This window comes from Takifugu rubripes, chromosome 19, assembly GCF_901000725.2.
Source record: "Takifugu rubripes chromosome 19, fTakRub1.2, whole genome shotgun sequence".
Lineage (NCBI taxonomy): Eukaryota > Metazoa > Chordata > Actinopteri > Tetraodontiformes > Tetraodontidae > Takifugu > Takifugu rubripes.
Genome location: NC_042303.1, coordinates 2,101,490 through 2,243,376, shown reverse-complemented (window position 1 = coordinate 2,243,376; position 141,887 = coordinate 2,101,490). Strand labels below are relative to the sequence as shown.

Genomic DNA, 141,887 nt, shown 5'->3' with positions numbered 1-141,887 from the left:
CACACTTTGTCAAAGACCATCATTCACCAACTGTGCATGTTGAAAGGCTGAGTCATATTTGGCCCATTTGACTGTAGTTTGTGTTTTAAACAGAAAAAGACAAAAGAAAAAGGAGCCACGGTGAGAAGCTGGCTGATGAATAGTGAGAGCGAGAGTGGCCAGAGGATCTGCAGCCTCCATTAGGTCACCACAGCACACTAATCTATAACAGACTTTAACGTCTTGGGATTTAAAAGTAAGTTGATTAACGCAATATGCATTTGGCAATATGAGGCGACTTTTTTTTTTTTTAAAGATAAAGGCTATTCATTTGCAACATTTTGCTGAATTGGCGAAAAAAAAAAAAAAAAACACCAGCTGATTCTTCAGCTATTGACTTTTTATTTTGCCATTTTATTATTAATATAAAATATAATATAAAATAAAATGGCAACAACAACACTTTCCTTTCACCTTTACTCGAAGATGTTCTGGTGGGACCACAAAACGAGCCAACATTGTTTAACTGCTGTTAAAAGAGCTGTATTAAACTGGTTTATGGCCAGTTTGGTTAGACATCCTCCAGTTTACTTACCTTTATGTACATTAGAGGTAATTATGAGGTTATGGATGACTACGTTTCATTTTGTCTCTCCTTGTCCTAAGTGATATTTAAAATTACTCTATTAACGTCGCTATGCTGATGACAAACAGTTATATTGTTGAAATGAAGTAAAACAAATATTAGGTGCAATTGGATAAGAAGACCGGTTGATGACAGGGGAATTGGGTATTTTCCTCATTATCTTGTAAAAGGCAGAACAACAGTCAAAAAAAAATCTTGAACGCTCGGCCAGGATAGAAAATTATTGACAGAAAAACATTCTCTGGGTTCTGGCCCTCATCCCGGAGTCATAAAAGCTCTAAAGATGTTCATAATTGCTAACACACCTGTCAGAGTCTGGGCTCATGTTCCTTGCTTATATTGTATTTCTTCTCCTCTCAACCACTGAAATAATTGCATGTTTTCTATTAGGCTCTAAAGAGCTCTGTCGATTTGTTGAGGACGTGCAGCTAGTAAGGCTGGGTCACTTGTCCCTCAAAACTCTTGGCCCCGTTGTGTTGGAAACCGTTCTCTAATGCACTACCGCCAAGACTCATTCTGATTAATTGCTGGAATTTACCATTTTTCACTTTTAGTATTCGTTGTGTGGTGGACTTAACAACTTTAGGGAGGTTCAAACATCTGATACACATTAAACAAAGTAAAAGCTTTCAGCAAACAGATTAGAAGAAACATGACATCTCCGCTGTGTTTTCTGTATCTTCCCAAATTATTCTGCACAGGGTTCAATCAGACCACTGAGAACTTGTTCACCTTTCTTATCATTTCAAAGCGTAGACCTTTACAATCTGGAAATGAATCAAATTCAGATCAAATGTTTGAATGCAGACAGCAGTTACTTGCACTTATTGCTTAGGGAACATGGAACATTATTGATGACTCATTGAAAACAATACATTTATAATTCTAACCTGAAAATGAATGCAACCCCAAATCATTTGTTGTGATGAGCAGCACGCACACCGACAATTGTCAACATGGAGTCAGCCATCTGATAGCTGTTCGTTGCTGTTTTCGACATTGAACTGACATTTTCTGTTTATGTACTCGAGACAAAATAAGAGTGTTTATTGTTTTGCCTACTGGAGAAGTTGTTTGCGTAGAAATAACATCCCTGTTAGACTTTACTGCTTTGTGTGAACAGTAATTAAGTTAGAAGTTATTTAATGAGGTCCAGAATTGAGTGTCTGACCAATAGGTTGAAGGGGAAACCATAGTTGAAAACTCCATGCGGTGAAAAAGGAATAATGAAACCTACTGTAGGTGGGTTAGTAGAAATCATTACTGAGTGGCCAAGTAGTGCCCGCAGACATTCCTCTTGACAAAGGATACTCACACTGTGGTTGTCAACCTTAAAAATTCTTGCTTTCTTTGCAGATTTACCAGGTTTAATATGCCTTTCACACATTTCACTGAACACCAACACTGCCCATATGTGCCTCTTTTGTCTGTCTTTGCCCGTGTGTTTGGCTTGTGGGTGGTCAGGAAAGGGTTAAGTGTTGTGCTCCATCAACAGTGCTTTAAGAGTTTGCTGCAGGCTACTGCTTCAGCCTTTAAATACAGTTATCTGACACATCCCAGCTGGGAACAGGAAAAGAGGCTGAACGGCTGAGCCACTCTCTAGCAGCGAGCCACAGTTCTAACCATCTAGTGCGGCAGCTTCACATTGCTCTGGACAGCATGAAGACTCTGGTAATAACCTCTCTGCTAGCAATGTGGCTGGTGGCAGCCGTTGCCTGGACATCTGCTTCTCGAGTAATAGCAAGATCTCTACCTGACAAAGACCTGAAAGGATACATCAGCGACCATTCAGAATCAAGGAGGGATGTGGTAGGAGCATCTTTTCTAACTTCACGCTTTTCTGCCACTGCCAAACATTTATGACAAAAAGTGACTTACTTGATCCAGAATTTGCAGATATTATTCAGCCAATGCACTGAAACTGACATCAGGTAAAACTAAACTTTTAACTCATAAAATCTGACCTTTGGCCAGATAACTAAGTTAAGCAGCCCATAACTAAAGTATAGAGTGCATTATTCAGCCAACTGTACAGTCAGTGGAGAATTCAAATATACTTAATGTGTATAAAATAAAACTGCAACAGCATAGAAACAGTTAAACAGGACAAGAAATTGCAGACTCAAGTGTAAGATCAGTGAATTACAAAGACATAAGGAATTTCTCAAAGGGTGCTAACATGTTGGAACCAATCAGGTGGATTGTTGAATAGCAATCAGGAATTGAAAAAACAGTCTAAAATAAAAAGTAATTAATAAACTGAAAGCCCCAACTCATTAATTTCTCACATTTTCAAAATATGCAATACTCAATCCAAGATTTCATATGAAAACGGACACTAAAGTGTTGCCATTCACCCGATAACAGCATCAGTGACGTTTAACAAAAATGGTTAAGCACGACCCCCCTGCAGTTAAAGGACTGTTCCACCAGAATCCCTTAGGCACAGAGGTCAAAGGCTAAGAATGCATCAAACTGAAAAGCCCTTCCCATTGGCCCACCTCAGGAAGCGTGGGCCTGCTCCAGTGTGCAGTGACAGACTGGCTACATGTTTACAACAGCCAAGGTCAGGTCAGACCCAGCAGCAACTCACGATGATGGAACAAAAAAAAGTATTATTGTCAGGGACAATGATGGCATAAATCTTATTTCTAAAAATCAAACAGCACTAATTCCAAAAGCTACCATGCTGTAATCTGCATCTGGGCCTCACATCAAATTGATGACAGCTGCTGTTAATATTGTAAAAAGTCAGGGTCCATTGACAACTTATGGTGAATTATTATGACTCAAATGTCAAAAGGACCCTGATAGAGCAACAATACGGAGCAAGAGTTTGAGCTGGCTGCATGTTAAAGCTTTTTGAGATCACAACTCCTGTGCGAGCTGGTGACCAAATTTGTGATATGTTTGGCTGCAAGCTACCATTTAACTGTGTGTAAAATAACTTTAGCTGTCATGGTGGTGAAGGTGGTTAAGATGTTATGAAGAACAGGTGCTTTTGAAAGATGGTCCCACATTGGAAATGCTCCAAAATCCAAACAAACAAGAGGGAAAACTGGTTCCAGAGTTGTAAAGTAAAGAAAACTGGTGCAGAGGCCTTAAAGTCAGCAGCAAAGATGGCACCCCGTGCCAAAAACCACTACGTAACCATCACAACCACAACAGTTTCTGTCGGGTGAGAATTTGGTCCATCTTTGAATACGGCACAGGTTTTTAGGCAGACATAGTCTAGAGAATACATATAGCTGGTGTTTTGGTCAATAAAAACAATGAGACGGTGTTTAAAAAATGGACCTAGTTGGTTATAAATGAATACCATAAACACAAATCATATCATTACCATAAAGTATAGTGAAATTAATTGTGTGGGTATTACTGCAATCTATGCATACCTCTCAAAGGACCAACAAAATTGAATTGAACTGTTGCTTTTGGATATACAAACCTGTGATTTTATTAACACATTACGTCTTTAATCAAACAACGAGATTCCAGGTTTAGCCAAGCGCAATGCTACAAAGATATTTCGACAAGTTTCAGGTCATCTGCAGAAAGTCTCTACCAAAAAGGGCTGTGGGTAAATGGAACAAGCCTCTTTCCAAAATTGCTGCCAGTCCAAACTTAACTCAAGTAAGGAGGGCTTTATTTTAAAAATGTTATGTTCTTCTGCAGAGAGAAGCCCCTCTCGAAGATGAAACCCCTATGAGCCCAATTGCAGGAGGAAATGGAACTGGTAAGTTTTGCTCACACACATACGGTAAAAATTAAGAGACCCCTGCAAAATTATTGGTCTCTGTGATTTTCTCTAAAAACAAACATTTCTATCAACTCGTTAACATTCATTTGAAAAGAAGGTGAAGATACCAAAAGAGGTTCAACTCAAAAAGTTCATATTCAGCTTTTTTTGATGGCCTGTGCGCATCTATCTTTTGCCTGATCACTTAGCGGAGGTTTTCAATGGTGATTAGGTCTGGGGATCGAGCTGGCCATGACAAGGTCTTGATCTGGTGGTCCACACCTTGATCGACCGACCTGCCTGTGTGGTATGGACCATTGTCCTGCTGGAAACGCCGGTCAGCTCAGTGATCTCAGTGTAGCACAGGTCTACTTTTGATCATGACACTTACGGACACGTTGGGAGGAGGGGCGATTTTTTTACGGTTTTGTTTTGTATTTAACGCGGTTGGAAAATCACGGTCAAATAATTTTTTCCACCATCCAATAAAAACCATTTAAAACCTGCATTTTTTTCTGTTTAGGTGTGTTCTTTGTCTAGCATTTTAATTTGTTTGATGATCTGAAATGTTCAAGTGTAACAGAAATGGGGAGAACACTCTTTCACACCACTGCATGTAGAGTTTCTGATTTTGGAAAATTTTGTAGTGGTCTCTTAATTTTTTCCAGAGCTGTATATAAAGAGTGAGAGAGACAGAGAGAGAGAGAGAGAGAGAGAGAGAGAGAGAGAGAGAGAGAGAGAGACAGAGACAGAGACAGAGACAGAGACAGAGAGAGAGAGAGAGAGAGCTTCTCTCCTGGTGAAATGGTCCCTCCCACTCATGGACTGTATGAATGCAAGTGCAAATGTTAAAATGGAGAATTGGAATGCAAAACCAAACTAAAAGAGAATTGTTCTGTATACTGCTATAGTCCATACATGGACACATAAGTGAGATAGACAGGCTGAAAATATGCAGATCAATTAAATGTTACATATTTTTTGCAGTTACAATTGCCATTTGACATTAACTGCTTTGGACTGAGTGAAAAAGCTGTTATGTATATTATGTATAAAATATTAAGAGAAAAGCTTCTTAGTGACTTAACTACCATATCAACATATTAGTGAGTTGATGTTTAGTGACATTAAACATGTGTTTATTGTTGGGGACATACAGCAATGTCGAGCTGAGCTGAATATGCGTTTCTGTAATCATTCGCTAGTTCCGTGCTCTTTATTTACTTCACCGGAGATGAATTATTGTTGGGTATTTTCCCCAAAATAAAAGCAAATTGTTTGAACTTGTTAGTCTGATTCAGAATGGAGCTAACAACACAAGTGCTAAAAGCATGACGATTGTGTTAAAAGCATGACGATTGTGTTAAAAGCATGAGGATTGTGTTGCAGACCTGCCGACATGCTTGCTGTGTGTGTGCCTGACTGGATCAGTGTACTGTGAGGAGGTCCTCCCACTTATGATGAGTGTTCCCACACTGCCGAAGGAGACAGCGTACCTGTACGCCCGTTTTAACATGATTGAAAAAATCAGCAACGGCGATTTTGCCGATATTGGTAAGATGATTTTTGTTCCATTATACATTATTTTTCATTCCGTCACTTGAAACTGATAAAGCCATGCTTCAGGGTAGCAAATACTCTTAATACCAACACACCAATTCCGTTTGACAAAACACTTCCTGTCATCAAAACCACAATTCTCATCTCGTCATATTTTATCTTACTATCTCAATGCTACTTTGTGTATCTACACAGCTTCAAGCCCATTTCTCGATTTCAAATGGAACCTGGTTAACGATAAAGCTGGAACAAATCACGAAATTGTTAGTGTAATGGTCATTTTACTACAGAAGTTCTTTTAATAATTATTTACACTATGTATTTAAAGTGACATATAACACAATTAGTGACAACTACACTGATGAACTCAGGAACAACATCCAGCAACTAATGTATAACTATGAACTGATTTTAAAACCATTGATGGATGGGTTGAAAATTGAAAGGATTGTTTGTTTTTGTTGCCAGTATAGATTATAGGGTTAACCTCGAGTGTATATTCAGAATATGATATAAGTACTGTAAATTTTCCTCATATATTAATTTCCTTGAAAGGTGCGTTATTATCAGAGCATCCTTAATGAGGGTATAATAAACTTGTTATTAGTTCATAAGTTAGGGCGCTGGTGGCTCAGTCTGTTGGGAACTGGACCGAGATGAAGGATTCGAGTTTCGAGTTCCGGTGCGGACCAAATACGGAAGGTTTTCTGGTAGTAGGGGGAGGTGCCAGAGCACTGCTGAGGTACCCATGACCAAGGTGTTGAATCAAGAAATGCTCACATAGGGCCCTAGAGCAAGTCATACAGGGATGGACCCCGCCTTCGTCCCCAAAAGGGACAAAGCGGCCAAGAAGACGAACAAACAGAAATAACTCGCTAATCAGAGACAAAGAAGAACCTTGATTAAGTAAAGTAGATTAAATAAGACAGTGTGCTTAATTTACAGCCTTGGAATGTTAAGAACGAAGGAAACAAACATTGTTTTAACTCTGTCCTCCACTGCATCTATCCACAGTGACTCTGAAGAGGATTGACTTGACAGGGAACCAGATTTCTGAGATTGAGGATGGGGCCTTCTCTAAACTAACCCTTCTGGAGGACCTGAATCTCTCTGAGAACCGACTGGTCAAACTTCCGATGCTTCCAGACAAACTGACATACTTTAATGCCAACAACAACCACCTCAAAACTAGTGGTGTCAAAGCTAATGCTTTCAAGGTACACACTTAAACCATAACTTTACATGTGAAAGTCCATTTGATCCTTTAAGATCCAATAGTGGACTGCCTCCAAAAATAGGAAAAAACATGTTATAGCCAACATAACAAAACATCATTAAACTATTTAGGCGAATGCAGAAAAGGTTTCACAATTTATCGTATCTGTAAAGCTAAACTTAAGTAACTACAGGATATCTGTTCAAAAAGCCACTCAAAATGAAGAGACTCAGAACCAGAACCAGAATGGGATTTACTGGACGTGTCTGCTAACATATGAGGAATTTGACCTTTCATTTTTGCAAATATCAAGAAAATGGGCTAAACTCAGCAAATACTGGCTGTGTCACACTGTTATAAAAGTTACATATCCTCTAAACATCTCCAAACACAACCACTTTTAAGACTGAATCTAATTTAATCTTGATCTGTCTCCCAGAAAATGACCAAGCTGCGCAACTTGCTGCTGGCGGACAACCGGCTAGAAGCCGTCCCATTCATCCCCGACAGTGTTCGGATCGTACACCTACAGGTTTGAATCACAGTTCAAAGAGCTACTTTCAACATTTGTATGGTCTCTATTATAACTAATTTTTGGCAAAAATGCAATACTGTTTTCAAGCAAACTTCAAACAAACCAGACTAAGGATGCAACAAGAGTCTCCAAATGTAGAAAAATACAATCTCCCTTGTTCACTGCAGGACGGCTGAGTTTAGGATCTTTAAAAAACACACGCACACACACACTTAACATAATGTTGCAGAATTGTGGGCTATAAATTTTGGACTGGCGCGAACAAAACCTCCGAACAACTCAACACTGGTGATGTGGACTGGTGTAAGTATTTCATGTTATACATTTTCTCCTAGCATGTTTAACACTGAATTTAACAAAAATGTTTAAAAATCAGAATGTAGAGTAATTTTTTAATCGATTTAAAGTTATTTTGCTGTTTTTTGGTAATGTTATTGTTGGGTTATTGTGCCATATTTGCTGAAGTAGATACAAATCACCACAATAAACCATTTGTTAAGTTAATACCCTCAGTCGTTGCGTCATTAGCTAAACAAAAAGACTTCTTCTAGCTGCATATAACGTAAAGAAACTGCGTGTATTGCAACATTATCAATAAGAACTGACCCCTGCTGTTGTGCAAACTCAATTAAAACACTATCCGCAAATGTGTTTCCTAAATTATTATTAACATTGATTTTTTTCTTCTCTGTTTTCTTTGACAAGAACATTTGGACCAAACAAGATCAGAGATGCTCAGGAAACGCAGCTGTTTAAATAAAGGTTTAGTAAAGGTTTGCACGTCCAACCTATGTGCTTTAACCTCAGTTTATCTCCACTTACTTTTCCCATCTCTATGTTTTTCTCCATTATATTTTAAAATGAACAAGTATGTGTAATTTTTTTTTTTTACACATTTCAACAAAAAACTTGACATGGTGGAGCCTCAACCTCAGCTGGGACGCCATAGCTGACAGATTTCAAGCAGATCAGATTATCAGTGCTCACACTCTTTGATTGCTGGATTGTTAATGTTTATACATGAATATTATTATCAATAAAGGTCCAGCGAAAGCAAATGGAAGAAGTTTCGCCTCTCCGTGGGTTCAGGGGAGAGGGGAAACGTCTTCCAGTTGCTTCCATTGATCCAGTTGACTCTTTTTTCAGACCATTGTGGATTAATACGAGCTGGATGATTGGGAACCTACGTGGACATATGTGAATATATTGTTTCCTTGTTTCTTTTTCAAATAAATGAGAAAATATGTTTTTGTGTGCTTTTAGTATTTAATCCAAAATGCAAGACTATGTTGTACAATGTTGAAGTATAGTAATGCTTTGTGTGTATTTTACATCTAAAGCATGCCAATTAGCCCTAGAAATCTATTTTTTATTTATCCTCAATGGGCTTCTTCGTGAATGATTAAATTGTATAGTATAAAAATAGCTAGGCATATGATAAATATAAGAGAAACTATAGAACATGTAGCTAGATGTGCAAACGCAATGGCTATAAATTGACATACTCCAGACAAAGGAATGCATCACAACTATGAAATCGTCTAACTTGGTCAAACATGTCTTCCATAGATAAAGTAGTTGTCAGGCACAATCGCAGGTACAGCCTGAACACTCTGGTTAAGATGTGCTCTGTGTATTTGACCAAAACATGTTGTATTGCGCCACATCATACTCAGCCCCACTTCTGTCACCTCCAAAAAGCTGTTTTAAACACCTCACCTTCAAGCCACTTTGTCCCTTGCAGCCTTCCTTTTCCCAACCCAGCTCATATTTATGCTATAAAATATTAAATCCTTTCACCTATTCTTTGGGATCGTGATCCCATGACCAGGGAGTTGCCATTCTCCGTCACATTTCAAATGGCTCCCGATATGACGCACTGAAATTAATTTAAAAGATGCCAGAAACCACAGGAGAACAAAAAGCTTCAACCATTGTCAGTATTGTAATCCCCTGAAGGCAGATATACTGTAGGACACGGCTGTCAAACTGCAGTAAAATAACCATACGACACATTCAGCAGTCTTAAAAGTCCTAATTCTAGCCTCAGCTAGAACTGACTGGGAGACATGATAATAACGTCATGATTGTTATTACTGTTAATCCCTAAGTCTCTTCTTTTCTTCTCTTTCAGAACAACAACATCACTGAAGTCAACGTTAACACCTTCTGTAAGTCCAATGACACATACTACCTACGGCCAAGCCTGAGTGAAGTCCGTCTGGACGGTAACCCGGTGATGCTGTCCAAGTACCACGACAGCTTCACCTGCATGAACGTCCTGCCTGTTGGAAAGTACCGCTGAGTAGGCAGTATTTCTTTAAGAGAGCACTGTTGCTAAAGGAGGGTTTTTCCATAACAAATGCTGAGGGAATGAGTGACATTCTAAAAAAACAAAATTCTGGGAAACGCTACAAAACTTTCCTCCCAATCTCCAGCTTGTCAGGTCAAAATGCAACGACGTTTTCTATTTCCATTTTCTGATGAAAGAGACGCACCAGGCATCTGCATATTCCCATCATTAACGGCATTAAATCTGGCCAAACCCACCTGAATTTTTCAAGCTTGCCTTTATATAGCAAATCCATCCTGGTAAACCCCAAATTTCAGCAGACAACGCAGATGAAATGTCATAGATCTCCTACAGTTGCAGATGAACCAAATGGTCCATTTGGATGAATGAGAACCATGTAAAGCACATCTACTACAGTCCCAAGTCAAAAGGAGTGTTGCTTCCAGGTTTTCACAGTCAAAAATAGTGTAAAGTAGAATTTCTGGTGAGACAGACCTTGTCCGTTTGTGTAGATATCAAGATAAATACATTTCTACAACAATGTTTTAGGTATATTTTTGGTAAATGTAACTAGTTATAACATCTCCGGTATTGATTCTGAACACAGCAGACCAGAGTAACAGTGTTACAGTCCTGGCACAGTTGGATCACCAGAGAAATCTTCAAATTTCACTTGGATATAAAGACAATTCCAATTGTAAAAGATGCGATAAGCAGATGAATTCAAATGAAACTGAATGTCCTGTAATGAGCATTACTGAGGGGCAGCGAAGTTCCACTTTAGAACAAATAAGTGAAATTCAGGTTATCTTTGAGGTTAACAGATTAAAAATATTCAGTGTTTAATGTAAAACGTGCTTTTATAGTTGAAGTGAGGCTTCCTCGTTACGTGATTGTGTGAACTGATTGCATCTTTAAGAAATACTGCATTAAAAACTTTTGCATTTTACTAATATTTCCATATTATGCTTACTTTACTTAGCTCTAGTACAAACTGGGATTAATATGTCTCTGTACTATAGTAATCAAAATTACCTGTTATTTTGTTTGCTTTTAAAATGTAACTCTTCCAATAGTTTAACAAGTACTTACTGATGTGAATAAAACATTAGTGTACAGCAAGATGTGTATGTAACATTGTTAATGTTATAAGATATTTTAATAAAGTTTAAATCTTTAATTAAACTTGGTCAGTCTTTACGCTGTGTTCCAGACTCAGTTGAACTAATTACAGTGTTTCCTGATGACCAAAGTTTGGTTTATACGAACAATAAATTGCTAGAAAAAGATAATCCCACCTGTCTCCTTACCCAGGCTGGTTGGCCATATTCCAAAATGGTATTCCCAAGAATCCTGTGATACTGTGAATAAATTGCTTATATATACAGTATGTATACCTAACATCACAGTTGTATAACTAACGGAGGAGAAATTAGCCAAATGTTACCAAGGGCTGCAAAATTGATGGTGACATGAATAAATAAACTTTTTGAAATGTACTTTTAATAAGAAAATGCTACTGGATATACTTCAGGTACTGCAGCAGGATACAGTTCATACCAACTAGCATAGGTAACAACTCTCCCTGTTTCTATGGATCTGAAGGAACGCCGTGCCAGGGAGCATAGGTGTGTCGGCTCCAAGTGTGATTTAGTGCATCATTAACAATTTGCACTGGTTTGTGGAGTCTGAAATAAGATTGTTGAGCTGGTCCAGAATGCTGCTGTTCAGGTGTTGACTAGAGACCACAGTAGTCCAGTCTTGGCTTCTCTACGTTGGCTGCCTGTTAAATTTAGAGATTTCAAAATCCTCCTCCTCACATATACGGCGATTCGTGTTCTCGGTGAACTTATAACTCCTGATCATCCAACCAGAGCACTGTTCTCTCAAAACACAGGTTTACTTGTAGTTCCTATGGGTCCCAAAAGTGGCATGGGGCAAAGGCTTCAGCCCCCAGTCTGGAACCCGGGAGGCAGACTCAGCACCAGTGTTTGAAACCAGAGTTTTTGACAAGGCTAATCAGACAAGGCTCTGTTGCTGCTCCTAGTTCTGTAAGGACAGACACGGACACCTTTGATTTAACACAATAGTAGTTGATACTCAACCCATGAAAGTTATAATTTTCCTATCAGCACAATTTTGTCCTGATAAATATCAAAGACAAGTTTGACAATCTGGGGACGACATTATGAACAGTCAATGACGATGGACCATTCATGCCTCTGTTTGGAGTCACCTCCACCGGGATTGTGGGAGGTCCCAAAGAAGACCCACCAGGGCCTGGGGAGAACATGCAAACACAGTTCCAGGGGATTCAAATCCAGACCCTTATTGCTGTGAGCCCACAATGCTAACCAGCGCTCCGCCGTGCCTCCGGAAGTCAAGTTATTGACAACTCTACTGCACTGTTACACAAAATGGATCGGATACCTTTCTGGAATCGATGATCAATAACCTCATCAGCCTCAAAAAAGACTTAACGGTATTAGGCATAAAAGCTGAGCAACAGCCAAACATTCAGTCAGGGTCCCTATGAGGTTGGACAAAGTTTGCGTAAACAGACTGAACAGTAAATAACATTAGTTCAAGTCAGAACAAGTGGGCAATCTGAAGGGAACCATTTTGTTAATCTCCAATTTTTGATGATTCAACAACCCATTTAAACAATGTAAAAAAAAATACCGTATTTTCTGGACTATATGTCACTCCGGAGTTTAAGTCGCACTAGCCAAAAAATGCATAATAAAGAAGAAAAATAGATATATAAGTCGCACTGGACTATAAATCGCATTTTGGGGGAACATTTATTTGATAAAATCCGAGACCAAGAACATACATTTCATCTTGAAAGGCAATTAGCATGGATTAGCAATAGGGTTACGGTATGCTAACGTAACAAATTCAGCTACATGACCCACAACGAACTGAGTACGTGTCTGCTTTGTTAACGTAAGATATTAACAGTTATTCAGATAACTATAGCATAAAGGACATCCGAGCAAGTTTACTAAACAATCAAGTCTAACTCCATAGACGAAGCACCGCTTCTTCTTCTGCGTCGCTAAAGGAACACGTTCCTCAGGTACACACGCCTAGAGCGCCCTCTTGTGATTGTCAGTGTGAAAATAATGAACATGTGAAATTCTGTAATAATGTATTTATTTAAGTCGCTCTGGAGTACAAGTCGCACCCCCTGACAAACTTTGAAAAATAAGTGCAACTTATAGTCTGGAAAATACGGTAAATGTTGATAAACTGCTTGTTGATAAAGGCTCGGATGCGAGTTACAAAATCATTAAATTAGAAGCAACGGAAAATCCAGGATGGAGGAGGAGCAGAAACCCATTCGAGAGTGGACAACCCGAAGGTCCAGGGACAAAATGGACATCGCCTGACCCAGGATCTGACCCAGACATGGGACTTTTAAAGAACTACAATGAATCCTCCCTGTGCGATCCATGATGTCCTTGCAGGTTTATTTATTTTATCTACCACTGACTATGAGGAAGGAGCCAGATGGCAGGCCATTTGAAATCTGGCAAGAGCAACGTGCACATTACTGTGGACATGATCTGAACAGCAAAGAGAAAACTGCTAATGAATTCTGTAGAGACCAAAGAGGAATAGACAGGTTTCAGAAAACAAAGCTGTGGGGCTGCTCATCCCCCTTTTCCAAGTGGGAGCCCACTTTACTGTCACCCATACTGAACACACAATATTGATAAGATATTTCACAAAAGCTGTATTTCACTTTAACATGGCTCTGCTTCATCATGCCTGCGGATTTGGTGTCCAGCTGCATCATCTCTGCCGTCAAGCAGGAGAGAAGCAGGAGATTACTTCATAATTTATGTTGGTTTTTCCCCCCCATTCTCTTCATTTTTTCAACCAAAGTTGGGACGACGTGTTTCATTCGATCGCAGCTGTACAGCAAATGGACCAAAGTAGATTAAAATGGCCGAGAGACGTTGAACCAGCAGGAGAGGCTCATTTATTCCCGACACAATCAATCTGGCGATATTTTAAAAACAAACAAGCACATAAATAAATAACTGAGTAACAAACTACCGTCTTCTATGAAGCCGTGGTCGCCTCACGTCGACAGTCGTCAAATCAGATCAACCCCAAGTGAGCAACCTTGAGCTTGGTTCCAAGTGATAGACCTGACTGACTGACAGCTACTGAGGGATAGCAAAGGATTTAAATGTCATTTAAATTCCAGTCACATACTTTAGTAGCACAAACATCCACTGTATTACATGGCCGTCTGCCAGAATGGAAAGTTTGTGTCAGTGTCTATATGTAGAGACATTTAACATCTGTCCCCAGTGGAAACATAGCGTTTGGTAGTTGGACACGTGCCTACAAATGTCTGCGGTATTTAATTACAAGGTAGCAAACCTTCATCTGCCATTTTGTAGTTGACTCTGACTGGCCGATTAATACTGTGGTCAAGAAGCAAAATCTTTGGATTCCTCGAAGTGTTGTGCAGAAATTCTCCCGTCTTTTGGAGCTCGTCCTTCGGTTTGAGTGCACATTTGTGCTTGTGTGGTAAATGCATGGAAATGGCCATAAATATAAACTTAAAACGAAAAAGTGAGAGATTTTTATTTCTTTGTTGTAACAATGATCCTCAAATGGTGCCACTTTCGTATGGAACATGCCTTTGTGGGATCAGCAGCAGAGACGAGGGCCCATGAAATACTGGACGAATAGGTCATAGGAATGTGTCCTCTACCTCCCCAACACTAGGTGGCGATATGCGTCTGTTCAGCTGGTTAATAACGTCCCATTCTGTCCCATAATAAACAACTGGGCATCAGCATTTTAAACAACAGGAAGAAGGATAATGGTACAGATTTCTTCATCTCATAGGTCATGCACATGGTATTTATTGTGCCCTCCCTTCTTCTGCCACTGACTTTCTTGGATAGTTTTGTTCCGGGGGGGTCACACACCAGGTCTGTGGAGCATGTGCACATGCGTTGTCTAGTTTAACGCTAGGGATAGGGCGAGCACCCATATCAGTGGGACTAACAGGTACTGTACGTACATGTCTTTGCGTTGTCCAGTGATGGTCAGACTGGGGAAATAATTTGGTTTTTAACGCGCCATGCAGAACTACTGACTGTTGAGGAACGGCGCCCCAATTTTTTACCAGTGTTTGTCACCAGTCAGCCGGTGCGATTGTGTTGGAGCCTGACGAAGCTCATTTTACAAGAGCTCGATGGAGTTAAGGTCAGGACTGCTGGCAGGTGCGACGATATGGGACCGTCCCAGGCAGCAGGATCCCACCTCAGTACCTGGCTGCACCAAGACCACCTCCAACGATGACAAGCCTTGCTTTAAAAATGAGGATGGTGCCATCTCACACCGTCACCCTGGAGCCGGGCCTTATCATGGAACATATGGCTGCTGACTGGCAGAACCTGGGAGAGTTGGCAAAGTTCTCATGGGTGCTGCTGATCCAACAAGGCTCTCCAAAGGTCTAGAAGTGATCAGCACACCTCAGAAACCAAAGAATTAACCAAACACAAATTTCCTTTGTGTAAAATCTGAATAACGTCGTCCAGAGTACGGAAAAAAAAGCAGTGAGTTTGCACTGGTTCTCTTCTTCGTTTAGTTTTTTAAAAGGACATCCATCCATCCATCCATCCATCCACCCACCCATCCATCCATCCATTCATCCATCCATCCACCCACCCATCCATCCATCCACCCACCCATCCATCCACCCACCCATCCATTCATCCATCCACCCATCTATCCATCCATCCACCCATCCATCCACCCACCCATTCATCCATCCATCCATCTATCCATCCATCCATCCATCCATCCATCCACCCGTCCATCATCCACCCACCCACCCATCCATCCATCCACCCATCTATCCATCCATCCACCCATCCATCCACCCACCCATTCATCCATCCATCCACCCGTCCATCATCCACCCACCCACCCATCCATCCATCCACCCATTCATCCATCCATCCACCCACCCATCCATCCATCCACCCACCCATCCATCCACCCATTGACCAATCCATCCACTCACCACCCATCCATCCATCCACCCACCCATCCATCCACCCATTGACCAATCCATCCACTCACTCACCCACCCATCCATCCATCCATCCATCCACTCCACTCACCCACCCATCCATCCACCCACTCATCCATCCACCCACCCACTCACCCATCCATCCACCCACCCACTCATCCTTCCATCCATCCATGGGGAGGACGTGCAGGGCCTACACAGAAAATCCCAACCCACAATCAACCCAGTAGTTATTGATCTAAGGCTGCTGCATGATGGTGAAAACATTCCCGTAAAATGCTCTCGTAAAATAAGGGGAAACATTTTGCAACCATCTGATGCAACTTCAGAACCCAGGAGGCAAACCGGTGCACCTGGTCAGAAAGGTGCTCAAGGTAACCAATTCCACTGTTGACTGATGGGATCTCAGCGGGGTGTAATGGTGAGGCTAAATGCTCCCCTCTCACCCTAACCCAAAACTATGTGTGTCACAAACACAAACGTAAACGACTAGGCTGACTTATGTTCCCTGGTAATGAACGCAGTGCTGCGGAGGAGGATTGTTTGGATCTACCTGGAAGTGCTGGAAGGTTTGGCGCCGCTCATCACATCTGTTGGAGAAGGTCCTGAGGGTCCTGAAGAAGAGAAGAAGATTCCAGTCCTCTTCCATTCTGGAATGAAAGTGGAATCGGTTGATTGTTAAAGGGTAACGTTTATTGATCAGCATTGCAGTGAGGTTTGAAACATGTTCCTTTAGAATAGCGAGCAATTGCACAACAACCACAGGAGTTGTGTCACCAGAAGCGCCTCTTCACACACACATCAGGAGATTCAAAACGAATTAGTGAATTGTTGAGTTCTGGCTCTGTCTGCGTGGATAAATCTTTATTTTTGGGGACATCGCAATCCGCGGAGGGATTTCCCAGAGACCCGCGGCTCGAGAGCAGCCTGTCGACTTTTTCCAGATGTCTCGCGGATGGAAACATGCTCTCCGAGATGGAGCTCGACCAAAAATGTCGGACTGATTCTGGTTTGATAACTCTGGACCGACCAAATGCGGTTTCAGTCCTGCATTCAGACACGTCTGATAGTCGTTAATAGCTATATTTACATGACAACATTAAACTTAACCAGAACCAGGTGAGATGCTAACGATGCTAACGTTTTTATGTTTGGGTCCTGTTCTGATGCTCTAGGTAGAATATGACATGCGGCTCTCGTTTATGCTCATTTTACACACGGACGATGAGCCAGTTACTGTTCTGTTCTGATTTATTTTAAAGTGATAATCTATTTTAATCCAACTGCAGAACACTGACAAAGATGTGACTTAATTCTTTGAGAAAACAAGGTGAGTTGGTCAGTTGGTCTTTAAAAGTGCGCCTCGCTTCTGGGATGAATATTTTTGGATGAATCACTGACCACTGAATGTTGAAATCTCACTCCGTTAATTAGACCCACGTTATTCCATCAAGCTTTTTATTATACAAACATGCAGCACATATGGAATCCATTAACATCTATTTGTAATAATAGCAAATTCTATTAAAGGTTTTCCTGAAATTCTCTTTTGTTTGTTCAAATCCTGATCTTCTGGACTTAAACTCAACGAGTCAAATTTGTTCCAGATATTTTGAAGCGTCTTGACAAGGAAAGTTCGTAAACATCACCTAGCAGAGCTACAAACAGAACTTTAGTTTTTTTTACGATGGGTCACGCAAATGAGCCGGCGTTAAAACGTAGCCAGGAAGGAGCGACAGCCGCGTTCACGCCTCAGAGCGAGCGATAACGACGTCGCCCTCCAATAAAGTTAAATCAACAAATCTAACTGGTCTTTGCTCCACAGTGTCAACAGATCACTCCCAAAGCACCAACTCATGCTAATCTGATGGCCACTTTAATCAATCCACAGATGTTTTTTTTTTACTAGATTCTATTCTGGGTTGTAAACACAAATTATTCTTCCAGTTCTGATCTTTGCGGTCCTAATTTTAACAGTCCTTGGCTGACAACGAGGCTATCACAGATATGTAAAGTCAGTTTTATTGACTCAATCTGAATTTTATCTGAAGCTTCTCCAGAAAGTTTCCAGCTGGACAACTTGATCTTACAGTAATGTTGGAAAATTCGAGTTGGTTTTATTCCTGACTGAGGTCGTTGTTCTCCATCCCTAAACCAGCCATTGGCAAGAACCCTCTGCTGCATAAGATGTGACGACGGCACAGACGCGGCACAGATGCAGATACGGCAAAGTGTGGCCATGAAATTCTATTATTTTCAGATCTATTCGAATTTCAGTTGGCGTCGGATGGAGAAAAAATGACTTTTTTTAAACATCAGCTGGGGCCCAGCGGTGATGTAAGAAACATTGAGGCTTTAATCAGCACCAGATCTCAAGGATAATTTATGAACTTGTCTGCAAGACAGCTGAGCCCAGTTGAGGCCCAATGTGATCCAGGCCAGCTGAATGTTAGTAGTTGCTCTTACCCAGATAGGAGGCTGCTAAAGCTGCGCAGGTCGAAGGCATCCATCACAACATTCAGGTTACTGATCATCCTCTTTGACCCCTGAGCCTCCTGCAAAAGACAGACTTTTAAGGAACATTAAAACATCCTGGAGACCTCTACGGCTCTGATATCGTTCTTCACATCACCAAGATGTCAACTTATGCCGGACTAGCGACCAGTGTAGCTGAGATACTTTGTGACGGGCCACTTATGAGCAGCTGTCAGAGGAAACCCAAGACAGAACTGTTCAAACACTGAAGCTCAAACAGATTACAAGGGAGATAAGGAGCTCTCTTCCCAGCCTCATTCCTATTTTAATGTTTTCACTGGTCAGGTTTTTCATCTGCGCTTCCTTCCTCCTTGTTGCCGCTTTAACGTCACAGCCTTGAGATGAAACTTTTCATTATGTCTTGAGGAGGGAAAACTCGTTAACCCCTTTCTCCTGGACGCTCCTGAGAAACGTTGGAATAGCGTGCTACCTGCAGGGAGCAGCAGTGGGGCAGATGTGCGTTCTTCTGACGGACAACATCAGTTACAACAAAAGCCATATAATAAATGATCTGCTACCTCTAAAGCAGTTTACTCTGATACTTGAGCAGATCGGCCTGTTGGACAGCTGCTGCAACCAAATCTGAGTGGACTTGGGAGACAACCACTGAATGTGGACCTCTGTTGCTCTCTGCTGGCGACAGCGGCTGCAGTCTGTTCTGCAAGATGGTAGCTTTCTTAGCTAGTGCACTGGTTGTGTTTTGGCCAAGCGTCCTCTGACATCCTTGGCCAACGGTATGTGGCAGATGACTAGACTGACACCTAGTATGGAACTATGCTAGCCTGCTGCTGAGTTTTCATGAGTAAATCGGAAATATTCCTTTTCAAGAACTAACACAAGGGACCAACTAAGGTTAATCGGTTGGGTTCTTCTCGCCAGGAGTATAGTGATGCAGAGATCCTGTCATCCAGTGCACTTGGAAGTGACTCTACCTTGATCTCAGAGAGCCAGAACTCCATCTGAAAGTCCATGTCGCCACAATGGCCTGCTATAAACAGATGCTGGACCTGTTTACTGCCACCTAGCACACAAAGACATGTTAGGATTTGGTGAGATTGGGGTAAACAATTGTAATATAATGTATATTTTAAATGAGTAATGTACTTGTGACCTTGCTGAGGCAGACATTAGCCAATCGATCTATAAAGAACAGAGACATGTGGGATCTTACTGCTTTGGAGAGTCTTGATCTTGCAGCTTTTCATGCTGATGCCATTGATTTCAGCCTGCCATCTAAGAGTCTTTCTCAGCTCTTCTACCTCCTCCTTTAGTTTCAAAACAAACTCTTCCTTCTCCTCTTCGTCTGCTTCTAGAAGTAATCTGTAAAAGGTTAAAACCGGCGTTTTTGCAAGAATTAGGAGTAGGACCAATTTAAGTGAAGTCTAAAAGACTGAAAGGAATAGTAAAACTGACATGGCTGTCTGCATTTGATCTCCGAGGTTGAACGCCATGTTCTTTTGTTGGTCCTGCAGCTGGTCCTGCAACGCTGAAACTTCAGTCTGGAGGTGCTGGATTTGAGCCTCCAGCATCCTCACATCCTCCATCTTCTCCTCATTCATCATCTGTTCGGTTAAGCAAATGCAAAAAATAAGCATAGAACACCAAGATGCAGTCAAAATTCGCAACAAACTTGTGAAGATTTATCCTTAAGTCTACTCTGAATGTTATGAGCAACTGATGACAAGAAGCCAGTGACAGAGTTGAGATTTCATCCGCAGCTTTAGGACACAAGTACAAATGAGTAGATCCTGGTGAAAATGAATTCCAATAGATCAACATTTCTTACTTTGCCTACTCACAAAATAAACCTTCCCGTCCTGTCTCTAAAGAATAATACCCAGGTGTGACAGTTTCACCGCCAGATAGCGTTATCTTGTTTTAATGCTGCAGAAACTTGTTTTAATAATCCTACTTGCAAACTTTACGAAAGTCTCTGACGGCGAAAACTGCTAAAACACGCAATCGACAATCGAATGAGTTTACAGTAGTCAACAGTGAAATGTTCTGGTTGTTTTAATGGAGCACATTTATAAATAATCAGTAAATTGGCGTCACTTACTCGCTGTAGTTCGAATGTTTACGACGCCCTTTTGGATAATCGCGGGCTGCGGACTGAACCACTTCTCATGTTTTGCGGGGGTGTACGGTGTAAAGTTTGTGTCGCGCTCGGGACTGTGCCTCTTTTTGGGTATAAATATTTACCATAAATATTGTATAGAAAATGTTTAAAGATTCTCAAGGTGACACTGAGCTCTGGTTGGTAAATATATTATAATGTCCAATAGGAGAACTGTGAAAGCCTATACAGAATCTTTAATGTTGATCTTTTTCAGCCATCATAACTTAACACAAAATATAAGAATATATTTCAAATCTAATCAATGTATTATGGTATGGGTTAGTTTAAATTTTGTCGATTAATTAAAGTTTGAGGAATGACTCGAGGAACGTTTCGCGTGCGTGGAAACAACTGCGGAAAGAAAAGTCGGCCGGAATGCAACCCCGGACAGATTAAAAAGTGACACCTCATAGGAACACGTGAGGTAGGTAGTTGTCTTTCTTGCCAGAAATCAAATCTCTAACTTCGTATTGGTATGTTTTCTGTACATTAGTTGATAGTTTCGCCTGCTTTGACGTCATGATGTGCAGCTCCGTATGTGAATAATTAATGAAAGTGTCTGTACTGTGGCTGAACACATTAAAAACATCAAAACATCGAATGGTCCTGTTGCTTTACATCTTTTCCCCTGTCAGTTTTTGCAATGACAGCAGGATCATGAATGGCCTTACCACTCGTAATTTAATTTAACATCCATAGTGCCGGTTGGAACTAATGCAGCCTCAATCAGGACTTTAATAAATCCATATGTATCGAACTCTCTCTGGACTGTCTGAGTGTAAATCTCAACGTCAAGGCAACAGTTGATATGTTATATATATTATCATAACCATGCTAGTCTTTAGCAGTACTGGGGGAGTTATCAAAATATACATTTGCACTAACAGTACTACGTGTTATTAGTGCTCTGGGCTGACTCTTACGAACAAGGACTCTGCGGGTATTATTTTTGTTGTCCTGTAAAGTGTCGCAACAACAACAGGATTCCCAAAGCTTCTTGCTTTTTAGCCCCTCGTAGTCATGAATGCTGCCATGTACGTCTGACTGCAACTGCATGATGTGAAAAGAAGTGGCTGGGTGTTTTAAGACTGATGTCATCAATCGTTTGTTCAGGGACAGAATCTTGCTGGTTGTGGAGTGATGCAGCGACTGTACGTGGGGGGGTTAAGCCACACTGTCACGCAGAAGGATCTGAAAGATCGATTTGGAAAGTTCGGAGATGTGGAAGATGTGGAGCTGCGAATTCGAAGGGACACAGAAGGTTGGGAATTCAATAACATCATATTATGCTGGTGACCAAAAAAAAAAAAGAATAATTTGCATGCAATATCACTAACTGCTGAATTAAGTGTAAGCTTTGTAAAATCCATTAAATGACCATCATGGCTCATATCTGGTTTTGAGTTTCAAGCCTTTTGAGTCTAATTACAGTTAGTTTCAGGTTCTCTGATGCTCCTCTTTTACAGATATTCATCGTTTCACTGTTTTTCTGCAGGTGTTCCCTACAAAACCTTTGGCTACATTAACATCAACATCTCAGATGCCAACCTAAAGAGATGTAAGGAGGCCTAATTCAGTGTTGTCTGCATAAACCAGATCATACTGTGATGGTTTAAAGCTACATTATGGATGCTGAGCCGCACACAGCAATAGTAAAAATAAAAACGTCACCTTTGGCGTTAAATGATCTGTAAGAGTTCTGTGTGTTGCTGCTGTAGGTTTTTCAGTGTTGAACAAGTCTAAATGGAAAGGAGGAACTCTGCGCATAGAAATAGCAAAGGAGAGCTTTCTACAGAGGTGCAGTCATCTTTATGTGCTTCTCGGGCTCCAGGGAGGGGGGGGGAACTTACTTCAGTACATTCTGACCCGTGAATACTTGTTTTTCTACATGTCAGATTGGCTGAAGAGCGACAGGCTGCAGCAGAACTGGATCTTAAACGTTCATCTGCTGAAGACGAGAGGCAGAAGATGCTGGAGTCCCTGAGAGGAGCCGGCGTGGAGAACTTCACCATGAGAGCTGCAGTGCCAGGAACCGAAGTACCAGGGCACGAGGTATCATCCACTATAAGAACTGTAGCCTGTGGAACGCTCCAGGATCTGTTGTCTGAGTTCACTCCTCTGTCATTTAGATTCTCTTAAAAAGATTTTAGCGAACGCAGCGACCCTGTTGTTTGTTTGTTTTTAAGCCTCGTGTGAGGACGGAGGCCTTCACTGTTCTCTCACATTCTCCTTCTGCAGAACTGGGTGGTCAGTAAATTTGGACGCGTCCTCCCCATTCTGCAGCTCAGCCAGCAGAAAGGCATCAAAGTTCGCCCCATGAAGTACGACCCATCCAAATACAGCCACAACATCCGCAGGCTGGACCAGTCGGGCCTGGAGCCGGCCACGCCCGTCACTGGTCTCACCTGGGAGCTCCAGGGAGGCGACAGTGACATCAGTAGAAAGAGACGTGGCGAGTTCCCCCCCTTCCAGGCGCCAAAGAGAAGCTGCACAGACGATGTCAAAGTCAACGATCGGGGTCGGGCAAAAACGAGGTGAAGCAAAGAAAGAGATTAGTGATTCCAGGTGTCTGCGAAGTTTTTAAAGAAACATTTCTCATCTCACAATGGGCTGAGAATTTCGTGATCATGAGGAACTGTGATTTTAGTCCTGCCGATGCTCGCCTCTCCTGACATAAACAATCGTTGAACCACAGACCGAACCCGCCGACGGCAGACGTGGCCGACCCTGTGGAGGACGAAGATGACTTTGAAGTAGTGGGACTGGACCACGTGGTGAAATCTGCTCGCTCCTGTCTCCTGGAGAACGGTAACGTTTCAAGAGTCGGGTGTCATTTCCAACTTTTGTGAGTCCTTATTTGTGTAGTCGAGGTCTGTTGTGTGTGACCCCGTCGGCTCGGTCTCGCCGGCTCGCTCGGCCACTGTAGAGTTCTGAAGGATTTCGATTTTTACAGCACCACTGACGCTCAGCTTCAAATTCAAAGTGTTTCTAAGTGAATTGCTGACTAATCCCACATTTGTGCTTCCTGTTGTGAATCCTCTCTCTGAAATAGACGACGAAGATGAGGAATCGTCTTCCTCCAGCTCGGATTCTGATTATGAAGCCATGTTTTCTAATGTCCCCCTCATGAAGATCTCTCTGGCCGACCTTCAGAAGCTCACTGAAGAGTCGCAGCGGCCCTCTGAGGCCGCAGCTCCAGGCAGCCTCGGCCCCCCATCGGAGGAAGAGTCACCCCTCCAGGTGGAGCGACGTGTTCCAAAGAAGGGCACCACGCCTGAGCAGATCCTCGCTTCAATCCTGGAGGACTTTAGGAGGGACGAGCTAAAGGAAAAAAGGATGACGAAGAAAACATGCACGCAAATGACGCTGCCGCCCTTTCGGGGAACCAGAGCTCTGAGAGAGGAGGAGGGAGGCGGAGAGGAAGGGAATAAAATCCAAAAGCTGGACTCTGGTGCTCCTCAGCTGGACCAGAGGACAATGGGTGAGACTGTCGGCGTGCAGAGGAACGGAGAAACGGAGAAGAATGCAGAGAGCAGTGAGGAAGACGAGGAAGATGATGCTTCAGGAGCCTTAAAACCACTTCCAGACAAAAATGAAGACAATATTGTTCTTACACCAGAGAAGGTAGCACCTCCTGCCCATCATAGCAAGGCCTCATCGAGTGAGGAGGAGGAGGATGAAGAGGAGGAGGAGGAGCATGAAGAGGAGGATGAGGATGATGAGGACGACAGTGAAGAGGAGGAGGACAATGAAGAGGAGGAGGACGATGAAGAGGACGACAGTGAAGAGGAGGGGGAGGAACGGGATGGGGAGGGAAATCGGGCTCCTGTCCAAATGTTCAAGGAGGATGAGGAGCAACAGAGGAAGGACAACATGAGGAGGCTCGCAGCCATCCAGCAGAGACAGAAAGTTACTGAAGAACACAAGAAGGTCATCCAGAGCGCTCTGGCCAAGTTGGTGAGCCACAAAAGGAAGCAAATGTTCCCAGTGATGGTCTTTTTTTCTTTTTTCTTCCTGATTTCTGACTTTATTTTACTATAACAGTAAACCAAATCCTACTCCCGCCTTATTTCTCCAACACTGTCTTCTGTGTAAGGTGCTTCTTCACGAGTCTCACAAAATAATCCTCGTAAGAGCTGCTGGCCACTTAAATATGAAGAATGAGCAGTTCTTTTTTGAATAAGGCACATCTGTTTCCACCCTGATTATAGACGGAGCAAAGGGAATTAGCCCGATCATAACAGACATTCTTCTTCATTAGGACTCTTCAGCACCAGGAGCAGGAAAACACATCATCTTTGACTCTGACGAGGAGGATCATGGGAAAAATTCAGCGGCATCAAAGAAGAGGCTGTTAGAGGACAGCCAGTCTGAGGACGAGACACCAGCCACGGGACATAACAACGTCAGTGTTTCTGAGTCGCAGAGAGGATCCATGATGCTTCCTCCTGCTGTAAAACTGTGTGTGTGTGTGTGTGTGTGTGATCAGGTGAAGCCATCGGCTCCTCAGTTGTTTGAAGGCATGGAGGACGAGGACAGTGGCGATGACACCAGGTTTAACATCCGGCCTCAGTTTGAAGGCGAAGCTGGACACAAGGTAAGAAAACCAAGTTTATTCTCTTTGTCTTTGCAAATGTTCCTCATATTTGGTTGTATTGTAGCAGGTGTTTTAGATGGGATGTCAAAGGCTCGCTACCGCTAAGACGCGTGGCGTGAAACGTTGGACGGGTGTCCGCTGATTCTGCTTGTTTGTTCTTCAGCTGATGGAGCTGCAGTCCCGCTTCAGGACGGATGAACGTTTTCGGATGGACTCTCGATTCCTGGAGGATGACGAGGACAAAGAAGAGGAGAAAGGTGGGGCAGCTTATGCTGATACTTTGGTGAAAGCGTTGTTCATTATTTCATTTACCAAATTGACTCTTTGGCCGAAAATTTTAACGAACACAAATGTGACCACAGTCAATCAAATAAAGAGAATATACTGCATCTAAAACTCCAAACCCAGAGTAAACATACATGTCCAATGCCAATTATGGTCTGGCCCACACCTTAAAGCCCTAAAATGACTTATTTATGTTCTGTCAGCGCAAACGGTGTCAATAAATCTTCCAAATTCAACATGTAGTTCCTCCGTTTACCACATGGTGGCAGCATCTTCAACACGCATGAAGATGAGCTGTTCAGACAGTTCGGTGATGCGTTCAAGTGGCTGGGAACTCGGAAAGCTCCCGTTAAGGGAACAACCACCCTCATGTCACCTTTTTATGCAGGTTTTCTCCTAGTTATTAATATACTGTGAGGTGATAATAAAGACTGCCGCTTCCAGGAAAGGTGGAGAATAGAAAAAAACCTTCTCATTATATTGTTGTTGGCTGGTTTATGTAATATAATGTGAGGAGACACACATGCAGTCATCTTCCTCAGAAAAAGTTGAGCTTTTTAGGTTTCAGTCTCAGATCAACAAATGTAATCTATTTGCAAACTGAGACAGGAAAAGTAACAGTAACACCTACAACTGATAATCTCCTAATATGGTCCAAAAATACTTTTATGTTTTGGGTGGGTTTTATTTTTTTAAAGTTTTCACAAAATAGTCAGTTTTTCAGTGAGGATTTTGCTCTTCCACCGTTGGTGTGCGGTGTCCTCTTCTGCCTGCTTACTTAGTATTCTATACGGGCGTTTTATTTGAAATAACTGTTGGCCCTCAGGCTCTTTTTTGTTCTCAGATCTGGTACTCATCACAAAATTGTTGACACTCTAGGTTTTTTTGTCTAGCAGGTTTTTTTTGGTGTGGGGGTGTGTGTGTCTGCTTCCCCCTTAATGACTTGTTTGCAGTACCTGTACAGGAACAACAGGGGGAGCTCTCCATCACCCAAAACAGCGGACTCCCATAAACTCTCATAAAGGCTTTTACGTCATTCTATGTTGAGCGACTTAAACAAAAGTGTGCGCTACATGTGTGCCGACACCTCAGCACACCTCTTACAGAGGTATGACCTCCCCCTGCTTCTGGTTTTACCTAAAATGATCAAGCTGTTACCTGTGATCCAGAGAAAAATGGGGCCACGACGGCGGGGGACGAGACTCTCGAGGAGGAGAAGAAGAAGAATCTGTCCATCCTCCAGAGTGTCCTGGGCAGCAGCCAGCAAAGCTGCACCAGCACAACTGGCAAAGCCAAGACATTCAGGTGGGTCCGCACGTGCGCGGATGTGTGCTCGTTCATGTGGTTTCAGAGTTGCGTTAACCGAACAAAACACGTGTGTCTGTAGGGACGTTTCAGCTCTGCACTACGACCCCACCAGGGAGGAACACGCCACGCTGGAGACCAGGACCACTGCAAACAAGGACAGGTGCACGCACACAAACTACCAGGCTGCTGGGGCAACGACACAAATATTCCACCGATTTTACCCCGATAAAAGCCCAAAACTATCAATTCTGTCTGTTAATAGTCACAAAAGTTGTCCACTACTCCACTACCAGGAGGTTTTTAATCAGATTACAGAGTTGCTGTGGGTTAATCTTGAAAAACAAAGTTAAAATGCGTCGAAATGAATTCTAATTTTCAGACAAAAGTCCTGATAAAAGTGGCGCTTTGTCGAAGGGAAAGCTCTTCATCCGTCAGCAAGAATCGTCCGTAATCACCTGATCTTTTCTCCCCTCAGCAAGTCGGCACGGAGGAAAAAGAGAGAGGAGGCCGAGAAGCTTCCGGAGGTTTCGAAGGAGATTTACTACGACGTGTCCTGTGACCTGAAGGCTGTGTTTGGTCAGAAGAAAGATGGCACCCCTGAGGAAGAGGAGAAGATGAACTGGGACCAGAAGGTGGAGGCGGAGGAGGAAAAGCTTCCGGAGTCCCTCCATCCGGCCGATCCCAGTGTGGCACCAGAGGAATCCACTGGATTTCAGTTCTCCTTCTTCGGAGACGATGCAGAAACGGGAGGCCCGGTGGGGGGTGGGTCCGACGATCGCCTGCCTCGGGAGAGATTTGCTGCTTTACACGCCGCCGTTGGCTTCATATTACATTGATTTGTCTCCCTGCTGGTAGAGTACAAAATAGAGAGCATCTGTGCACTGAAGGCAACACGGCAACCGTGGCAACATGACCCGCAACTCAATGAGAGCAGCTCCGAGGAGGAGGAGGAGGAGGAGGAGGTGCCCAAAGATGATGGAGAGCAAATCAGCACTGTGGAGCAAAGCAAAGAGTAAGAAAATCTCAGCAGGAAGTCCAGGCGTGACCACGACAGACTTGTGTCTTTGAATTTAGACTATTCACACAGGGAGGCTTCCATGTTTTATCACAATTCTCCAGTCGCTAATGTCGTCCAGCCTGAAGAGACGTGAGACGCCATTAGCGCTGCCTTGTTAGCCTTGATTTCATCGTTTTGCCTGTGATGTTTGCAGGAAAACGGCGGCGGCGCAGGGAGAGATGTTCTTCTTCGTCCAGGATGACAGCAGACTGACGGGTAAAAAAAACATCCCTCCAGCTCCCTGTGGACTCGGATCAGGTCATAACGTTGTGCTCAAACCCTTTTTTTCTCCAACAGAAGGTCCTAGAATGTTCTGCTGTTCGTCCCACCTGGAGGAGCAGAAGGAGCAGTGGGAGGAGAGGAGGAGCGCGCTCCGAATGGTAGGGACTGGTTTCACTTCCACCGTAGCCAAGAGCACTTTTGTCATCGGAAAAGTTACCTTTATTGGCTTTGTGTGCGAAAATATTGTACATTTCACAGCAAACTTTTAATTAAACTGGGTAATATTTTGATTATGTGAACGGATGAATTCCCTGATGGGAGAATTCCTTCCTGATTAGGGAGACAGCCCTTGTGTGGCGTTGAAATTTAATTGGTGATGCTTTCTTTGCTGACATCCACAGGAATATCGCAAGAAACACAAGGAGGCCATGAGGAAGTTGAGACTCTCAAAGAAGAGCTGATGACGGGGAAGTCGGTTATTTAAAGTTTCCTGTGCGTTCAGAAGTTCTGGAGTCAGGAACTGGATTTCTGTCAACAATGTAATCATTTTCAGTAAATATGTCGCAGCTGCATTGTCGTTGTGAAACCACCAATTTCACTGTAAATAAATGAAATGTGTTTCTATTTTTGGTGTAATTCAATATATTTGTTGCCAGCATTGGTTTGATTTTGGTGATATCGGTTCACCCGTTCCCTCAACTAGATGTTAAAGCGTTTTAAATATGTGGGATTTGTCTTATTTTAACCCCTGAATGTACATGTGAGGACAGTAAATGTAAAACGCGCATATCACTTGCTCTTGTTTTTTCACTGCGCGGTTTACTGCGGCTTTACGGTAATCGCGCACCGAAAGCGTCTCAAGAAGACGACTTAAAAAAAAAAAACTCCACATAACTTTATTAAAACTATTAAAAACATGAACCAACGATGTGTGAAATGTGTAAAGTCTACATTATATACCATATAACTTCACCGGTGAGCTGTGGAAAACGTGACAAATCCAATGCTGCGTAATTATGCGACATTTCCTCATCAAAGTGCACTAATTGGCACATAATGGACTACAACAAGTACTCTACGGATACAAAAGTAATTTGAATGTGGCCCCTTTAAGTATTACCCTCACAAAGTAGTTATGTGATAACGACATATGATTATAAAGTGTTCCTGCTATTGTTATCATATATTTTTATTCCTAAACTTGTATGGATAAAATCTAGTAAATTGTAATATCCTAAATAATAAAAAGTACTCGCTTCTTCCCCATTTCATGATTTACTGATTAACTCTATTTATAAAGCGTTTTCGGACCATTACGTGCGCATTCACATGGGGGACACGCAGGACCCTCTGGACCAGAGACCATCCGGAGCCATTCTCACATAGAGGACTGATGAGGACCACAGGGACCCGGGGCCGAAGCTGATCCCTGATCTGACCGCTGGACCTCCACAGTCTGCCAAACAGGCACAATGAGTCCGTCTTTGTTGCTCCTCTTGATCGTCTCCGAGCTCCGTCTCGTCCACACCAGCCAGGAGTTTGTGGCGGAGCCTGAAGTTGAGCTGGCCGAGGATGCTGGGACGCTGCCGGCGGAGACAACGGACTTTCTCTCCCCGGGAGATGAACGCACAAAAGTCCTGAAACGATTCGTCCGAGGATCCAAAAGCGGGAGCTCTTCGGAGAACGACGAACACCGGCGGAACCGCGATGACCTGCTCGGTTACCAAAGCTCACCGCGGACCGAGGGACACGCACCAGCCCGGCCGGACAACAGGACCTCGGAGCCCAGGTCCGGGCTCTTCAACCCGCTGTACCCGGTCACCGACGGCTCCTACTGGGCCTACGCGGTCATGCTGCTCGCGTTCCTGCTCTTTACGGCGGGGATCGTCGGTAACCTCGCGCTCATGTGCATCGTGTGGCACAACATCTACCTGAAGACCACCTGGAACGGCATCATCGCCGGACTCGCCCTCTGGGACTTCTTGGTGGTCTTCTTCTGCCTGCCGGTGGTCGTGTTCCACGAGCTCTCAGTCAGGAGGTTGCTGGGAGACCTGTCCTGTCGGCTCGTGCCGTATCTGGAGGTGAGCACGTGGAGGGCGGGAAATAAAGTATAAACAAGAATGAATCTCTAAAAGTCTGAGAAATAGGTTTATTTCCTCTCTCTTCTGCTCTGACCATCATAGCGGTACCACCCCTGACGATTAATTTCTTCATTTCTTTGCAGGTTAGCTCTCTTGGCGTCACCACCTTCAGCCTCTGTGCCCTCAGTATCGATCGCTTCAATGCCGCCATGGCTCCCAGAGCGCTACAGAAGCCAAGGGTGGAGCCCTGCCAGTCCATCATCTCCAAGCTGTCCATCATCTGGGTGGGCTCCATGCTGCTGGCCGCCCCTGAACTGCTGCTCTGGAGGCTCCTCCAGGAGACCGTCAGCCTGCCAACAGTCCCCTCATACATGCAGCAGAACCAGCTCGGGGGCACCCTCATTGCCACCTTAAGGACTCAGCCAGAAAAGATAAAGGTGGAAATTTGTGTCCGTGAGCCATCTGTGGAGCTCTCAGACGGTATCTACTCTCTGGTGCTGACATACCACGAGGCCCGCATGTGGTGGTTCTTTGGATGCTACATCTGTTTGCCTCTGCTCTTCAGTCTGGCCTGCGACCTGTTGACGAGGCACATACTAGCCCAGCAGCAGCCGCCAAAGGACAGCGGCAGAAAGGTGAACAGCAGATCCTCCTCCACGTCCTCATCTGCGTCCGCCCCAAAGAAAAAGCAGCCGCCGAGAGAGCGTCGGCTTCGCTCCACCGTCATGGCTCTCACTGCTTTGCACGTCGCGTGCAACACGCCTGAGAGCATCTGCAGCATCGTCGTGACGTACGTCTCTCAGTACGTGAGGGCTGACCTCCTGACTCCGGCTCTGCCGGCTCTGGGACTGATCGGACAGTTCCTGCTTTTCTTCCGGTGCGCCGCGACGCCCTTGTTGATGCTCTTCCTGTGTCGCTCCCTCGGACAGGCCTTCGTGGACTGTTGCTGCTGCTGCTGTGACGAGTGCGCCCCCGATGGCGACTCCTCTCCGTCTCTCACCACCTCGACCGCCGTGACCTCCGCATCACCTTCCCCAACCTCTTTATCTCCCTCCAGCAAAGAGGAATTCAAGAGCATTTTGCCCAAAGAACCAACGCTCTGCGCAGGCGGTCCTCCAGTGGGTTTCGGTACACCCTGCTGAGCTCTAGCGCAGGTGTCCGGAGCAGCTTTCTCTCAAGAAGACTAGACCCTGTGTCTCAGCGAGCGAACCGATTTGAATAAACGTTAAATAACATTCAACCTGAGACTACAGCGATAGAGATACAGAAGATAGATGATTCGGGACTGTGACAGGCCCGTGTTTTATATTTTTCTTATTCTGAGTTGATCGTAAAAGCTTGCCCTGATATTTTGACCAGGTGCCAGTAGTCTGTGGTATAAACTGTTACTGACTAGTTTTAATGTCACATCTTAATGACATTGAGGTAATGTTCCAGGGTAATGTTCCAATACTGATGTTAACACAATGACTCAACTCTTTGAGGCAGATTCATTTATCCGTCCAGGTGTGGTATCGTTTATGTGTTTTAGTAGTAATGCTCAAGAGGTTTTAGTTTGTTTTCTTGTCATTTCTAAACGGGCTTTCAGGACATTTATAGGTGAAAGAACTCAACTCTACCAAAAGCCAAAACAAAGCTGACAGTGGAGCTCAGCGGGGTTAGAATTCACGTGAACACGAGCAGATCGGAGGGGGAAAATGTACGTGAAAGCTTCAAAGTTGGACGCTTGATGGTTTAGTAAAGCCTCTATTGTAAACTCCACATTATGTCCGTTGCTTTGGTCGTATTTGAAGTTCATCCATTATAAAGGAAATCAAACTGGCTACTCGTGTAAACATATAGCTTCTTTGATTTCCGTTTTCAGCATGGTATACTGTAGCTTGTAGCCAGGCATGTTGTTTTACTCCACACATCTCACTAAATATCTGAGCTCATCTTTCCTGAAATTCACTATCGTACAAGAAGGTAAAAAAGAACCTGGACTAGTCCTCAGAATACAGAGGAATGGAGAGAGGACACAAAGCTTTAGAATGTTCCTTTTACTGTGGGCAACTGTGGGACCCTCTGACCCTCTACCCCAGACTTACACTTTGCTGCTGCAAGTTTAAGTCTCAGTAGTTTGAGCTGAACTATTTGTCTTCCCATGAAAAGGAGCAGAAGCCTCAATAAGGCCTGCTTTGTTCAGCAGCTACCCCACCACCACCACCACGTCCACCACTTCTGAAGAAAGAGAGGTTTGAATATAGCTGCATATCATCTGCCATCCACTGAGGGTGTTGCCTAGTTACACGACACCCACTTCCTCCCACCAACTGGCCCAGTAACTAAAGCCGCGGAAGAACAAAGGAAGCAAAGATGCAGGAGAGGAAAACTTTTTTTCTCTTTTTGGTCCCCTTGACAACCAGCTGCTGAACAACAACTCGGACGCCTCTACTAATATAGACTAACCTCACAGCTATTCTAGATCTGGATCCTACTCTAGCCCTCCTCTCTCTAGATTAACATCTAAATACTATTTTATATACATATATAATCCTTGTATCTGTGTCTATCAATGTTTAAAGTCACATTAAAATCAAAAAAATCATTTAAAAATACATGAAATCACCGATACAATGGACACTCTTATTGTCTGTGCAGAACATTACACAGATGTGTTGCTCCCTGTCTGTTCCCCCTTATTTCCTGTCAACATGTTTCTTTTTTAACGGTTGTTCTTTCTCCTGTCAGATCTCCTTAACAACAGAATTCCCCAAGTTATTTTTATCCTGACACTAGAAGACTTCAACCAACTGCAGTAAAACAGGCGTTGAGATCTTAGCACTGCTTGCTTATCTGCTGGACTGAGAAAGGTTAAAAATAGTGCTTAGAGTTTATAAACGTATAGATTTTTATTCATAAATAAATAAATACATGGAGTAATGGAGTGGAATTGATAACTGGAATGGAGAAAGCACATACCATTAGAGACTGCTGAGCCAACATAGGATCCATTTACACGTATGACCACTACAGCTACGGAGAAGAACGGTGCAAAGGTGATGTGATAATTGGGATGTGATGGGCTGAACATCAGGATTTCTGTCGTTGACTTGTTAATTGCAAGGTATGTAGGTATTCAGTCACCTGTGATAAGCCAACGTGCATCCTCTGCAGCCTCTTCTCTTGCGACTACCCACCTCATCCATATATCCAGCCTTTGGCCTCCTTTTCAGCCTCCTACCGGGCAGTTCCATCCTCAGCATCCTTCCACAGATGTTTTTACTTGTTCTTGATCCTATTACTCCCAAAGAGAACCTCAACACCTTCAACTCCAGCTCCAGCTCCGCCTCCTGTCCTTTTCTTTCGTCTACATCAGACAGCATCACTGGTCTCATCACCTTCATGCACACGTTCATAATGTCTGATCGGGGGAGGAAGAGGAGTCGTGTAAAATTACCTTCACGCAGAGTCGTTTAGTGTTGACCTCCTTTCAAAGGTCCAGCTGGCTATGGTAGAACCTTATAAAAGATACCACGCCAGGGTGTGCAGGCCAATGTAAAGTCACAATTGGCTTGACTCTATGCTGCTGGGACCTTCTGGTCCATCTCCATGGAGACCCAGGCCTTGACTGAGGTGCTCCAGGTCGACTCCACTCGGACCAGAATAGGAGTTCTGAAGGGTTAAATGTTACGGCAGAAGCCCGACAGGACGCTGAACCCACAATGCAGACCAAACTTGCAGGTGTTGCCCAAGGGCTAGGGCAATAAGAACGAGCACAGGCGCCGGTACACAATTACCATTCGGCGTTTACGCGACAAACGGGGGGCGGGTGGGAGGACGAGTCGGAGGTAAATACAGCTGCTCCTGATGAGCTGCCGAGCAGCAGGTGGGAAACTCACCTGGAGGGGTCGGAGGAACCTGCCTGCCACGCCCAGCCTGCACAGATGAGGGAAACGAGCCCAAAAAACAAGGCAAGGTTTTTAAATCCCATTGGACCCCCCCCTCCATCCTGAGGGAAAAGGTCAGTGCGAGTGTTTTAGCAGAACCTACGTGGCACCCTGACTTCAGGGCCTGGACGTGGACCAGGAACTGTTCTGCTATAACATCCCCCAACCATCAATCGACGGGAAGGCCGAGTTTTTATCCAATGTTCAGGTAAGAAACACGTGTGTACCTGGTCAGAGGCAGGAGCTGGTAACTCCGAGGCAGATTGTGGGTCGCTCTCAAGGGTGCTAGCGAGCGATTTCTGACTGCAACCGATCAATAAAAAGCAAACATTTAGACGTGTGTGTTGTGGGCGTGTGGATCGTGTGTGCAGGGAGAATGGAGGAAATGAAAGTGTGATCAGATCGCATCAGTTGTTTCAGCACTTCTGAGCTGCAGATGAGAACGTTTCTTAGATTTCTTTTGAATTTATTTGATAGATTGGGTTTTGTTTTATTCCAAAAATCCCAAAGTTTACCTTAACGGTGCATGAATGATGGGGTGTGTGTTGCAATACAAGATTAACTGTATTGTGACATCAAGTGAAAGGCAAATATTGACGACATCAGCGGCCATTGAAGCGTCGGTTTATTAGAACAGGCTCTGGCTCGGGTCTCCATGGCTACCAAAACAAATAATACCAGCATCATACCTCCAAATATCTCTCTTCTCTCTCTCCCTCTCTCTCTCTCTCTCTCACATACACACACACCCACACACGTATTTGTTTCCTTGTTCTGTGTGTGTGTGTGTGTGTGTGTGTGTGTGTGTGTGTGTGTGTGTGTGTTCTCATACATACTACAAAGGCAGTAACACATTTCACTTGCACAGTGGGGTAAAATTAAGGGGAAGTGAGGACATTTTTGTTGGTCCTGACAACATCAAAGGATCGTTGGAGGTCAGGTAAAGGTCAGGGTCAGCGTCCGGAATTTGGTGCAGCAAATATTGGAAATCAACCAGTAATGAAAGTGTGTACAAGTTTTTCTAGACCAGTACTTTGGCAAACACTCCATTCATCCCATTACTGCTAAAGCTTATCAATCTCCTCTATTATTATTAATCATCTTCTGCCCATAAAACCATCATTTAGCTGACAAACGTCTGTCTGCTGAATCCTGAACTGCAGATGATCTTGAAATACCAAAGAATGCTTTAAAAGCTGGATAAATCCCTCACAAATTCCTGTGATTTGAGCGTTTTTGCTAAATTACCATGTCTCAGCAACACGGGGGCAGTGTTGTTTCATGTCTCAGCACCTGAACGCTGCTTTATCAGACAGGAAAACTAAAGTTTTCACTGCAGCATTCCTCCAGGAATGATCCCATGTGCAGTTTTTATGTGTCCATTGTGAGTTTTCCCAAAAAGGACGCGTTAAATCTTGTAACTTTTGAAGCACATTCATGAAAATAATGACAAGCGAGGCTGATGGACTTTGGCTTTTTTCCCTATCGTGATGAGCCGACGGCTTCTCTCATCGAGTCCTCGGGGTTCTGTGCGTCTGCAGTGTGTTTGTGATTTGTTGAGGATGTGGTTTGACTGCCAGATATTACTGCTGAGTATTTTCCATTAGCAGACCTTAACAATTCGGAGTTAATCACTGAGCTGTTTCCTATTTGAATATTGGATGTTTGCACAAGAGACCCTATCTTGAACGAATGTTACATTCTTCAGGTCTCTGTAGTTTTTCTGGAATCATCCATTTTGGAGGGTCGTAAATGCTCAGCGTGCCAGCACAACGCACACAACACACACAAACACAACATGACCTAAAGAGCCACAGCGAATCTGTTAGGCCACCCATTTCCTGTTTTATTGTGGTGTGTCTGGGATTTCCTGCCCGGCTGTAATTGTTCCCACCTGTTCCCCATTAGCTTGTGCGTCTTGTGTCTGTGTTTTCCCGCTGTCCTCGGCCAGAGTGTCTCGTGAGAGCCATGTCCAGTCAGCAAAAAAATCCTCGTTACAATCTCTAGAGAGTGTTTTTTTTTGTTCGGATCCATTGCCAACAAAGTTCAATACACATCTTCTATTCTACTGCCTCACGTTATGAGATGAAAGTCCTGAACACTTGTGTCCAGTCCTAAAAAGTTCATTAAATAAAGAATGTTTCCTTATATTAAATTAGCTTTTATTAAATTTGACTGACTTATTAGCTCTGCTAGCTTTCACTTGCTAATTAGAATCGCTTGTTTCAATCAGAATCATATCAAAACTGGATAAATCAATAATTTATTCATTGCTCATGGTGATGTAACACACGTCCCCCCTATCGCTGCAGGTTAGTGCCTTCATGTCTGGAGAAAACTCACAGGAAATGAAAAATCATGTCATGCAAATGTGCAGATAGGGAATAGCATCCAGCTACACAGTCAAATGAGATAAATAAGGTTTACCAGTCTAGATTTCTTACAGGTTACATTACAGACACTGGTCCACCTGAGCTGGTGGTATGACAATTTAACTTCTCATTTTCTACAAAAGTACCAATAGCTGTTACACTAACGTGGGAATTTTTGATAATGTTGATCTTGATATTTTTATACGTGTTGGCCTCAATGAAACTGGCAGGTACAAATGTGAGAAGCATAAACAATAAGTGCTGATGTTTCATATTTTCAGACCCTGTTTTTGTCAGCACCTCCATCCCCTGTATTTACCAAACACTGGATTTTGCTTCCCTCTCCCTGGGCTACTGCCTTATCGTGGTGGAGGGGTTTGAGTATCCCAATGATCCTAGGAGCTCCGTTGTCTGGGGCTATATGCTCCTGGTAGGGCCACCCATGGCAAACAGGTCCTAGGTGAGGGATCAGACAAAGTGTAGCCCAGGACCCCCTCATGATGAAAAACAACATTGGTGCCAAGTTTCCCTTGCCCGGATGCGGGTCACCGGGGCCCCCTCCTGGAGCCAGGCCTGGGGGTGGGGCACGTTGGCGAGCGCCTGGTGGCCGGACCTCTGCCCATGGAGTCCGGCCAGGCACAGCCCGAAGAGGCAACATGGGACCCCCTTCCCGTGGGATCACCACCTGCAGGAGGGGCCAAAGTAATGCGGACTCTGCACCGGTGAAGAGTCGTGTGTGGTGAAGAGAGAGCTGAGCCGAAAGGCGAAGCTCTCAATTTACCGGTCGATCTTCGTTCTTACCCTCACCTATGGTCATGAGCTTTGGGTAATGACCGAAAGAACAAGATCACGGGTACAAGCGGCCGAAATGAGCTTCCTCCGTAGGGTGGCTGGGCTCTCCCTTAGAGAGGGTGAGAAGCTCTGCCATCCGGGAGGAGCTCGGAGTAGAGCCGCTGCTCCTCCGCGTTGAGAGGAGCCAGATGAGGTGGCTTGGGCATCTAGTTAGGATGCCACCTGGACGCCTCTCTGGTGAGGTGTTCAGGGCATGTCCCTCCGGTAGGAGACCCCCGGGAAGACCCAGGACACCTTGGAGAGACTATGTCTCTCGACTGGCCCGGGAACACCTGGGGATCCCTCCGGATGAGCTGGAAGAGGTAGCTGGGGAGAGGGAAGTCTGGGCTTCTCTTCTTAGGCTGCTGCCCCCACGACCTGATCCCGGATAAGCGGTAGAGGATGGATGGATGGATGGATTTTGCTTCATTCACAAAAATGTAAGTTGCAATAAAATATATGACTTAAACTGTCTGGGAACTGGCATCAATTTCAGATTCCTACATTTGTGGAAACAAGGTAGTTCTTGGTGTTTAGACCCTTTTGGCACCGGTTTTCACGACCAGCTCTATCCCTACCTACTGATATTGAAACGATCTCCTGGGTCGTGTTTGGGAAATGGATGCTGATGCGTCTCCATCATCTTCTTTACTATTCTTGTTTCCTGGGCTTGCTAAAGATGACTGGAATGTTGACTTCAGCCTCTGCTTGTATGCTGATTCTCTTCATGTCTGCTTTAAGGTCTCCACTGCTCTGAGAATCACCTCTTGCCAAGCAGGTATGTCTTTGCGTGGATGATATATAGGTCTATCCAGCAGAGCCGCCAGCAGTCTTGCTGACTTCCATTCACTACCTTTCATTTGAAGTTGTGTGCTATTTCATTCCCAGTTTCCCTCCCCCTCAGAGACTCACTCCTTCCCATCCTGTCCTTCTTTTTGTTTCGCTCTTTCCCTCCCACACATTCTCCCCCTCTTTCATTTGAAGTCTTATCATCAACTGCCTTCAGCTAACCACTTTCTCAGCAGAGAATTATGAATAAAATTTAAATCAGTAGAGTTTTGCCTCCCTCCCGCCCCTTGTGTCTCTCTGCTTCTAACTTTCTCCCACTGTGAGCTGTGACCTCACACCCACATCACACCGCCTCTCATACACGAACTCTTGGCTTCTTTGACTGAGCTGTCTGCTTTTCACCGAGTCTCAATTGTCAGTCAGCGCTTTAGTGATGGGTGAAAAAAAGGTGGCTGATTACAGTGCTCGATGATTATATGTATGTTGATTCTCAAAGTGGTGCCCCGTCGGCTGCGTGGACGTACAGGCCAACGATTTCTGTATCCCTTTTCACTTTCTAGTGGGTGTTGATGTGTGTTGCAGACTTAATTTCACGTTTACCATATCAGTGATGAAGCCACACCAGTCTCTCCCTCTTGTGATATTTATGGAAACGCAAGATATTTTCAGTCTCAGTCTGCAGTTGACGCAAATAACATCTCGTCATTGAAGACATTATTCTCGCGTCTTCTCACTTATCTACACTTGCTTAAAAGGCTTCCAAATGCTGGGACATTAGCCAATTAACATGGCAACAGTCTTTGACCATTTACTCTTGTAGAAAAATGAATGTCTAAATAAATGATGGTGGGGAGAAAAGGCCCATTTTTGGCATCCGTGTTGCAATTTTTTGTCTCACAACCTAATCAGCACTGTGAAAGGTTCACTCGTCAAATAGACAACCAGACTTTTGTGCCCTTCAATCGTCAAAGTACTCACATCGGGCCCGACAAAGGCAGCAGCAGCAGCAGCAGGTCAGTAGGAACATCATGGCATCATCATTAATTCAACTTTTATTTCAATTGCATCTTTACAGAAACCCGCAGCCTGACCTTCAGGTCTTTTTCATTTCCTTTTATAATGTGCAATGACAACGATTCTATTGTATTCGACTTGAGATCTTAGGGCTTTCCAATTGAACTGAATAAATAATCAATCCCAAAAGATCTATTAGAAAATAACCCCAAAATAATCCATCACACATTCTCAGACACACACACACACACACACACACACACACACACACACACACACACACACAGGGTTAAAATACACAAGCTTATTTGCTTGGCATGCCACGTGGGCCACAGACACCAGGCAGTGTTGGACCCACAAAGTGAAGTGAAAAGAGCAACCAAACCACAAACAGCACAAGGCCACGAAGCAGTCTGACAATTGAGCAGCAGCTCCAATCTTGAACCCACTCATAGATAGACCCACCAATGGAACTCTGAACTCTGCCAACCAGGAAGTTGATTGGCAGTCTCGGTTTCTGACTGAACATCAAGAAAAAGGGAGTCTCCTCTGTTGACTGGTGAGAAGTTGTGTTATGGCAAGACACAACACAAGGCAGAACCGTGTCAGTTCCTCTCCCGGGACACTGGGAGTATGCAGCACGTTGTGGAGCATCATATTGAACCACTCACACTCACTATTTCCTTGGGGTTTGAAAGGGGTAGTTTGCAATCTTACAATCCCACACAAGGTAAAGAACTATTGAAAGTTATGTCAGATTCAGATTCCTTTATTTGTCCCACACGGGGAAATTTACAGCGCAACAGCAGCAAAAGCACGCAGAAAAAATAAAATTTGGGATAAGAATAGAAAATATACAAAAAAGGATTTGTATATATAATAATCCAAGATGAATGGATAATCGGCCTTTTGTATACCTGTACATAGTACAGATGGTGTATACAATATACATATCAGAATATATAATATTCAGTGTGTGCTATTGGGCATTATTTTTGTTGTGCAGTCTGACAGCAGCCGGCAGGAAAGATCTGCAATACCTCTCCTTCACACAGCGAGGGTGGAGCAGCCACTCACTGAAGGAGCTGCCCAGTGCTGTCACGGTGTCCTGTAGGGGGGGGGACGTGTTGTTCAGCATGGATGACAGCTTAGCCATCATCCTCCCGCTTCCCACCACCTCCACTGAGTCCAGGGGACATCCCAGGACAGAGCTGGCCCTCATTACCAGTCTGTCCATCCCCCCGATCCCTGTCCGTGATGCTACTGGACCAGCAGACTATCCCCTTAAAAGATGACTGATCCCTCCACAGTCATAGAAAGTCCTCAGGAGTGGTCCCTGCACTCCAAAGACCTCAGTCTCCTTAGCAGGAACAGTCTGCTATTGTCCTTCTTGACAAGGTGTGTTGTGTGTCCAGTCCAGGTTATTGTTTTGGTGAACACCCAGGTACTTATAAGACTTCACAACGTCAACATCTGTTCCCAGGATGTTCACCGGTGCAGGCAGGGGGTTGTTACGCCTGCGGAGATCCACCACCAGCTCCTTGGTTTTATTGGCATTGATCTGGAGGTTGTTCCGCAGGCCCCAGTCCACAAAGTCCTGAATAAGTCCTCTGTACTCTGTGTCGTCCCCATCAGTGATGAGGCCGACAGCAGCAGAGTCGTCAGAACTTCTGGAGGTGGCATGATGACGAATTGTATGACAAGTCCGTGGTGTAGAGGGTGAACAGGAAAGCAGCCAGAACTGTTCCCTGCGGGACACCAGTGCTGCAGAGAAGGCGATCTGACTCAGAGCCCTTCACTCTCACAAACTGTGGTCTTTGTGTGAGCAAGTCCAGAATCCATGTTGTGAGGTGGTGATCCACCCCACCTACCTGCAGCTTGTTCCCCAGCAGCCTGGGCTGGATGGTGTTGAACGCACTGGAGAAATCAAAAAACATGATCCTCACAGTGCTTCCAGCCTTCTCCAGGTGAGTGAGTGAGGTGTGGAGGAAGATTGAACGTGTGACTGAAAATCCCACACCGCTGGTCTGTGCAGGACTTCAGGAGCCTGGAGCTGATGCCATCTGGACCCGTCGCTTTCCTGGCCCTGTTCTTCTTCAGGGCCCTCCTCACCTGGTGTGTTGTGAGGGACAGGCTGGAGCAGGGAGGAGTTGGTGGTGTGGGGGGGGGGGGGGGGGGGGGGGGGTAAGGGCCAGATTGTGAATTGTCAGGTATGTGTGAGCCAGAGTGTGAAGAGTCAGGTATGTGTGAGCTGAAGGTCATGAGAGAGGGGGAGGGGGGGCAGGAGGAACAGTGGATTGGGGGCACAGACAGTGGTGGGGGTTGCAGCAGAGCTGGGGGAGGGGTGGGTGCCTGATCAAATCTGTTGAAGAACAAGTTCAGGTCGTTTGCCCACCCCCGGTCTCCCACAGGTTGGGACTTCTGCTCCTTGAAGCCCGAGATGGTCTTCAGTCCCTTCCAGACCCCACAGATGTTGTTCTGTTGCAGCTGGTGCTCCATCTTCCTCCTGTAGTTGTCCTTCTCCTGTCTGATCTTCCTCCTCAGTTCCCTCTGAAGAGTCTCCAGCTCTTCCTTGTCTCCAGACACAAAAGCCCTCTTCTTCTCCTTCAGGAGAACCTTTATGTCTGGGGTGATCCAGGGCTTGCTGTTGGAGAAGCTCCATACAGTCCTGGTGGGTACGGTGTTCTCCACACAAAAAATAATATAGTCAGTGATGCAGTGGGTGAGACTGTCAATGTCCTCCCCATGGGCGTCGCTGAATACATCCCACGGGTTGTATTGAAACAGTCTTTCAGGGCCTCCTCGGCTTCTTCAGACCATTTCTTCAACTTGCAAGTTACAGCAGGCTGCCTCTGCACAAGAGGTTTATGCACAGGATGGAGGTGTACAAGGTTATGGTCGGCACAGCCCAGGGTAGGAAGAGGGAGAATGTGGTATGCCTCCTTTATGTTGGTATAGAACAGGTCCAGTGTTTTATTGTCCCTGGTGTGGCAAGTGATGTACTGGGTGAATTTGGGCAGAGAAGATGATGGAGGGGCGTGATTGAAGTCCCCTGAGATGAGGAGGAGGGCGACAGGGTGCTGTGTCTGCAGCCTGCTCACTGCTGAGAGCAGGACATCACAGGCTGCATCGGCGTTAGCGGGGGAAGGGGGAGGGGGGGGCACACAACCACAGCGAGGGCATGTGTGAACTTCCTTGGCAGGTAGTGAGGCCTCATGCCCGGTCAGCGCCGCCAGCTCGTCCATCTTGTTGGGGAGAGATCTGACGTTCCCCATGATGATGGAGGGCAGGACGGGCCGATAACGTCTCCTCCTGGCACGGCGCTCGACCCCGGTGTGGCGTCCCTGTCTCCTCCTCTTCAGCTCGAGCGCCGCAGAGCTCTGCAAGGCGAACTGCTGGTCCCTGCTGTACTGTTAGGGAGAAAAGGATTAGTCTTCTCCCCGTGCCGTTGCCTTCAGAGGAAAGAGACGCAGACTCTTGTTTTACTTGATGCAAGGGTAACCACACGTCTCCAGTGTGAGCTACAGAGGTGCTGTCCTTCAACAGGGTTTATTTATACTAACCGGCAAACATGTTGATATCAGATTCAGGTGGAGTGTTCGCAGACAAAAGCAGAACTGAACATATAGAAATTGGAACTGAACGTTCCAACAGCAGGTACATCTGTCTTAATATGAATCACAGCGATAGCTGTCTTACGCAGGCAGTTAAAGTAGGTCTAGGTTTAAGACAGGCAGTTTCTGCATGTGAGTGATAATAAGCATGTGAGCATATATACAAAGAACATTTTGAACCTAACATGTACACAAGCGGCTCTGCGACAGTTTTCCGGATGCGGTAATAAAAAGTGAAAAAACAAGTAGAGCCACCAGTGCAAACTCCACAAGTCTTGCGTGCATGATGAAGATAAATCAAACCAAACCAAACACACAAGAGAAAAAAGTAAAAAAGTAACGAAAAGCTCAAAGGTGAGCAGGAGCTGCTGTTACAGGCTGCCACTGGCGCTGCGCCATCATTACATGGTCCCTGGTAAGGACCAAAAACCCTGGCTACAGTGGGATGCTGCATCATCCTCTAAAATGTGAACAACTCCCATGTCACATGGTCAGTCTACTGAGAAAGACATACAGTAGCTCAGTAGTATGCTGTGGCATGGTTTCTATGGCAGTTTGAGTGGTCTCTGCCTTCTTCAACCCCAAGCCTTGCTGCAAAGACATTGACATCGCTGCACCTGGAAGCATCGCTACAACATCTTGGGGGCCAAACAGGTACTGGCGAGAGTGAGGGCAAAGTGTTGTTTTTGCCTGATTGATACTTGATCTCAAAAGAAGATAGCTGGGCTGCCCACCTCCGCTCAGTAGCTAGCTTAGCCGAAGAGAAATTAATTATATTATATACAATGCATTTATTACCCAACATTTTCTTTCTGTCATGGCCCACTCAAAGGCCAAGAACTGTTTTGTGGAGCTGTAGTTCACCATGTCTTCCTCCTCCATAGGCTGGGACAGGAATGAACAATGACTTGGGTCAATCTCCAGACTAAATGGAAGAGTCTGCATAGGCTAGTGCTGTGGTTAGCATGACTGTCGGTGTTTTAAAGCTCCGGTCACAGTCGTCTGTCCAACACCTAGAAAGCTGCTGATCGCTTTTCCTGCTGGTTTTGGTACCGTTACACTGAAACAGGCCTATGAAGACGAGATGCCAACATGACAAATCCTTCCAGAAAATTGTGAAAATAACTAGCAAATTCAAGAAAAGACTTAAGCCATGAGGCAGAAGTAGGTGCCGGTATATTGGCAACCACTTGCAGATACTGTTCTACAATGGAGGAAACTACGATGGCATAAAGGTTTAACAATGAAGACTGACACTGCTAGTCACTGAAGATTGCATCAACCTCTGAAAAGTGCTGGGGGTATTGCTAAGCCCAAAAGGCATTCTGTTCTACTCAAGCAAACCAAAGGGTCTACAAAAAGGCGTCTTTGGTCGATCAGCCTCATCGATGGGCACCATATTGCCTGGTCAGACTGGGATAAATGCCGAGCCCTCATGCTTGCCCGCATATTCCACCCATTAACTCAGTCCTATGCCCATCCTTCTCCAAAAGATGGGACAGTTCCTGTCTCTAGGCAAAAAATGAGCCATTCTGCCACAGAGCCCAGAAGTAGAAGGGGCAACAGGGTGTGCCAAAGAGGCAGAAAATTAGGGCCAGCCTGCACCTGTTGCAGCCGCTAACTATCTGCTTTTAATTCTTGTGGTTCTTCCTTCATGGTTACCACAGACTCACAACACTAGCCTAAAAAATAATGATGCAAAGCACCACAAAAGGCGTAAAAGGAGTAGAGTCTGCTGGCAACCCCAAGTTTATGCCGAGTAGAAGAAAAACGAGAACACCTTCAGAGCACTGCGGTAGGTACCTGAGGTACCTGTGAGCAAGGTACCAAACACACAAATGTTCCTATAGGGCCTTGAGATGAACTGGCGACTCATCCAGGGGTAGACACAACCTTTCCCCATTGTGTACCCCCCCCCCCCCCCCCCCGTGACCCTGTAAGGCAGACCTGGGCATTGTACGGCCCCCGGGCCACATACGGCCCTTTGATTGGTTGAGACCGGCTCGCGTAAGGTTGATTGGAAATTACAAAATAAACATAATTTCTAATTTTACCTCATGCATGGACTAAAGTTGCATTGCTTTTATTTTGAAGTTGTTTTTATATTCACGTGCATAATGGCGCAATACGTAAATTAATATGTGTGCATGATTGAAAAACTTTAGCTCTCCAAAATGCCTGCTTATGCTAAAAAAAGAAAGATAGATGCTGAATGTAGGCTTTTCAACATAATGTGGACTAGCAAGTATTTATTTACTGAAGTCAGAGGTAAAGCCGTGTGTTTAGTTTGCACAGAGCACATCGCTGTTTAAGGATTACAATTGGAATCGGCATTACCAGATGAAACATGCGGAGACATACAAAAACTTAACTGATGCTGAAAGAGTGCAGACATCGGATGCTTTGCTAGCTAAGCTGCAAAAGCAGCAAGGCTTTTTTACCAAGCCTCACGGATCCAGGTATGCAGCAACCAAGACCAGCTTTGTGATATCTCACAAAATCGCTAAAAACAGTAAACCAGGCAGCATTGGAGTACACCAGAGGGAACAAAGAATAATGAAGTGAAAAGGGCAACAAACAGTGGCACAAGCGGCATGGAGACAAGGTATCCATTTTACAAAGCAGCAGCAGCTCCAACAAGCTACTCCTGGTTATGGCCAACCATGGGCACACACTCCTGCTGCACAGGAGGAGGGAGAGAGGGAGAGGACCCCAGCTGTTGCTAACCAAGTCGGAAATTACACCGCTGCACGCCAGAGGGGCACTGCGCAGCACGCGAACAGCTGCCCTGTTGAGCGAAACGACCGAGGACCTGGAAGAGATTCACCAGCGGTGCTAAATACCAGAGGCCCGACGCGTTGATGATGAAACTAAAGTTTGAGTTGTTGCAATTAGTCCAAAGAGAACTGAATGTCAGCTGTTTTGCTCAGCATAAATGAATGCGTGCCATCTCTTGTTACCTACCTGCAGTTGCTTCTATTTTATTTTTTCTTCTAAATTCTCATTCTACACCAGCATGGGGTCGATTCCAAACTACAACAAGATCTGGCTTTTCTGTCCTTCAGTTCAAATGACTGATGCCAGCAGTCAGTGATAGAACTCCTCCTCCTCGGCCTGTTGCACCAGGAATATGATAGTCAAGGTGAGTGGGATGAGATGATTCATTTAACATATTCTTCCGCCTGCAGTCAGGCCTCACTAAAAGAAAGTGACTCAGTCTATCAAGCTCTGTGCTTGGTGAACAGAAATCATCTCCAGGTCTACTGAATAGCTAATCTAGTTAATGTTAATCTTAATGTCCGAATGGGGACGCCACCCCGGGACCAGAACAGGCTGGATCAGGAGGGCCAGCTGCGTCCTGGGCTGTAAGCTGGACTCACGGTCCGCAATCTCATCTGGTCCTTTTACCTTAACTGTGTATGTAGCTGGTCTTCATATATAATATTTTTAAACTCTATTTGTACATAGCCATTTGTTTGTATGTAGCCAGGTTTAAATTTCCCTTCTTGAAAGGGATAAAAGTTTTTCAATTTTCCAACAATTGTCAAACAAGGAAACAGCAAGTGACACAATATATTACCACTTGGGATAAAACCTTTGACTGTACAGTCTTTGCAACTGGCTAGCCCTACCCTCCATTTCCTCAAAATGAAATCACAGACTCCTGAACGGTCTGTGATTCAGTGTGGCAGCGGCGGATGCAACCCTATATGATGGTGGAGAGGTTCTGGATTGGGTTCAGGTTTGAATGATCGGGCCAGTAAAAGCATAAAAGCCGTAATCACCCAAGAACTGTTGACCTGTTGTTGTACCTGAGAATATGGAGACAGATGTAATCTGTGGTAAATACAGCCTGTCTGTATGGCGTTTATCTTTTTCATGTCTTTTTTTGAGCCATAGCATTCAGACTTTGTAAACATACTCAGCATGCTACTTGGAGACTATGTGATCGTATGAGGAAATATTGTACAACTGACCTCTGAAGGGCCGCCATTTTCTCCACGATGTTTTCCTGTCTTATCTTTAATCAGCTTTTAATAGAAGAAAAAAAAGCATGTTTTTAAAATAAAAATAAGCACATGGATAATTTTTCTTAGACAAAGAAGAGATGAGTAGCGTTGTAGGTTTTACTATTATGACACATTTTGGGCTTCACATGAATGCGTAAGTATGAATGAATGAACGTTGTTTCAGGCTGATTGTGAGGTGCATTGCTTTGGGGTTGTAAGTGCTCCAAGGGTTCTCTTTCATACATCTCAAATACTTCATGGTTCATTTGGATTTAAAGCATTTGAACTGTAACTTGCTCTAACCTTAACCACTATTTCCATATCACAATGTTTCCAGCAACTAAATTTGTGCAGACACCGGTCGATCAAGTGACGAAGAGGTGGGTGAGAATGTTTGTTCAGCGGACAAACAGAATCGGACATCGTCGATTTCCTGGGTGTTGAAGATGAGGACATGGAGCCAAAGAAACCAGCCAACTCATCCGTCTATGTCCCCAGACCAGTATCACTGGCTGAAAGAAGGATTTCAGTACATCTAATAATGATTTCACAGGGCAAGATGTCTTGCTGTTTACCTGAGTACGTCCAGAAATTATTGAATGCCTGCAGGTGGTAGAGTAGGACTCCGGATGGGATAAGGATTCCATTCAAGGGGAAATCCAAGGCATAAACAGCCATCAAGATTCCATTTCACATGTATGATGTTCTGATGTCAACTGCAGTGGACACATGATATCTTAAAAATAAAAACTTTTATTTCCAAAAATTGTTTTCAGTATTCTAATGACCTAACAAAGACTGAGGAATTTTTCAAAAAAAGTTTTTTTCCCCTTGTATTCAGGAGGATGACGAACTGCAATTATCTGTCCCAAGGCAACACCAATGACTTGAAATATACGTATTATTTATTTTTCTTGAAATGACCAACACCAGTATTGTAATAGTGAATGCAGATTTTAGAAGGATTATTAACTGAAAACCAAACAAAAAAAACCCAGAATAGTAAGTAAATAAAGTACATTCATGGGATGTGAATGTGGGAAATCTTACCAATCGAGATATGCAAAAAGAGGATTGCTGCTCAGTGTATAAATAGCAGGTATATCAGAAACACCTTTATCAGAGCAAATTTAAAATGATTAAAGAAATACACTCTTCTGTGCTAGAGTGTTCACGCTTAAGATGAACCTGTTGATTGATTTCAAATTAAGAATTCACTCGGCAGAAAATAATTAGTTCAGTTTATTTTAACTACCTAGAAAGTCCTACGGGAGGCCTTGTCATTCGGTGACATTTGTATGTACTCATCTAGTGTTGTTATGAGGGCTTGGGTGGGTTCTTGGTGGGGATGGTGGCCCGACTCACCTGGACTTTGCTGGTTGCCCGCAATACAAGCAGACCTTAGCCTCCTTTGCCTCTCAGAGGAGTTGAGTCTTGCTCGGCCTAGCTGCCTGGGCCCATCAATCACAGCTGATGGAGATGGGGAAGAAAATGACTAAACTTATGCTTTTTCCTCCGCCTCTGTCTAAATATGTGGTGAGACAGATTAAGGCCTCGAGGTCAGGTGTCCCGCCCTGAGCAGCCAAATTGTCCTTGAGTTCCTCCCACAGCCCCTGGATGTAAACTTCCTGGTGTCATTCCAGAACCACACTTCCACATCAGTGCATTGCGGCACATTTAGGGCTGAAATTGATTGAACATTGATCACTCTGGTCCAAGATGGTGAGGCAGCAGCAAAACCTCTTTCTTTATGCCAGGGCTCTGCGTCTGTGGCTGATTACTCCATCCAGTTCCATGTTCTGGCTGTGAATAGATAGGACTGTGGGGCACTGTAAAGCCCTTTCCAATAAAAAGTTAAATATAGAAGCAATCTTAGCCTTGTCGGTAGGATAAGGTAATGTTTGGAGGTCGAACACCACTTCATGCGATGTGGTGGAGGAAGGAGGGGCTGAGGTTCTCCAGGTGACACTGAAGCTTAAGCTGAAGCTGAAGCTGAAGCGGTGGGAGGTTGTACAGCTGGAACTGGGATATCTTGCCCATGGAGACCCACGATGCTGGAAGAGAGGTTCTGGAGGGACTTCCATATAATTGAGAAGTTTATCATGTTGACAGAGGAGTGCACCCTGTAATCCTAAGGCGCTGTTTTCCACCGGGTCCATAATGATCTGATTATGTTATGTTCCAAATATACTCAAGCTTAAGCCTGAAAGAAGACAGGAAACAGCTGATGAAGTTTCAATGAAACTCCAGTGGAAGAGTTGTTATGATGTGAGACATGGAGAAAAAGCATGCGGTGGTGACAACAAAGCACACAAAACGATCAAGCATTGGTGAACAGAAAGCAGTGGGCTATAAAACCCGTTGATCAATAACCCACTGTAGGTGTAACAATCACCAGGGAAAGACGTACAAAAGTGAGTCGAAACACAAAAATGCTACGCTCACAGGGCCCCGACAGGATGTCTGATGCCATCCGTTATGATTTGTCATTTTCGGAAGACAAGATTTCAACGATGTGGCATGTTTTGATGAACTCCCCTTTATTCTATGGCTTTTTAGCCCGTGCAATGTTCCAAACAAGTTGAAAAAATGCAAGCAGAAATGTTTTGGAAGAACTATATCTGCCTTCCTGCCCCACCTTACAACCTGACCAATGTGTGCTTGCACAGTTCAGCCCTCTTGGGAAATTCCTGGTCGACGTTAGCGTGGAGTGAGCAGAAGCTGCTGAAGATTTAAAACCTTGAAATGTGCTGATGCCTGACATATTAACACAGAAGGGTATTCCATTACGTTCAACAAAAAAATAAACTGTCCCACTCTCTTAAAAGGTCTTGCGTTCATCTTCGTATTTTCGTTTTGCTCTGCGTTTTTTTGTGCCGTAAAAAATTACAAGCACAAAATTCGACATGAATGTAATGAAACTGATGTAGGCTCTCATTCGTCCAGGTAATTCATTAAGGTCTAATGGAGACTGGAGAATGTCGGAGAGGCTTCTTCAGAACTGACAACTGCTGCCACAAGCATCCTCCACCGTTCAATAATGGTTTTTCAATTGAGACAAAGCTGGATTCTGTTACTCCTCTTTCCGACTTTTTCAAATCAGCCCAGTCGTCTCTCCACTAGACCATGATTAACAACTCCACAGGTGCATGGCCAAGCTCAGGAGAGCCAACTCCTCAGGCCAGGATGCAGCCATTTTCACTTACAGGATAAGAGACATTCCTTGACAGTAATGTTCATGATTTGACCAAAGAAGAAAGATGGTTGGGTGATAAGAGAACCATCTTTAAGAAATCAGGAGGAGGAAGTTCAGTTAAAGAGAAGAGCCTTTAATCTAAAGATACATGCTGGTAACGATAGATAAGGGCGGGAAATGTGCCCAACTAAGGACAAAGAAGACAAGCTTTTATTTACAATGTCCACAATGTCTTTATTATTACATAGAATGGCTTTTTTTTTTTTTTTTTTTTTTTACCAATAATGACACACTTTTATATAAAACCTATAAATCGAAACCAAAAAAGCAAAGCCTTACCTTTGGAAAACCTAGGAGACTTCTGGCCAGATGGAAGAAATAGCTGGCAGTAGTAAAAGTAACAGGCAGAAGTCTATAGCAATAACTCTGGATTTGTCATGCACAATTAGAAGAACTTTCTTGAGTATTGGATGGCATTTTGAACCAATTGTCTCATTTGAAAATGTAGCCGTCGGTATTGTCGGCTAATTTTTCACAGCAAAAAGTGCCGCAGAGCAAGAGCGTCTGTAAAGTATGGTAAGATGTCAAAAAGTGAAGGTGCGGAAGGGAAAATTAGGAAGTTGCAAGCCAACTCGACAAATTAATTTTATGTAAACGATTTCCACTATCTTGAAGGTTACTCGGTGCTTCTCCTGCTTCTCGTTTTGTATTATGTTCTGTCAAAGGAAAGGCATCATTGCGGGCCATCTATTATTGATCAGTCAAATCATTAATTATGAATGACTGTGTCCCTTTGAGAGTGCTAATGAATCTCCTCTCATGCAGTAAATTTCCTCTGACTTGATGAATTAGAACTTGGGTAAAGATGTGTCGCTAATGAAGAGGCTTAGACCATCTGATTCATTCTCATATTGCTTAAATCTATGTTCTTCCCTTACAGCAACAGGGAAGTGAATGGTGTCTGCTAAAACCTGCCATTAACTGCTATATTAGTGGGGCATAAGAAAAAAGGATTTAGCTACCCCAGCTTGCTTTTCTCAGTACATTCTCCTCAGAAGATGCGTATAATTTGCTGTAAATGAAGAGATGAAGCCTGTAGTCCTACATTTTTAAAGTAAAAGGTGATATAAATCTTGAAAATGTTGTGTTATTGTAACAAGAATCCCAACACTTACCAAACAAGGAAGTAGTAGTATTAGATTTACTGGTTCTTTTGCATCATAGTCAATATAACTATTTGGCACAAGAGGTAATGTCAAACAAGCAACAGAGGGGGAGATATCAGAGCGTATATAGAGCTCACTGATTCATTCAATAGGGATTCTGCTTTTATAGGAGGCAAGTAAATGAGCCAAGCCACCTCATCTGGCTCCTCTCAACACAGAGGAGCAGCGGCTCTACTCCGAGCTCCTCCCGGATGGCGGAGCTTCTCACCCTATCTCTAAGGGAGAGCCCAGCCACCCTACGGAGGAAGCTCATTTCGGCCGCTTGTACCGTGATCTTGTTCTTTCGGTCATTACCCAAAGCTCATGACCATATGTGAGGGTAGGAACGAAGATCGACCGGTAAATCGAGACCTTCGCCTTTTGGCTCAGCTCTCTCTTCACCACTATGGACCGGTGCAGAGTCCGCATTAGAGTCCGTGATGCAAGATCAACTAAGACAATTGACAATTGTTGTGACGGCGTGTCTGGTGTCAGATGACAGCCATTGTTACCGTTGCCTCGTCCTTAAAGGTCACATCGTGTGTCTCATATTGAGCTCCATCAATCATGCCATTTTGAAGGTCGCAGGAAAGAAACAAACTGCTGTAAATGTAAAAAACATGAAACTATCAAATTACAACTATAACTCTAATTAAAATGATCCGCAGCACCTGCTCAAATCAGGGTTAACAAAACATTATAACCAGATCACCAAGGACCACAATGGCTGGATCACTGGATCTGGTGCACCAACCAAATAAATGCTCTTTATCACACATATGTCAGGCATCAGCAAGACTCGGCTAGTTGCAGTTTCATGCTGTGCACACTCTTGTGTTATGTGTATTTTTGTTTCAGAATCTTAGTCCACATGTGTCATAGTCTTTCAACTCCCTCATTATGGACCCCCCAAGCTGGACTGTCTCTACTCCAGAGCCAACAGCTGCCTCAACACTGGAAGGCGTCATTAAAGACACAGCCCATTCACTCCTGTCCCTCTCTGCATATGCAGGAGGCTTCAGAGCATCAATAGCAGGACCTCCAGACTCAGGACTGGCTTCTGTCTAGAAAAGGCATCTGTTCTTTTGGCTGCCTATCAAATCCAGAAGAGCTTTTAAAATCCTTTTCCTGACTTACCAGGTCCTCAGAGGCCAAGCTCATCCTATGTGGTGGAGCCATCTTAGGTGGAGGAGAAGGTGCTTTCAGGTCATGGGTGAGCCTTTGCCTACCCTCCTACTTTTGTCCCAATGCTCCCAGTGGTAGGCACTTCTGTCACCCCGGCCAGAAGATCTGGCTTTTCTTGAGAGATTTCCCCATCCAGGTGGACTCCCAGAATCTCCCTCCTTGTTTTGTGGGGCCTTTTGAGGTTGACCGTGTGGCGAATCCTTCCACTGTACGCCTTTCGCTGCCCTCGTCCCTCAATGCCCACCCCGCATTCTGCGTCTCACGGGTGAAGCTGCTCAGCAACCGACTCCTCATTATTTAACAACTCGGACCCTTTTTTAAAGAAATAAACGCGTTGGCGGACAACCTAGTACCTCAGTGACGACTGTCCCTAGTGTCTTCCAATGGTCTGAACGTTGCAGTGCTTCCAAATGAGAACTCCCCAAAATCTCTTCAGTGAACTGAGAGGACCAGAGGCTTAACCTTTCATTTGACATCTTCTGCTTTGTCTTTCTGCTTGAAGACATTGTCTAATCATCACATTCCGCATTAAAGCTGAGACCAAAACACATAGTTCAGTGTACGTGTAAGTTGTCCGGGAATTCCGAATCTAAACACGGAGATAAGAACTGGTTGAATTTCACAAGATAGTGAAAAAATAAAGCATTCGTGGAGTGTGTGCCATGTGTGTCTAGTGTGTGTCTGGGTTTGTGTATGGTGCGTTGGCTGCTAACTGTGTGTATGTGTGCCTTTTACTGCGTGGGTGCTGAATGTCAAATAATGTACAAATTATAAATGCTTTTTCTACTCCTGTGATATATGACCTGTTCTACATGTGATTACGGTGATAATGTTTGTGTGTGTGTGTGTGTGTGTGTGTGTGTGTGTGTGTGTGTGTGTGTGTACTGTTTGAAGTGAGCAGTGGGATGCAGCATTGCAGCTGCTGTTTGCATGCTAATACTGCGGCAGAGCTGGAGGATGTGGGAGAGGAGGGGAAAAGGCCAGATCCCTCCCACACACAAATACACATACATTACAAAATTGGCCATTTCGCACTTCTCCTGGTAGTCGGCCTTCATTGGCTAAATGCTGCGTAGCTTTTTCTCGGGGTGAGGCCGCTGCTGTTTTTCTCCATCATTAATTCTATTGTGGATGCCCCTGATGTGAGAGCTTCCCATATTGACAATATTATGGATTTTGACATGGAAAACTATCATGAATGTCAAATTAAATTGGCTTCACTTAGATCCACAGCCATACTTTATAGAAAGAAAAGTCCATAAAAATGATAGACGTGGACGTAAACCAAACAAAAAGCAAAAAAAGAAAAGAAACAGTGCTGTTGGAAAGTTTTCAGAGCCTTAAACTGAAATAAAAAGTAACATAAATTCTGTTATCGATCTGCAATCAATAACCCTCTTTTACATTTTCAGAATGACAGAAAAGGCCTGACAGCAACGGCTGGGCCACCCTGCCGCGTTCCTTCCTTTGGCCAGTGTCACAGCTTGTAAAGACCTTTTGCAGCAGCCAGGAGGCTTTTAGATCTTGATTGAGGGGTTTTGGCCCATTCTCCTTTCTAAAGGTCTTCCAGTTCTGGTCGGGTCTTGTTCCCATCAGAAAGTTCTATCCTCTGTGTCTAAAACCTTCAACTATTGTCTTGCAGTCTCCTGCTTTGTAGGCGTCTATCATTTTCATTTTCAGGGCGCTAGGCAACAGCTTAGAGAAACCCGTAGCTTGTTGAAACAAGATCAGAGGAGTCTGAGTATTTATAAAGCTTTCGGATTTTTATCACCTGGCACTTTCCTAACAACCACTGTACACATGCCATGATCCTAACAGGCTCATCTAAATGTCACATGCACACATGTCACTTCTTATCTGACAAATTCATCTATAAACTGCAGAATCTCCAGAACTCCAACCTGTCCTACAGCCACTCTACTGTCTCCTTCGTTAAATTCTGTAATTATCTATAAAATCCACACGCTTAAAGTGCATTAACAACCTCAACCCAACCCATAATACTGATTTGTGAGGTCACCATGGGTGTCCAGAAAGGTGCCTTTAAAAAAAAAAAAAAAAAAAATTATTATTATTATTATTATTATTATTATTATAGCTTGGTCAAGTGGTCTTTTGCAGGGGATTGCCTCTTTAGTTCCTCTAAACTAAACTTACACAAAGTAAACACTGATATTGTTTCACATTTTGTGAACCTTAATCCTTTTAAAACGATCCAGCAATAGAAGCGTCTGGTCTGACAGCAGTCAGGATTGTGTCGACTTGGGGAAGGTTACCAATCAGGGCCTTCACGTTCTCAGTAGAAACACACAAAACCCAGAAGAGACAGCAGTTAAAATAAAAACAAAGCAGGAAAGGAAAGGAAGATCCCAGCAGTTGCTCATGTTTATGCCAAGCGACATGATTATTGCCATTGGTCCGTGTTTTGGTATAAACCATTTCATTTTCTGACACATGGAAAGGACAGAAAACAGCTGTCAATAATCACACAGGAAATAAGAACCAGACACTAACAAACAGGACATATGATAACTAAATATTGATTTTCCTAGACTTCCTCAGCAGTCACAGAGACGACTCTAGCCGGAACAGGTTCCTAACCAGCACGGTTGGACTGTCGTTGTGATTCATGAACCCTTGTCATGGTTGCAACTCCCACAAAACAAAGGGCAGTTTACTGTGCTCATCATGCTTCCGCATGTTGTGATCTTGGCCATGGCGCTTTGGGAGCAAATGCATATATCAAAAATCCCTGTTTTTCTCCAGAGTTATTGGTGTCCAAGCATTCATCCTAACTCTGTCTGGATAATATCACTGCAGAAAATACCGCTCTCTACACTATTTCAATATTACTACTTATGTATTGACGAGTCCCAATGTCTCATGTTGGATTTTCTATTTGGTTTTTCGGAATTCATCTTCTCTTCCTTATTCACAATGTCAATTTTCACCTTTAATGCGCACAAGAAACATGTTTTGAGTAAATCCGGAAGCTGCCTTTTACCATCACCAGAGCGCAGTGGATGCTAAAAATCTATGAGGTCATCAAACAGTTGCTCCAGAAAGCTGTCAACAAAAACATCCCCCACACTTTTATGCAAATCGATGCGTTCTAGTTCGCCCCCCTGCATCACTGGGAGCAGATGGTAACAATAGACACGGTACAGTGCAACGTCTGATAATCAATCACACGTTTGTTTTTGTCCGATTAAAAAGGCACAGCGTCAGTATCTCTCACACCCACAGAGACACAAACTTGGAGGAGAATATTCCGGGCCCAAAGCTGCTGCTGTTGATGATGGAAAGCATCAGGAGCTTCCACGGAGACGTTCCTCACGATCTCACGAACATCAGTGTCCGCTGTTCACTTCTGTCCCGATGTCCAAGCACGCAGGATCTGTGCCGCTACTCTGATTCAGGAACGCCACATCTGGCCTGAAGGAGCAGCTGCGGCACCGCTGGAATAGCTTCACACAGCTGACAGGTTCTAGACAGTTGCTAAGAATCGTCTAGAACCTGTCTCACGTCACACGGAGGGAATTCACTTCACTCTGCCCTGGAACCATGCAGAGAGAATAACTTTTTTCTAGAGAGAAGCCAGCACTTATTTGAACACACTGCGCCCTGATTTATATCCTACATGCCTGTTGCACTTCTGATTTTAAAAAAGGATTAAAACAAACCCAATGAAAGGATCAGTTCTCCCTAATTTTAATTGGATAATACTATTAACTGAGGCTATTAACTTAATAGCATCAGAGAGCTGTGGGCACACAACTCAATGTTAGCATTTAGTAGCATAATTATGGACACACCCACAATTTAGAATGTTCTATTTGAGAGAGGGTGAACTAAACATAAAAGAAGTGAGTTGATTTGAAATGAGTTCATATTTCCAGTCCTGAGGAGGGACAGAGTGATCCATTTTCTCAGAGACAACTGGAAGGACAACTGAGCGTGTGAAAATGAATGCACAAGTGTTCAGAAATTAGATGTTTGGATTCACAAATCTGATTTGTAAGTTTTGCAGCTGAACTTCTGCTGTCAACCCCTCTGAAAGAATCTCATAAGACAAAACAATAGAGAGACTTCATTATCGGCACACTGGAGGATTTCACGTCGTACCTCATCAGAATTTACAGCTGGGTGCTGTAATCTATATGCACAGGTACCCATAGACATGTTGCTATGCCTACAGGAAGACTTTCCTCAACGGGTGAACGAATGTATTTACCCTTTAAAAGATGTGCTTGGGAACAGCTGATGGACGGCTGTAATGAGCAGCGGAAAAAGTCAAACGACAAGCAAACAATACCTGAAGCACGCCGATCTGCTAAAATAATCTGCTAATCCCAAAGACCTTTTGGGAAAAGGAAATCTCAAATGAATTCAGTGCAATAGGAATTCACCAAAAATGCATGATTTTAATGTTCTATTGGACAGAATTCCAGGATATTCCAGGATATAACATGCAGACTTTGGGAGGGGAATGCGACGTGTGACCATCACAGACGTCCTAGGAGATGGTCCTGAGTGAGTTTATTGATACCCAGAGTCTTGGTGATGTCGACATCTGCTGAAAAAAACCCCTTCACTTCATTTGCAAGTCGTTTTCTTGCTTGGAAAAGGATCCCAAGTCAGTGTATCTCCGGTGTATCAACACCTGCTGATGGCAGTCCGAATACATCAGTTGTGTCAGTAGTTTTACCGACTTCACCCCGCTGTTAACAGAAAGGCTCACGGTGTCATCCTGACCCAGTTTCACTCCTTTACATATAGAATCAGTCCCAGTAGACAATGTTAACAGGGTACTTTAGAGACCACTGCAAACTGTGATAAAAGTAATGCAGATTGCTTAAGAAGGTAGCCATGGATACAACCTCCAGTCACCCTGGTTAGTGCACGTATGGAAAGAGTTGTTTTCTTCCATCTCAAGTACTTGTCTGTTGTCATATGGAGTGTGATTCCAGGGAGCTACAAATCATACAGTGCAGCCCGGCGGATCTGCACAGGAAGTAGGAATGTGTTGGTCAGATTTTTGATGCAGAGTTTTATTTTAAGATATTTTAGTTTAAAGCTATAGCATTACACTGCTTTAACATATACACAGGAGCTTGAGGGTCCTGCATGGACTGTTAGCATTAGCACTGGACTCTTCTACACAGAGGCTTTGGATGTTGTTACTGGGATCTGCTGGGAACCGTTTGGAGGGGATTTCTCTGTCCACCATCATAATGTCAGGCGTGTTGTCCATCACCTCTTTGTCTGTCTGTATCTGGACGTCCCCGACTGTGCTCCTGGGTCTCAGCGGCTTCGGTGCCAGGATCTACCTCAACGGTCTCTCCTCATTCATTCATTCATTCAAATACGCACATGTAAGTTCGGCATATGCTGTACAGCTAACGCTGAAACGGTATCAGCATCGAGCGTGAGGTTGTTGTGTTTTCTAACCACTGTGGTAAGTTGGTAAATGATCAAACTAACATCAGATCACGAGATGCGATGTCCTCCATTTTGAGATTCTGCCAGGTGCTCCGTAGTGCAGTAACTCTGGGCTGCAGGTGGAATCAGTCTTTCGAATCTGGGAACCTGCAGTGCAGAAGCAGCAGTAATACCTCACACAGTGATGTACGACCCTATTACGCTGCAGACAACAAGATCAGTCAGCTGCCTCTCTTGGCTTCCTGCAACACTGGGGTTTCTAAAATGCAGCTTCCAATTATTCCCACCATTAAATCCTTTAGACGAACATCCAAAATTCTGTAATAATAGGACGTATACACCTTAGCTATTACTTGTATATAGTTACACACGTGTATGTGTGTGTAAGAGAGGGTGGGGGGGGTGGGGGGTGGGGGGGGGTAGAGTGAGGGAAGGAAGCAGACAGTGAGGGGGAGAGAGAGAGAGAGAATGAGGAGAAAGAGAGGAGGGAGAGAGAGAGAGCGCTCTTGCTGTCTCTGAAGCTAAGAACAGATATGATAACTCTTCTGGCCTGGCCTGAGTATCTCAGAACATTCCCAGCCCAGGCTAGGGAATTCCTTTGGCACAAAGGAGCCTCGTTCATCTCTGTTGGAAGAATAATAGAGTAGAGTAGTGGAGTAGTAGAGTAGAGTAGTAGAGTAGAGTAGGGGTGTAGTGTAATAGAGTAGAGTAGTGGAGTAGTAGAGTAGAATAGTGGAGTAGTAGAGTAGAGTAGTAGAGTAGTGGTGTAGTGTAATAGAGTAGAGTAGTGGAGTAGTAGAGTAGAGTAGTAGAGTAGTAGAGTAGAGTAGGGGTGTAGTGTAATAGAGTAGAGTAGTGGAGTAGTAGAGTAGAATAGTGGAGTAGTAGAGTAGAGTAGTAGAGTAGTGGTGTAGTGTAATAGAGTAGAGTAGTGGAGTAGTAGAGTAGAGTAGTAGAGTAGTAGAGTAGAGTAGTAGAGTAGTGGTGTAGTGTAATAGAGTAGAGTAGTGGAGTAGTAGAGTAGAGTAGTAGAGTAGTGGTGTAGTGTAATAGAGTAGAGTAGTGGAGTAGTAGAGTAGAGTAGTAGAGTAGTGGTGTAGTGTAATAGAGTAGAGTAGTGGAGTAGTAGAGTAGAGTAGTAGAGTAGTAGAGTAGAGTAGTAGAGTAGTGGTGTAGTGTAATAGAGTAGAGTAGTGGAGTAGTAGAGTAGAATAGTGGAGTAGTAGAGTAGAGTAGTAGAGTAGTGGTGTAGTGTAATAGAGTAGAGTAGTGGAGTAGTAGAGTAGAGTAGTAGAGTAGTGGAATAGAGTAGAGTAGTGGAGTAGAATAGTGGAGTAGTAGAGTAGAGTAGTAGAGTAGTGGTGTAGTGTAACAGAGTAGAGTAGTGGAGTAGTAGAGTAGAGTAGTAGAGTAGTGGTGTAGTGTAATAGAGTAGAGTAGTGGAGTAGTAGAGTAGAGTAGTAGAGTAGTGGTGTAGTGTAATAGAGTAGAGTAGTGGAGTAGTAGAGTAGAGTAGTAGAGTAGTGTAATAGAGTAGAGTAGTGGAGTAGAATAGTGGAGTAGTAGAGTAGAGTAGTAGAGTAGTGGTGTAGTGTAACAGAGTAGAGTAGTGGAGTAGTAGAGTAGAGTAGTAGAGTAGTGGTGTAGTGTAATAGAGTAGAGTAGTGGAGTAGTAGAGTAGAGTAGTAGAGTAGTGGTGTAGTGTAATAGAGTAGAGTAGTGGAGTAGTAGAGTAGAGTAGTAGAGTAGTGGTGTAGTGTAATAGAGTAGAGTAGTGGAGTAGTAGAGTAGAGTAGTAGAGTAGTGGTGTAGTGTAATAGAGTAGAGTAGTGGAGTAGTAGAGTAGAGTAGTGGTGTAGTGTAATAGAGTAGAGTAGTGGAGTAGTAGAGTAGAGTAGTAGAGTAGTGGTGTAGTGTAATAGAGTAGAGTAGTAGAGTAGAGTAGTAGAGTAGTAGAGTAGAGTAGTAGAGTAGTGGTGTAGTGTAATAGAGTAGAGTAGTGGAGTAGTAGAGTAGAGTAGTGGTGTAGTGTAATAGAGTAGAGTAGTGGAGTAGTAGAGTAGAGTAGTGGTGTAGTGTAATAGAGTAGAGTAGTAGAGTCGTGTAATAGCGTAGAATAGTAGAGTAGTGTAATAGAGTAGAGTAGTGGAGTAGTAGAGTAGAGTAGTGGTGTAGTGTAATAGAGTAGAGTAGTAGAGTCGTGTAATAGCGTAGAATAGTAGAGTAGTGTAATAGAGTAGAGTAGTGGAGTAGTAGAGTAGAGTAGTGGTGTAGTGTAATAGAGTAGAGTAGTAGAATAGTGTAATAGAGTAGAGTAGTGGTGTAGTGTAATAGAGTAGAGTAGTGGAGTAGTAGAGTAGAGCAGTAGAGTAGTGGTGTAGTGTAATAGAGTAGAGTAGTGGAGTAGTAAAGTAGAGTAGTAGAGTAGTGGTGTAGTGTAATAGAGTAGAGTAGTGGAGTAGTAGAGTAGAGCAGTAGAGTAGTGGTGTAGTGTAATAGAGTAGAGTAGTGGAGTAGTAGAGTAGAGTAGTAGAGTAGTGGTGTAGTGTAATAGAGTAGAGTAGTGGAGTAGTAGAGTAGAGTAGTAGAGTAGTGGTGTAGTGTAATAGAGTAGAGTAGTGGTGTAGTGTAATAGAGTAGAGTAGTGGAGTAGTGGTGTAGTGTAATAGAGTAGAGTAGTGGAGTAGTAGAGTAGTGGTGTAGTGTAATAGAGTAGAGTAGTGGAGTAGTAGAGTAGTGGTGTAGTGTAATAGAGTAGAATAGTGGAGTAGTAGAGTAGAGTAGTGGAGTAGTGGTGTAGTGTAATAGAGTAGAGTAGTGGAGTAGTAGAGTAGTGGTGTAGTGTAATAGAGTAGAATAGTAGAGTAGTGTAATAGAGTAGAGTAGTGGAGTAGTAGAGTAGAGTAGTGGTGTAGTGTAATAGAGTAGAGTAGTAGAGTCGTGTAATAGCGTAGAGTAGTGGAGTAGTAGAGTAGAGTAGTGGTGTAGTGTAATAGAGTAGAGTAGTAGAATAGTGTAATAGAGTAGAGTAGTGGTGTAGTGTAATAGAGTAGAGTAGTAGAATAGTGTAATAGAGTAGAATAGTAGAGTAGTGTAATAGAGTAGAGTAGAGGAGTAGTAGAGTAGAGTAGTGGTGTAGTGTAATAGAGTAGAGTAGTAGAGTAGTGTAATAGAGTAGAGTAGAAGAGTAGTAGAGTAGATTAGAGTAGTAGAGTAGAGCAGTATATTGATGTCCATACCTCATCTGAGACCCAGAGCTGTCTCATGGTTGCTGTCTCATGGTTGCAGCTGTCCTCTGAAGAGCCACAATCATCACCTTTCAGAAACAGGGCTTGGTGGAAAGATCCTACGCTCGACTCTTCAGCTTGCCTTTATGACCTTTAACGTTCACGATGTGTGCTCCGTATGTGCTGGGCTGGACATTGGGTCTGCATTTGTCTTGCCTTGTAAGAGACATTAAAATCGACAGTAGAATAGAAGAAAACTCGGCCTCCTGAAGGGTTTCAGCACTTCACCGCAGTCATTCAACAGCATATCCTTCAACCTCTGCCTGGATTCTGTCTGCACAGAAAAACTAATAAAGGGGTTCAATGGACTCTAATGTGATGTCACCCAAGATGGAGAGTTGAGCTATTTCTGCTCAAGAAGGGGACAATAAAACAGTCAAAATGAAATCTGTGTAATACACCCGGTAACATCTACACATGCGGGGTCATGGTTGAAATACCATGTTGAATCTTGTGCTGTCTTACAGTCAGTGTGGGTTCTTCATGGCCTTTTTCACAGTGTTTTGACAACAGCTCCCTGGACGTGTTGTGCCAACACCACGTTCAGTGGGTGGAGCAATGCAGCAGCTTTCCACAGGTGACACACCAAGAGTGCTTCATGCAGATAGGTATGGATCAATGCCACCAGTCCTCTTCCATATAGTCCCCCTGTCCTTCTGGACTGAGTTTAGCGTGACTTCATCTGCACAGAGAGTCGGATCCTGCATGTTTATGTCATGTTTATGTCATTTACGATGTTTACGTCTTGAAGAAACAGGCAACCACATCAGAAGCCAATTCAGTCAACTGTCAAATTATGTTTAATAACCAGAAAATGGATGCCGTCACGTCAAATGGCGGCCATTCCTCAACAGCAAAGGCCATATTTAAGCCACACAGGCATAAAAGTCGCGGCGTTTCATGATGGATGCCGACTGTCGAAAAGGTAATAAGAAACCTTCGCTTTTCCAGCACCTGCTTTCTTTTATTCTGAAGTGCTGTTAAATGGCACCTCTCCTCCTCGCTGTCATTAGCATAGCGTAGGAGGCAGAGCTGAGTGGTCAGATGGCTGTCAGAGGGAGGAAAAAATCATTTCAGATTTGTTGTTAATGTTCTGTGTGTGAGCCAGAAACATTCACACAGGCTAGGTGGACTGCATTATTATCCCCCAAATTCGTCTTGAAGAAGAAGGAAGAATGAGAGAAGGTTAAGTTCACCCCCTGCGTGTCTTGCGTGCTCTCCCGGGGTCTTTCCGACCGTTGTTTGGAGCACTGCCTTATCCAAACGATGGATCTTAATTTTAGCTGCCACCTTTCTTTAACAGAACATAAGAATGGCTGTTGATCAGAGTGGTGCTGGGGTTGGCGGCAGCAGTAGCTCAGGCGTAAAAGGGGTCATTCTGCTACCATGTCAGGCGTCCTTGAGCAAGGTGCTTAACCCCGCGCACCTGCGTGACGGGACCACAAATGTGTGCGATTGGTTACTTCTTCAAATGACCTTGCGGCCCCCTGCGAGGCGGCCCCTCCCAACCGTGTACGGCGAGCGCAATGTCACGTGGTGCCTCAAGTGGTCTCAGATGAGCGGAGGGGCACCCGGAACCCTGGAGTTACCAATGACCTCTGGACTGGTCAAATGGGCCGTGTGGTCTTCAAGAATAATAAATACCCCAAGTGTGCTGGTTCAAATCCCTGCCCTGTAAACGGAAGAGAGAGAGGGAGAGAGAGAGAGAGAGAGAGAGAGAGATAGATAGATAGATAGATAACAAATGTAATCTTAGCATGAGTCTTTCCTGTATCTAGGTGGAGATTGTTTCTCATTGTATCCTATGATTTTGATTTATTTCTTTTTAGCCTTCCGTGGTGATTCTAAGTTCCAACCCCCCCGCCCTCCCAACACACACACACACACACACACACACACACACACACACACACACACACACACACACACACACACACACACACACACTTGAGTCTGTGTTGGCTGGAAAAGGCCTCCATGCGTCGCCGCTGAGCAGCTCCAGGTGTGGAGATTCTTTCACAAAAGACCCGGAGCCACCTTAAACGCAGGGTAATCCCGGCCTGGCCCCTCCTCTCGCCGCGGCAGCTCCCCTCCCTCCCCCCCGCTCGCTGTCTGCGCTGGAGGGAGACCGTTCGGGACGTCAGGTCTTTTCTCTGGTCCTATTTGAATGTGTTGGACCTCCCCATCACTGCCTGCTATTCCGCCCACCCGCCTTCCAGCGCGCACAGGCACAGCAGCCGTGTTTATCGGATCAACTGTTGTCGGAGCCACCCCCTCTCCCCGCTTCTATCTCGGGAGAGAGAAGAGTTTATTTCCTTTCGAAGGACTGTTCTTTTTTTTTGGTTTTTTCCGCTTCGGTTCCAGGTCGGTTCTCCTTCCGCCAGGCTGCCGATGCGCCACAAGAATTGACATCGATGCCAGTGTGCGGGCAGCCCGCAAACAGGTCTTAACACATTGCGTTTGCCGCGGACCGCCACCGACTATGTCAGTGGCTTTTTCACCTCTGCGAATATCAAGTTGGGGAATGGAGAGAGCCTGCCTAATTTGAAGACGCTGCCCTGCCTCCACGACGCAACCGGGACGTGATTTGAACCAAGAGCGGAGGTAACGTCGATTTTTCTCTCTTTCGCAAACTTTATTCAAGGCGAGGAGGTGTTTTTTCGGACGGACGGTCGGCTCAAAAAGGAGGAAATGGGTTTTTCCTCTCCACCCCGTCAAAGTGGTTGAAAACACACATTAATGAGTCAATCGTGTCCGTTGTCGTCCGCACTGCCGAGCATCCGGGTATCCTTCGCAACTGCCGATTCTTTACCTTGACAGCCACTTGTGAGGAAACACGCACGGATTTGGGCTTTTTCTACAGGTGTGGACGCGCGGCGGTCCTGTCCACGCACGTCGCTGTCTTCGGACACATTTTCCCGTGGTTTCTGATTAAACTGAAGCGGCTCGGTGCGGTACAAACTCCCGAGACTGGCTTCCTCCCCCCGCCTGTGGTCCCGGCTGTTAGCTAGGTCACAGCTGTATTCTCGGTCCAAACATTTTCCGGCTCCGCGGATTTCTGCGTCTTTTTTCCCCCCCTAACCCACGCACACTTCCGCCGAATTACACGCATTTCTGAACCGCGACACCAACTTTGAGACCTGGTTTTGCGGTGCGTGACTCGCCGCCCCGCGTCGCGTTTCACTTCCCAAAGTTGGCGCCGCAACGTGTCCAACCGAATTATCCGAATCGTCCCACATCGAATTATGGATCCGTACGAACCGAGATGGACGCGGGGGTCAAACGCCGACACCGTTTAACTTCGATGCTGCCGAAAAGGCAACAGTTTATTGGGAGGGGGTGGGAGGGGGGGGGATCTTACTGTCCGGGGTATCCCCGGGCCAGCGGCCGTCCCCTTCTACCGGGGCCGCAATAAGACCGCCTACGGACGCGTCCGTGGTCTCCGGCTGTTTGCGCAGAGGCTGTGTCTGTGGCTGGTGTCGGGACCGATGTTTTCCAGCGCGCCCCGGCCGCTGGGCCCCTCAACCGGGGCGGGCTTTTTCTGACTGGGGCCGTGTGTCACTGCGGTGCTTTCAGGACCGGCTCGCTCCTCCGGTCGGGCCGGTTGGTCCACATTAAGGACAAACCGGTCGCAGATATTGCTCATTGCTTTCATCGCGCTGGGCGTCGGTGAACCATGACAACAGCAGATCGCCTGGTTCTTTTCTCGCCATGAACCGCCCTTGCGTCATCGGGGCCGATGAGCTCCAGGAGGAAGGCAGATTCCTCCTCTCCTCCTCTCCTCTCCTCCTCTCCTCCCATTCCATCCACCCTCTCCCCAGACTCTGTCTGGGTGTGTCCTGCCTTAATGCGTTAGAGAGGAGGGGGATCCCGGCTCTGTGGCTCCTGTGACCTCCGCAGGAGGGCATTGCTGCCTGAAGAGTGTTTCTAAAAAAAATAAATCTTCAAATGGAAAGACTTACATTCTCACGAGAAACCTATTTTGAAAATGATTATATTGCCAATAACGTATGCCAATAATTGGGGCTTCGTTTCAGCCGCCGTCCTCATTTGCGGGGAGAAAATGTTGCAGTTTCATAACCAGCTTTTGGAACACGAGCTGATAAAGAACCTCCAGGAGCGAAAATGCCTGACGCCGCGCGTCTGTGGATAATCAATTCTTGACAAAATGCCGACTGACATCCTGTGTCGCTTATGCAGTTTATATTTTAATCCACATTTTCATTTACAGCAACTGAACTCTGAGTACGAACTAGAGTTTCCCCGGGCTATGACACCAGCTCAGTTTGTTTACATTCATACTGTTATTTCAATTTAGACTAAGTTAATGTCAATTCAATTAGATTCTATGATGAGCCAGGCTCAGCAAATCTTTCTATTCTTTTCCCCAAGTCACATGTAGGACATATTTATACCTTTAATTCTTTTAGTTGGTAGCTGTCAGTGGGGTTTTTACCGCTCCGGCCATTTTCTGCTGCTCATTGCTGATGGCGATCATGTGGGCGCTGTTCTGGAAGCAGGAACGCACCCTGAACTGGTCGCCCGCCCGCCCGCCCGCCCAGCAGCAGGAAGTTGTCCACCCAATCGAACGTAAACGAAATTAAACTGAGTGATTTTCGGTGCTGCTGTCTGTTTCCTTTGGCCGTGTTTACGTCTGGAAAGAGCCGTTCCTGACTAGATGCTATCACGCGGGAATCCCGGCGAGCACTTAGGAGCTCTGCCCCGCGCAATACTTAGCGGGTCGTCTTTGTTTTGCGGGACGTTGATCGGCACAGAGACGGCACGTTCCCACACAAATGGCAAAATCAATAGGCATTTTCCAAAACACCGCGTGTCTGTTCTATGTTAGAACAACAATAGCTCCGGTTCAATCTGTTTTAAAAGGATGCTGTTTTATTGGATTACTAATGGCAGAGCGAGGAAACAAAAAAACCATTAACCATTAATGATGGTAGACACAAAATGTTTCTATTTTAATCACAGCCAAGGCTAGAATAATAATCTTTATACCACAATCTGTCGTGCATTTATTGGCACTTTTTTTCCCCTCATACGTGCTTTCTTTTGTGATTCCTTTTCTGCTGTATTTGATGTCGGTATGTCCAATATTCCAGCGTCCGTCCACTGATCAGGACGGAGATAACGAGCGTGACATGAACGGCCGCCGTTGCTGCATTCGCGCCGCTGCCGAGCGGCGTCGTTCAGGAACGAGAGCGAAGCAAATGGCCGTTTAAATGCTCAGAAACTGCATCGAATGCAGACGCCCCACTGCAGACGCAGCCCGCGCACGAGAGCTCGATGCAGCAGCGCACTCTCGTCTTATGTAAATCTGCATCAATTAATAATGGCTCGGTGTTATATATGAGCTATAGAAGCCTTCTGCCCTACGGGGGTGCGTTCTGTCCTGACACAAACGATACGGGCAGCGATCCTTCTTTTCCCGCTGGCAGTTTCGGGTCATTTCCACCGAAAAGCAAACAAACGGGCGCTTTATAGGTCAACATCTGGACAGGCATGAAGCTCTTTCTCCATTCTTGGTCTTTATCAATACCTCGCGCTATCTGCAGGCTCGACTAAGACGAACCCTGGGCAGAAATAAAGCCTGGCTTGATCGAGTCCGAAAACGAAGACGCTCCGGAATTTCAGGGACGCCGGTTGGCTGCAAGTTTGTTTAAAGAAATCTGGGCAAACATCCCCCTCAAGGCAAATTCCCAGAGGGCCAGTACAGCAGTGTTTATGAGTTTGTGTGCAGCCATAAGACTACCTTAAGGTGAATATTACAGGATTAGAGGGTAACCATAGGAACAGAAGCAACACGAGTGTTACCTATTATTTGGACCCTCCCTTAGCGTGGCACTGATTAATGTTTCATTAGGTGTTGTACATGTTTTCTGAGTGACATCTGACCTTACCTGGCACATTCTGTGAACTTTGGTACACATACACACCCTGTTGAAAGCGCTGGGTAATAATTGATGAATCGATGCATTGTGGATTTTCTTTTTCTGCCCTTTAGTGTCGGTGCTTTGCCACTATGTGGGCATTACCGTTTCCACCATACAATGATTTGGAATCGACCCATTTGACCAAAATAGCCATAATTCGCTCAACAACATGCTAGGTCGTAATGTTTTCAAGTCAACACCCACACAAAAGTATGAGGTGTGCTTCTAAATGGGGCACGTTGGGTGACTGGTGGTGGTTTAGTCGATGGTAAGATGGGTGGGGGACGAGTGTAGGAAGGACTTGATGCACATTATAAGATGACAGCAGCCTCCGCATTGCTACGCGCGAGGCAAAGCTGCTTCTGCAGCTCCGTCCCAGTTGGCGGCGCCTGCTGCTGCGTTTCTGGGGCTGCGTGGCGGCGCGGGGCAGAGGCGCAGCAGCGGGCGCCGGTGCTCCTGGAGCTCTGCACAGATGGGGCAGCTGCCTTCAGACTGCGGCACACGGGCTCGCAGGCATTTGCATGGAGGAGTTTAAAGAGAAACAAATGTAGCTACGCTTCACTCTTTAATTCTCAGCGGGTTACTATGGCGTTGCGGCAACAGTTGCTATGAGGATCTGTAATCCTCCATGGGAAAAAAATAAAAAACACTCTTAGGTGTGTTGTTAAAGTAAAGGGTTTAAAGATCACATTACCTCTTTTGACCTAACAAATAACCAACTTGAGCCACAGCTTCTGGCACTTGTTTGTTGCGGTGAGTATTAATCGTGTAAAATTGGCAGCATCATGAGTTTAACATTAGTGAAACCCATTTTTAATCGTCCTTCAATAAACTGAGCTCCACAGTCGAACTGCAGAGTGTTTCTCCTCCGTGGACCCGGCTCTTTCTCTTCCGCAGGATCTCAGCGACCCATAACGATGGAGAGTTCTGGTGTTTTGGGATTTGAGATTTGTAAAAAAGGAGAGTGCACCGAGTTGTAAGTGAACTCTCTTAGTGGGATCATTATTTCATACACTCGATTTTTAGTTTTTTTTGTTCCGTCCCGTGAGCCACTTACATTAAAGGCACAGAGGCTTTCTGACAGCACAAGCGCCTATAAATAAATATAGCCTCAAAGATGAGAGAGGGAGTCTTTTAAGCAGTAGCATGTTGCTCGTGTCAATTACACAGCTGTTTGATCACCTCTGCGGTGGCTCTAAATTTAGGTTTGGCCATTGGGGCCACTTGATGTTTTATTTTTGGCCCCTTTGTCAAATATAGTGGTGGCAGGGGTGCGTCATCATCATCCCTTTGTTCTTTTGCAATAGTGTCCTATTAGGAAAAAGTCCAAATATACTTCTCCACAACAGATTTTTGGCTTTTGTCAGAAAGGATGCGTACTACTTCTTTGTTCGTGAGCCTATCTCCGCCGTGGAATAACAACGATTGATCTCAGCTGGCTGTGAAACTCAAGAATTCATGCAGTGGACAGGACTTTGTCCCCCAGTGATGGGATTTTTGTGCAAAAGTAGGATCAAACACAACAGACTGCACTCATGCAGTGATGAGGGGGAAAAAAGATATTATTGCACCTTTATTGTGTGTTTTACTCTTCGTTATGGTGGTGCACGTTCTGACCGGACCTGATGCGTTTCCTGGAGTCTTCCTCAGGCGACGGGGGGGGGGGAGGACGTCCCGAGGCGGGCTGTGGCGGGGATGTTTTTGTCTGCTGCAGAGCTGCTGCCCTCCGGTGAGTGAGGACGGCTAAAGGAGCGGCCGCAGAAGGACCGCAGGAGCTGTTGCGACGGCTTCATCTCCCTGAATGTTCTCAGGGAGATGAAGTCTCGCCATTTCGACCAGTGCTCTGATGCTAACTGTCCATGTGCGGTCCTCTGTGATGCGTGCGCCCTCTCCCCATTCACCTACAGAGGCAAATGCTTATTCCTAAGGTTGATTATGGTTCCTTTTGTTTCCTGATGGAAACAGTCTGGTTATTGCCCGTGTGGGCTGACTTGTCAACCCTCTGCGCCACCTCTACGCCCTTATTTCAATGTGCATAACGCAACAGTTAAAAGAAACAGACTCATTTAGCTTATTAAAGACAGCAGATAAACAAAGTCTGTTTGTTACTGTAAGATAGGAAGCCGAACACCTCTAGAATGCTGCATGAGCAGGCAGCACAAGGCCCAGAGGTCTACATTGTGGAGGATGATGGACACACACACACACGCATACACACAGAGCGCTCCTGGAACTCTGTGTGGGCAAGAAAGACAAATTAGAATGCTGCAGCAGCGCTGTGGATGGAGAAGACGGACGCAGATGCTGCCCAGCTAGGCAGATGAGCAATCTGAAAGGGCGCAATCGCGGCGTTAGCTTGAGCGGTGAGATCGGTTTATCTCAGGGACGAGGTCGGTGTGAGCGAAGGGCGTGACATGCTGGATGGTTGCTGATGTATAATGGGGCTGTGCATGAGATCAGCCAGGCTTCATGGGACAGAGGTGCTACCTTTTGCATGATTATACACGAGAATTAAAATGCCACAATCATCATCAGAATCGCTAAAGCAGAAGGAGAGTAGCTTCTTTTTACGGTGCGCCAAATTGAAATAGTCTTTCTTTGAAGCTGAATCGTCTAAAAGCTTAAACATACATGGGATAAACCCCACATCCCATATTTAGCATTAATCCAGTTGCAATGTCTAGCAAGATGTTTCAGCACGTTTCTCTTATTGAGGTTCTTAGAACGAATCTGACAAAACATTCACTACTTTAGGATCAAATCATCAAAATTGGACATTCCAATGAATAATTCCGATCAGCGTCTCACTGGTGCTTCCACGACACATTTAGTTCCTCTGAGATGATTTACAAAAGCCAAAAAACGCTTTTTTTTTATTTCGGTGAGTATCTCCGACATAAGACTCTCCACTTCCAGAAACAGACATTTCCAAGGTCACTTTGAAGGCCATTATTTAAAATGATAAAATTCACATTGTATCTCAAAAAATGGTCCTTGATATTCATCTGATTTCCCTCCGGTGTGTGTGACGTGATGACATAACACACGTTTAAGTTAAAGCAGTGGTTCTCCACCCTCCTCGCTCAAGAGAATTGTAAGAAATTGAAAGCGATTTTTATAATAATGCTTTGCGTTAAATATTTCGGCAGCATTAATGTTGTCTTGCACATCTCAGAGCAACAAAGTGCAACCTTCACACCACTGACGGGGAAACCTCGCAGCAGTGTCATTAGACGGGGACATTTTCAGCGTAGCGCCGCTATTTTCAGGCACCATTATTAAATTTTGGATCCCGTTTTCCCGCAACGTCCTCTTAAAAAGCTGGAGTGGCCTCTTCAGGTTATTAGCTTTCATCCTGTCTGCTGGCAGCTTTGACTCAACACAGAGGGTCGTTCTTCACCTCCTCCCTCCCACGGGTGTCCTCTCATCTTGGATTTTGGTGGTGGATCCTTGTGTCTTGTTGAACATGGTGACAGTGAGGGAGTTTTTTTAGGAGACGTTCTTTTACTTTCTTCAAATTCAGAAGGTTATTACGCCCTCATCAGTTTAGGAAAGTCCAGATGACTCCAGATGGTTTAATTGAGAACATTTGAGATAACTCAAAAACATAGATTCCTTATGGGAAAAGCAATAGAATCAGTCCAGAGTTTTCAACTTCAAGTCTGGTTCCCACATGGATCCAGACTCCAGTTGCCTGAAGGTGCCGCGTTCATCTGGGCAAACGCCGAGGAAGGAGAACGGTTCTGTGTCCCACACATGAATTGCTTGGCTCCGAAATTTGTGTCGTATCCCCTGTGAAGATGCTCAGGGAATCTGCTAAGATGTCAAAGTCCAAAGTGAACCCGGTCCTGGATGGGCTTTGGCCCAAAGGCCACTCGGGAAGGAGGCATTTCTCCAAATGCGAGTTTTGGACGCATCCCAAAGGAGCTAAACCTGAACTGTTTGGCCATAACGCACAATTGGAGGGAAAAGGGAAAGCCTGGAAACGCCAGCGCAACTGCGAGGTGGTCGGTAGCGTCAGGAGGACTCTGGAAATATTAAAGGAAAATCCTATCAGGAAGTTCAAGTTTGGGTTTCCCAAATGAATAAATGACCCTTCGGTAAGTACAAAGTGAGGAAGGACAACCAGGGTAACGTTTTAGGGTCTGCTCTCAATCCCGGAGAGGGTTTGTGGGCGGAGCTGAAGAGCTCTGTCTGTGTGTGTGTGTGTGTGTGAGCAGGGTGGCCTGCAAACATGACTCGGTTACACTGGTACTCGCTGAAGGAACGGGCCAAAATTCCAGGAAGCTGTTGTCAGAAGCTTGTGGAAGGACGCCCAAAACGCACCAAATAGTGAAAGTATGTGCACCACTGACTGTAAAGAAAGTAACATAAATAATCTCTGCCTCATTATTCCGGAATTTAGCAAAGAGAAGCTATTTTGGTAATGCCGAGTGACCTAAAACTGGATCAGTTCAGTCTTATTTATTGTCAGAAACTGAGGGGGAAAAAGGGCTGATGTGTCTAAAACTCTGTGACGTTTCTTCTGCTCACCGCGGCTCTTCTTGAGATGGGAGTTTGGGAAACTTTAACGGGGAACACATGTTCCCAACAACAGATTTTGGTTGCTGTGAAAAAGGACTGATAGGAAAGATGCAAACCCTGATTTTAGTGGGACTAAACACGTCCCGGCCCAGCTGGAAATGACGTCATCGGTGGGCTTAACTTGGTAACGAAATGCAGAGAACAGTTGCTTTTGTTAAATAAAATGCCGTCATTTGCCTTCATTATTAATTACTGGAATCCAGGAATGTCTGTGTGTGTGTGTGTGTCCGTGCACGTGTGTGTGTGCTGCATGCACACACCCCATATCTCTCATCTGAGATACTGGGAAAGGCATGGGTTGAGGGAGTTAGTGACCAGATGGAGGATAGCTACAAAGCCCAACAGGAAGTGAGGGCTTGATGGTTTCCTTATGTCGCGTTGGCAACCGTTTAAACTTCCTCCTGTGTTTACACGCATTAGTGTGTCTATATCCCCAACTTCCTTTTATATGTAGCGATGTTCGGGAATGTAAAGGGCGCCGCGGTGTTTGTTTCGGAGCGCTAAAGACTCGCAGCTCGGCCAAGGCGACTGATCCCGAGCAGCAAGCTTCCATCCACCTCGGCAGGAGGGATCTGGGATCCGCCCCTGGATCCGAGCACCGGGTCGGCTGGCAAAGCTGACGCTCGGATCCAGGACGAGATGGATTCACGCACGGGGAACCTTAAAAAGGATGAGGATTGATCTCCTTTCTGATGGCACCTGTTATATTAATATTTATTAAGTAAATATAAAAGTCTCATTTAACTCATTTATTTTCCATTTTCTAATTGAACTTACATCTCAGTGACGTTTGACTCGTCTCTAGAATCAGAACTTTCCTCATCCGACCTCTGCTCGTATGATATTGATGTAATACTGTATTTCCACCGTCGGGAGGACGCAAGGTCGTAGCGTCTGTTTTTGACCTTGTGCGAGCGGCACAGTCACACGGCTTTTCACAAAAGTGTTTGCTAGAAATAGGTCCCAAATGGCGCATTAAGGAGAGGACTGTTGGCCATTTAGCCTGGTCTCATCATGAGACAGACATGTAGAGAACATGTACATGTGGACGGAACAAGCGGTCGGATAGCAAGTGGCAGGATATAGCGATCTAGTAGCTCCTCCTACTAGCAAAATGACATATTTTCTGATGTATTGGTTTATCTTTTGTGGGTTAGCAGGCATTATTCTCTTTTACGTTCAAGCTAATGTCAGTTAGATGTAATTCTGCAAGTAAAAAAGGAATCGTTTAGCTGGTAAGCCATTTATTCCCTAGCCACATCAAATTCAACCTAAAGAGAAAGGCGTCTACTGATGAGAGGCATAGACACAGCTATCTCGTGCATGAATGGCACCCTGTTCTTCACACTGCGTCTCTGTTGCTTTTTTAGGATTAGCCCTGGAATTTTTGGTGTCACATTGTCCACGTGCACAACAGACAGCAGGCTGTAACTTTTGCCCCAACAGCTCTCCAGTCACAAGATGCTGAGGCAACAGTCATCTGAGTTTGGACAATGCTTTATTTCACTGCTGAATCCTGGAACATGGACAACATGTCCTAGCGCACGCCGTCTCTAACGCCGCTCGTTACGGACATATTTGCATGAGTCACTTGAGATGTTTCCGCTGACCTGCGCTGTTCCCTTATGTTTGGTATGGATTTCTCTGCGAGGCACACTGCAACCCACGGTTGGTCAACAGTGAATCAGCATCACTTAGCAACAGCGCCGTCTCTCACGCGGTCTCGTCTCCGTCGATTTCAAACATGAGCCTTCGGCGTGTGATGTTGTCCCACCGACACGCAGTCAGAAGGGGCGGATCATGAAAGATCTGCTCTTTCTGCCTATGCTAGCTTCATCATCCCTGTGGTGATGATGAACAAACTGAATAGTGCTCTTTTACTATTGTTTGTCTTGTTGCAAGGAAGCAGACTTTCGACCCATCAACACAAATGGACGGCGTTCCGAAGGCAGCGGCGTCACGTGGCGTGTTAGCGGCCCGTACGGGGGCTAGCTAGCTCTGATTACTGTGGGTGTGCAGGCTGCTTCTGCATGGACATAAATTAGGCTCTGTTTTGAAAAATGACTGATGATATTGGAGTGACTGTGCCTGGATTTCAACAGTTTGCGGAACAGGAAGCAGATGTCTGGGCCAGTGCTCTCAGTTTAGAGGCCCTGGTAGCGCTTTAATATTGATACAGCACAGGGTTTTGGTTTATATTTCTTTAAATAGGGTAAGCATTTCTGTTACACCCCATTAAGAGCTGTAAAACCAGGATTTGCACGAGTAAATCTAAGACAACAATACAGAGTTATTTGTATTTTTAATGTCATTTTTGTGATTTGGTCTCTGCTCCAAAGCACAATACCCCAAATCTTATGTTTCATAAGAACATCCAATAGCTCCAGGGACACCTTTGCGTATGTGGGTCTGCCGAGTTGTGTGGGTTTTTATTTATAACCACTCCTCATGATTAATTCTGCTGCTTCCGTATCGTATGGCTAACGCCAGCGACTCGGTTTCCCGGCAGCCTTGTTGGCCCGGCTGATGTCATAATATCGACCCCCGCATTTGATAAAGCCTGTAGTAGCTTCACAAACTCTTCCTTTCCTTCTCGTGTTCAGAGAATTGATTTCCAGAAGGGAGAAAACACGCCACATCGTTGATAAACTGGTCATATTTTAGAGATGTTTCACATTAGGAAAAGAGGATCCATAATGAGATCAATCACTCTTTAGGTGGACACCATGTGACGATGTCTATGCTATAGTTTTTCACAAAAAAATCTTCAAATCTTCCAAAAGACATCAAACAAGCCACTTTTTCCATGATATGGTTTTACTTTAATCCTCAGTCCCTCATTCTTAAAGACCTGGAATGCTCTATAGATTCTATAGGCAATCCCAAATGCGATTCATTAGCGAGCGCTAACGACCAGTTTGATTAACATACAGGTGCCATGAACTGTTTCCCGTTTCACTTACGGGTTCGTTACCCTCGGTGCAGCGAAGCGTCACTGCGTGGGGGTCCAAAAATAATCACGTGGAGGACTGAGAAGTGAAAATGAAACATCTCTGTAATTAATGACGCCTATTTGTGGCCAACGCATCGATTGTTGTAGCTTCTCTGAAAGTGAAAACCACGTTATGGCTCTCTTGACCCGGCGTTAGCGTAAGGTTTGAAGACAGTCGGGCTGCTCCCACCTCACTGTAAATATTGAACCTGCTGAATTATCCTCTTACCGTGTTGGTTTATCCCGAGCGTGTGTTTGCCTCTGACTGATTCTCCAACTAGCTGCCAGTCACGACTCTGTCAGTGATCTGTTTTAACCTCTGGTGTGCCGAACAAAACTAATATCGGTTCGATTAGTGACCTAATTACGCTCAATTACCACCTTGATGTGGCCATTTGTGGACGTTCACTGTGCTTGATGGCTATCTAATAGCTCAACGCACGTTCCAGTGTCTTTAGCCCAAGCTAATTAGTTCCAAAATGGCTTTATTAAATCCCAACCATGATGATCTAAAACAGGAGATGACATGTGATGTATGTAGTCATTCATTCATCTCTTAACTAACTGGCTTTGTGGAGATTAGAAGGCATCCCATCAATTGAATCTCAATCTTTTTGTCTGATCGTGGGATGGCAGCTGTGTTTGATAGAGCGCTCTAGGTCCGTTTCCATCGGTAACGGCTCGGTGTCCTCTCGCTAACGCTCTCAGTGAATTAGCGTGTTCTCCAATGGACAGATGGTGATGCACTTCAAAGGAATTTCCGTGACGTAAGAGCTTTCCGCAGTTCCCTGCAATGCTCGGAGGAACCGAGCAGCTATGCGAGCTATGCTGGCTGTGGAATTCAGCTCTCCATTCATTACTGGTCAGAAACTGGTTACTCCTCCCTCAGCACACCGCTAACGGCTAACTCACCGAGGGCGACATCGAACTTGAAGCTCATTCTGAGAAACTGTGCTCCAGCGGAGATAAGTAGGAGGTGAACAAGCTCGATTGTTTGAATGGAGATCCCGGTACCGCGCATGTGGCGGGCTTGCGGTATCTCCAGGAGCGACAGACTCTCCACGCGCTCTTTAAGCTGCTGCCATCTGCTTCAGGGTTTAGGTCACATTGACTGGGAGAGAGCTTCTATCCAGGAACTGTTGCCTCCTCACAAAAACGTACTGTAAACCAATGGCACGCCTTTTAGCGCACGTTAAACGGAAGTGTTGGAGCAGCCCTCGTCTGTTAGCGTTAGTGTTAGAGCTGAAGTATTTCGATAGATTTGGAGTCACGTGGCTCAGAGTGGCAGATCAGGAACAACCTCACATGTCCTGCATCACTTCTCTATGGGAATGGGATTGAAATATAAATCAATTTAGGGAATAATTGAAGCAACTGTGGGGTTGAATCGGCTCCATTAGCATGATGCGTTATTGTGTGCAGTGCCAGTAATCTGCCCCTTCACTTATTTTATCATATTTCCATAATGTTTTCACACAGGAGGAGGCTTGGATACAGTCCTGCTTTCGTCTTCCCACCACGTGCCATCTTTTCCCATGATTCCAACTCGACACATAAAGGAAAACAGGAATTCTTACAATATCTGTGGGGTCCAGATGCTATTATGGTTAGAATCCTGGTTAAAAACCCGCTTGTTTCAGTCACTTTTGCAAGGAAGAAACGCTCGACTGCTCCTGAAAACGTGGCAGCGAGCTGATGAGTGTGCAACCAGTAGCGTGTTTTCCCTCCCGTGCCATCTGTTTGCACGTCTGCGGAGAGCGCGGGAATGCAGTAATGAGAACTTTGATGCTTTGCTGTTGCTATCATCTCTCCTTGATTGGATTTTTGACCCACATACTACCAAGGGTCCGCTTCTACCGGATCCACCACGATACGCCTCAATGCAGGAACCCCTAATGATTGTACATTTTAATGCTTTGTAAATTAATTATATCTAATAGGAAATGGGAAAAAAAAAATTAGCTAAAAAACCTTTCCCGGGATATTGTGACATCCATCCACCTTCTGTTCCAATCAAGTGGAACACTGAGTTTGACAGCGTGCGTATGTCGCTCGTCTTGTATTGGAGGGTTAGCCTTCGGTGAAAGGATCGCTGATTGAGGCGGCAGATTATAGTCTATCATTCCGAATCCAGGGCCTCGGAGAGAGATTAAAGCGAGGTACGCGTGTAGAGATAATCGGGCCCTTTTTGTCCCGATCCCGTTCCTGTCCGAGGAAAGGAAACTCCTGATTATGTTACGTCTTATAAAATAATCCCATAAGATTATCCTGCGTCAAGAAGGTCCCGATGCTCGGACCTGATGGGGGTCGACAGTCGGAAAGCCGATGATTCCGAGTCAGGACCTGGGAATTGTGACATGAACGGAATGCAGCCAATCAGCGAGCTGACTGGGAACACAGAAACAGCTGTAAATGAGTTTAGTTTGGGACTTTTTCCCCCTTAAAGAAGTCCATCATTCCCTCTTCTCGCATGGCCTCTTCCTGTTGTGTTTGGATGGATCTCGTGTGATCACGCGAGATTTCTGGCTCGGAGGACAAGATTCTAGTTCGTGGTGGGACGGAACCAAGGGAACTCAGGGTTTAGGGAGTCCTTATGTGTGGACCCCATCTAAGGTTGGTTCCATATCATGTCAGGGTGCAACCCCCTTGGCTTTGATCATCCCCATGATCTCTGGAAGATCAAAGCCATCACCAAAACTTGATGGAATCTCCCTGGACCGCTAACACTTCCTGAAAAGAGTTCTTTTGCTGACAGGAAGATAATCGAATGCCAGCTGTCACATGACGTCCTCCACTATGTCAGTGGCCCTCGAGGCCGACTGTTGCACACCTGGATCGTGTGAATCAAACTGGGCCCTCGGCTCCGGACGCGTCCATCATCTGGCTCCTCCACCAGCAACACCTCCATCCAGGCTCCCCCTCCAACACTTGGCTTCCCCCAGCAATTATTCATACTCCCAACATCACTAAACCACACTGGGGGTGAGCGGGAAGCCTTTCTGCTTTTCTGTGTTCAAAAACACGCACGGACCTGCCCACAGCCACGTGCACGAGCGTGCTGGGTTGTCGTGTTTGCTGAACTGCCTCTTGCCTTTAGTTAGTGCCGTATCGGGATTTCCTTTTTCCACAAGACACATGACTGCAGGGTGTGGTTTCCTGCATAGTTGGCCTCTCTTTTTCCTCACATAGCCTGTTGTGCTCAGTCTGGCACGCAGTGGCTCCGCCCCTCCCACCCAGCACACACACACACACACCCACACACACACACATTTTCTAAAAGTAGTCTTTCTGTGATTCTAACGAGATTAAATGCAATGATTTGTGCCTTTGTGCGTGCATTCCTGGCCCAATGCAACACGAAGGGTGTGGCGAGCAGCACGCCAACATACTGGATTTGTGGCGTGCGCCGCGGAAGGTGGCGCAGGCTGCCGGTTTAGTATGCAGAGCAGGTGTGTCTGCAGAGGAGCAGGGCACAGAGGAGGGAGAGGAAGGATGAGAGCGGCCAACAGCAGTCACTACTTTCAGATACGGTAACTTATTAGTTCGAATTAGCGCTAGCACGAGGAAACGAATCATCTGATGAACGCCTGCTAATTCCAGCGACTTCTAATTGTACAAGTAGCGCTAACCTTCATTTGTAGCTGCTAAACTAGAGCTGCCCTCAGAAGCGTGTTCCTTAGTCAGGCACCCCGACAGATGCTATAACTGATGCAGTCGAGCGTAATTGAAGTTACTCTTAAGCAAATAACATTTCTCGTCAAGGTCACTCAAGGCTGGGCTGATTAAAAAGGTGATGAACGGCTTCAGCGTTCAGCACAACACTGTGAAGTCGCAGCGGGATCGGCCGCAGCGTGGAGGAAGTGTCGGGGAATAAGTGCGAACAAAAAGAAAACGGATTATCTCCGTATTGTGGCGCCCCAGATATATGGGATAGAGAAACGTTTTATTTCAGTCGGAACCGGCGACGTCTAGACGAGACTCAGGGACGCTCGGGGAGGGGGGGGGGGCGAAGTCCTACAGACCAGGTGGTTCTGATGGAAAGGCATCGGAGTTTGCAGGAATTTGCGGGAGAATTCCGGAGCTCCGAAATGAGCGTTATTTGTTGGTCCTCCTGCTGAGAAGCACCAAGAGGTTACGATTCCGCTCGTCCCGATCGATCGGGATCATAAATGGCGCAGGGATGATGAATCGGATAGACGTCCGTGCGTGCGCTGGTCCACGATGGCGTGCATCCTGGCTGCCACTGTGAAAGGCGCTGACCTCACAATCGGCCGCGTCACCCGCGCACCAACGCCGGGAAGCATCTCGCCGGGATGCTGCGTGCGAGTGCTGGAGGGGGAGAGCGGTGGTCAGTCTTTGATGTGAACTTGAATAATGAGTGTTGATGGGTTGGAATTTCGTCCTTTGGACCAACTCATTTGCTCTCTCGCTCTCCCCTTTGTCTCTTGCTCGCTCGCTCCCTCGCTCGCTCTCTCTCTCTCTCCGGCGCACATTCTTATCATCAGATTTGGGAGGCATTCAAACAAACACGGGTGATTAAGAAAGAAGAATCAAACCTTCGGCCCGATGCCATTTTAGCATTTGAAACCTCACAGCGAGAAATGATGCTTGGATAAAAACTACGCTAGCACAAATACGGGCCGAGATTGGCACCGAACGAGCCCAGTTGGCAACGTACGGTGCAGAATCATATATGAAGACAGTAAAACAGAGACATTTGTGAAGTCTGATTGGCTACTTTGAGCTCTAATTGTTGCTTTCCCTGCCTTCCACGTGGTTTCCACGCTTATTTTATGAAGGTCTCTGGTGCGGGGACGTCAACAATTGATGTAGCTTTGTGACATTTTCACGCTATCCAAGCATCTAACGAGCGACGGCGTGACTTTAAACATGCAGCGGTCTGGTACACGGTGACTCGGCATTTTCCTGAAGCCCAACGTGTAATTACAGAGCATCAGACGGTAACTGCTGTGGTTATAAGCATAAAGGATGACGGTGATGTTGGTTGAATCAATGGTGGCACGGTCAGATTTGATTAGCTAGGTTGGTTTCTCATTTTGGAAGAGGTTTCCTCAAACTCAACTGAACTTCAGGCAGCATTTTCTTATCGGCACTATTGTTTTATTGCGCTCTACTCTGGTTTTATTACAGACTGAATGGTTAAAGGTTTCTGTTTTACTGAACTTGAGATTGGAATGGAAATTGATTACAGTGATTTGGACACCCCAGTCCAGGGTGTTTCATGGAGCAGCTGAATACATTTGTCATAAAGTTCTGTGTTCTGGAAACTCAGATCAGATAAGAATCCACCTAATTCCTTAGGTCAGAGCCATAATTAGGCCCGTTTGCTGCTGCTTATGTGATGTTGTGTGTGATTTCTAGTTGGATCCTGGGCGCTAAAATCTGTTTTCCCTGTTTCTGTTCACGCTACAGGAGCAAGAAAATGTCAATTTCCACCTTTGAATGGTAATCTCTGAGGAGCATGCTGACCCCGAGCAGGAGTTAACCTGCCATTTCACCCACTTTCGCCTGTGAGAGCTGAACTACCCGCGTTTCCTCTAAACCACGACTGCGACACTTATATAGTAGGAGAAGCAGCAGTTGCCAACCTTTCAACGCTACCATGGCCAACAATATGGGAGAGCACCCTCCTGGGAATTCGGTTGCAGAGGGCAACCACGACGGGGAGTTTGGGGTGACCCTGTTGGAACTGAGGGACTTGATGGAGCTGCGCAGCGCGGAGGCCGTCAACAAGATTCAGGACACCCACGGAGACGTGCAGGCCATCTGCCGCCGACTGAAAACATCTCCGATAGAAGGTAAGAGTGTTTCTGCATATCCAACACTGCAGGAAAACCTCCTGAATTGATGTTTGCCAACGGGCCAGATGTTTGAACGCTAGCTGGCTGGCTGTGAACGTCTAATGGCGATGAACTGAATACAAATAAATGTGAATTTCTTTCTGTATTTCCACAGTTTAAAAAGCAGCGAAGTGTCATTTTGGAAATGTGCCGAGGAAATAAATTCAGAGCGGTTGTTGCTTGAACGCTACCTCGACCGCCGGCGCTCAGTTTAGCTCACCAGGCCCGGAATTTTGCTTCGTTTGGCGATTGCGATCGGGAGACGTGTTGTCGAGCGGGTAATTATGGCACAACCTTTCCAGGCGTTTGCTTTATCTGTCCATCATCAAATTTGTTGGCAAGCTCGCCTGCGCAGCCGTCAGGGCGTCGTGCTGACTAGCTAACTAGCTTTAGATAGGCTAACTAGCTTTAGATAGGCTAACTAGCTTTAGTCTGTCGGTCGCCTGTAAACATGAGCATTTATTTCTGCCTCCATGAGGCTTCCAAAGCCTTCCAATCTCCTCTTTACCACTTTAGAATTTCAATTCAAATGCTCCATTTCCCTGCGATCAGTTAACCTGATGGAGGAACGAAAAACGTTTTTAAAGTTTTAAACCGACTCCTTTTGTGCTACAAAGGAGCATTTTTTTGACAGCCAAGATCAATCAGGGTTGGCTAAGATTATGTTTGCTGCAAAGACACAGTTGAAGTGGCACATTTGTTATCAGCACCATGTGTCATGACAGATTGGGGCGCTGCTTAGTGCTATCGCCATAACAACACTTGAAGGATGGTAGCTTGTTCCAGAAAACATGTAATATCAGCAGACGCAGAAGTCTTTGACCCTCCAAAACACGATCATTTATTGTCAATTATATCCTGTCTAACACAAAATATTACTTAAATATTGTAAAAAGTTCTTTTTAATCGTACCCACAGTCATGAGGGGGGCGCGTCTGATCGGTGGACGCTGGTGTCTGGGTTTAGTGGGGCTCACCTGCGTTCCGAACAGACTTTCAAGTTTAACGTTTTAAAACCAGCTCTGTTTAATGTTGCCCGAGCCTTTGCAGCAGGAGGAGACATGTCGGCAGAAAAGCAACATCCATTACTAACTAGAATTCAACCTTAACCAGGCCGAGGCGTTTACTGACACCTGTTACCGACAGTAAAACCTGACGTTTGGTTTTATTATTGTAATCAAGTTATACGACTAAAGCTCGTTCTCACGCTAATGCCTTTAGGCTTCAGTCAACCATAGTGCCGATCACCCGAATGCACCTAACATGCTAGTGCATTATGGGAAATAGAGGATTGAGGGGGGTGTGGTCACAACAGTAACGATCTGTCGTTGCGTGGTTGGCATCGGTCTTGGTGGGTCCGTCCCAGTGAAAATAGGAATCCAGGTAAAGTGAATCATTTCTTGAGTAGAGCACATGACTGTTCTCTGATTACTAAATGGAAGAGAGTAATGATCTATGGAGCCATTAGGGGAACAGGCTGGAACTAATTTCAATCCTGGAATGGACCAATGCACATAAACACAATCTCTCCCAGCCCCCATCTTCATCTCTACTTCTATCTGGATCTATCGATCGTTCAATCTGTCTCATTTTCTGTCACGCACACGCGCGCACACACACACACGCACACACAGGGATTAAAGATGAGAGAGAGAAAAGACACAATGTCGGCCATTTTCTGGCTGCGAAAAAAAATCTAATTGCTCATCGCCCTGGTGTGTGTGTGTGTGAGGGTGAAGTGTGTGTGAAGTGTGTGTGTGGGAAGGTCAGCATTCAATATCTTAAACACTAAAGGGGCTCTCAGTTCTGAGTTGAGTTCACATTTCAAAGCCCCATCACATCCTCTGACATCCTCCCTTTTGTTGCTTTTTCCATGTTGTGTTTTTTTATTTAGTTCTTTATTTTTGTCCTATAATGCCACTGCGCAGGCCCATCATTAAATGAGCCATTTAGTCAAAAGTGAAAGCGTTTACAGGAGTCGACCCTGCAGCATCCCAGGCAGGAGAGGATGAAATGATTCCCGTTCTTCCTTCTGCCTCCTCTCTTTAGCCGTTGCCCTCTCCCCCTGTTCTGGGCACCCTCCTCTCGTGCACCAGCTAACTTCATGTCCTCTCTCACCACGTGTGTGTATCCCCTCTTTGCTCTTCCTCAGCAGCGGCAGCAGCAGCGTCCCTCTGATATATCCTCAGTAAATATCCAAAGCTTCTCACACCGGCCTCCCTGGCTTTATCTCTTAAACATCTAACGTGTGCCGTCCCTCTGATGAACTCCTTTCTGATCCTGTCCATTCGCCATTCCGTTCTTTCAAAGAGCACCTTAACATTTTCATCTCTCCGAGCTCCAGCTCTGCGTTCTATCTGTTCCCGGGTGCCACCAGGACGTCGCCAGGCTCGCACACCTTGACCTTATTTGGCAAATGATGCCTGTAGCTACTGCTGTCATGTGACAGAACACGGCACATGGACCATATTTGTACAGTGGAAATGGAGAGAACAGAGCGGCCATTTGATCTTTAGTCGACACGTGACAATTACAGGCCAAGACGATTTTAAATGCTGCGTCATCCGAGCGTTCATTTATATACGAGGACCTCTACACTGCAGGGAAAAAGGAACACGCTGTTCCTTATTGATGGACGGACTATACATGATTCAGGGCAACCTCATCCTTCATCTTTTCCTATCCCTCTTTCCCCTCTCCCACCTTCTTTGCCCCTCTCTCTCTCCCTCATCCCGTCTCCTTTCTCTCCTCCTCTCTCTCCCTCCTATTTTCCTCTCTCTCTCATCCTCTGACTCTTATGCCAAACGCCCAAACAGACCAAAAACAACTTGTTGTATACACACTGTACATTTTAAATATATGGCGATTGATTCCTTTTATGGTTAGTATAAATCCAACAAAGATGAAAATCTTCAAATGTGTTCGACGCTGAACTGCTGCCAGAGGAGAGAAAGTATCGCCTGGTTGGGGCTCGTCTCACGTGGAGGATCCCGTCAAATAGCAACACGGGATGAGTTTGGCAGCTTTTGCCCTTCAGAGCTGCCAAACCACAGGCATCTTCACAGCATCATGGATGCAGACCAGGGTGAGAGCGTCATGTGTGTGTGCAGCGGGAACACCAAATAGTTGTGAAGCTTTCACAGCAACACTGGTGATAGTGAGTCAACTGGGATTCATAGAAAAGGGTCATCCATAACGACCGTGTTTTCTGGAGTATATGTCGCTCGGGAGTTTAAGTCGCACTAGCCAAAAAATGCATATTAAAGAAGAAAAATAGATATATAAGTCGCACTGGACAATAAGTCGCATTTTGGGGGAAAATTTATTTGATTAAATCCGAGACTAAGAACATACATTTCATCTTGAAAAGCAATTAGCATGGATTAGCAATAGCGTTACGGTATGCTAACATAATAAATTCAGCTACATGACCCACAACGAACTGAGTACTTGTCTGCTTTGTTAACGTAAGATATTAACAGTTATTCAGATAACTATAGCATAAAGAACATCCGAGCAAGTTTACTAAACAATCAAGTCTAACTCCATAGACGAAGCACCGCTTCTTCTGCGTCACTAAAGGAACTCGTTCCTCAGTACACGCGCCTAGAGCGCCCCCTTGTGGTTGTCAGTGAAAATAACGAACATGTGAAATTCTGTAATAATGTATTTATTTAAGTCGCTCCGGAGTACAAGTCGCACCCCCTGACAAACTATGAAAAAAAGTGCCCCTTATAGTCCGGAAAATACGGTATATGCATTATCAGAGGGATGATTTAAGCGTTCCCCAACCCTCAGATTGGGGTACACTCGCAGCAACAGAGCTTGAAGTTATTGAATATGAAACAGTGTTCCTCTTTTCCTCCCTTAATGAGGAGTAAGAGACGGCACTAGTCTTCCTATGGTTGTTGGGTAGTGGCACAAAAACTCAAGTTCTAATAAAGGGCAGCAATCACACAAATGAGGCAAGCTTCCAAAAATATTACTCACAAATGTGATTGAACCAAAGATACTTAAAATAGGGGGGAAACACAACTAAATTTGGAGAAACCTCTGACACAAAGACTAAAAAAACCTACTAATAGACACATTATACATTATACACGAGGGAACATTTAAAGATGGAGGCCACGAAAGAAAGAGATTTCAATCGTTTGACCGTAAAACAGCAGAAACTAAGTGTTTTTTTTTAGGGGAAAACTACTGAGCGGCTCCACCTGTGACGTCCGCTGTAGCGCTGGAGGTCAGGAGGCCTCTTCAAGGACGGGGGGGTTGCAGACGTATCACTGCGGCTGCCATTCATCGTCTCCCTAATATTTAAATAAATGTGAAGCCTTCAAGCTGGTGTATATTTAGTCCATTTATTTGAACATGGGATTCAAAAGACCTTCATAGATGAACAAAAGTGAGCCTAAAAATAAATAGCTATATTCAGAAAAATGCTAAGTAGCTGCACATTCTGTCACTGCTCCACAGAGGAGACAGGAGACGCTTTTTCTGTCGCTTCCATATTACTTTATATAAAACAATCAGTCTCTTCAGACAAAAATCTAAAAGTAGCAACGGTGACATGGATGTAAATGTTTCATCTGCTAGATATTCTTTGTTGTACCAATGCTGCTCAGCTCTTACTCTTACTATCCTTTGTTGAGCCGGTCTATTTCCCTTTTAATTTGGCTACACTGGGATGGAGCATGTACTTGTGGGGGGAGCAGCAGAGCTGAGGATGTGGGTTGTGCCCAAGTCTCTGCCTGCATCAAACTGCTTGTTCTGCCATTGACTTGTTGGGGCCATTGGATGCTGCAAGTCAGGAGAAACAGAACATACTGGCAGTTCAGTCACATGTGGAAGAAGCACAACAGCCACGACAGCCTGGCGCCCAGCACCGAGCTTGTCACGAGCCTGATCGTCCCCCCCCAACCCTGCACGGACCCCCCTCCCCCAACCCTGAATCACAAGTGCTCATTGGGGTTGAAGTCAGGCCCGCTTCAGGAGTTCAGGAGCAGGTTCTAGAGATATGAGATTGTCTCCGGGAGCCTCGTTTTACCAGGGAGGGGGATACCGACCCACACCGTCGCACTGGAAATCCCGCTCCTCTGTCGGCGCCATGGCCAGCATTGTTCTCCACGTCCAACTGCGTCGGCAGAAACGGGTCTCATTGCAGAACATAAATTTCCAATGAGGCACCAGACTGCACCTGGGGGGTACGTGGTTCGACCCGGAGAGAGAGGAGGTAGAGATTGAAATGGTGGCGCCCACATACTGGATTACACGGGGCCACATTCCTGACAAATACGGCACCGTTAAAAAGGGAATTGAAATGTTTTGCACAGAGTTTTGAACCAAAGTGCACTGTCATGGCCCCTCCTCCTCCTCCTCCTCCTGCCCCTCCTGTTTGCCCCTCCTGTCGCTGGACTCTCCTCGACGTCACAGGTGCAGACATCCAGAAGTGGACGGTACTGGATGTACTCGGGGTGAATCTCCTCCACCCTGGGGCCCTGCAAACTTGTTTAATTCCCTCTGGCCACTCTGCCCCACCCCAGAGTCTTTTGGCCCCTGGTGCCTCTCTGGGATATGTGGAACGGGGCCCAGTAGAATTGTCCTCCCATCACCCAACTGGTTCTCCAGCGAAGGTCAGCAGCTCCCTACCGCTACACGCCTCGCAGGGTTGGCAAGGATGTCGCCGGCTCCGAGTCTTCACGCCCTCCTCCTGAAAGATGTCAACACCTATATTTTTAGCTACGCCGCCTTGGTTTTTGAACGCCATGGCGGGGGCAGCGGCGCCGCACGCACCAACTTTCTTCCTGTGAATTGCCGATACATCGGTTAGATTCTTATTCCAACTTTTTTTTTGTCAATGGTCTTTTTATGAACTTTTGCGTCCAAAGTACTTTTGACTGTCTTGTGCGTCAAGATATTTTTTGGGGTTTTAGTATATTTTCAGATTAGAGGTTGAAGTTAATTCTACACAGGTTGTGAGCTCAAACACCTTAAAATCTTCCTTTCTCCTGCACTTTTACATAAGGAACAAAATGACTAATGAAACGCGAGTGTTCCTGCTCTGCCTTCCCTCTTTTTATTCTTTTTATTTGGACAATAAACAAGCATTACTGTGGATATGAGTCACTGCTGGAGAAAGACCTACAGCCCTGAAATCATTAACTCTTCAGATCTCTGTGCCGAAGGGGATAGAAACACCACCACGCTTCAGTACATACTGTATTTCATTTTATTTATCACGTCCACCTACATAGTCCACTTGAACCCTTACATCAGGAGCACAATTGTCTCCTGTCATGATTGATTCTTCTGTCACCCACGGGGCTCATTTTCTCTGAAAACTTCTCATCATATTGTAAACTTCCAGTCGACTACCGGAACTCTTTCCAAAAGTACGTAATGTGTTATTATTTGAATTTAAATTGCAGTCTTTTTTGGCACTCGGTGTGGTCATATGGTTATGCAAGACGTTGCATTTTTTTGTGTGGCGTCACACACAAAGTTCTGTTTTCGATTAATTTGCCTCTATTTCCTCTTCAGTGTTTGTTTATGTTGCAATTGCTCTTTATTGATCTGAGCTTTGTGTTGTGTGTGTGTGTGTGTGTGTGTGTAGGACTTTCGGGCAACCCATTTGATTTGGAGAATCGTCATAAAGCATTCGGACAAAACTTCATTCCCCCCAAGAAGGCCAAGACCTTCCTGCAGCTGGTGTGGGAGGCCCTGCAGGATGTCACGCTCATCATCCTGGAAGTTGCTGCCATCATTTCCCTGGGCCTCTCCTTTTACCACCCCCCAGGGGGCGACAGTGAAGGTCGGTGCATCCAATGGTCTCTCACTCAATATGATACTTTACATCATTAAAGTGCAAAATCTTGGGTGTTGTATGAACTAAAACTTCTGAGAAGATCAATGGCAGCAACTAGTTTTAAATGTACAAAAACACCTTCAGCTGCCCCGAGGATTAAAGATCTTGGTTTGAGGTTCTGATGCGGTGCGTTGTTGCTGTTTTGCAGCGTGCGGCCAGGTCGCGGGCGGCGTGGAAGATGAGGGAGAAGCTCAGGCTGGATGGATCGAAGGTGCTGCCATTTTGTTCTCGGTCATCATCGTGGTCTTGGTCACGGCCTTCAACGACTGGTCCAAGGAGAAGCAGTTCCGTGGGCTTCAGAGTCGTATTGAGCAAGAGCAGAAGTTCACCGTTATCCGGAAAGGCCAGGTGATCCAGATCCCCGTGGCTGAAATCGTGGTGGGAGACATCGCTCAAATCAAATACGGTAAACAAAGCAGTCAAATAATCAACAGTTTATTAGCGTTTACTGTTTATTTTTAATAATGAGATTTACAATCGGATGGAAATGTGTTCCAACTATTCCTGCAGGAGACTTGCTTCCTACTGATGGCATTCTGATCCAAGGGAATGACCTGAAGATCGATGAGAGTTCTCTGACCGGTGAGTCGGATCAGGTCCGGAAGTCTTTGGAGAAAGACCCGATGCTGCTGTCTGGTGAGTCCCCTTGTTGGTTTTTTAAGTGTTCCACACTGCCCACAGAACACCCTGATGTGTGTGTGTGTCTGTGTGATTAGTGGTTATATTTTAACAATTTGTATGTTTTTGGATCATTTTGGCCAGTTTCTTTGTATTTCTGTGACATTCCAGAGCACTTGGAAGGTTGTCAGATATGTGAAAATCTGTTCTGTCAATAATGGAAAAGCAAAAGCTGTTTTTCTTTGGGGGGGGGGGTTATCATTGCATCTACATAAGTCTTTGGCCTCTGCTGTGACAGTTGGACTTTAGCTTTTGCTCCTTCAACTCCTGTTGATTATCCATGAGACTGGAGCCAACCTTGGCCAGATTAAGCTGATCGGACCTGATTGGTCAAGATGCACCCCGGAAGGTTTGGGCACCTCTGCTCGTGTTTTCACGTGAAGATGAACTTATCTCCAAGCACGGGGGTTCGAGGCCCTCTGTTCAAGGCCGTTCGGCCTCTGGACCACCGGAGCCGGACCTTGGTCCGCATTGCCGGCACCAAGTCAGACCTGTTTCTGGTGCACGTTGTCCTCTCTCACCGGTTCTCTTCATAATCTCTAAGGACAGAATTTCTAGGCGTAGCCAGAGGAAGTCCAGTTCGGGTACCACAGAATTTCACCTCTGCTTTGTGCAGATGATGTCCTGCTGATGTCCTCATCAAACCAGGACCTCCAGCATGTACCGGGTCAGTTTGCAGCCCAGTGCAAAGCAGCAGGGATAAGAATGAGCACCTCTGAATCTGAGGCCATGGTTCTCGACCGGTAAAGGGTGGTTTGCCCTCTCCAGGTTGGTGGAGGAGTTCAGGAATCTCGGGGTCTTGTTCCCGGTGAGGGGAGGAGGGAGTCGGAGTACCGGACCGTCATGGTGGAGAGAACTTAGTGGCAAGGCAAAGCTCTTGGTTTAGCGGCCAGGCTAAGCTCCTACTCTCACCTACGGTCAGGAACTTTGGATAATGATCGAAAGGACACGATCACGGACACAAGCAGCTGCAGGGTGTCTGGGCGCTCCCTTATGGAGGGAGAGAAGCCCAGTCCCTCAGTAGGAGGAGCTCAGAATAGAGCCATTGCTCCTTCGAGTTGAGAATCAAATGAGGTGGCTAAGTCATCTGCTTTGGATGTCCCCTGGACACCTCTCTAGGGAGGTGTTCCAGGCATGGCCCACCGGGAGGAGGCCCTGAGGCAGACCCAGGACACGCTAGAGAGACTGTCTCTTGGCTGGCCTGGGAGCACCTCGGAATACTCCCAGAAGAGCTGGAGGAAGCGCCTGGGGAGAGGGAAGTCTGGGATCTCTGCGCCCCAATTCCAGATGAAGCGGAAGAAGACGAGACAATAACAGAAAATGAAAAGGGCCGGCGTTAAAGCGTGGCCACCCTAAAACCTTTGTCCCTGCTAGCACCACCTGTAGCAAGTGTGACTGCTTGTCAGGAGGCTTTTACTTCCATTCTTCCTTACACAAGTCGTCCGGTTCTTGAGGTGGCTCTTTGTGGATTTGAAAGCGTTTGAGTTCATCATCCATTTGTAGAAGCGTCCTCTTTTCAACTTCAGCTCTTTTAACAATGCTCCTCTGTTTGCTTCTGGAATTTCTCTTCAATTTAATGAATCCACTCATTCATGTCCCGGGGAAATGGGCCGCATGACCAAAGTATAATGGATCCACCCTCTTGCTCTTTTCATGACGTTCTCTGTCCTTTGTGCTCCAAACCTACCTTCGCTCATTGCGGCCGAACAATTCTATTTTGAACCTCACTGATTTCCAGGGTCAGGATTTGGCTCATCTAGATGTTCTTTAATAAAATGTTGTGGTGCTGGAGGGGCTTTCTTCCGATGCATCTTCCCTGAAGGTGTCTCTGAACCACAACCCCCGAGTCCGCAGGATCTTCCTGGAGGCCTCTGACAGCTTCTGACTTGTTTTCCTAGCAACTTTCTACCGGTCCCTCGAGGCCTTTTCTTGACCTCCCGTGGTTCATGTTAACGGCCATTTCGTAATTACTTTGTCAACTGTGGAAACCCTGAAAACACTTGGCTATCTTGTAACAGCCTTCTCCCGCTTTGTGGCCATCAATCATTCCCAGAGTGCTAAGCAACAGTTTAGAGGAATCTGCGGCCGCTGGAAAAGATGAGAGAAGTCCTTATGAAGCTTTGAAAGTAGCATCGTCTGACCTTTCTTAATGGTGACTGTTAACCAGCCATGACCCTTACAGGCTAATTAGTCTGATCGTTTGGTCAAAGCCAGCTGAGAGCTCAGACCTCCTGGGGTTCCCATTCATTTGCAGTGTGCTCTTTTTCCTTGTTTTACTCTAAAGTTCTACAAAAGCGAAAACAATTATGCCTTTTGGAGCTCATTTCATCTTCCACCTGCTTAACTGACATTTTTACAGGGGTGCCCAAACATGTGCACACATCGGTCTCAGCCTCAAATGCATATCAGAACCAAGGCAGGAGATCACAAGTGGCTCCAGAGCCCAGGAACAGGGTTGAGCTGGGGAAGGAGCTGCACCAAAGGTTCCCAAGAGCACAGTGACCTCCGTCACTCGGAGCAAAGCGGGCACCAGTGAAGTTTCTTGGCGTCCGCATCGTGTTGGATGTTTTTCCGTGCAGACTGGTCAGGCTTGAGGGAAATGAGAGCTACTCTTAATGAGAGCCTCATCTGGAGTGCTCAGGACTCTAGATGAGGCCTGAGCACTCCAGATGAGAGCCTCAGGACGTCAGGCTGAGCCCAAAATCCACCCTCCAGGCAAAGCATCACAGCCAAGAAGGCTGAGGGCCGGAACTGCTACCAGATACGCATTGACTAAGCCTTTATTAACGACCCCAATACTTATGGCAATGCAGTACTTTAGATTAGCTTTTAAAAAAAAAAAAAAAAAGTGAATTAGCTAATATCTTTAAGATGGATTAGTTTTTTCTTCCATTTTTTTCAACATAAAATGTGTGTACGTGTGTTTTTAATTTTGTCTTTATCGGCTCTAATTCAATTTTAGAATTAATTTAACATAAAAGATCATAAATCGCCATTTAATTCCCCCACACTTGTTTACATGGTCAATTTTGGAGTTATCACATGGTGAAAAAAACAGATATATTATAAAGAATTGTGCTTATGCTTAATGTGCAATGAATACCTGACTCAGGAGGTAGAAAAAACCAAAGCAGCAGATTGTTCTGGCCCTTACAGGAACCCACGTGATGGAGGGATCAGGCAGGATGGTGGTGTCGGCTGTGGGCCTCAATTCTCAAACTGGGATCATCTTCACTCTGCTGGGTGCCAGTGAAAACGATGAAGAGAAGAAGGTCAAGAAAGGTAAAACTCTAGAAACGCCTGCCGGGAGGTTAAAAGCCCCACAAACGCACGTTTTCTGACGTTTTTATGACTAGTTTTGATAAGGTCTGTGTCGATTTGACGTAACCTCCTGTTCTTTAAGCTGACTCCGTCCACAGGTAGTTCAGCAGGTCAAGCTGAGCTGCAAAAGTCTAATTGTTTGAAAGGTCTATACATATTTCAACGTTTGTGAGTCTTAATCTCATCAGTAGAAGTAAGAATACAGTTAAAGTTCTTTATTGTGTCGTCCCAGAAGAACATTTGTTACCACAAAATAATTAATATTTCCACGTCCGCCTGAAAAGGAACACAATAATCTACTAAACTAAAAATAAGGGATGGCGGAGATTCTGTTCATGCCTAAGTTATTCATTAAAGTTTATGTATAGTTTTCAGGAGTTGAGCTAAAATGCCAAAGTCCAGACGAGCTTTGTACAGTCACAGAGCAGTTTGTTGTAAACCAACAGGCTTCTGCAGGTCTATATTGCTTGTGATTTGCTTGTGATCATGCTAACCCCTTTTACACATTTTATTTTGTTTTCAAATTTGTGTCTGATCATTTGTTTTAGTGGCTGAAGTTTGATTTTGTCAGGCATTCATTGTGATTTGGCTGAATGAACTAGTTCAATGGACAGAGATGCACATTTATACTTGGGCTAACAAGTCTGGCATGAGATTTTTCTTCCCCTCCATCCAGTAAAACGAAATCATTCAGCTCGTCATGTAATTCCCCGCCTTCCACTCGGGCTCTCAAATAAGCCATTTAGCCCTTTTTTCGTTTTGCACATGTTTGCAGCCTCATCTTTCGTCTGATGGAGATTTTATTTTGGCTTCAGACCGAGTTAAAATGTGCTCATAATCATGCTAAAATCTACCCCCGTGAATGAAGAAAAAGATCCACTCACACTTTGACATGACATCTTACTGACGTGGCAATTTAAAGGAAACTAGCTGATCGCTGGCACACAATCCCTAATGTCCAAAGATTGAAGTTGCATTTTAGTTCAGTCCTTTTCTAGCGAGCTCTAAGTAGGTTTTGTCCCCTTTGCTCTGAATTGCCGTGGACGTTGGCTCTCTGCCACAGGGAATTTGTGCATCTCTCTCCTACGATACGTCCATTCCTGCCCACGGTACTCACAGAACACGCATACACTTTGTGGGTCGCTATTAGTTTGAACTTTGTGCTCACCCTCGGTTTCAGTTGATCATAACTTTTTTCTTTGAGCCATCTTATTCCACCCTCTCTCTTTGTCTGAACAGGTAAAAAACAAGGACCCCCTGAAAATCGCAACAAAGGTAACCCCTCCATCCAGCCATTCATCTACTGTTGCTCTCTGTCCCTCCATCTTCCCTGTGATTCACCGGCTCCTTAAACTCCACCCTGCTGCTATATCAAGAGGGTGATATTCTCCTGTCTTGCTTTGTCTGCAACAGGGTGCAACTCTCAACATTTCAAGTCTTGAACAGCCAACCGGGTTTTGTAACTTGTCGCGCGATCATGGGAACACGGCTGTGCCTTATTCCAAGCTGGCGACACCAAAAAGGTTTAACAGTTTTTTGGAAACGGGATTTCAGACAGGATAGTCATCAGGCCTCGACAGAGTGGAGTCGCCTCACCTTTGGACTGGTGGACAGCGAAGCTCCGTGTCCCTCAAACCCCTGGAGACACCCAGCCTGAGTAAGGACATGTTGAAGGTGGAGGATCCCGAAAGCTTTAGGCAGGCTGGATAAGGTTTAAGAGGCTATATGTATCAAGGGATTAGGGAGATAACTGATTTTTGTTCTTGTTAACTGGGAGCTGGTTCCACAGCAGGGGGTCCTGATGGGTGAGAAGCTTGACCCAGCATTATTCCGAATGTCTAGCAGACTGTTGGGATGGTTATGGTGCCATTAGCTCCCCCCAGCTGTGATGGAGTTTGGCCTCTGAGGACCTGGTAGGTGAGGAGAAGGATTTTGAGGTTTATTCTGGACTTGATGGGCAGTCTATGACGAGAAGCCAGTATGGTCTCCCGCTTCCATGCCTGCCACATTGCTGTGCTACAAGTGGCAGGTTTGTTCTACGAGCCTAAAGCCGACAGAACAAACAGAACATTTGTTTACCTTCCCCAGCGGGAGTTCACTAGGGTCTAGTCACAGCAGCCTCCCCTACTGATGGTAAAACTAGGACCGGAACTGCCGTGTCGTCACACTGCCATTATAGAAGGACGCAAGAAGATAGCAAAGAAAGTGAGGGCAACTAGGGCTAGCTGTTTAAAAAGGGCGGGCAGGGGGTGGCGCTGCACCGTTGATGAGCCAGTCAGGGTCTGACGTGTGTCTGCGCCACCTGTGCGTATCTGAAAGTACCAGACTGCAGCCCCAAAGTAAGACCCGGTACTTTCCCTTAGTGGAAACGCACAAAAACAGCCAGTGGAAACGGACTATAGAACATGGATACATTTTAAAATAATGCAGCAGCTATTTGAATGGAAATCCCAAAGCAATATGCCAGACAAGCCTTATTATTGATCGCTAAATGGACATTAGCGCTTTTTAACCTTGCGGCGTCCTTGGCTGCTGCTGCTGATGATGATGATGCTGATGCTGCTGATGCATCTGTGCCTTCGTAGCTTTGATGACTGTGTTTGTGTTAATGATGTCATTGCTTATATCTCCAAACACGAGCAGCCAACTGTCTCCTTTGTCCCATGTGATCCCACACGTGTCCAACTTCCTCTGCAAGCTGTCAAAACACACACGGGCGCTCGCGCACGCGCTCACACTCCTCCCATCCTCCCATGGCTGCAGCATCTGCTGCAGACAGGATGTTTCCTGATATACACTGAAATAAATACACACCTTTCACAGAACTGCAGCGAAATATTAACCATCCACGGTGCCCAGCCTCACCCAGCAGTTTACTTCACGCTGACTCTTCATTTAAAGCTGGAAAAGTTTTTTTTCTATTCCTATTTTTTGCGAGATTTCCATCACACGGTTGCCATTACATTTTGATCCGCTGGGAAAAAAAAGATCCAAAGTTCAAAATGAGCCCCATTGTTTCGATTTGATAGCCCTAGCATTCGTTTTTGCTGACACCCGGAATCATCCAAAGATAGCGGCCGTGTCCTGGCTGAAGCAAGGCTGCCACTGAGTGAGAGTTGCACCCTTGCAATATTACTGGCCTGTGTTCTGTTAGCTCTTCTCTTTTTATCCTCACTTTTTTGTCCCCTCTCAGTTCTCACAGTTGCCTTTGCAGGGTGTTGCTCAGGACGTCATATTGTCTTGTACTCACTGTTTGATTCTCTCCGACTCGCTATTATTTTTGTGTGTTGCTAAAGTCTCCTGCAGCCTCCACAGCTCTGAAGCCTGCTCCCCCTCTTGTCTTTGTTGTGGTTCTGCATCGCTGTTGTATTTTGATTTGGTTTCATTTTGATTTCTGGGGCGATTGTTTCCGTTTTTCTTCTTTCCGTCAACTTTGCTGTTTTCTTGATTGTCAGACGCCCCGTGCCTGCCGTGCGCTCTCGTTGGTCAGAACTGTTAGTAGTTCTGTGATTGGTTAGTGGGTCCAAGTCTTGTTTGTGTGCAGTTGTGTCACTTACCTCTGTGTTGTGGTTCGTCTTCATATTGGACCATGTGCAAAAAGCCCAACAGCTTCCTGGTTTCACACAGACTCCCTCTATGTCATATTGAGGCCATGCTGTAATAACTGCCCTCGGGTGGTAATTAAGTCTTACTTCTACATGTGGAGCACACGTTGAACCTAAAGTAACAAACACAAACAAAGAAGCCTCACGTAAGAAAGCTTCGCTAATCCAAAAGTTTTTCCTTATTTTTACTCTGACCTGCGATCCCGTCGGCTGACGACCGTTGGTTTAGAGTAATCTGTCGAAGAACTAGATCCTAAGAACTAAATCTACTGGTAAGTATCGCAAAGGCAGCTCAGAGCAGCCCTCCAGTGCACCACACAATTTACTCTTGTTTTGGATGACATTAGCGCTTTAATATAAGAAGACAGAACTATACAGCAGGGGTGCCTCAATCCAGTCCTCGACCCGGGTTTCTGTCCTGCCGGGCCATGGCCCTTGAGGACTGGACCTGGGCCCCCCTTCTCTCCAGTAAAGAGTTTATTTTAAATAATCAGCCAAACTCGTAGCCCGGTTAAAAAAAGCCTTTCCGTGAGTCTTGGACGGCTAAATGGTTGTCCTTCCCCTCACGGTTTAGCTAACATTCCCGTGAAAAGAAGCGGGGCTTTGACGTCATTTTGAACGTATGCAGTAGAGCAGGGGTGGGCAAATCCAGTCCTCGAGGGCCGGATCCAAGCCGGACATTCCGTCCTACAGGTAAACACTTTCACCTTTCATTTACCTTAGTGACAGTGGTTTTTTCCTGGTAGGATGCAAAACCTGGCTGGATTCCAGCCTTCATGGATTGGACTTGCCCATGAGAGGAGGTCAAAAAAGTCCTCGATGGTTGAATTTAAGCCGGGATTTGCGTCCTACCAGGCAGGAAACGCTTTCACCAAGGTAAATGGAACCCCAGGTGAAAGTGTTTACCTGTAGGACAGAAAGTCCGGCTTGGATCCGGCCCTCGAGGACTGGATTTGCCCACCCCTGCAGTAGAGCCTGGTCCTCGACAGCAGTCTCGCTACGCAGGTGCACCACAGTGGCCTTCAGCCGCCCTGCTCGGATGAGGTTTATTTAGAGTGTTGAGGAATTCACCAGCAAACAAAAGACAGATGCTGCTTTCAGGGTTTGTGGAAATTATAAAGATCAGTGTGATCTTTTCAACGATAATGACAACAAAAAGAACCCCTCCTATGGCCTCCCGTACCGTTGGTTCACGGATAAAGTTGCTCTTTTGTTAAATAAAGGGAAACCTAAGCTGATTAAGATATCAGTAAAAGCTGATTGCGTTAGCTAAATGTTTTAGAATTGCAATATTAATGTACTTGACAGCAGTTCTTGTCCCACCGTCTGTCACATTATGCAACGTCCCGTCTTGCATCAAACTAGCTTTATTCCGGTTTTCCCACATTTCCTCGGTGCCGACACTTGCTCGCGCCCTCTGAGCAGGGTTGCAAATGAAGTGAAATGCAAATCCAGGCTTTGCTTAGGCATGAGGAGCAAAACCATGGAGCAGGATGTGCAGGTGCCATGTCACATTTTGAAAGTGCAAAACGTACTTGGCGTGCCTGCGTGTGTGTGTGTGCGTGTGTGTGTGTGTTTGTGTCAGTGTATCTGACAGCCTCTTTTGTATTTGCCGCTGTGTCTGCTGCACTTCATGATGAACTGCTGCTCCAGAATGGTCTGTAACACTCTGAAAGCTACCTGGTCCATTTCATAAATGGTCTGTGATCATACTTTAAGGAAATGCAACTCCGCATTCAGCCATCCGTCACCCCGTAAACCTGAGGAGCGAGCGGCCCTTTACGCTGAAAATGCTGCGCCATTCATTACTAAATCTATAATACTTTCTTTGCCTCTTTCCTCTCTCACTCCCAAACCCCACCTTTCAACTCTCACCCTCCACCTTTTTTGTTTCTGAATTTCTTTCTCAATATTGTCCTCATCTGCCTTTATGCTCTGGCCTTGCGCTCCATTTCCCCTCTAACTGCCCACCTTCAAACATGCCCCCTCCTCCTTTTTTTTACCCCAACCACCACCTTACCACCCCTCTTCTCTCAGCCAAAGCTCAGGACGGCATCGCCCTGGAGATAGAGCCGCTGAAGAGTGAGGAGGCTGCGGAGTGCGAGGAGAAAGAGGAGGCCAAACCAGTGAAGAAGGTCAACGTCACCAAGAAGGAGAAGTCGGTGCTGCAGGGCAAACTGACCAGACTGGCTGTACAGATCGGCAAAGCTGGTAGGGAGTTCACGTGCACACGCTGTTTGGGTTTTATGTTTAAATAAATAAAAAATAAAAAAAGAAGGATGGGCTGAATGTGGGTCCAAGCAAGAGAGGAAAGTTTCAGCTTTAGACGATGGATATACAACTTTTGGGCCGAGGTGACACAAAAGGAAGCAAGACGTTGAGGTAAAGGAGCCGAGGCTGCAGTGCCGGGGTGAGCAGGCGCACCGGTGTCTGGGTTCCAGTTACGGACCCCTGCGGATCGCCGCCACAGCTGCTTTCTGCTGGTTTAGCAGCCACCAACACTCTGGAGTTTGGGATTAATGAGCAGTCGGAACACCCAGCCTGCAATGGTTCGATCAAGCCTAGAGGTGGATATTCACACAGTATAAACAGGAGAGGTTCAGGTTATGATCTCATATGATGATGACTTCATCATCACCCTTGCAGGTAAGCAACCAGCAAGCGTTCTCACCTTTATGCAGAGCATCAGATTACCAGAAATTTGGGGCTGTTCCCATAAATAGCGCCTGTGTTCGGAATGATTGGCTGACTGACAGAATGCACTCACTGTTATTGGATTGATTTTCACACAATTCATTTCTCAATGAAATGATTTTTCTACGTTATATCAATTGACCTTAATTCTCTGAGGGCTTTTGAGGACAACCTGTACCCTCCGGTCTGTCTTCTATAATAAACCACCTCATTAAGTGACAGAAATAAATCACAGACCAGGAAGGGACTGAAAGAAAAACAATTAAGCCGGTATTTTTTAATGGTTTCATCTGTTACCGTTCCAGCAGTCAAGGTCAGTGCAGGTACTTTGTCTCTTCCTACCATGTTATCAGCGCAGTATGAAGACATTTTAGGGTAAAAAAAAGCCCAACATCAGGGCTCGATGTTGCATCTGTTGTGTTTTCTTTGTTCAGAAATGGGAACCATGAGCGTCACTGCATGACTCAGCAGCTCTGTGATTAAAAAAAAATGCTCCAAGTCATATAAATAAGAGCAGAAACTGTCTTCATTTCCGTTAAAGGATCTGAACTGACTTTAAATTTGACTCATGTGTCCCTGTGAGGAGAGATTGAACCAATGCATCCACATTTAAAGTCTAACCTGAGCAGCAAGTTCACAAATACTGATTATTCCTCCCCAAGTGCATGAAGTAACCACAGGGCAGCGCATAAAGCTGCCGCGCAGCAATAAACCCGTTTAGCTATAAAGGCTTTGGGGGTAGTTTGCTGCATATTATAGTTCATGTGCTGCATTGAAGCGGAGACGGAACATCTCAACAATACATTTTATCCTCTTCGGAAGTTTAACTTCCCACTTTCCCTCATCTGAGTCACGAGTGCAATGAGACATAAAGCTATTGAGGAACTACATGAAACCAAATTAATAATAAGAAGATGTTTGTTCCCCTGGTTGAGTGGATGCTTTAGATGCACCTTCTCAGATGGTGATGCAAGAATCAGTCTGTACCACTGCTGTAGGTTCGGGTTATAGGGTTATTTATTATCATCCGTCCCTTCTGTATGAAGTTAATTGATAGGGTCAAACACCGCCTGGGCGCGCCGTGTTTCCAAATGCCTGCAGTCATTTTTACACCTACAATTGGCACATCTCCTGTACAAAAGAGTGCGTATTTGTGTTGAAGCTCTCGGCATTCTGCTGCCTCTTCCCAGGCCTGATCATGTCGGCGGTGACGGTCATCATCCTCATCCTGTACTTTGTGATCGACACCTTTGGAGTTCAGGGCCGCTCTTGGATTGCCGAGTGCACCCCGATCTACATTCAGTACTTTGTCAAGTTCTTCATCATCGGTGTGACCGTCCTGGTGGTGGCGGTTCCTGAGGGACTACCTCTTGCTGTAACAATCTCTCTGGCCTACTCCGTCAAGGTTAGTAGCGTCCGGTCGCCCAAAATGATTTTAAACTGCGTTGACAGCGTTCGGACAGTTGTGCCTTCTTTTCTGCGGTTTAGAAAATGATGAAGGACAACAACCTGGTGCGTCACCTGGACGCCTGCGAGACGATGGGCAACGCCACGGCCATCTGCTCGGACAAGACGGGAACGCTGACTATGAACCGCATGACAGTGGTGCAGGCGTATATCGGTGACACACACTACAAAACCGTCCCCGAACCGGAAAACATCAAACCGGAGACACTGGAAATATTGGTCAACAGCATCTCCATCAATTCAGCTTACACTACAAAGATACTGGTGAGTCCGTCCCAGCTGTCAAAGCACAGAAGGGGCAAAAGCAGCTTTAAATGTGACTTTAAATTGAGATTTATTAGTGTGATGCCAGTCACTTTTAGGATTCTTTCGCTAATGGGATCTTGCTGCACAGACACCTGTCTGCTGCCCAGATTTTGCTGTTCAATTCCTAAAGTTCATGGATAAGGAAGATTTGGCCACGCACGAGTTAAATCACCTTACCTGACGACTCGCCAGGCTATTGCGATACCGAATCTCGCAGCTCGCGCTTCCACACATCCGCCTCACATCGTGTTGAAACTGTGTTTGTTTTTAGCCTCCTGAGAAAGAAGGGGGGCTGCCCCGACACGTAGGCAACAAGACGGAATGTTCTTTACTGGGTTTGGTGCTGGAGCTGAAGAGGGACTACCAGCCAATCAGAGAGGAGATTCCCGAAGAGAAACTTTATAAGGTTTATACCTTTAACTCCTCTCGGAAGTCGATGAGCACAGTGCTCAAGAACGCTGATGGCGGGTTCCGCATGTACAGTAAAGGAGCTTCGGAGATCGTCCTGAGGAAGTAAGAGATCAGATGAAAGGAAAGTCCAGGAACGTCTCGCTGAAGGTGCGGCTAAAACGCTTCTTTCCGTCTCCTCTTCCAGGTGTTCCCGCATCTTGGACAACCAGGGTCAGCCTCGTGCATTTAAGCTGAAAGATCGGGACGAGATGGTTCGGAAGGTGATCGAGCCGATGGCCTGCGACGGACTGAGGACGATCTGCGTGGCGTACAGGGACTTCCCCGCCGAGGCAGGCGAGCCCAACTGGGACGCGGAGAATGACATATTGAACGACCTCACCTGCATTTGCGTCGTCGGCATCGAAGACCCCGTCAGACCCGAGGTACGCGCCCTGGATGGTTCGTTCGCTGGCTGAAGATGACGCGACCGTCCCTGCCGCCGAACGTCTGTCAGAGCGCCTCACGACTGTATCTCGTGGCGCGTGTCTCCACCCTGCTTGCTCAGCAGTTGACTGCGGGCTCGATTAGACCTCTCTGCTCGACAGGGTCGCTTCCCCTTAGCCGTCACCGAGCTAACAATAGGCTTGTGTGTTACATACACACGTAATCTTCCACTGGGTTCTTATGTTCCAACCTTTCTCATGTGTTTGGATAATGACAACGCAGCGTCTGGAGGACCGGGCTGCTCAGTGACGGGCTGAAAGACACATGAGCACATAGAGCGCAGAAGCCTGGGATGAAAAACCTTTTGATCACTGAGCCACAGCCACCAGCGCCGGATTAAGAGCTTCACTTGTTAGGAATAAACCGCAACATTATGCTTTCGCATATGCGGAACTCTCTCTTTTTTCATTTTTTTTTAAAAATTCGACGTAATCTTGTCTGACACTGGCATTGATGAGACAATTTATACCTGAATTTATACCTGAATGAAACAAGAGTGGAGCTGAAATCCGCGGAACCTGTGGGCGCGAGCGCTGATGCTGTGATGTTAAATGAAGCCCGTAATAAAGCCCAGAAAGCATCGATCCTGTCTGTCGCTGTAATGTCAGTGATCAAAGGGCACAGACAGGATGTAATAACTGGACAGACGCACTGTTTGTTGTTGTCCGCGCAGCTGTGGGACCGAAGCAGTCGTTCTGAATGCTTGTCGGCTTCTTATTTTCATATTCTGACGCAAAAGGCGACTGCACGTTGTAAATCTGAGGAGAAACTAGTCGACTTGTGTTGCGTGCGCTGTCTGAGAGCTGAGTGTAGCGCTCATTCTTCACTGTCTAGCATCTCTGATTCTTATTTCAGGTACCTGAAGCTATTTCTAAATGCCAGCGTGCGGGCATCACGGTGCGCATGGTTACCGGGGACAACATCAACACCGCCCGGGCCATCGCGACCAAGTGTGGCATCATTGTTCCTGGGGAGGACTTCCTGTGTCTGGAGGGCAAGGAGTTCAATCAGCAAATTAGGAATGACAAAGGCGAGGTGAGACGGGCGGACGCGCTGGTGTTGAGGCAAACGCCTGTTTTACCTTCTGGTGCTGAACGCAGCGGGAGTCAGTGTTCCAACAGAGGGAGCGTTCCATGAGAGCGCCGTTAGAATTAAGTGCTGCCTTTCATATTTGATCTTTAGGTCGAGCAAGAACGCCTGGACAAGGTCTGGCCCAAACTGCGTGTTCTGGCTCGGTCCTCACCGACAGATAAGCACACTCTCGTCAAAGGTGGGTTCCTTCTAATGGATTTGCTGCCGGTGTCTGTCCGTTTGTACTTTGATGCTCGGCTTTGATCTTCAACGCCGTGTTTGCTACTGTATATGGAACCGTAGCATAGTCAACAGAGCTGCTGGCGTCCAGGTCTGACCACAGGAAAACCTTTATTCATCTCAGCCCCAACAGAGAACATCTGCTTTGTTTTCCCCCTGCTCAGGTATCATCGATAGCACGGTGGGCGAAACCCGACAGGTGGTGGCAGTGACGGGAGACGGGACCAACGACGGCCCCGCCCTCAAGAAGGCAGATGTCGGCTTTGCCATGGTAACCATTTTCAGCGGTTTCTGCTCCTCTGCTGTTATTCAGTGAAAGCGTGTAAACAGGCTGGCGTTGACAAAGCTGATCCCATTTTCTCCCTGCAAAAAAAGGAAAACAAACGCCCCAAAAGGCACGCAGCTGTTTGCACATCTGGGCATTTTGAGGCAGGCATAAGTGCAGACAGATGTAGCCAGTTCTCCAGCAGTACAGATGATCGCGGCAGTTGAGTCGCCAGTGCCCTCCGCTGGGATGTTGGCGAGCTGGAAAGCCTCCTGGTTCAGTTGTTTGTGCACTGGCTCCCCCGGCGACCTGGATCACACGCCGCAGGGTCGTCCATTGTCTCGCTCTCTTTTCTCTCTGGTCCATTTCAAACAGTTTTAGAGCCGCTCTTCTAATGTGGGACTGCGCTGCGAAGGGTTAAGAGGATCAGACCGCTTTGACTACAAACGCGCGATTGAAACTGTTTCCACCACAACAGCCGAGAAGCTCTTTCACTGACGGAGCATCTGTGTTCCAACCAGCTGCTTTCGTTACAGTTGGGATACGACACAGGACCAAGTAGTGTTCCGAATTTCACTTTGCTCTCTTTCTGGATCTCCCATTTGTGATCAGCGCATTTAGCTGCAGTACATGTGCCCAGGCGCGCGTGACAGGAAGCAATAAGAAAGGAAGTAATGCTAATAGCTACTTTTAGGATATGTGCCATTTGCATTCCCACAAGCCGCAACATCTGGAGACCTTTTCAGCAGAGCCACGCTCAGTAACTGGTCATGTGCTCACTGTTTCCTTTCTTAAAAATGGCTCCAAGACGTGTCTGTTGCCTCATATTTGTCATCCGTCATGGCTCCTGCCCGAGCTGCTGTCTCTTACATAGGAATTCAAGCTTTTTTTAAACACAACGGTGAGGATTTCTCACTAGCTGATTTACTTTTGGACCATTTGTTTTTATTTGTGTTCTATGATTAGCTCCCATTATTTAATACCCTGTGTGATCTGATTGAGGGTTCATTTGACTCACTAAAGAGACTCACCTTCATGATCTTTTAGTGGGTCTATCTGCATAAATTGCTGTCACAGTAACAGCTCCTGCCTCCTAAATTGGTCTCGAGCCTCCATCTCTGGGTACCTTCCTGGAACAACATGAGGTCTCGCGTGTGGAACCCTCCAAAGCAGCGATATTGATAAACGGATCACTTTCATCCCACCGTAGAGTCCTCCAGAGAATTAAAAAAGACTTAATAACACCACTTTCTAGCACTGCATATTGTTTTAAACCAACCATGAACACATACGTGCTGCTGCCTTCACACTAAAACTTCATAGCATAAAAGTCCACTCGAGGATGAAAAAGTGCAGATAAAGACGCATTGTTGAACGAACCCTGCACTCTTCATTATACGGCACGTTTGTCCATCTCTGTAATTAATTTGAAAGTAATCAATGCGCAGCGCCTGCTGCCAGTTTTGCATCATTTATAAAAGACTGTGAGCTAATTAAAACTCTAATCCAAACTCGGATGAGGCGCGTTGCTTTCACTAAATCGTTATTCCAATTAAAGTCCTAATTGCATTCATTTTATAGTCAAAATGATCGTGTTGATAATGCCCCTGGAACTGGTGCGGCCCAGAGCTTTGACTTGTAAGGAGTACGGTGGAACTTTGTCCATCTTTATATTCAAGGATGCAGTGTCAGGCGGAAACATCCGGGTTTAGCTATTGCTGTCGGGACATGTGGCTAAATATATGAAGTCAGGGTTAACTGAAAGCACATTTTATTCAATGCATCCAGTCCGATCCGTGGAAAAACAAGCAAGCGTGCATGAACCCAGCATCGTGCCAGGAGAGGGTTACGTGGGCGTCCCGCCCTCAGTAGCTTTACATAAGGGTATTTTATAGTGCATATATATTATATTTTATATAGTGCACACAGCTGCTGGAATAAGATAAGAGTGGATTATCCCAGTCCGTCTTGATCGCTGCCCATTACTGTGCCTGTCTCTAGGTTTATATCGAGCACTAGTGCTGCTCAGTTATCTCATTCTGGTCATTAAAAAAGGTAAAAAGTTCATTTTCTTTCTTTATTTCTTCTGTAATTAACTGTCATGTAAAGCGTCTGCTAACGGTTACATCGGTTTTTAAATATTAAACAGGTTTTAAAACTGTCCTGCGGGAAAATCTGCGTCTGTGAATGGAGATAAATGTGATAAATCTTTAGAAACTGTTTCTAGATCAAACTGTTGGATACAGGTGAAGCTAGACACAGGTGAAGCACATTACACGTGAAAACGTGGTTCGCAACCCCCTCCTCTGCTCCTCATCAGGGAATCGCCGGCACTGATGTGGCCAAAGAGGCGTCTGACATCATCCTGACGGACGACAACTTCACCAGCATCGTCAAGGCCGTCATGTGGGGAAGGAACGTCTACGACAGCATCTCCAAGTTCCTGCAGTTCCAGCTGACGGTCAACGTGGTGGCCGTGATCGTGGCCTTCACCGGGGCCTGCATCACTCAGGTGGGCAGAGTGCAGCGGCCATGACCTGGGATAGAACCTCTCATCACAGATAAATGCGTTGATCCTGAAGATGCTGTGTTTCCATGCTGGAAGGGTTGTGTTAGCCTCTACTCACCATCATTCCTTGGGCATGGTTGTAGAATTATTGTTGTTTTTCCACTTAAAACACTGCCGATTGTATTATGACCAGGTTTTCCTGAGTGTCACTGTCCTGAATGTTTATGGTGCTTTCCTGATTTATGACGTGATGCTGCTGCGTTTGTGTACGCCGCCATATCAAACGTCGTACCGTTGGCATGGTTACTCTGAGTTAGTCATGATCAGCAGGTCAGCCTCTATTCTCGTGGCTTTGTAAAACAGGTTTAAAGGCTGTCAGCAGGTCAGATAAAAGTTATTTTGGCTTTACCGTACACACGCAGGGGTTTATGGGAGTAGACGATGCCTTTATTAGACTGCCCAAAACGCATCACGTGAAAAACACTGAAGTCTTCCGACAGGACTCGCCCTTGAAGGCCGTCCAGATGCTCTGGGTCAACCTCATCATGGACACTTTGGCGTCTCTGGCGTTGGCCACCGAGCCGCCCACCGAGTCTCTGCTGTTGCGTAAACCATACGGTCGCAACAAGCCCCTGATCTCCCGGACCATGATGAAGAACATCCTGGGCCACGCCGTCTACCAACTCATCATCATCTTCACCCTGCTGTTCGCGGGTAAGTCACGAGAACTCACCTGCTCCTGTCGCGCCAGGCTCTCTGCGATCAAACCCTTCGGTGTTCAACAGGCGAGAAGATTTTCAACATCGACAGCGGCCGAAACACCCCTCTGCATTCCCCCCCCTCCGAGCACTACACCATCGTCTTCAACGTGTTCGTCATGATGCAGCTCTTCAATGAAATCAACGCCAGGAAGATACACGGAGAACGGAACGTGTTTGAGGGCATCTACAGGAACCCCATCTTCTGCAGCGTGGTGCTGGGGACCTTCGTCCTGCAGGTAACGAATGGAGCCACGTACTCACAGAGGTGAATTTAATCATTTACTCTAAATGAGTCGAGGGAACGCGAACCCATCGTGTTGGATTTTCGGAACTCTGGAACCTGAAGTCGGGAATGGTTCTGCAGCTGGTGGCCACAGAACGTTTCCTCCTGCTCATCTTTTATGGCGTACTCTTTTTAAACAGTACTGTTTTTAAACAGCACGGTGGGGATTTATGAGCCGCTGCTTTACCTTTTAGGGTCGGGCTGGAAAAGGCAACAGCGGTACAGGAAGATCACTGTCAGTCCTGCAAGGTTTCCTCCAGCAGGACACTCGTTAGGAACACGTGGGAGGAATAGACATGCGTTATGATATTGATGATCCAGTGGTTGTAAAGGGTGGCGTCCTCACAGCCCCTGTTGGTGCAGTGGGGCCTGGGGGCCTTGCATGACAGCTACTGCCCTCATGTGGCTGGAATGGGTCACTACTGATTTTCTTGCATCGTTTTGTTTTAAATGAGTCACATGATCGACATTCAAAATATTCATTTCATTTCATTTCATCATTAACCTGACTTTTATTTGCTCTCCTCAGATCGTCATTGTTCAGTTTGGTGGGAAGCCCTTCTCCTGCACCGCCCTGACCATCGACCAGTGGTTGTGGTGTGTGTTCATCGGTGTCGGGGAGCTGCTGTGGGGACAGGTCAGACAAGAAGCGCATTCATGGTCTTCTCCTACCAGCCTGTCAAAGTAGAAACCAACATGAGCACTGGGCCGAAACAATGAATACTGATGAGTTTCACGGTGTGAGAAAAAAAAAGAAGCTGCCTTTTACATATGGGCCATTGCAAGGTTGCCATCACAACTATTGTCATGGAGATTTGTTCAGCACTTGAAAGCAGTACCACACGCGGAGGCCGAACCCAAGGTGTCAGTTCCTCTTTCTGTATCCACGAACACATCAAATCGACAGGGAATCATTTATACAAGCAGCTCCGTTATTCTTGGTGCTAATACTGGCAGTAGCACTGGTCGCTACGCCCAAACTGGGGGCTGTTTATCAGGATTATCACCTCAGACAATAATCTGGAACATTTTTGTTTGCGTGTCAGCTGGTCACGAGCATCCCGACTCAGCACCTGACGTTCCTGAAGGAGGCCGGCCACGGCATAACGAAGGAGGAGATCCACGAGGAGGAGCTGACGGAAGACACCGATGAGATCGACCACGCCGAGATGGAGCTGAGGAGAGGCCAGATCCTGTGGTTCAGAGGTCTGAACCGCATCCAGACACAGGTACATCACCTGCAGCTCACCATGACACCCGGCAACAGTCGGACTTCCCATTTATTCTCTATCCAAGGGATACATTTAGAAAGACAAGTGACTGACTGTAGGTCCCACAGATGCAAGTTCTAGACTCAAATGAACAAATGTTTAATCTTTTTAAAAAGAAAGCCGTATTTAAGTACTTAAGTGTGATAATAGAATACATCTACTCGACCATCTCTTGGAGCTACTTTAGCGTTTAGCATCATTTTTGTCCGAATACGGAAATGGAAGAGGGACGGTTTCGTTCTCTCACTCTGACCTTCACACATTTACAAGAGCGGTCCAACATCTGGATGTCCTTTTGTGCCCTGGAAGAGCGCCACGGTGGCTGTCCTGTCCTCCTCCAGAGAGCTGCACGCTGTTCTCTGCCCCGCACACACACAGAGAGAAGGTTTTCCGTGATCCGTGGCTTCCTGTGTTGTTCTCAGATATTTAGAACAGGACTTGGGATAAGTGCCCCCGCAGCAAATAAAAGCTTGATGATGTCCAACACATCCATCATCCTGTGTAAAGGGATCTTTCAGGGTGGGGATGAATTCTCACCCAGGGGAGAATTAGTCATCGGCTATAATTTAGGATTTGTGGGTCTGTGCAAACTGGGAATATCGACCCAGTTGAAATTGGTCTGCAGGCACCTCAGCATGGAAGGATTTATGGTCTGACGAAACACAAATGCAACGGAGGGAATAAACATATAACAAGTAGCTTTTTGGGCAGCCTATACTTATACATTGTTTTACATATTTATTATTCTTAACGTGTATCTTTTCATTGTTTGGCAGATCTTCCCAGCACAAAAAGTAATATTTTCCACTGCTGTCTTACTGTCTTTGCACATTTTTCAATAAATATTTTTAATTTGCAGTCACCCGCGCACAGACGGAGCTCCATATTGGGCCGTGTTTCGTGTTTAGCCAGCTATTAAGGCCAAAGGCACAGGTTGTTAATGCTAACCTAAGGTATTATCTATGAAACCAGGGTAACGGCTGTAAGGTCACCCGGCAGCGCGTCGGTCGTTGCCTCTGTTCTACAGTTTAGTGTGTACTGCTGGCGCACACTGCAGTTGCCATGACTACTGTTTACATTCCCCCGCAAGATAAAGTTAGCGCAGCTCTTTCCCACCTTCCGCCGTGATTAAACACACTGAAATGTACTGATGCTGACATGCAGTCATAAAAATTCCTGGGAATGTTGGTGGAAAAGGGGCCGTTGTCTTTACGAGAGCCCTCTTCCTTCCTTTAAAGTGTTCAGCGTGGTAGCGGCCAGGGTGGGCTTGACTTCCTTTAGCTTTAGCTTACTTTTACTTACTTTACTGTAGCATAGAGGAGGCTTTTCCAGCCCTGTATTTCCCCAGCCTTGGCCTCTCTCATCATCTGTCATTGGGCTTGACAGATTCCCGTCCCCTCAGGATTCAAACAAGTGCGACAGAGGATGCGCTCTCCTAAAAACTAGATGGGGCTGATTTTTTTGGGGATTTGGAGCGACATAAACATCATCAATCCGATGCCGAGTCATGTTCAGTTACCAGCTCTAACTCTTGGATACGATTACCACATTTTGCCACGTGAATTACTGCATATTAATGTAAATAACGCATTAATGAGGGGAGTGAAGCAACAATGGTAGTGACAGACAATCACTTGTGAGCATCATCATCATCATCACCAGCCTAGAAGGGCCCCACGTCCTGTGGGACAGGCAGCGTCAGTCACATGTGTGTTATTAGGGTCACGTCCACTGACTGTGCACTCCATCACTGCTACACTCATATGGACACACACCTCCCCCTCACACTACCTAGGAGCTTCGAAACTTGGCATCTGTTGACATCTGTTGGTTAAAATCGGCCTTACAACACAATTATAAAATCAAATGTTTTCCCTGTCTGTAGAAAACAATTTGCATTAGTCCTGCATACATGTGTCTATTTCTGGCTTTGGTTGCCCCCCCCCCCCCCCGAGGACCGTATTTTAATCCGTAAAGGTGAATATTGGCCCTCTGTGTTAATATTGTGTCACATCACGTTCGTTTTGCTCTGAATCTTTAAATTACCCACCGATCGGGCGTGATATTATAAGCCCCTACTAATATTGTGTCGGTCCTGCTTCTGTTGCTAAAACCGCCGCGAGCTTGTCGGGTCGAGAGTCATTTTTGATGGATACAAACCGCTGCAGACGGCAAACAGCCTACAAGAGCCGCAGCGTCGGAGAGGCTCTGACCCAGTTTTCCTGAGACGACGCAATTTGATCCCTGCCGAACTGGGCAGGGATCCCGTTTTCTGCTTTTAACGCATCAGCGTCGAAGACGCAGGCGCCACAATAGAGATGATCGCTGTCATTCCCTGGTGGGCATCATTGACTGACAGTTCCAGCGAGAAAAAGAGGTTCAGGTTTGAACCGGGGGAGAAGAAGAAGACCCAAGATTCCCCAAATCGAGCGCAAATGACTCATGCTGGCATTTCCAAACTGGCCGCGATGCTGCTTTCAGGCAGGAGATGTTGTGATTAATAGTTGTGAGGCTCCAGATTAGTTTGGGAGACAAAGGGAAACTGGCTTTGCTGTCCCGCTAATATAACACGCACTTTAAAGAAAAAAACCTAGCTCTTTATATCTGTGTTTCTGTAATATTAATCTGCCCTCCTTCTGGGGATAAAAGACGGAGAGATCCAGGGGGAGGCAACAAAAGGCTGCAAGCTAATTAGGTTCTTATCTCTTCACGCTCCTCTTACTGTCCTCCTCCTCTCTAATCCTTGTGGGCAGCATTGTGCCGGCAAATCCTCAACAGTCAGATACAGTGGGGGAATAGCTGAAGAAAGTTTCACACCGTCTCCTCTTCCTCCTGTCCTCTAAAGGGGCCTCTTTTGTTTGCTTTCTTTTTTGAACCACTTCATAAATGCTTCCTTCCTTATTCCATTGCTCTGTGCACATGTTTCCACTAACTTGCGAACCTTTTTGGAGACCCACGGTTTTCCTCTCTCCCTACAGCTCCAGGATGCTCGCAGGGCGATTGCTCGTCTCCAATGATCCCAGATGCTACTTTACAGCTGTTTGTTACCCTCAGACATTTGTAACTGTAGTTTCTCCTCCGATTCCACTGCTTTAATCTCTTTTTGTCTTTTGATTGTGCTTTACAGAGAAACGGTGAACTCTAACCTTTAAACTCTGTTGTAACCTCTAAACGTCTTCCTTCCCGTTTCTTTTGCCCGTTCTCTCTGCGCTCCCCGTCTGCTCTCTAACTGTGTTGTGGCTGTCCTTCCTTCAGATGGATGTGGTCTATACCTTCCAGAGTGGCCAGGCGCCGGTTCCCGGTGCTCTACGCCGCCAGCCTTCCGTCGTCAGCCAGCACAATGACGCCACTGCCGCCAAAACTCTCTCTAGCCCCACCCACGTGGGGCTTAGCCCCTCCTCTTCTCTAACCAACTCATCTGGGGCCCCGCCCCCTCCCGCTGCTGCTTCCTCCTCTACTGCAGGCAGTGAGTTGGTGATGAAAGGCCAGCATGCTCCTTGCATCATCAAGCTGGAGTTATTTTCTGTGCTTGATGTGCATGAAAGGCTAAAGGCTGCATGTGTCACCAGCAGTGCTTCTGTCTTCAGTAGGTGTCTGCACCTCCTAATTTTAGCTCTTACCAGCTTCAAAAACATCCCAGCAATTTACATAAGACCTGAGACAATTAGGACACTTGGTAAAGAGAAAGGATTGTCTGAATGTAGGAGATTAAAAGGAACAAGGGCGAGGAAGCGCTGCACACATGTGGATTAGTCCGTGCATGTAACCGTGACATTGAATGACTGATAAAGTCACATGAAGTGATTTCAAACGTTAACATCTTCTCAAACCCCACAAATAACCCTTCCTGAATCCGCTCCGTCCCGTTAACCAGCAGTGGCGCGCCACGGGTAACGGCCAGCGTATCGGGGTTTAGTAAAGTTCACGCGTAAACCACATAAAACCAGCCTTTAGCGTGAAGCCTGGTTTGGAGCGCTGCTGACTGGTAGCTATTAGAGAACGCCAGCGGGCACAGCTCTCTTCAAAATGTATCCAGATGGCACCTAAAATGCCCTTTTTAAAATGTTCCCAGTAGAGGTCGGTCGGTAACCAAGTGACAAGAACCCGACACGTACAATAACTCCTAGTTTTGAATGTGTCGGCCCTTTTGTCTTTAAAAGAAATAGAACAAAACAAAACGTGCAGACAACCTGCTCGGGTCATGTTTCCGACCATCTTTGTGTCATGCCCGTTCCGTTTTCCTCTTTCTTACTTCTTTTCCTGCGTTTCTTCTTCTCTGCTTCTGTCAGCCAACAGCTGCATGTTGAGGAGCGTAAACCTTAACCTGCATCTCTAAACCACGATGAGACTTGCTGTCCGACAGGTTGAACCTGTCACACACCACCCAAACCAATGTCCGGTTCCCCTTTTGCTCCGGAATCGGCCCGACAACTTAATCCTGAGCAGCTTCTAAATCTACCAGGCCCAGCAAGTCGGTTGTGGTTTAACAGCAGTACTGTGTGTGTGTGTGTGTGTGTGTGTGTGTGCAGTAGCTCTCCAGGACTTTGAACCCGCAGTGTTATTTAATGAAGCGCGTCACCGACGGTGCTTGTAAAGGGAGTTTCCTCTTCCCGACTCCTCGTGTTCTTGCATATTTGTCACACTTGTGTTCCAGACCATCAAACCGTCTTTTAATATCAGACAGCCATGACCCGCGGAGGTGAAAACTGCAGTTTTAAATGATGACAAGGTCAGACGCCGCGGTTCTGGCGGCTGCTAGGACCCTGGGATGGTTGGCTGGGCGGTAATTGACCCGGGAATTCTGCCGTCTACCAGAAAATCCCAAAGAAGACGATCCGTCCCTCTGCTCGGGTTATGCAGCAGAACGGCAACCAGCGAGTCCGACGCTGATAAATGAGACAAACGTGCCAAAATATAAGAAATGAGGACGACAGCACCGTAAACCACCCGTAATCTCTGTGGAGTCTGCTGGATTAAACCTGATGAATCTTTATTAGCAGATTAGTATTTGATTCTCCTGGTCGGGCCTGTTAAACATGTCTTCATGAACCCCCTCACAGGCGTTTCAGGGCATTTAAAAACACAGAAGCTCTCGTCCCGTCCTTAAAAACATTAAATCAGCTTTAAACACAATTGATCTCTCACCGTTCCGCTTTTAGCTGCAGGGATGTGACACAGTCCTCTTGTGTCCTGTCCAAAACTTCTAAGCGGAGTATGTCGTGAAGCCGTACTTAAGATCAAGGCAATCGTGTTCCACTCATTTCCTGTTGAACTCAAACGCTGGCTGGTAGCAGCAGGCTGAAGGTCTGTTAGCAAAGCAGGTTTTTATGTACCGCAGCTCAGGTCGGAAGTCAAAGTCAGGTTTGAGGATTTCCACACCAAAGTGGAGCCCGTCTTCCACCAAAGACCTCCGAGGAAGCGACCCAGCCAGCGCTTGATGTCTTTAGATGGGATCGAGGACGGCGTCCTCGGGTGTGAAATAGCGGTTCCAAAGGATCAGACGTGGGTGGAGCCAGCGGCTGCCAGCAGGGGTCAGAGCTCTGCTGAGCCGAAGCCACTTCCTAAAGACGGATCCCCCATTTGTTTACTTCAACATTTCCTGGAAAACCTCCCCCTGTTTTTGGACACATAATGAAGCGCGCGTGTGAGTGTGTGTGTGTGTGTGTGTGTGTGAGAACTGGCATGCTCCTCCACACATGGGCATTTTTCTCGCTGCCTCCAACATGATGGACCTTCTTGATGTGAATGTTTGTGGATTTGTTTGTGTTTTCATCCCTGTGTTGTGGTCTCACCCCTCCCGCCCCAGATTCAACCTCGCGACTCCCCCGCGTCCCGTCGGTCACCTTCGCGGAATCCAGATGTGACCCGCTGACATCCTAACGTTCTTCTTCTCTTTCCCCTAGATTAAAGTGGTGAACGCGTTCCGTAGCTCCCTGTACGAGGGGCTGCGGAGCCCAGAATCCCGTAGCTCCATCCACAGCTTCATGGCCCATCCCGAGTTTGTGCCCCTGTCCGAAGAGGAGGCCCACATCCCGCCCATAGAGGAGACCGGAGATGAGATCGACCCCCTCCCCGGTGCGTCCTCCGGAGCTTCAGGAGGAGAGCCGCCCAGCGCGTTCCCCCACGGCCACGAGTCCTCCATCTGAGCACCTCCTCCTCTTCCTCCCTCCTCGTGGTCAGCAGTATCCGTCCCACCACCGACCGGACTGTGGCGTCGAGGAGGGAGGTCCCGTTCGCGGCTCCATCGTCGCCTCCTCACTTCCATCTCAACGTGCTGTGTTCATGTTCATACCAACCTTGCCTGTAATTCACGCCGCCTCCACAAGGGTCCACCGTGGACGGCCTCCCGACATCCATTTGTGTCTATTTTTTTACTTTTTGAAAAGCTTTCAGATGCTACTGGGTCAGATCTTTGTGGGACTTGGCAGCAGCATGTTGTATTCTTACTAGCGTTTCCATTTCTGTGTTAATACTTCAAAAAAGAAAAAGCCCAAAAAAAGGAAAAAAACCCAACTGCAACAGACTTTTAAAGGAGCGCAGCGTCCGTGCGCCTTCACGCCTCCACACTGCTAACATGTGGGTTCGGTCAGAAGATTTTTAGGCAAAACTAACTCTTTTGTTTGTTTTTATAACCTGTAAAGGCGGATTGACTTCCAGTCTTCAGATGTGCGCGACACTACAGTCTAGAAAAAGTTCCTCGCTTTTTTCCGCCGTCTGTATCTGTTTTTGTTTTTTCCCCCCCCATTTTCGCTGCCATGTTGCATGTGAAAAAACGGAATCTTTCCTCTCCTGAATTATCCCGCGTGGCAGCAAGGTCGATCTCTGCACTACCAGGGGGGGGGGTCCTGACTTCTGCCGTCAGGGTCCGGGTCCCCCCCCCCCGCCCCCCCGCTTGTACATTCACCACGTGGTCACCAGGAAACAGAAGCGTGATTGTTTCCTTCCTTCTAGTGGGATGCATGTTTGTTTCAGTTGTGTTGAATTGCATGAACTTGGGCCCACACTCGGAGCTCTGTTTCGAGGCCCCCCCCACCCTCCCCGCTGTTTGTGCGGTTCGGGCTGCAGCAGGATCCGTTCACAGGCCGAACCTGCTGCCTCCACAGCGAGAGGGCCCCCCCCGGCTGAGATCCCTCTCCTCCAACTGGGCGGGGCGAGTCGGCATAGGCGTAACCTTCGTGCTTCCCTGTGATTGGGCCGCTCACGCGGTCGATTCGGAGCCCCGCCCGGCCGAGCCGGCGCCGGCAGAGGCGGACCAGGGCTCACGGTCTCGTCCTCCTGGAGCCGTTGCAGCAGAAACTGCATGAATTTCTAAATGTGATGTGTGTTTCACAGTTTTCTTGGTGTGTTTTTGTCCAATGGCAATTACAGGAATAGAAAAATGGCTTTTTCTGTAATTGTGATTCTATTAAAACACCGACTGCTTGACGGGGCCCAAACTAACGACTACTTAACTAACTGGGTGATTGTTTTCCTTTTGAAGCAGCAGAACGCCAGCCTCAGGCGTTCACCAGCTGTCTCTGTTGTAAACGCCACACGCTGGAAGGTGACATTGATGTTGGTTTTGACGTGCGAGCCGAAAGACTGCCACGATTTACAGCCATCGCGTGACATTTTTACACGCCATTTTTCACCCACTGACTGTAACCTTTGTTTGAGTCCGTTTACCACGCACAGATGCTCATTAAACCATCGGCCCGGTCCTCATAGGCTCTCAGAAAAGACCAGTTTGTCCATTTTTCTGCCGACTCATCGTCTCAAGCTTCCTCTTCTGTCCGCTCTGGAGACAAAAACGGATCTCTGACCAGGGTCCCAAAAGTCTGTTCAAGACCATTTTCAGTTCTGGATTTTATTTTACTTTTATTTTTTTCGGTGTCATACTTGAGGAACAGAAACTGGATCAGTGGTTGTTCTCAGTCGTTCTACTGCTGCCATATTTCCCACCTCCTCTCATCACTGGGGATCTCCTCTCCCCTCTGATGACTCTCTATGTAATCCAGAGCCATATTTTATAGGTTGTCTGTGTTTCTTAATCATCCTTCTCGACGTTTCCTTTGACCTTCTATACCTGACCCCCCCCCTCCCCGGCCTTTTACTCCAAACATGACCAAAAAAAGAGAAGCAAAATGTTTCAGTCATCACTGCCGAACCAAATTCTAAAGACTTGTAGGATGTTTACACGCACGCTCGCGGGTGGCAGTGGGCCGCGTCTCATCTGACCATGTCCCTTCCATTCCCTTTCTTTAGAGTCTTAAACGGGGAAGCTTTCTTGCATGGTTTTCATAGAAACGTCAATGTTTTACTCATTTTTTACGATTCTTCTGTATTTTTATATTCAGTACTTTTTAATATTTTGAAGATATATGAATATATGTGTATAAGCTGAAGCTTTTGGTGACGGTGCAGGACATGAGTGAGATCAACTTGACGTCAACTGTGTCATTTCCGCCGCCTGTGTCAGTTCGGTCTCTCGATATTCGGGCTCAGAAATTTGCGATGGCTTGTTTACTTCCTTTTGGCCATGCAGCAATTGGAATCCCAACAGTCTCCATCTCCCTCTTTTACACGCGCGCGCGCTCTCTCTGAGCGAGCGGTGACCCCTGATTTGGTTTTGCAGTTCGTCCAAATTCACCAGAAAGGGCGACACACACTTGCGTCACAACTTCAGTTGCACAGAACCTTTTCTGAAGCTCACATCTAATCACGCTGACATCTGCTGAGTCAGATTCTACGTCTGGCCACTCCCAGGATCAGAGCAGGAAATAAGACCTCTGCTCAGATTTGAGAGCTCACAAGTTTTGGCGGTATTGACTCCTGCTGGGGGGCAGTAAAGCCCAAGGGGGCAGTAGAGCCGTCTGTAGGTTTGTGGCCTCCTTTCGTCAGGAGTCAATGAAGCTATAACCCAAAACCAACAAGGAATGTGGCCCGTGGGGGCATTTCTAGTCCTGGTCTGTCCGTTCTAGCTCAGCGGATGACACAAAGATTGAAACTACAGTTTAGAATTCTGACCCAAAGCGTTCTGGACGTCGGCTCGGCTCCAGGAAGACCTCCGCCGGCCATTAACGGGCCGAGCTCAGCTGTTCTAGCGTGAACAGCCCCAGGTTCTTTTAGGATCTTGAATGTGAGGGAGATCTTCCTTTGGCGCCACCGTCAGGCGTCCTGGACCGCTTTCACTTCCTGGTTGCCGCCCGGCAGAAGCATATAAGCATCATCTGTGATGAAACGAACCACCCCGGAAAGCTTTAAGTACGTTGTTCTGCCCTTTCCTTTGCCAGCAGTTGCTTTGAACCTTTTTTTTGAGTGGGGGGGGGGTGTTTGCTGTCACTGGACCCCTTTAATGCTGCCCCTCTGTGTGGCTGCTGGCTGTCTGTTGCACGGCTGCCCGAACGGCAAAGCCTCGAGGTCAAAGACCCTCACCATCAACTGGCTTTAGCTTCCCCAAGGTCCTTTTATCGCTTGGGTTCCTTTCGGAGTCGAAATGTTCTCCACCAGTTCTCTACGAGGACTCGTGCGTGTGTGTGCGCGTGCGTGTGCGTGTGTGTGTGTGTGGGGAGGGGGGACAAAAGAAGTGGACTTGTTTTTTCTTTTCCCGTTGCTTCCACCTCAGAGCACTGCCTTTCTCACCACAGCTTCCTGTTCACAGATCTGGAGAGGAGAACATGCCTCAGAATACGTTGACATGAACTGCAAACGGTCTTTTGCCATTGAACATGCAGTACGTATCTGTATATTTCTATTCACCTGTGTCTGTGTGTTGCTGTCGAGTCGACACCAACACACAGACCTTTCTGGTTTCTCAGCTCAACACCGTTGCAAAAAAGACTAAATGCGACTTGTTTTCTGTAATTACTATGATATACAGTAATAGGCATTGGTGTTATTTTGTATAAACATTATATCATCTATGTGGCATGCATAACATATATACAAAACTTGTGGTTTGAAGCAGTCTGTCTAATCTGGTGCGATTGGTTGCCTTGTGTTCTGTGTAGCCTGAAGCCACTCTGTGTCTGAAAAAATACCCCAAAAAACCTGCATTTGGATAAAACTAACTGTTGAGTGTACGTGTTCAGTGTTCTGTGTTCTGCATGTTTTAGTATGGAATGAAACATCCCAAGTGTCCCCTTATTTTCTGAACAAGACGCAACTTCATCCGCCCACATTTGCACTGTGAGGTGAAACACGCTGAGGAAATAAAACTGTGAGACATCTGGCGGACGGGTCGGTGAGAAGGGAAGGCTCCCTTCTTCCCCTCTCTCATTCGGACTCTCCGTCCACCCATCCCATCCCATCCCATCCCATCACGCCACGCATCCAGCCTCAAATTTCCAAACGTGTCCCTCGCTCATCCCCTGGTGAGAGGAGGAGGAGGGAGACGGTGAAAAGGCCTCAAACAGTCTCCGTGTGCTCCAGGTAAGCCTCAGCCCTGGAGGTGTCCTCATCCCACCTGCCTCTCTCACCCAGTAAACAAATGCTTTGTTTTCTCTTCTATCTGAGCGAATGGTGTGTTTATAAGACGGTAATAACATGGTGTCGCTGACCGCGGGCTCATTTTCTCTCCTCTCAATCTAAAATGCCTTCAAACTAACGTGCGAGCAGCAGGAAATTAAGTGCATTTTGATGATGCACCAAGCAAATTCCAACAGAGCTGTTTCGCAGCCCCGCCCCCGCCTTTTTAGGACATGGAAATAAACATTGCTCTTATCAAATGGAGTCTGTGATTTTATGCTCCCATCGAGGCCCCGTCACGTCAGCCACAGACAGGTAATTAACCAGCAGGCAGCCGAGATTATCCCAACGTGTTTGTCCCGTCATGACCCGAGCAGCTACAGTGACGACACGTTTAACAACATTCCTCAGAATCTGGATGATTCCAGTATTTGCTGAGCGGTTTTGGAATTGGTCAGAATCCGACACGTGGAGGAGCCCACCTCCATGACCGCTGACCCCTTGCTGACCTCTGGTGATTTGCCTTTGTGCATGTGCTTGCTTGTGTGTGTGTGTGTGTGCGCGCGCGCGCGCGAGGGAGGAATGTGAACCGCGTGTTTCCTCAGTGTGCGTCTTCACCCTGTCCCGTTTGCTTTGATCTATGCAACAGAATCCTTCAGCTCTGGCCATGCACCCACCGTCGCTCCCTTTCCACCGTCGCTGTCTGCTTGTCTCCCTCTGTGCCAACTTCTTCTCTTTCTTTGAGCATTTTCCAGTCCTCCCACCACACCCGGACCCTGATCTGTGCCGTGTGTGTGTGTGTGTGTGTGTGTGTGTGTGTGTGTGTGTGTGTGTGTGTGTGTGAGAGAGAGAGAGAGAGACTGGTGAAAGCAGTCATGCTGTTTCCTTTAATCTTTTGTAAGATATGATCATGTGGAATGCCTTGGTCTTAGTGTAATGTCCTTTGAAGTTAAGCTGAACAAAAGATGATAATCAACCAACAAAGTAAGAAGTACACTTATATAATACATAAATATATCTATAAATCTAACAAAATAAAGCCATTGATATTTGAAATAAATGTGTGTCCATTCGTGGCTTTCTTTGAACAAATCTATTTAAATTTAAATTTTAATGTGTCGAGAATTAGAGGTGTGATCATCTCATTGTCTTTTTTTTGATAATGTCATCTATGCCTGTAAAATTATATGTGCATAATCAATGTATTATACAGTATATTTGATATATTAAATACACACTAAAATAAATATGCACCATTGAAATGAGCAGTGCGCGTATATATTCATATATACATATTATACGAAGTGTCTGCGTGCGTGATACATCTGTGTCCGATCCGTCACTTACCCAGAAAGGTTCCAACACTTCAGTAATTGTAAGGCCAACAGCGCCCCCTGGCGGTACGGACATATACCTACACCCCACCGGTTATTTACCGGTTAGTGACAGATACAGCCCCTCTGTGCATCTATGCCTATAGCCCCCCCCCCCCCCCCCCCCCCCCACCGCCGTTTGTTTATGTATATATTCATACAGTATATAATATAATGGAATACATTGGATTTCAGCTGCAGCCATTCGGTAGCTTAGCAACAGTGTCACCGTGTGAATCAAGGCGGCATTACACCAATCAACAGATGGGATTTTTTTTTTTTTAGAATAAAATCGTGTTTTTATTGTTTAATATTTGTAGGGTTTACATATAGTAATTTAATACATTTATATACGTCTGTATTATTCAAGACAAAAAACCTTCACAAGAAAAAGGTGTTAATGACATCAAACTCTGATTACTGACCCAAAATTTTCTGGACCAACAGGAGAAATTTCATTGTCACACCAGAAAAAAATGGCCCACAACCAGAAACAGAACCACAGCTAAACACGTTTTTTTTTTTTTTAAAGAAATACATAAATGAAATAACCTGAAAATGCACAAATGTCCGTCCATCCATCCTCTACCGTTTATCCGGGGTTGGGTTGCAGGGCAGCAGCCTAAGCAGAGAGGCAGACAGACTTCCCTCTCCCCAGCTACTTCTTCCAGCTGTTCCGGGGGGATCCCCAGGCATTTCCAGACCAGTCGAGAGACATAGCCTCTCCAACGTGTCCTGGGTCTTCCCAGGGGTCTCTACCAGAGGGACATACCTCACCAGGGAGGTGTCCAGGGGTACAAATGTGAGGCTGTACACAAAGCGAAAGGAAAGAAATGCCCCCCCCCGCGGCCATTTCTTTGGCTCCTGGAAATGTCCTCTCGACTGTTGTTAGAGCAGGAGACCACGTAACCTAGAGCCGAGCAGCAGAAGAACTTAGATGAAAATTAGATGAAATCTTCCAAACAAATTGCCATAACTATGACTCAGAAACTCCTAGATTGATTAAAAAAAAAAAAAAAAAAAACTCGGGAAAACTACGGCCCGCGGGCCATATACGGCCCTTCACGCTTAATAATCCGGCCCGCCAAACTTGTCCAAATATATTTTTTTAAAAAAAGAAAAAAACAACTTGTTTATTTTCGCTTTTCCCCAATAGATGGAGCACTTCGCACAAATTGACCCTTGTTGGCGCTTAGCGTCACTCTTCTTTTCACTTGCCATTTGAGCCCTTCTGTAAAAATGAGCGGACCAAAGAAAAGGAAAGTGGACAGTGAGTGCTGAGTTTTTAATAAAGAATGGACCACAAATATTTTTTCCACTGAAGTCTGATTATCATACATACAGCATTGCCTAGGAAGTCTTGCGGTTTTTAAAGAGTATAATATCAGCCCTCACTTTTCCACGAAACATGCAAACTATGCTAGCAAGCAGTCAACACAAGAACGGGCGGCTACTGCTCAGAGGTTTGCAGTGCATTTACAGAATCAGCGAAAAATTTCCGATAAGCTGCGATTCAAGAATCAAGCACCAAGGCAAGTTTTTTGTTGGCATTCAAATTAGCAAAGGCAAGCAAACCTTTCTAAGAAGGTGAGTTTTTAAAATAATGCATGGTGGAGAGAGCAGGTATATTGTGTCCAGAGAACAAAGACAAGTTTGAAAATATCACTTTATCATGCAAGACAGTGACTCCCCAAGTAGAACTGATTGACGAAGATATCGTCAGCGAGTTAAACAAAAAGGTGGTCCTTCAAGCTATATTCACAAGCACTGGACGAAGGTAACGACATAAGAGACACTGCTCAGCTCCTGATTTTTATCAGAGGCATCAGTGATAGCATTGAAATAACAGGGGTTTTTGAGCATGGAATCGCTGAAGGGAAAAATGCGAGGAGAGGACTTGTATGAACAGGTGTCAGGTGTCATCGAGAGAAAGAAGCTACCTTGGAGTAAACTTGCCAATGTCACCACGGATGGATCGCCAAATGTAAATGGAAAAAATGTCGGGCTGCTGAAAAGAATCAAGGATAAGGTGAAAGAGAAAAACCCTGAACAAGATGTTATTTTCCATCACTGCATCATTCTCTCTGGAATCTCTGGGTAGGTCCATACTGCTTCTTAATCATGTCGTGGTTCCTGTTGTAAAACTGGAGAACTTTATACGAGCAAGGAGACTCAACCATCATCAGTTCATTGCCTTTCTAGAGGAAACACATGCAGATCACCAGGACTTGCTTTACCACTCTCGTGTCTGCTGGTTAAGTTTGGGAAAAGTGCTTCAACAAGTGTGGGAGCTTAAAGAGGAGATTTGCTTGTTTCTGGAGATGATGGGAAAATCTGACGAATTCCCCAAGCTGAGCGACAGGAACTGGTTTTGTGACTTTGCGTTTGCGGTGGACATATATTCATAAATGACTAAGCTGAACATGAAGCCACAGGGAAAGATCTGTTTGTGCACGACATGTACACCAACGTGAGAGCCTTTAAATCAAAGCTGATTTTATTCTCCAGACAAACATCAAACAAATGTTTTGCTCATTTCCCCATACTATCCATGCAGAAAGAGGCCACCCGAAATGCAGAGAAATATGGAAAATCACTAGCTGACCTGCACAAAGAATTCTACCATCGATTCTCCGATTTTGAAAAAATTGACAAGTCACTTCAGCTGGTTTCCTGTCCACTGTCACAAGAAATGGAATTTTAGTTTGAAGAGTGCTTTTGTTTTGCAGCGCAATTATGCACATCCTGGAAGCAGTATGTGGAGGATTTTAATGAGTGAGTGAGCTCAAAGATGGAGCATGGACCTTTTTGTTAAACGAATAGTTTTGAGCCACTTCAAGGGGACAATTCCCGATTACAAACTTAAACCTTGTATACATGTACACTGTAAAAAGTGCTACATCCGTAATGTAGATTTAGTACATTTTAAATTCTTGTACTTAACCTAATTTTATTTGTATTTTTTCATAAAAAGTATCAAAATACTTTGCCTCTACTTAACATGCAAAATTATATATATAAGAATTTCTCTGAAATCTTACTGACACATTCAATTTGAGAAATTGAGAATAAGTCTCTTAAACTGAATGACTTTTACGCTTCACTTGATGAAGACACGTTTCCAAACCTCCGGAGGCTAGCACAGAAGATGCTGGCGTTGTTTGGCTCGGCCTACGTGTGTGAGCAGACGTTCAGCGTCATGAATGTCAACAAAGCCCGTCGCAGATCCCAGTTAACAGACCAACACCTCCGATCTATCCAGAGAATTGCCACAACAAAACTACCTCCAGACATTGATGCGCTGGCAAAAAAGAGGAGACCAACAACACTGTTCCCACTGAAATTTGTGAGTTTCTCTATTGTGTTTTGAAAAAAGCGAATCGAAAGTGTGTAAGTGCCTCTTTTAATGAAGAGTAATTTGCCTATTTGCGCACAGCAGCGATACATTCTTTTCATTCGGAGCTTCAAGTCAGGGCAATCCGTTCGTCATCTTCTGGAGTTCAACACAAATTGGAAATGATTAAGCTTTTTAATTTTCTTGGTCTTGGTGAAGGCCCAGTCTGGGTAACCACAGGTTTTGAGAGCTGTCTTGATGTGGTCCTGTATCTTCTTCCTGCCTTGGGATGTGGTGGGTATTTCTTTGGCCCAGTGTTGGAGGGTTTTGATCACTCCCAACTTGTGTTCCAGTGGGTGGTAGGAGTCAAACTGGAGGTACTGGTCGGTATGTGTTGTTTTTTTTTTTGTGTTGCTTGTGTCTGTCTGTTTATACTGTTAAAACCTGGGTGGGAGGTTCCATCCCCAGCACCCCTTCTTCCTGTCATTCAGCAGCATTGTTATTGGGCCAATGAGGAGGACTTTGCCTTTGAAAGACCGCTGAGAACCTCGAGAGTTTTTTGTTTTTCCTCAGTTTTCCTCAGTTCTTTTCGTAGATTATTAAATTCATGATTAAGGTCCTCCAGCACCTGCCTGAAGTAACGTTGACGTTTGGTCAGTAGTTCATACTCCTCGTGCAGTTTCTTCTCACTCTTGCGTGCTGAGCGTCTCTGGGTTCTGTGGGTACCAAGCTCAGATTCGACAATGCTGCTTTGCTCCTTCAGGCTGCTCAGATCACGACAAACTTTTGACTTCCATGCGTGCACCCGTTTCAGGTCCTGACGCAGAAGCTCTATTTCAGGTGCCAACCTCCTGGCGCTGCTCTCCGATTGGATGGCCTTTGTTGAATTGCTGACCACCAATGTCATCATTTTTTTCAGCTTCTCGGCTGTCTCGCTATCCATGCAACAGTTCCTGACGTAGCTATTGCAACGTTTAGAAAGAGAGGCAATTTTCCCCTGAATGTGAGGGATTTTTTCCTGCTCAGCAGCCTTGGCAATCTCAACTGATTCCAGGAGTTGGTCAAGTTTCTCCTCTCTCATCTTTAACATGTCATATTCCTTCATATAGTCTCGGAATGGGTGGATCCTGTGTTTCATCTCGTTCTCTTTGTCCCTGAGATCTGCAAGCTGTTTTTCGATGCTGGCAAGCTCCTTGGAGTCTTTCTCCATCTTTTTTATTAAAGACTCCATCCCCTGTGGATCCTGAGCCTTCCTGCCTGCCTGCAGAGTTTCCCACTTGGCTGTCAGCTCTTTGTACAGTGTTAACATTTCACTTTTGTCACTGTTGTGGGCCAGCTCTGCTTCATAATCCTCCTTTCGTTTCACAAGGAGGTCCATCTCCTCTTGGAGTATATCCTTTTTTTTCAGCAGTTCCAAATTTGCTGTTGCCAAAGAGAAATACTCTTTTTGTTTTGAAGGGCACATTGATTCTAAAGCCTGCTTAAAGATGTCATTTGTTCTCTGGAGTTTCTTCATGGATTCTTCTACTTCTGCCCTTTTCTTGAAAATATTATTGTTCCTTTCTGTTTCTCTGTCGTTCTTGATTTTGAGACGTTTGTATTCTATGTAAAGTTTATTAGCGTCTGTCTGGTATTGGGGTGTCCCAGCAAGCAGATGGTAGTCAGCAACCTGACTCTCCAAGTCCTTAATGTCGTGGGCCAGGGTCTTATTTTGCTCCACAACATGGAGATAGTCAGCTTCATCGGTGCTGAATTTTGTGATGTGATTTTCAAGTTTGCTTATCTCTGCGGCTATGTCCTGATTCTTTTCTTGCAGAAGGCCCAAGTAGTAGGTCTTGCTTTTCCGCTGTCTGCAAGGAGCAGAAATAGGCATGCCACTGATGCCCTGGGACACCAACGGTCTGTCAGTAAGGCTAAATGACCCTGAAAGGGCCATTGACTTTCTGCTAATAAAACCAGCAGGACGAGTAGAACTAATCATCGTTGATGTTAGAAAATAATTGAGTAAATTTGAAAAGCAATTCAGTACACAGTATATTATATCCCCTGTGGCATATGTAAAGTATGTAGGTTTTGCCCTACTTCAATTAGGTAAGTTGAAAAAAACTTTAAAGGTCAAAACTTTCAAAGTTTTTAAAACTCCTTTGATCTAAAACTTGACTGTCGAAGTTGGGAGTGATCAAAACCCTCCAACACCGGGCCAAAGAAATACGCACCACATCCCATTTGCGTTTGATGTGAAAGATAAAGATTTCTAACTCATTTGAACTTAAACAATGATATTTCTCATCTGGAGCTCTTGTAAATTTTTGATCTATGGAAAGTATTTATTAGATTGACTATACCCTCACAATGAACACTTATCAACCGAGAAAGACTGTAACTATGCGGTGTTGTCATTTTTCCAAGATTGCATGATTCACAATAAAGAAAAGCTGGAGAAGTTTGCTCATATGTTTGACCCAAAATCAAAACATGCAAACAATGCTTTGCTCAGTATGTCCTTGCTTTTTGGTGCAAGGCTTCCAGTAGACAATACTGTCACGTGCACTACTGTGTCTGCGTCTAGAACCGTTTTGAAGACGTGTGAGACGGACAGTTTTGACGGAGGGGTCCTCCGTAGGCTTGATCGTTTGACAGGATCCTTTTAAAGTTGGAAACCTTCAGTTAGGAGAGAAGAAAAACATGAAGAAACACCAAGCACTCACTGCACAATGATGTCGGATTGGTTCATTTTTATTTGTTTTTGCGTGCATCTGCTGACATCCTAAGTTTGTATTTCGCATTTATGCATTATTTTTATATTTAGAGTTTCTTTCAAAATTCATTACATTGTTTGGAAATGGAAATGGAAATGGAATTTTAGTTTGAAGAGTGCTTTTGTTTTGCAGCGCAATTATGCACATCCTGGAAGCAGTATGTGGAGGATTTTAATGAGTGAGTGAGCTCAAAGATGGAGCATGGACCTTTTTGTTAAACGAATAGTTTTGAGCCACTTCAAGGGGACAATTCACGATTACAAACTTAAACCTTGTATACATGTACACTGTAAAAAGTGCTACATCCATAATGTAGATTTAGTACATTTTAAATTCTTGTACTTAACCTAATTTTATTTGTATTTTTTCATAAAAAGTATCAAAATACTTTGCCTCTACTTAACATGCAAAATTATATATATAAGAATTTCTCTGAAATCTTACTGACACATTCAATTTGAGAAATTGAGAATAAGTCTCTTAAACTGAATGACTTTTACGCTTCACTTGATGAAGACACGTTTCCAAACCTCCGGAGGCTAGCACAGAAGATGCTGGCGTTGTTTGGCTCGGCCTACGTGTGTGAGCAGACGTTCAGCGTCATGAATGTCAACAAAGCCCGTCGCAGATCCCAGTTAACAGACCAACACCTCCGATCTATCCAGAGAATTGCCACAACAAAACTACCTCCAGACATTGATGCGCTGGCAAAAAAAGGAGACCAACAACACTGTTCCCACTGAAATTTGTGAGTTTCTCTATTGTGTTTTGAAAAAAGCGAATCGAAAGTGTGTAAGTGCCTCTTTTAATGAAGAGTAATTTGCCCATTTGCGCACAGCAGCGATACATTCTTTTCATTCGGAGCTTCAAGTCAGGGCAATCCGTTCGTCATCTTCTGGAGTTCAACACAAATTGGAAATGATTAAGCTTTTTAATTTTCTTGGTCTTGGTGAAGGCCCAGTCTGGGTAACCACAGGTTTTGAGAGCTGTCTTGATGTGGTCCTGTATCTTCTTCCTGCCTTGGGATGTGGTGGGTATTTCTTTGGCCCAGTGTTGGAGGGTTTTGATCACTCCCAACTTGTGTTCCAGTGGGTGGTAGGAGTCAAACTGGAGGTACTGGTCGGTATGTGTTGTTTTTTTTTTTGTGTTGCTTGTGTCTGTCTGTTTATACTGTTAAAACCTGGGTGGGAGGTTCCATCCCCAGCACCCCTTCTTCCTGTCATTCAGCAGCATTGTTATTGGGCCAATGAGGAGGACTTTGCCTTTGAAAGACCGCTGAGAACCTCTAGAGTTTTTTGTTTTTCCTCAGTTTTCCTCAGTTCTTTTCGTAGATTATTAAATTCATGATTAAGGTCCTCCAGCACCTGCCTGAAGTAACGTTGACGTTTGGTCAGTAGTTCATACTCCTCGTGCAGTTTCTTCTCACTCTTGCGTGCTGAGCGTCTCTGGGTTCTGTGGGTACCAAGCTCAGATTCGACAATGCTGCTTTGCTCCTTCAGGCTGCTCAGATCACGACAAACTTTTGACTTCCATGCGTGCACCCGTTTCAGGTCCTGACGCAGAAGCTCTATTTCAGGTGCCAACCTCCTGGCGCTGCTCTCCGATTGGATGGCCTTTGTTGAATTGCTGACCACCAATGTCATCATTTTTTTCAGCTTCTCGGCTGTCTCGCTATCCATGCAACAGTTCCTGACGTAGCTATTGCAACGTTTAGAAAGAGAGGCAATTTTCCCCTGAATGTGAGGGATTTTTTCCTGCTCAGCAGCCTTGGCAATCTCAACTGATTCCAGGAGTTGGTCAAGTTTCTCCTCTCTCATCTTTAACATGTCATATTCCTTCATATAGTCTCGGAATGGGTGGATCCTGTGTTTCATCTCGTTCTCTTTGTCCCTGAGATCTGCAAGCTGTTTTTCGATGCTGGCAAGCTCCTTGGAGTCTTTCTCCATCTTTTTTATTAAAGGCTCCATCCCCTGTGGATCCTGAGCCCTCCTGCCTGCCTGCAGAGTTTCCCACTTGGCTGTCAGCTCTTTGTACAGTGTTAACATTTCACTTTTGTCACTGTTGTGGGCCAGCTCTGCTTCATAATCCTCCTTTCGTTTCACAAGGAGGTCCATCTCCTCTTGGAGTATATCCTTTTTTTTCAGCAGTTCCAAATTTGCTGTTGCCAAAGAGAAATACTCTTTTTGTTTTGAAGGGCACATTGATTCTAAAGCCTGCTTAAAGATGTCATTTGTTCTCTGGAGTTTCTTCATGGATTCTTCTACTTCTGCCCTTTTCTTGAAAATATTATTGTTCCTTTCTGTTTCTCTGTCGTTCTTGATTTTGAGACGTTTGTATTCTATGTAAAGTTTATTAGCGTCTGTCTGGTATTGGGGTGTCCCAGCAAGCAGATGGTAGTCAGCAACCTGACTCTCCAAGTCCTTAATGTCGTGGGCCAGGGTCTTATTTTGCTCCACAACATGGAGATAGTCAGCTTCATCGGTGCTGAATTTTGTGATGTGATTTTCAAGTTTGCTTATCTCTGCGGCTATGTCCTGATTCTTTTCTTGCAGAAGGCCCAAGTAGTAGGTCTTGCTTTTCCGCTGTCTGCAAGGAGCAGAAATAGGCATGCCACTGATGCCCTGGGACACCAACGGTCTGTCAGTAAGGCTAAATGACCCTGAAAGGGCCATTGACTTTCTGCTAATAAAACCAGCAGGACGAGTAGAACTAATCATCGTTGATGTTAGAAAATAATTGAGTAAATTTGAAAAGCAATTCAGTACACAGTATATTATATCCCCTGTGGCATATGTAAAGTATGTAGGTTTTGCCCTACTTCAATTAGGTAAGTTGAAAAAAACTTTAAAGGTCAAAACTTTCAAAGTTTTTAAAACTCCTTTGATCTAAAACTTGACTGTCGAAGTTGGGAGTGATCAAAACCCTCCAACACCGGGCCAAAGAAATACGCACCACATCCCATTTGCGTTTGATGTGAAAGATAAAGATTTCTAACTCATTTGAACTTAAACAATGACATTTCTCATCTGGAGCTCTTGTAAATTTTTGATCTATGGAAAGTATTTATTAGATTGACTATACCCTCACAATGAACACTTATCAACCGAGAAAGACTGTAACTATGCGGTGTTGTCATTTTTCCAAGATTGCATGATTCACAATAAAGAAAAGCTGGAGAAGTTTGCTCATATGTTTGACCCAAAATCAAAACATGCAAACAATGCTTTGCTCAGTATGTCCTTGCTTTTTGGAGCAAGGCTTCCAGTAGACAATACTGTCACGTGCACTACTGTGTCTGCGTCTAGAACCGTTTTGAAGACGTGTGAGACGGACAGTTTTGACGGAGGGGTCCTCCGTAGGCTTGATCGTTTGACAGGATCCTTTTAAAGTTGGAAACCTTCAGTTAGGAGAGAAGAAAAACATGAAGAAACACCAAGCACTCACTGCACAATGATGTCGGATTGGTTCATTTTTATTTGTTTTTGCGTGCATCTGCTGACATCCTAAGTTTGTATTTCGCATTTATGCATTATTTTTGTATTTAGAGTTTCTTTCAAAATTCATTACATTGTTTGGAAATGGAAATGGAAATGGAATTTTAGTTTGAAGAGTGCTTTTGTTTTGCAGTGCAATTATGCCCATCCTGGAAGCAGTATGTGGAGGATTTTAATGAGTGAGTGAGCTCAAAGATGGAGCATGGACCTTTTTGTTAAAAGAATAGTTTTGAGCCACTTAAACGGGACAAGCATTGGATTGGAGCAACATTCTACTGAGGATTCTCTCAAAGCAAAGAGGTGGTAAGCTTTTGGAATTAACAATAAAGAACGGAAGTCACCTAAAGCATAAGGACAACCTGAAATCCCATTAAGGATTCATTTTTCGAGACGGAAAGAAGCCCATGCTGTGCTAGTTTGAAATAAGAAGCTAACACTAGTTAGGTACTCGGTGACTTGAGATTTATGCTAATGTGCTAATTGAAAGCTGAGCCAGAAAGTTATTGGAAGCTCTGTGTGTTTTGGAAATTGTGAGGTATTTTTTGGATGAATACCAGTGGAATACTTTTTATTCATGTGCACACAGTTTACGTACAGCTTTATTAATAAGATAAATGGATGAAGGTGACGCTAAAACGGATAGCACTGAGGAAATGGAATCTAACCGAACAGTCAAGTTAACTGAGAAAGCAATTGAGGATAAACTGCACAGGCTACTTGGCACCAGAAGAGGAATGTTAGCTCGAATCACAACTTTAATGAGGGAAGTTCGCAGTCTGATCACTGAAGCTGGTAATCTGCCAACAGTGCAAGAAATAATGCAGGCTAAGTTGAACTCCATTGTGCTGGACTTTAAAGAGATAAATAGGCAAATAGGTGGTCTTTTGTCTGAAGATGAGAAGGAGGCTGATATTAAGAACTGGTTTGAGCCTAAAATGATGGTCATCAGTGAGTTTACTGAAGAAATTGAAAAATGGATGGAGCAGGAGATTTCAAGCTTACACCCCACAGACCAAGAAGACGAAGTAGAGGAAGAGATTGGGCCTGAAGATAGTGTATCACAAGTGGGGATAAATTCCAACCTGCCTATAAACAAGAATAGTTCACGTGCTGTACGTTCAACTGTCATGTCTACTCATTCATCAGTTTGTGCTCTTGAAGAAGCCAAGCTCTGTGGTTTAGTGGAACGTGGTGTAGTTTTGCAAAAGAAACACGAGCTGGAATTGGAGGAAGCACCTATTAAGGCTGCAAAAGAGAGACTGGAACTAGAGGCAGCTATCGCAGAAAAAAGAGCACAAGTCAGAATACTAAAACAGTATGAGAAATCAGAGGATGGCATGAACAGCTATGTCTGCTCTCAGTCAGCAGGTGGCTCACGAATAAAGAAAGAAGAAAGAACAAGCCAACTCTCCAAGAACATGCCTACTACTAGAAGAAAGCCATCATACATGCCGATGCAAGATGCAGGAAACATTGCCAGGCAACAGCATGATGGAAATATGGATGGCCTTCTGCAATTAATGGAAAACCAAAACAAGATTACTGAGATGCTTGTTAAGCAGCAGCGGTATGCTCAGCTTCGGGGAAAAGAGGTTGTAATGTTTAAAGGTGATCCATTAACCTACAGATCTTTTGTAAGAGCTTTCGAACAAGCTATCGAACAGAAAACGGACAGTGAACAAGACAAGTTGTACTACTTGCAACAATACACTGCAGGAGTACCACAAGAACTTGTACGAAGTTGCGAGCACATGCCATCGCACCGAGGATTCAAACAAGCAAAGCAACTGTTACAGGAATATTATGGAGAAGAGTTGGTGATTGCAAACGCTTATATCGAAAAAGCTTAAAATGGCCGCCAATCAAGGCTGAAGACGGAAAAGCACTTAAAGCCTATGCTTTATTCCTGACTGGCTGTCGTAATACGATGCAAGATGTGGAACTGATGGAGGAAATGGATAATCCTACAAATATGAGGATGGTGGTGTCCAAACTTCCTTATAAGATGAGAGAAGGTTGGCGCAATGAAGCCTTTAAAATTAAGGAAAGAAGAAGACTCAGAGCAAGGTTTGCTGATCTTGTTGTTTTCATTGACCGGGAGTCTAAAGTAATCGCGGATCCACTTTTTGGTGACCTACAGGGCAAAAACCCATCTACAGCAGGAAAAGGTAAAGAAAATGAGAAAGTGGTCAAGAGTGTATCAAAAGGAAGTAGCTTCGCAATTAATATGACAACAGAAAAGAAGAGTGCAGCTACAACACCGAAGCAAACAAACTCACCCAAAACAGGAAATGCTGTTGAAACACCATGTTTATTTTGTCAAGGGAATCACACATTGGAATCTTGTAGCAAGATCAAGGGTGTACCAAACAAGGAACGTCTCGATGTATTGAAAACAAAGGGACTGTGTTTCGGGTGTTTAAGACAGGGGCATATCAGCCAGAACTGTAAGATGAAAATAATATGCAAACAGTGCTCACGGAGACACCCAGACATTCTTCATCAGAATGAGGAGACTAAGAACACCACATCTGTGACCAATCAGAGTAATACTCAGAATAAAGAGATGTCTGTAGTTCCAAGTTCTGCCAAGCAAGAGGTGTGTGGCTACACTGGGGCCGGAGAAACAGACTGCCGTACAGTCACGTTCTGTATGGAGGACGTCAGGAAGAAAGTACTCAATCTCATTGAGTACAAAGGGAGAGAACAACGCACGAGAACAAAAGTTGATCACCAGTTATCTGCTCATGGAATTGGAGGTGTGTAACCTTGAGGGAGAAGAGTACTTGCGACTACTCAAAGTTTTCACGCACTGTAACATCTCTGTCCAGAGAGAAAATATTCCCAATCAGCAACATCTACAGAAGTGGTCTTACCTGAGTGACGTGAATTTACCGCATATCAATGTTAATGTAGGCCTTCTCATTGGAGCCAACAACTCTAAATTAATGGAGCCCTGGCATGTACCGTATTTTCACAACCATAAGGCGCACTGTATTAAAAGGCGCAGTCTCAGTTATGGGTGCTATTTCTGTATTTAAAACATACACGAGGCGCACCGTATTATTAGGCGCATGCTGAAACATACAGTAAAAAATGACAACAGAAGTAAAACCGTGAGTTTCAACACATTTATTGAACAAAATATTCATTCTTACGCCACAAAACCATCAAAGTTTTCATCTTCTGTATCTGAATTAAACAGCTGCGCTATTTCAATGTCCAACATCCTGAATTCCTCTTCTTCATCATCTGAATCAGACTCACCGACCGGTTCCGCTTCAACGTTGATGCCGACTTTTGTGAAAGCTTACAATACATGAAGACGGTGTCACGGCCCATGCGTCTACAATCCACCCGCATATGGTGGCATAACTTGCCCGCCGCTGCCTCATAGATGTGGCTGGGCGCGGTTATCTTGTCGCGGCAGTAGGTGCAGAAGATGGCCACCCTCTCCTGGTAACCTGCGGGCAGCCGCTGCGCAACAGTTGTCCTTGCACATATGGAGAGATGCCGCCTCCTCATAAAGCGAAAACACCAAGACAGACATCCTTGGAAGTGCTCAATGTCCATTTCTTCAGCAATCGCTTTGGCCTTTGGTGACAGTAGAGATGCCCCTTCCAGTTGTTTGCTGTTCTACAACCAACAGTTCCACTCGGTTATCCAGCTCGGGCCACCTTGCTTTGTTCCCGCGGAAACTCAGCTTCGTCTTCCTCACTTTCCTTCACTTTCTTGTTTTCTCCTCTTTCTGTCCATGGACTCATTTACATTAAAATGTCTTGCAGCTGCTCGATTGCCATTTTCAGCCGCATATTCATGGCCTGTAGTTTAAAGTAAGCCTCATATGCGTGTTGTAATTCCGTAGTCCCAGTTACTATCATAGACAGACAAATTATCATACTTAGGGGGTCGTCTAATCATTAGGTTAACATCTTAGCTATGCTGCTAGAGGCCGAGGCTGCCGGGGTCCAGAAACATGATCATCTGACAGGCCTCTCATGGTTTCCTCTCCTCTCCTCCTCCTCCTCTCCTCTCCTCTCCTCTCCTCTCCTCTCCTCTCCTCTCCTCTCCTCTCCTCTCCTCTCCTCTCCTCTCATCCTCATCACATAGACTAGTGATATTATTTCTTGTGTAGTTTTTCTGCTCCCCCCTTCTGTATTCATCTGCAGGTGTTGCCGCCGTCAGAGCTGCATAATGACCTCTGACCCCGCCGACCCACTCAACCTAACCCTACCTGCAACCTACTTTCCTAAATATAATGTATTTCTGTATGTACTCTGTGGACTATGTGTGCCTATTCTCTCCTCTACCTCTGCTCTCTTCTCCCCTCCCCTCCTCTCCTCTCCTCTCCACGACTCTACTCTACTCCCCCTTCTCCTCTCTCTCTACCCAGCCCCCCCATCAGCAGGAGGGTCCCCCTACATGAGCCTGGTCTTGCTCAAGAGTTTTTCCTTGCCACTGTTGCTTCTTTGGGGTCAGGCCCTGGGATTCTGTAAAGTGCCTAGAAACAATTTTGATTATAAAAGACGCTATATAAATAAAAATGATTGATTGATTGATTTTGCCATCAAAAGTGTGTTCTCTGCCTGTATAGCGTTACTGTGTAGTTTCTTTTGTGTTTTTGTCATTTTTAATGATCTATGTTATGGGACCATTTGCATAATTTTAAAATTATATTACATGATGTTATTGTTTGTATTTGGTGTTAAACTGTAAGATATTGTTCAAGCTATTAATTATACACCCAGTTAAATATATTTTTTAATGTTTTGCTTTAAAACCTCTTAAGACCCGAGCTCTTGTTTTGATATGCAATTTTTATTTCTCTTTGCTATTTGGACTTATTGGAACCCAATAAGTATAAAAACTAAGCATCATCTTTTTACATGATGTAGTTTTAGAGAAAAATGATGGCCACATATGTGGTCTGAATTACCATAAAGCACAATAAAATCAATAATACAGTTTTTGTGTAATAGAATGAAAAACTCTTTATTTACATAGTTTTGAGCATGTTTTGAACAAGTTATACTGTAATTACAATAATAACACATTATTAATAACACATACAAACATAGTTTTGAACATTTTTTGAACAGGTTAGACTATAATGACAATAATAACACATTATTAATAACACATACAAACATAGTTTTGGACATTTTTTGAACAGGTTAGACTATAATGACAATAATAACATATTATTAATAACACATACAAACATAGTTTTGAACATGTTTTGAACAGGTTAGACTGTAATAAAAATAATAACGCATTATTAATAACACATACAAACATAGCTATGTATGAAATTCTAAGAAACAGTTCCGCTCGGTTTGTATGCACAAGAACACCTTGCAGGTCACGCAACGCACTCGGGTTCTCCCTGTGCAGCCTGCTGCTCTGCATCATGTGGCATTCTTCATATTTACCATCTCTGGGAGATGTGCATTAGCCCTCCTGCGGACAGACACATGGGGCACTGCCATCACTGGACGTTTTTTACTTTCTAAAGAGTCATCATCTCCCTCTGACAGCTCTGGAAAGTCTGCATCATCTTCTTGGCTATGATGCTGGGCCAAGAAGACGTCCATGCGAAACTCCAGGAACTGCATGATGCTCTTCCTTGGTGCCCCACACGTTGCCAGATCTTTGCGATAGAGTAGCCAGCTGTTGGCTAAAGCCAGATCTGTAAAGTGCATTAGCATCCTAATTGTCCACTTCTTGGTACGGCTGCTCATTCGATAATAACTAATCATTCTGTCAATAAGGTCAACTCCACCCATTTTGATGTTGTACTCCCGAACAATGCATGGTCGGGAGACAGACACATATTTTTTTTGTTTCTTGTCCCAGCGCTGGCAGGTATCTTCAGGCTGTGTCCCATGAACAGCAGATATCATTAGAACTGGTTTGTTGTCAAACCACTTCCCGACACACAACTGTCCATCTTCGCTAGAAACTTCTTTTGAAGTTCCTCTTCCTGAAGTTTGCATAATTTTATCTGTTGGTAACTTCTGCACTGCTGCAGTGACCCGGTTCTTCATTACTATACCAGTAATGTACAGCTCCTTTTTCAACATTTGCTCCGCACCTTGGGTGCTTGTGAAGAGCCGGTCACAATACACTTTTGTGCCACGATGCAGGGTTTTACACAGACGAGCCATTACCAAACTTCCCAAACCCAGACCCTCTGGTTCTTCGACCTGCTCGCGCAATGCAGCTGAACCTTGATAGAGATCAAAGTCCAGCACAATGCCATCTGTTGTGGCACAAACAAAGTTCTTTATGCCAACAGGGTTTGGCTTCATGGGCAAATACTGCCTACATGGACAGGCTCCTGTGAAAGGAATCATTTGTTCATCTATGGATACGCATTCAGGCATTGAGACCTGCAGCCTTGCAAAATCCTATCTAGGAAAGGTCGCACCTTCCAGAATTTGTCCCGCTTCCTCAGGTCTTCTGGCACATCGTCATCAATTAGGACTTTTAAGGATTGCCTCAGTCTGAAGAATCTGTCCCGAGTGAATCTTTCAGTGATAGGAGTGACACTGAGGGATCTGGACCAGTACATTCTTATTTTGGGGTATGGGAGACAGGACATTAGAATACAGGCACCAAAAAAATGGTAGACCTCATCTACTGATGTTCTGAGTAGGTCCCCACTCCTACTCAGTGACACAGCGTTTGTGCAATCTGCTATGTTTTTTATCAAATCGTGATCTATATACTGTTCCACATAGTTCAGTGGGGTCCAGCTATTCCGGTCATGCTCCGTTTCATCCTCATTCGTAAACTCCACTAGGTTTGGCATAAATGGAGCTGCCCTCCAGCGCATTCCACGTCCTGCACAAGAATCAAAATACAAATTGTGCTTATTGCGAAGTGACTCACACAAGCAATTCACTGAGGTGTATTAGTGCATAACATAGTTGAATCTGAGTGAACATTTATATGAAATTTTATGATTTGCCTTCAAGGCATGCCAAAATAAGAACCATTATTATTATTACCTTTATAAGATTGTCCCTGAGGGCTTGGTCCTGTTGTTGGCTCTTCTGGGCCATCATTTGAGCCATCAGCCTCATGCCGAGTTCGGCAGCTACTCCTGGGAGTGTGGGATCTGGCCGTGCCAGAGCCTGAACCTGAAAATTGGCATTTTGCTAGAAACATTGAATGGTGCTGTACCTTTATGTACTCCTCTAAAACATTTACTTAGCCCTAAAGCCCTAAAATAAACAAATATCCACTAAGTCTTGGCTAACCATTATCTTCGCCACGGAGACGTTTACGTCCCCTGCTCTGTTCAGTGGGATGTGGGATGGGGTACTCATCACCACTGCTCTCATCTTCAGTGCTGCTTTGCTCCTGAGGTTGGGGTTGATAACTGGCATCCAGGATGTCATCATCATTGTCAGACAAATCTAAATCTGACGTGTCCCCATCCATTACACTGAGTAATTCAAGTGCTCTTTGAAGAGAAAATCGCTCTGGAAATAAAATTGTTGGTTTGTGAGGAGATAGAGATTTGAAGAGTGAGAGTATTTTGGCAGGTTTCATGGCAAGTACCACCAATAAGCAAAAATCATCAAAAAAAATCATTCCAAATCAAACATAAGACAAATGACAAACCATTATCTTTATCTTTAGAGTAAGGGGGGAGTATCTGCATATTTTATTGTAATGGAAATATAATCATTATTTGGTATGAATGAACAAAACACCTGGATGACCACACAATGAACTTTTATTAGCGTCATGGGATTGAAACAGTGCCGGTGCTTCAGTCGTGCTCTTCGGAGGTTTCTATGGCTTCGGTTGTCCACCAGATGTCCCCATCACTGAAGTCTCGAAGCTTTGAATCTTTTTCGACACAATTGTTAGGAAAGTGGTGAAGTGGTGAAGCCTCAGTGCTTCATGAGGCTTCACTTTTTTTTTTCACAAGTGAAAAAAATAGGGGTTCGGTCCCTCTGTACACATACGTGTACATCGTGTTTAGCAGCATATTACATCGTTACTTTTACTAAACTTTGTCAAATTTGCATGCCATAGCAAACTTACAATGCTTATATGCAAATCTAAACAAGAATAAGCCATTCAATTTGACTGGACTTCTTACCTGGTATCTTTCAAATGTATTCTCATGTGTTTTCAAAGATGCTAAAGTCCCCCTAAAATATTCTTGCCCCACTTAAAAATATTTTGATGTTTAAATCTTTTTCTTTTTGTAAAAAAAAATCCAAAAGAAAGGTTTTTAACAAAGTATTCATCTCTGCGGGTATTAACAACTAGTTATGTCCAAGCCCCACTGCAGAAAGTCCAATGGAACAAAATGAACAAAATGCTGACCAAAAAACAATCAAAGTGAGTATACCTCTCACCCAAGTTGATTATGGGTTGGGAGGTGTTCCTGTTTCACACCGTTATGGTCTTGGAGCATTTTATTATGCCTTCATTCAGGTTTTGGCATTCAAAGAAGACTGACAAAACAACCACTTCAGATTCTGGAGTCGTTCTTCATCCTGCCACATTGGTGACCCCACATTGAACATGTTCAAGGCAACAGAAGACAGTGTCTCCTCTTCAGCCATGTCTTCCTAGCACCAACAGCCATGAGGTTTTTCGCTGTATGTCAAGCTTCCCGAGTCCTGGCAGAGTAACCTGGCTCTATGGTTTCAGCACATCAAAGTGCTTTTACAGCAACTTAAATCAATCTTTATTTATATAGCATCTGTTACAATCAAAATTGTTTCTAGGCGCTTTCCAGAATCCCAGAGCCTGACCCCCAACAAGCAACAGTGGCAGGAAAAACTCCCCTTTAACAAGATGATCCAAGACTGAAGGGGGGAAGAAACGGCTTAAAAAGAGGAGGTGGAGGGAGACGGAACAGAGACGTTACCCAATTACACAGGAGGAAGACTTGTCAGGAAGATGCGGATGACATCCACCAGTTCAAAATAAAACAGGACATGATGAAAACAAGAACAAAAACCTGTACAGGAGAGACACTTAACACTGGTCCTGACAAATGCTCGTCTGGTCACTGAATTAACAAAATTAACAACAGTTGGAAAAGCCTGATTTTTTTTCTTCTCTATTTCTTCTCAATAAATAATGATGTGTTATTCAAATTTACACTAAATGAACATCTGTCAAGGCCACCTGGGTTTCTTTTGGATCAGAGCCTCAGACTTGGAAAACTTGTTTTTTTCAGCAGTTCGACACAAAACATGGGTAACATTTATTGAGCAACCTCTAAAAGCATTCACCTAGCCCCAAGTCCACCACATGGTCCCCATGTTGGCCCATCTGGGCTGGGTGTATGACAAAAATAGTTACTTAGAAACCAGAGACCAGACACCAGTCATTTGCTCAGGTATTGTGAGATGTAGGATAATAATGTGTTTATTTAGGCAGTAGTCATAAAGGGTTACATATCATTATAAGGTTCACATTTCCTGAAAATTAAGTAAAGTAAAAAAGAGGAACATCGGCTGTCAAATGACCTCAGGGCTGCGCTTCTGGCAAGATACTTGAACGGAACCACGGGTGGTACCACATCTGTTCCAGGGTAATACACTGATCCGGGTTGAATAGCAAACAGCTCTTCAAAAACTTCTTACAGCCTGAGGAGGGTAGACAGAGAGAAAAGTGACCCTTAGAACGAAAGCTGCATTCATTAATTACAAGTTCACACAATTGCAAAATATTAATAAAGAAAAGAAGCAGTGGCATCTCTTTACCTTCAGACACTTTTAACTTCTTTATGGTGAGGAAATTTACGCAGTGCTGCATCCCTGTTGTGAACAAGTCAGTATTTTCACTAGTAGTTGCAGGAGGATGGAGCCGAGTCGCCAGACGGTGGTCGGGCCAGCTTCATAGGTTTCCTGGTGGTTAAACTCTGGAGACCAAGAGCAAGAGGTTCCTGTGAGAAAAGAAAAAGGTTTTAAATAAAAGTCTCCAAATCAGACGTCAGCATGAGTTCAGCCGTACCGGCGTAGCTGCGATATCCCAGCGTCACAAAACAGCCACAACCAAAGTCAATGATGCGCACTCGAGGAATGCGCCAAGCATCATAGAATTGGTTGAGAATGTTTTCTAGTTTTAGATCACCGTGGAAGACGCCTGCCTCATGTATTTGAATTGCAGCTTCCACCAGCTGCCTCATGAATTCCTGATGGACAGAAAGAAGAGTTAAAGAACATCCAAAGATATTATCAGACTGAGCTCTGCAGCAGTGGGAGGTGATCCACAGTAACACAATAGCCAGCATTATTACCTTAGCCAGGCCTTCGTCTATTTGGCCATTGTCGTACTCGAACAGGTTCATGCAGTTCTCTGGCCTCTCCATGATCAGTAGGACTTCATCATCCAGGTCACTCCATGCTAATGGTGATACGTCTGTATGACAGCTCAACAGCCAATGTTGCACAGTGGTTAGTTGTTAGTATACTGAGCAGGGGAACTTTGTTGACTATACCTTTGTCTTTCATGCCAAGATTCTTTCATCCATCTTGACTTTGATGTCTTCATGTATGTCTTTCAAAATGGCTTTGGTGTTTCTTTAATGTTTTGACTCTGAACAAAGTCTATATGCTTTGATCCCAGCCATTGTTGTGTTTTGCGTGTTTATTCAAGGTAGTTTTCTTTGTCAACTGGACTGTTTTTCTTCTCTTTTGACATTTTGCCTTCTATCCAGAGCTTCTTCAGTTCTGAACTCGCTGGGTACAAAATATAGCCGTTTTGCAAGATTTGGACGACCAGTCTGCATTTATGGACAGAACCAGTTTGTGTTGGGAACAATGCTATTAAAAGCTGAGCTGTAATGGGATGTTATGATGTTATTTGTCCTGTTGTTCAAAATGAAAGAATGTGTAGCAGTACCTGCCCCCAGCTTAGCCTAATAGTCTTTGGGGGAGGCTGTAATAGGCCCTGCCTGCACACCACTCGCGTGTCAGTCACTCGCCCTGAGACCTCCCTTGCTCTCGCCGTGACTCTTCTTTCCTGGGTGGTTCTTTCCGTCGGCCTTCTGGCTGCCACATCGCGTTTTGGTCGCTGGCTGACAATGTCCTGCGGATCGTTAAACCATTCATGATTTGTGTCACAGCAGGAAAGACATTGTTTGGCCGCTGGTGTGATCGCCTTTGGGTACTCGCTTCTTTCCCGAGGGTTTGGTCCGGACGTATGGCGGAGTCCATCGAGAGGTGAGCGCAGGGTGGCTGCTTCATTGATGCTCCCTGCTCCTGATCGAGTGGCTGCCAGTGAGTGTTGCCTTTGGTGGTGTGGGTCTTTGGCTGCGGGACTGATGAATGCGGGCTGCCGTGGAGGGATGTGGTGCCGGCTCGCTGGCTTCCAGGCCCGTGGGTGCGGAGGTGACAGCTGGATTCATCTGGTAGCCGAGGGTTCCCCATCGTGGTGGCTTCCGTTCCCGCTGGACATTGGCCTGGTGCGGTCGTTGGGATCCTTGCACCTCCTCCTCGTTGGCGGCGGGATTTATCACCGGATTGGGTGGTGAAAGTTGCAGCTGCTGCATCCCTTGGACAGCAATCGTAGGTCCTGGTTGTGTTGACTTCGACCATGCAACCCACTCAACTCGACTCTACCGACAGCATATTTCAATTAATATAATGTATTTCTGTATGTTCTAACTATTCTCTCCTCTACCTGCCCCCCCTCGTCTCCCTTCTCCTCTCTCTCTACCCAGCCGGCCATCAGCAGGAGGGTCCCCCTATATGAGCATGGTCCTGCTCAAGGTTTCTTCCTGTTAAAGGGGAGTTTTTCCTTGCCACTGTTGCTTGTCTGGGGTTAGGCCCTGGGATTCTGGAAAGCGCCTTGAAACAATTTTGATTGTATAAGACGCTATATAAATAAAGATTGATTTGATTTGATTTGATTTGATTTCAATGGTCTCTGTCAGGAACCAGATAAGAACCCAAATGCGACACACGAGTCTGGCTGAACACCGCTTTATTGTCGGACACAGACGACAGACAGGATTCTCCGGGGAGCAAGCAGAACAGAATAGTCGGGGACAGGCAAGGTTGAGATCGGGCAGAAGGCAGACGGAGTTTACAGGGGAGCAGGCTAAACAGAATGGTCAGGAACAGGCAAGGTCGGAACCGGGCAGGCAGGCAAACAGGAATACGCTGGAAAGTCATCGGGAACGAATAACGATCTGGCAGGGAGCAGGTGTGCCTCCGGGGATTAAGAAAGGGGCTCATTAGTGTCCTGATGCACAACAGGTGTGCGGGGTGAGGTGGCTCACGGGCATGATTGCCCACAGCTGTGACAGGTCTCTGTGGATGGCAACAGAGCTTGAAGTATAAAGCTGATATGGACTGATGCTCTTGAGCTGAAATATCCTGCAAAACTGGTGCACACATTTGAAGTCTATCAGAGGCTCTTTCTTGGCATGAACGTCATGTGTCCCAAACCATCATCCAAGTACACTAATTTGCTGAGCAAGCTGAGTAGAATTTTTATTTTCAGTTTGAGATTGATGGGTTTTTTAAAAAACATTTGCAGCCACATGGAGGGTGTGAGATTTCAGACAGAGCTATACGTTTAAGAAATAAGTGTTGTGGCAACGCAGCTGAGCCAGTTTCTGCCAGGCCGAGGGAGGGGGAGGATGAAGAGTGTGTGCGTGTGTGTGTGTCTGTGTGCGTGTTCGCAAGTGTGTGTGCGCGCTTGCTCGGTTGCTCAGTCGGTCAACTAACTTTTACCGCTGTGCCATCTTTGCTATGCTGAATTTTGTACAGTATGGCTATATTTATGCCAGAAATTATAATAAATAATTAAATCATAATTATAATAAAAATAAATATTTGAAATCTCTTTTCAGCTTGTTCTTCATTTGAAATTCTTGCTTTTCACTAGAAAGTCTATTTATCTATGGTGTGCTTTAATGATAAATTTTACAGTATAATTAATCAATTGAGATGAATGTCAGGGTTATTCAGTTTATTCACCAGAAGTACATTCATCTCAATTTAGGCTTTTTTAGGTAGAATGAAAATGATATTATTCATTATTCTCTCTCTACCCAGCAGGCCATCAGCAGGAGGGTCCCCCTACATGAGCCTGGTCCTGCTCAAGGTTTCTTCCTGTTAAAGGGGAGTTTTTCCTGCCACTGTTGCTTGTCTGGGGTCAGGCCCTGGGATTCTGGAAAGCGGCTTGAAACAATTCTGATTGTAAAAGATGCTATATAAATAAAGATTGATTGATTGATTGATATTATTCTATTATATGAGCCTTTGAGCTCATATAATTAAGTTGAGTTAAATCACTACTACTGATAATGCCTATTTGGATCAATCAAGAAAATTAAGTTTAATCAACTCATAAAATTCCAGTTGATTTAAACCAATACCACTGTTAATCTCTAGTTGGACAAACTTCATTTTCTTGATTGACCCAACTAGACATTCAGTAGTTTTGATTTAACTCAACTTAATTCCGATGAGCTCATGTAAAGTAATAAAATAATTTTCATTCTACTTAAAAAAGCCTTGAAGTTGACTCAACTTAAAAAGACCAATGCAAACGCTTGCCTTATTTTTTATAAGATACAGGCAGTTTTTTTTTTTTTACAGTGTAATCATAATGAAGAGCAAGCGTGTCGAGCTGTGGTTCCACCAAGCAGTGGTTGATTTTCTGCCTTTATTTCATTTTTGGCTGTGAAGAATACTTGAAAAGTTTCATGTCATAAAGAATATGGAACTGGAGCTCCCAGCAGGCACCGGCTGGCTCAGACG

General features: G+C 45.2%; 6 protein-coding genes and 2 long non-coding RNA genes across 13 annotated transcripts in view; 4 read left to right on the top strand and 4 right to left on the bottom strand.

Moving 5' to 3' along the window:
* cenpp (centromere protein P) overlaps positions 1-20,788 on the bottom strand; it is a 46,561-nt gene extending 25,773 nt beyond the window's left edge. For both annotated transcript variants that reach the window (XM_011613564.2, XM_029826256.1), the window contains exons 1-6: positions 20,633-20,788; positions 19,987-20,135; positions 19,745-19,893; positions 19,506-19,594; positions 18,505-18,593; positions 16,592-16,688 (exon numbers count right to left, since the gene is read on the bottom strand). In XM_011613564.2, the coding sequence (XP_011611866.1) occupies positions 16,592-16,688; positions 18,505-18,593; positions 19,506-19,594; positions 19,745-19,893; positions 19,987-20,135 (573 nt within the window). In that variant the 5' untranslated portion in view covers positions 20,633-20,788. The remainder of the gene's footprint in view (positions 1-16,591; positions 16,689-18,504; positions 18,594-19,505; positions 19,595-19,744; positions 19,894-19,986; positions 20,136-20,632) is intronic.
* LOC101080150 (mimecan) lies at positions 2,160-10,923 on the top strand. The gene is made up of 6 exons (XM_011613563.2): positions 2,160-2,434; positions 4,301-4,361; positions 5,754-5,918; positions 6,939-7,141; positions 7,580-7,672; positions 9,810-10,923. The coding sequence occupies exons 1-6, from the start codon at positions 2,285-2,287 to the stop codon at positions 9,978-9,980; spliced, it is 843 nt and encodes a 280-aa protein (XP_011611865.1). The 5' UTR covers positions 2,160-2,284; the 3' UTR covers positions 9,981-10,923.
* Positions 20,789-20,997: 209 nt separating the features above from the next.
* On the top strand, positions 20,998-28,785 carry LOC115246483 (nucleolar protein 8-like). 2 transcript variants are annotated; one of them, XM_029826250.1, is made up of 18 exons: positions 20,998-21,116; positions 21,806-21,953; positions 22,188-22,250; positions 22,411-22,489; positions 22,588-22,744; positions 22,931-23,226; positions 23,388-23,500; positions 23,745-24,649; positions 24,954-25,097; positions 25,182-25,289; positions 25,453-25,546; positions 26,744-26,879; positions 26,962-27,042; positions 27,358-27,644; positions 27,738-27,894; positions 28,094-28,155; positions 28,237-28,319; positions 28,563-28,785. In XM_029826250.1, exons 2-18 carry the CDS (start codon positions 21,833-21,835, stop codon positions 28,620-28,622), a joined length of 2,946 nt encoding a protein of 981 aa, XP_029682110.1. In that variant the 5' UTR covers positions 20,998-21,116; positions 21,806-21,832; the 3' UTR covers positions 28,623-28,785. The 2 variants fall into 2 exon arrangements, with proteins under 2 accessions (XP_029682110.1, XP_029682109.1); XM_029826249.1 differs by having other exon boundaries at positions 28,234-28,319.
* Positions 28,786-29,633: 848 nt separating this feature from the next.
* Positions 29,634-31,576, top strand: gpr37l1a (G protein-coupled receptor 37 like 1a). Its single transcript, XM_003973015.2, has 2 exons — positions 29,634-30,242; positions 30,386-31,576. Exons 1-2 carry the CDS (start codon positions 29,634-29,636, stop codon positions 31,382-31,384), a joined length of 1,608 nt encoding a protein of 535 aa, XP_003973064.1. The 3' UTR covers positions 31,385-31,576.
* Positions 31,577-56,809: 25,233 nt separating this feature from the next.
* LOC115246807 (uncharacterized) lies at positions 56,810-63,197 on the bottom strand. Its single transcript, XR_003885875.1, has 4 exons — positions 63,064-63,197; positions 61,582-62,788; positions 61,069-61,272; positions 56,810-57,976 (listed from the first exon to the last, which is right to left on the bottom strand). It is a non-coding gene; the product is annotated as an uncharacterized lncRNA (long non-coding RNA).
* Positions 63,198-63,300: 103 nt separating this feature from the next.
* Positions 63,301-118,233, top strand: LOC101079469 (plasma membrane calcium-transporting ATPase 2-like). Of its 4 annotated transcripts, XM_029826246.1 has the most exons (22): positions 63,302-63,720; positions 80,071-80,456; positions 87,111-87,308; positions 87,511-87,768; positions 87,873-87,998; positions 91,197-91,322; positions 92,601-92,636; positions 97,004-97,177; positions 98,851-99,065; positions 99,149-99,391; positions 99,705-99,946; positions 100,029-100,266; positions 101,183-101,362; positions 101,510-101,597; positions 101,803-101,909; positions 104,224-104,415; positions 104,913-105,126; positions 105,198-105,409; positions 105,986-106,093; positions 106,503-106,685; positions 109,983-110,193; positions 112,631-112,769. In XM_029826246.1, exons 2-22 carry the CDS (start codon positions 80,261-80,263, stop codon positions 112,633-112,635), a joined length of 3,552 nt encoding a protein of 1,183 aa, XP_029682106.1. In that variant the 5' UTR covers positions 63,302-63,720; positions 80,071-80,260; the 3' UTR covers positions 112,636-112,769. The 4 variants fall into 4 exon arrangements, with proteins under 4 accessions (XP_029682108.1, XP_029682106.1, XP_029682107.1 ...); XM_029826248.1 differs by lacking the exon at positions 92,601-92,636 and having other exon boundaries at positions 63,301-63,720; XM_029826245.1 differs by lacking the exon at positions 109,983-110,193 and having other exon boundaries at positions 63,307-63,720; positions 112,631-118,233.
* LOC115246808 (uncharacterized) lies at positions 105,995-110,010 on the bottom strand. The gene is made up of 5 exons (XR_003885876.1): positions 109,874-110,010; positions 106,981-107,086; positions 106,464-106,743; positions 106,226-106,334; positions 105,995-106,132 (listed from the first exon to the last, which is right to left on the bottom strand). It is a non-coding gene; the product is annotated as an uncharacterized lncRNA (long non-coding RNA).
* A 19,679-nt stretch (positions 118,234-137,912) lies between the features above and the next one.
* LOC115246751 (serine/threonine-protein kinase pim-2-like) lies at positions 137,913-138,574 on the bottom strand. Its single transcript, XM_029826017.1, has 3 exons — positions 138,413-138,574; positions 138,127-138,307; positions 137,913-138,058 (listed from the first exon to the last, which is right to left on the bottom strand). The coding sequence occupies exons 1-3, from the start codon at positions 138,482-138,484 to the stop codon at positions 137,913-137,915; spliced, it is 399 nt and encodes a 132-aa protein (XP_029681877.1). The 5' UTR covers positions 138,485-138,574.
* Positions 138,575-141,887: the final 3,313 nt, after the last annotated feature.

What these genes read in the sequence shown, in the direction of transcription:
- gpr37l1a (XM_003973015.2), top strand. Translation starts at nt 29,634, where the DNA reads ATGAGTCCGTCTTTGTTGCTCCTCTTGATCGTCTCCGAGCTCCGTCTC. An exon ending in GGCTCGTGCCGTATCTGGAG is followed by an intron (nt 30,243 to 30,385) that starts GTGAGCACGTGG and finishes ATTTCTTTGCAG; the next exon opens with GTTAGCTCTCTTGGCGTCAC.
- LOC101079469 (XM_029826245.1), top strand. Translation starts at nt 80,261, where the DNA reads ATGGCCAACAATATGGGAGAGCACCCTCCTGGGAATTCGGTTGCAGAG. An exon ending in GAAAACATCTCCGATAGAAG is followed by an intron (nt 80,457 to 87,110) that starts GTAAGAGTGTTT and finishes GTGTGTGTGTAG; the next exon opens with GACTTTCGGGCAACCCATTT. An exon ending in CTTACACTACAAAGATACTG is followed by an intron (nt 99,392 to 99,704) that starts GTGAGTCCGTCC and finishes GTTTGTTTTTAG; the next exon opens with CCTCCTGAGAAAGAAGGGGG.
- LOC115246751 (XM_029826017.1), bottom strand. Translation starts at nt 138,484, where the DNA reads ATGGAGAGGCCAGAGAACTGCATGAACCTGTTCGAGTACGACAATGGC. An exon ending in TAGACGAAGGCCTGGCTAAG is followed by an intron (nt 138,308 to 138,412) that starts GTAATAATGCTG and finishes TCTGTCCATCAG; the next exon opens with GAATTCATGAGGCAGCTGGT. An exon ending in GGGATATCGCAGCTACGCCG is followed by an intron (nt 138,059 to 138,126) that starts GTACGGCTGAAC and finishes CTTTTCTCACAG; the next exon opens with GAACCTCTTGCTCTTGGTCT.
- LOC101080150 (XM_011613563.2), top strand. Translation starts at nt 2,285, where the DNA reads ATGAAGACTCTGGTAATAACCTCTCTGCTAGCAATGTGGCTGGTGGCA. An exon ending in TGCAGGAGGAAATGGAACTG is followed by an intron (nt 4,362 to 5,753) that starts GTAAGTTTTGCT and finishes ATTGTGTTGCAG; the next exon opens with ACCTGCCGACATGCTTGCTG. An exon ending in TTCGGATCGTACACCTACAG is followed by an intron (nt 7,673 to 9,809) that starts GTTTGAATCACA and finishes CTTCTCTTTCAG; the next exon opens with AACAACAACATCACTGAAGT.
- LOC115246483 (XM_029826249.1), top strand. Translation starts at nt 21,833, where the DNA reads ATGCAGCGACTGTACGTGGGGGGGTTAAGCCACACTGTCACGCAGAAG. An exon ending in AACGGGAGGCCCGGTGGGGG is followed by an intron (nt 27,645 to 27,737) that starts GTGGGTCCGACG and finishes CCCTGCTGGTAG; the next exon opens with AGTACAAAATAGAGAGCATC. An exon ending in GGATGACAGCAGACTGACGG is followed by an intron (nt 28,156 to 28,233) that starts GTAAAAAAAACA and finishes TTTTTTCTCCAA; the next exon opens with CAGAAGGTCCTAGAATGTTC.